The 120,839-nt window shown below is 35.4% G+C and overlaps 4 protein-coding genes across 22 annotated transcripts; 1 reads left to right on the forward strand and 3 right to left on the reverse strand.

Moving 5' to 3' along the window:
• Nucleotides 1-6,142: 6,142 nt before the first annotated feature.
• On the reverse strand, nucleotides 6,143-81,011 carry LOC141399620 (ceramide synthase). Of its 16 annotated transcripts, none has more exons than XM_073978726.1 (6): nucleotides 80,420-80,935; nucleotides 57,755-57,825; nucleotides 57,107-57,606; nucleotides 13,956-14,475; nucleotides 13,546-13,872; nucleotides 6,143-7,454 (listed from the first exon to the last, which is right to left on the reverse strand). In XM_073978726.1, the coding sequence occupies exons 3-6, from the start codon at nucleotides 57,391-57,393 to the stop codon at nucleotides 7,284-7,286; spliced, it is 1,305 nt and encodes a 434-aa protein (XP_073834827.1). In that variant the 5' UTR covers nucleotides 57,394-57,606; nucleotides 57,755-57,825; nucleotides 80,420-80,935; the 3' UTR covers nucleotides 6,143-7,283. The 16 variants fall into 16 exon arrangements, with proteins under 16 accessions (XP_073834827.1, XP_073834826.1, XP_073834832.1 ...); XM_073978725.1 differs by having other exon boundaries at nucleotides 57,755-57,965; nucleotides 80,279-80,935; XM_073978731.1 differs by lacking the exon at nucleotides 57,755-57,825 and having other exon boundaries at nucleotides 80,924-81,011.
• On the forward strand, nucleotides 41,986-43,047 carry LOC141399624 (uncharacterized). 2 transcript variants are annotated; one of them, XM_073978742.1, is made up of 3 exons: nucleotides 41,986-42,122; nucleotides 42,562-42,612; nucleotides 42,678-43,047. In XM_073978742.1, the coding sequence occupies exons 1-3, from the start codon at nucleotides 42,113-42,115 to the stop codon at nucleotides 42,953-42,955; spliced, it is 339 nt and encodes a 112-aa protein (XP_073834843.1). In that variant the 5' UTR covers nucleotides 41,986-42,112; the 3' UTR covers nucleotides 42,956-43,047. The 2 variants fall into 2 exon arrangements, with proteins under 2 accessions (XP_073834843.1, XP_073834842.1); XM_073978741.1 differs by lacking the exon at nucleotides 41,986-42,122 and having other exon boundaries at nucleotides 42,321-42,612.
• Nucleotides 45,743-47,253, reverse strand: LOC141399622 (uncharacterized). Its single transcript, XM_073978739.1, has 2 exons — nucleotides 46,061-47,253; nucleotides 45,743-45,999 (listed from the first exon to the last, which is right to left on the reverse strand). The coding sequence occupies exons 1-2, from the start codon at nucleotides 47,177-47,179 to the stop codon at nucleotides 45,982-45,984; spliced, it is 1,137 nt and encodes a 378-aa protein (XP_073834840.1). The 5' UTR covers nucleotides 47,180-47,253; the 3' UTR covers nucleotides 45,743-45,981.
• A 9,139-nt stretch (nucleotides 81,012-90,150) lies between the features above and the next one.
• On the reverse strand, nucleotides 90,151-107,516 carry Alp12 (Alkaline phosphatase 12). 3 transcript variants are annotated; one of them, XM_073978713.1, is made up of 4 exons: nucleotides 107,136-107,516; nucleotides 94,169-94,781; nucleotides 90,916-92,038; nucleotides 90,151-90,535 (listed from the first exon to the last, which is right to left on the reverse strand). In XM_073978713.1, the coding sequence occupies exons 2-4, from the start codon at nucleotides 94,649-94,651 to the stop codon at nucleotides 90,402-90,404; spliced, it is 1,740 nt and encodes a 579-aa protein (XP_073834814.1). In that variant the 5' UTR covers nucleotides 94,652-94,781; nucleotides 107,136-107,516; the 3' UTR covers nucleotides 90,151-90,401. The 3 variants fall into 3 exon arrangements, with proteins under 3 accessions (XP_073834814.1, XP_073834813.1, XP_073834815.1); XM_073978712.1 differs by having other exon boundaries at nucleotides 107,126-107,269; XM_073978714.1 differs by lacking the exon at nucleotides 107,136-107,516 and adding an exon at nucleotides 100,884-101,016.
• Nucleotides 107,517-120,839: the final 13,323 nt, after the last annotated feature.

Genomic DNA, 120,839 nt, shown 5'->3' on the forward strand with positions numbered 1-120,839 from the left:
ATACAGCAGCTCCACTTAAGGGGTTTCCATAAGTAGGGAAGCCCCACTATGAACGTTTCTCCATAGAGAAGTCCCTCTATAGGAGCATTATATATAGAGGAACCATTCATAAGCAATTTTTTATATAGGGAAAGGGTCTTCTACATACAGAAGCTCTTCTATATGTAGAGAAAGAAGCATTCCTATAAGAGTTTCACCATAGAAAATTTTCTCTATAGGGGTCTTTTATATAGAGAAACACTATGAGTGTTCTTCAATAGAAAAGTTCCTCTATAGGAACATTAGCTTTGTTCCTTTACTTTTTTAATGATAAGGGTGGGAAAAGAGAAAAGTGTCAAAATTGCTCAAAATTGCTCTCTCATGAACATTTTTATCAGAAAAGTAAAGGAACGGAAAAATGGTAGATCTGGTAGCAGTGTCAAAAAGAAACATAAAAAATCAATTTTCGTCTTTTATTTCACAGTTTTTAATTTAGTTTTGTCAGCGTTCGACTTTTTTTTCTGTTTTTCGTCCATTTTTTTTCATTGTGAAATAATCGTCAAACAAATGTCGAAAAATCAGTTCTGCCATTTTTTACCTGCAGAAATTTTGCTGGTAGCCTGTGGAGAAAGTCATTTTCGCTCTCTCTCCACTCTCACTCTCTTAAAAATTGCTTCCAGTTTTGCCACTTTTCGGGGTTAAGGAACGCTTTGCAGGTTAAAATTGGTAACAAATGGTAAAAATTGTAACATCAGGTAAGTAAAGGAACACAGCTATTGTATATTGAGAAAGCATTCTTAAGTCCCAATTTACATTAGGCGAGTTTACTTGCGGCAATTGTCAGTTTATTGGTGATAGAGGGTGCTGAGAGGCAAAGGGTTACCATATGCCTCACCTCTCTCTCCTACAAAATTACAATTGCCGCAAGTAAACTCGCCCAATGTAAATTGGGACTAAGTCGCAATTTACATTGGGCGAGTTTACTTGCGGTAATTGTCATTTTGTAGGAGAGAGAGGTGAGGCATATGGTAACCCTTTGCCTCTCAGCACCCTCTCTCACCTACAAACTGACAATTGCCGCAAGTAAACTCGCCTAATGTAAATTGGGACTAAGCAATTTTTTATATGGAGAAACCTTCTATGGGAGACAAGGAGAGGTTTTCTCTTTACAATAAGCTCTCTAACAAGGCCTTCTAATTCAGAAGTCCCTGTAAAGAAGTGTTCGATATAGAGAAGCCCCTCCAAAGGGATTTTCTACATAGAGAAAACCCTCCAAGAGTATCTTCTATATACAGAAATTCCACTAAAGGTATTTTCTATAGGTGGGGAAGCCTCTCTATAAGTGTTCCTCTATGGAGAAGTTCCCCTCGAGGTGTCTTTTTGTAGAGAAACCAATTTTCTGTATATAGAAGATCCTTAAAAGAGCCTTCTGGAGAGATTTTCTACTTGCAAAAAGTTCTCTAATGGAGTCTTCTATATTTAGAAGTCCCCATAAAGAAGTGTTCGATACCGAGGAGCCCTCTGAAGGGGTGTTCTAAATAGTGGTGCTAGGCAAAAGGTTTGTATAAAGGGGTGTTCTATATAGATAAGACTTCCAAGAGGGTTTTCTATATAAAGAAACTCCGTCTGGAGAGGCTTCCTACTTGCAAACAGCTCTCTAATGGTGTCTTCTAAATTTAGAAGTCCCTAAAAAGAAGTGTTTGATGCCGAGAAGCCCTCTGAAGGGGTGTTCTATATAGTGGTGCCTCTCCAGAAGGGTATTCTAGCCAAAAGTGTTACATAAAGGGGGTGTTCTATATAGAGAAGACTTCCAAAAGGGTCTTCTCTTTAAAAGAGCTCGACTAAATGGGTCTTCTATATGTAGAAAAGCCCTTCTATAAGTGTTCTTTCATATAGAGAAGTTACTCTTATATAAAGAAAACATTCCTACGAAGTCTTCTATATGACGTAGCCTTCTTTAGGAGTCTTCTGTATATATAAGGCTGTTCTATTTGCAAAAAAGCTCTCTAAACAAGTCTTCTATATTAAGAAGCCTTTATAAAGAGGTGTTCGATATGGAGAAGTCGCTCCAAAGGGATTTTCTATATTGAGAACACCCTCCAAGAGGATCTTCTATATACAGAAATTCCACTAAAGGGATTTTCTATTTCTAAAAAAACCTCTCTATAAGTGTTTCTCTATGGAGAAATTCTCCTCGAGGTGTCTTTTTATAGAGAAACCAGTCTTCTGTATATAGAATACTCTCAAAAGAGCCTTCTGGAGAGGTTTTCTATTTGCAAAAAGCTCTCTAATGGTGTCTTCTAAATTTAGAAGTCCCTAAAAAGAAGTGTTCGATATCGAGAAACCCTCTGAAGAGGTGTTCTATATAGTGGAGCCTCTCCAGGGGGTATTATACGCTAAAGGTTTGCATAAAGCGGTGTTCTATATAGATAAACTTCCAAGAGGGTTTTCTATATAAAGAACCTCCGTCTGGAGAGATTTTCGATTTGCAAAAAGTTCTCTAATGGGGTCTTCTATATTTAGAAGTTCCCATAAAGAAGTGTTCAATATCGAAAAGCCCTCTGAAGGGGTGTTCTAAATAGTGGTGCCTCCTCCAGAAGGGTATTCTAGCCAAAATCGTTACATAAAGGGGGTGTTCTATATAGAGAAGACTTCCAAAAGGGTCTTCTATTTAAAAGAGCTCGACTAAATGGGTCTTCTATATGTAGAAAACCCCTTCTATAAGTGTTCTTTCATATAGAGAAGTTACTCTGTTTTCTTTATATAAGAGATTACTATCTTATATAAAGAAAACAGTCTTCTATATGACGTAGCCTTCTTTAGGAGTCTTCTGTATATATAAGGACCTCAAAAGAGAGATTCTACATAAAGAAAATCACCTTTTGGAGATGTGTTCTATTTGCAAAAAGCTCTCTAAACGAGTCTTCTATATTAAGAAATCTATATAAAGAAGTGTTCTATATAGAGAAACCCCTGCAAAAGAATCTACTTTATACCGAAACTCCACTAAAGGGATTTTTTATTTGTAGAGAAGCCTCTCTATAATTGTTCCTCTATAGAGAATTTCCTCTAGATGTGTCCTTTTATAGAGAAACCAGTCTTCTGTATATATAGAATGCCCTCAAAAGAGCCTTATGGAGAGGTTTTCTATTTGCAAAAAGTTCTCTAATGGGGTCTTCTATATTTAGATGTCCCCATAAAGAAGTGTTCGATATCGAGAAGCTCTCTGAAGGTGTGTTCCATACAGTGGAGTCTCTCTAAAGGGTATTCTAGCCAAAAGGGTTGCATAAAGGGGTTGTTCTATATAGAGAAGACTTCCAAAATGGTCTTCTATATACAGGAGCTCCATTAAATGGGTCTACTATATGTAGACAAGACCTTCTATAAGTGTTCCTTCATATAGAGAAGTTACTCTATAGGAATCTCTTATATAAAGAAAAACATTCTTACGAAGTCCTCTATATGACGTAGCCTTCTTTAGGGGTCTTCTGTATATATAAAGCCCTCAAAAGAGATATTCTATATAAAGAAAATCACGTTTTGGAGATTTGTTCTATTTGCAGAAAGCTCTCTAAACGAGTCTTCTATATTAAGAAATCTCTATAAAGAAGTGTTCGATATGGAGAAGTCGCTCCAAAGAGAATCTTCTCCGAAACTCCACTAAAGGGATTTTCTATTTGTAGAGAATCCTCTCTGTAAGTGTTCCTCTAAATAGAAGTTGCTCTAGACGTGTTCTTTTATAGAGAAACTAGTCTTCTGAATATAGAATACTCTCAAAAGAGCCTTCTGGAGGGGTTTTCTATTTGCAAAAACTTCTCTAATGGGGTCTTCTATATTTAGAAGTCACCATAAAGAAGTGTTCAATATCAAGAAGCCCTCTAAAGGGGTGTTCTATATAGTGGAGCCTCTCCAGAGGGATATTCTAGCCAAAAGGGTTGCATAAAGGGGATATTCTATATAGAAAAGACTTCCAAAGGGTCTTCTATATACATGAGCTCCACTAAATGGGTCTTCTATATGTAGAAAAGCCCTTCTATAAGTGTTCTTTAAAATATAGAGAAGTTTCTCTATAGGTATCTCACATATAGGAGTCTCAAAAGAGATATTCTACATAAAGAAAATCACCTTTTGGAGAGGTGTTCTATTTGCAAAAAAAAACTCTCTAAAAGATTCTTTTATATTAAGAAGTCTCTATAAAGATGTGTCCGATGTAGAGAAGCCCCTCTAAAGGTAGAGACTCTCCCGAGATGTATTCTATAGAAAAGGGCTGCATAGAGGGTTGTTCTATATACAGAAGACACTCTAAAAGCTCCACTATATGTATCTTCCAGATGTAAAGAAGCCCCTCTATATGTTGTACTCCACGGGGAAGTTCTTTTTAGGGTCTTTATGTATAGAGAATCCATTCTTAAGGAATCTTCTGTATGGTGAAGACCACCTGGAGAGTTTTTTTATTTATAGAAAGCTCTCTAAAGGGGTCTTCTATTTTGAGAAGTCCTGGCAAAGAAGTGTTCGATATAGAGAAGCCCCTCCAAAGGGGTGTTCTATATAGTGGAGCCTTTCCACAGATGTATTCTATATAAAAGTGATGTAAAAGGGTGTTCTATAAAGGGTATGGTCTTCCTACAGAAGCTCCACTAAAAGGGGTTTCCATGTGTATAAATGTTCCCTTGTCCCTTCCGGAATGTTAATGGAAGAATTATTATTATTATTATAAATGTCCCTCTAAAGAGAAGTTCTTCTATAGGGGTCTTATATATAGAGAAACCCCTATTCAGAAAAGTAAATAAAAAATCTCCTTTAGACACTGTAAACTGTACCAAGAAGCCACTCAAAAGGGTCATTCCATATTTGAAGCACCTCTTGAATGGTCTCCTTTACCTAAAAACACCTCTAAAATAAGCTTCTATAAATAGAAGGTCCTCTCAAAAGGTCCTCTATACCAAGTAGCCCCTCAAACAGTACCATCAATGCTTAGAAGAAACTCTAAAGGAGTCATCTATACCTGGAAGCCCCTCTAAAGGGGTCTTCTGTACTTAGAAGAAGATTTACGTAGAAACTTGTCTAAAAGCCGCTCTAAAGTGGTCTCCTACAACTAGAAGCAGCGCCAAAGGGATCTTCTATACCTAGAAGCCGCTCTGAAGATGTTTTCTATACCTGCGAGACCCTCTGAAGAGATCTTTTATACCTAGAAGCCCCTCTAAAGAGATCTCCAATACATAAGACGATCTTCTATACCTAGAAGCCCCTCTAAAGAGATCTCCAATACATTAGAAGACCCTCTGAAAGGATCTTCTATAACTAGAAACACCTATAAAGAGATCTTCCATACATAGAAGACCCTCTAAAGGGACCTTCTGTACCAAGGAGCTCCCCCAAAGAGATCTTCAATACATAGAAGGTCCTCTAAAGTTATCTTCTTTTCCTAGAAGCTCCTCTAAAGAGATCTTCTATACCTATAAGGCCCTCTAAAGGGGTCTTCTATACCTAGAAGCCCCTCTTAAGATAATTTCAATACATAGACGACCCTCTAAAACGATCTTCTATTCCTAGAAGCCCCTCTAAAGAAATCTCCAATACATAGAAGACCTTCTAAAACGATCTTCTATGCCTAGAAGCCCCTCTTAAGAGATTTTCAATACATAAAAAACCCTCTGGAAGGATCTTCTATACCTAGAAGGCGCTTTAAAGAGATATCCACTATATAGAAGGCCCTATACACAAAGAGATCTTCAATGCAAAGTAGACCCTCTTAAGGTATCTTCAACACCTAGGAGCCCCTCTTAATAAGTCTCCTATACCTAGAAGCCAGATGAACTATCTGTAGCTTAAAGACCCTCTAAAGAGATCGAGAATACATAGAAGGCCCTCTAAAGTGTTCTTTTATACCTAGAAGCCGCTCTGAAAGTGTCTTCTATACTTAAAAGACCCTACGGAAGCTCCACTAAAGGGGGTTTCTATATGTATGAATGATCCCTTGTCCCTTCCGGAATGTTAATGGAACAATTATTATTATTATTATTATTATTATAAATGTCCCTCTATAGAGAAGTTCTTCTATACGGGTCTTATATATAGAGAAACCCCTATTCAGAAAAGTAAATAAAAAATCTCTATTAGACACAAGCCTCTTGAGATAACAGCCAAATAAATTGTATAATTCTTTTTGTTTATGTTTTTGTTTAAGCATTTTTTATATATATTTTTAATATTATATTTCAACGTTTGCTTAACATTTATAGACATGTTCTTTTCATATATATTTTTTTTTTAACTATAGGCATTATATTTGTTTAATTTTTGTAGATTTCTTTTATTTAAACAATTAGTAAAGGTTAACAAATATAATTTAAACGTTTCTCGATCGTTCTTATGTTGTACACATTTGCAGTACAAATGAGGCTCTTGAAAGAAAATAAATGAATGGATGGAGGAGCGACAATGGAAGTACAGAGGTTACAGTTTGGTTGGTAAACATGCTTAATGAAATTAGGAAGTCATGCGGAAATTTATTACGTCTTTTTGTATTTGTTTTTTACAGTAATTTCCATATAATAATTGCAAGTAATATTTATTTATTTAACTTTTTTATTTCCGTTTCTGTTTTAAGTAAAACTATTTTGTTCAGGCAATAATGAGGCTTGACATTCTTTACATATTTTGTTATTTTCATTTCAATTTGTTGTTTTTAGACAAATTTTCCATTTTGTTTTAGCTTAATAAATAATCTCAAATAAATTAGCCGATTTTGTTTAAAAAAAAACCTAAATTTGTTTTGCAAAAGTAGAAGGGGAGGTACTAGCTGGGCAACAACACCACATTGCCTGGGAGAAATGGCCGGACATCATCCATCACTTAAGAACTAAAACTTGTTGTTGCCCAGTATGATGATTTCTAGTGCTTAATGCAAATTCTACAACCTTGAAAACTAATTTTAAAAACTATGCAAAGAATAAAAAGTTATTATAAAACTAATAAAAAAATTGCAATATTCTAAAAGGGGAAAAATAAAAAACAATTCCCCTTAAAATATTTCAAAATCGTTTAAAATTACAAAACAATTGTTGTTTGTTTTTTATTAATTAAACTAAAATCACTTAATAGAAGGTAGTTAATGGTTAATGGTTTTGTTTGTTTTGCTTGTTGTTGTAACGTTCCAAATCTGTTGCTGTTGTTGTTTCAAAGAATTCTTGCTTGGCTTTTCTTCTTTTGTTTTTTGCTCCTACTTGTGTTTGTATCTCAACACTTGTTTTAGTTAAATATTTTGTTTTTGTCAATTGGTTTGTTGCTGCTGTTGTTGTTGTTTAGGTTGTTTTGGGTTTTATGATGCTGCCATTTGTTGTACATGAGCCATTCTCTGGAGGAGTTGAGGACAAATTACCATTTGTGACTTTGGAAGTTGGAACATCTGCTTCAGAGGCTTCTGTTGCCAGCGCCTTTCTCGACGACGACGACGGGTTTGAGGGGAAAAAGACCTGGAAGAGAGAACAAGAGATTAGTATACAGATATTATGGAGGTTTCTATGCAAAGACCTTCTTAAGTGGTCTTTTATACCTAGAAGTCCACATAAGAGCGTTTTCTACTTCTAGAAGTCTCTCTAAAGGCATTTAGGTATAGATAGAAGCCAATCTAAAGGGAGGTTTTATACCGAAAAACCAATCTAAAGGGGTCAACTATACCTAAGAGCCATTATAAAGAGAGCATCAACACATCTACGACTCTATAAAGGTATCTCTAAACCTACAATCCCCCTTCTTAAGGGGCCTCTATAGGCGACATCTGTTGTCATTTGTACCTAGAAGCCCCACTGAAGGGGCTCCTATACCCAAAGCCCCTCTAAAGTGATTTTCAATACATAGACGACCATCTAAAACGATCTTCTATACCTATAAGGCCCTCTGAAGGGGTCTACTTTACCTAGAATACCCTATAACGGAGTCTTCTATACCCAGAAGCCCCTCTAAAGAGATCTTCAGTACATAGAAGACCCTCTAAATGGATCTTCTATACCTAGAAGGCCCTCTAAAGGGGTCTTCTATGCCTAGAAGCCCCTCTAAAGGGGTCTTATATACCTAGAAGCCCCTCTAAAGAAATCTTCAATACATAGAAGACCCTCTAAAACGATCCTCTATACCTAGAAGCCCCTCTAAAGAAATCTTCAATACATAGAAGACCCTCTAAAACGATCTTCTATACCTAGAAGCCCCTCTAAAGAGATCTTCAGTACATAGAAGACCCTCTAAAGAGATCTTCTATACCTAGAAGGCCCTCTAAAGGCGTCTTCTATACCGAGAAGCCCCTCTAAAGGGGTCTTATGTACCTAGAAGCCCCTCTAAAGGGATCTTCTATACCTAGAAGGCCCTCTAAAGGCGTCTTCTATACCGAGAAGCCCCTCTAAAGATAATTTCAATACATAGAAGAGCCTCTAAAACGATATTCTGTACATAGGAACCCCTCTGTAGGAACCTTCAGTACATAGAAGACCCTCTAAAGGGATCTTCTATACCTAGAAGGCCCTCTAAAGGGGTCTTCCATACCTAAAAGCACCTCTAAAGGGGTCTTATGTACCTAGAAGGCCCTCTAAAGGGATCTTCTATACCTAGAAGGCCCTCTAAAGGGGTATTCTATACCTAGAAGCCCCTCTAAAGGGGTCTTTTGCACCTACAAGCCCCTCTAAAGGGATCTTCTATACCTAGAAGGCCCTCTAAAGGGATCTTCTATACCTAGAAGGCCCTCTAAAGGGGTCTTCTATACCTAGAAGCCCCTCTACAGGGGTCTTATATACCTAGAAGCCCCTTCTAAAACGATCTTCTATACCTAAAAGCCCCTCTAAAGAGATCTTCAGTACATAGAAGACCCTCTAAAGGGATCTTGTATACCTAGAAGGCCCTCTAAAGGGATCTTCTATACCTAGAAGGCCCTCTAAAGTGGTCTTCTATACCTAGAAGCCCCTCTAAAGGGGTCTTATATACCTAGAAGCCCCTCTAAAACGATCTTCTATTCCTAGAAGCCCCTCTAAAGAAATCTCTAAAACAATCTTCTATACCTAGAAGCCCCTCTAAAGAGATCTTCAGTACATAGAAGACCCTCTAAAGGGATCTTATATACCTAGAAGCTCCTCTAAAGGTGACTTCTATACCTAGAACCCCCTCTAAAGAGATCTTCAGTACATAGAAGACCCTCTAAAGGGATCTTCTATACCTAGAAGGCCCTCTAAAGGGGTCTGAAGCCCCTCTAAAGGGGTCTTATATACTTAGAAGCCCCTCTAAAGAGATCTTCAGTACATAGAAGACCCTCTAAAACGATCTTCTATACGTAGAAGCCCCTCTAAAGAGATCTTCAGTACATAGAAGACCCTCTAAAGGGATCTTCTATACCTAGAAGGCCCTCTAAAGGGGTCTTCTATACCTAGAAGCCCCTCTAAAGGGGTCTTATATACCTAGAAGCCCCTCTAAAGAAATCTTCAATACATAGACGAACCTCTAAAACGATCTTCTATTCCTAGAAGCCCCTCTAAAGAGATCTTCAGTACATAGAAGACCCTCTAAAGGGGTCATCTATACCTAGGAGCCCCTCTAAAGGGATCTCCTATACCTAGAAGCCCCTCTAAAGAGATCTTCAGTACATAGAAGACCCTCTAAAGGGATCTTCTATACCTAGAAGGCCCTCTAAAGGGGTCTTCTATACCTAGAAGCCCCTCTAAAGGGGTCTTATATACCTAGAAGCCCCTCTAAAGATAATTTCAATACATAGACGACCCTCTAAAACGATCATCTATTCCTAGAAGCCCCTCTAAAGAAATCTTCAATACATAGAAGACCCTCTAAAACGATCTTCTATACCTAGAAGCCCCTCTAAAGAGATCTTCAGTACATAGAAGACCCTCAAAAGGGATCTTCTATATCTAGAAGGCCCTCTAAAGAGATCTTCAGTACATAGAAGACCCTCTAAAGGGATCTTCTATACCTAGAAGCCCCTCTAAAGAGATCTTCAGTACATAGAAGACACTCTTAACTGATCTTCTATACCTAGAAGGCCCTCTAAAGGGGTCTTCTATACCTAGAAGACCCTCTAAAGGGGTCTTCTATACCTAGAAGCCCCTCTAAAGAGATCTTCAGTACATAGAAGACCCTCTAAAGGGATCTTCTATACCTAGAAGGCCCTCTAAAGGGGTCTTCTATACCTAGAAGCCCCTCTAAAGGGATATTCTATACTTAGAAGCCCCTCTAAAGAGATCTTCAGTACATAGAAGACCCTCTAAAGGGATCTTCTATACCTAGAAGGCCCTCTAAAGGGGTCTTCTATACCTAGAAGCCCCTCTAAAGGGGTCTTGTATACCTAGAAGCCCCTCTAAAGATAATTTCAATACATAGACGACCCTCTAAAACGATCATCTATTCCTAGAAGCCCCTCTAAAGAAATCTTCAATACATAGAAGACCCTCTAAAACGATCTTCTATACCTAGAAGCCCCTCTAAAGAGATCTTCAGTACATAGAAGACCCTCTAAAGGGATCCTCTATACCTAGAAGGCCCTCTAAAGGGGTCTTCTATACCTAGAAGCCCCTCTAAAGGGGTCTTATATACCTAGAAGCCCCTCTAAAGATAATTTCAATACATACATATACGTAGAAGCCCCTCTAAAGAGATCTTCAGTACAAAGAAGACCCTCTAAAGGGATCTTCTATACCTAGAAGGCCCTCTAAAGGGGTCTTCTATACCTAGAAGCCCCTCTAAAGGGATCTTCTATACCTAGAAGCCCCTCTAAAGAGATCTTCAGTACATAGAAGACCCTCTAAAGGGATCTTCTATACCTAGAAGGCCCTCTAAAGGGGTCTTCTATACCTAGAAGCCCCTCTAAAGGGGTCTTATATACGTAGAAGCCCCTCTAAAGAGATCTTCAGTACATAGAAGACCCTCTAAAGGGATCTTCTATACCTAGAAGGCCCTCTAAAGGGGTCTTCTATACCTAGAAGCCCCTCTAAAGGGATCTTCTATACTTAGAAGCCCCTCTAAAGAGATCTTCAGTACATAGAAGACCCTCTAAAGGGATCTTCTATACCTAGAAGGCCCTCTAAAGGGGTCTTCTATACCTAGAAGCCCCTCTAAAGGGGTCTTGTATACCTAGAAGCCCCTCTAAAGATAATTTCAATACATAGACGACCCTCTAAAACGATCATCTATTCCTAGAAGCCCCTCTAAAGAAATCTTCAATACATAGAAGACCCTCTAAAACGATCTTCTATACCTAGAAGCCCCTCTAAAGAGATCTTCAGTATATAGAAGACCCTCTAAAGGGATCCTCTATACCTAGAAGGCCCTCTAAAGGGGTCTTCTATACCTAGAAGCCCCTCTAAAGGGGTCTTATATACCTAGAAGCCCCTCTAAAGATAATTTCAATACATACATATACGTAGAAGCCCCTCTAAAGAGATCTTCAGTACAAAGAAGACCCTCTAAAGGGATCTTCTATACCTAGAAGGCCCTCTAAAGGGGTCTTCTATACCTAGAAGGCCCTCCAAAGGGGTCTTCTATACCTAGAAGCCCCTCTAAAGAGGTCTTCTATACCTAGAAGCCCCTCTAAAGAGATCTTCAGTACATAGAAGACCCTCTAAAGGGATCTTCTATACCTAGAAGGCCCTCTAAAGGGGTCTTCTATACCTAGAAGCCCCTCTAAAGGGATCTTCTATACCTAGAAGCCCCTCTAAAGAGATCTTCAGTACATAGAAGACCCTCTAAAGGGATCTTCTATACCTAGAAGGCCCTCTAAAGGGGTCTTCTATACCTAGAAGCCCCTCTAAAGGGGTCTTATATACGTAGAAGCCCCTCTAAAGATAATTTCAATACATAGACGACCCTCTTAAACGATCATCTATTCCTAGAAGCCCCTCTAAAGAAATCTTCAATACATAGAAGACCCTCTAAAACGATCTTCTATACCTAGAAGCCCCTCTAAAGAGATCTTCAGTACATAGAATACCCTCTAAAGGGGTCTTATATACCTAGAAGCCCCTCCAAAGAGATCTTCATTACATAGAAGCCCCTCTAAAGGGGTCTTCTATACCTAGAAGCCCCTCTAAAGATAATTTCAATACATAGAGGACCCTCTAAAACGATCTTCTATTCCTAGAAGCCCCTCTAAAACGATCTTCTATACCTAGAAGCCCCTCTAAAGAGATCTTCAGTACATAGAAGACCCTCTAAAGGGATCTTCTATACCTAGAAGGCCCTCTAAAGGGGTCTTCTATACCTAGAAGCCCCTCTAAAGGGGTCTTATGTACCTAGAAGCCCCTCTAAAGAAATCTTCAGTACATAAAAGACCCTCTAAAGGGATATTCTATACCTAGAAGGCCCTCTAAAGGGGTCTTCTATACCTAAAAGCCCCTCTAAAGATAATTTAAATACATAGAAGAGCCTCTAAAACGATCTTCTGTACATAGGAGCCCCTCTGTAGGGACCTTCTGAACCTAGAGGCCTCTCTTTAGGGGTCTTTTATATCTAGAAGCCCCTCTAAAGGGGTCTTGAATAAATAGATGACCCTCTAAAGGTATCTTCTAGACCCTCTAAAACCATCTTCTATACCTAGAAGCCCCTCTAAAGAGATCTCCAGTACATAGAAGACCCTCTAAAGGCGTCTTATATATCTAGAAGACCCTCTAAAGATAATTTTAATACATAGAAGACCCTCTAAAACGATCTTCTATACCTAGAAGCCCCTCTAAAGAGATCTTCAGTACATAGAAGACCCTCTAAAGGGATCTTCTATACCTAGAAGGCCCTCTAAAGGGGTCTTCTATACCTAGAAGCCCCTCTAAGGGGGGTCTTATATACCTAGAAGCCCCTCTAAAGATAATTTCAATACATAGACGACCCTATAAAACGATCTTCTATTTCTAGAAGCCCCTCTAAAAAGATCTTCTATACCTAGAAGCCCCTCTAAAGAGATCTTCAGTACATAAAATACCCTCTAAAGAGATCTTCTATACCTGGAAGGCCCTCTAAAGGGGTCTTCTATACCTAGAAGCCCCTCTAAAGGGGTCTTATGTACCTAGAAGCCCCTCTAAAGGGGTCTTATGTACCTAGAAGCCCCTCTAAAGAAATCTTCAGTACATAGAAGACCCTCGAAAGGGATATTCTATGCCTAGAAGGCCCTCTAAAGGGGTCTTCTATACCTAGAAGACCCTCTAAAATTATCTTCTGTACTTAGAAGCCCCTCTGTAGGGATCTTCTGTACCCAAAGAGGGTCTTCTATATCTAGAAGCCCATCTGAAGGGGTCTTCTGTATCTTGAAGCCGATCTAAAGGGGTCTTCTGTATCCAGAAGCTCTCCTAAGGTAGTCTTCTATATCTAGAAGCCCCCCTAAGGTAGTCTTATATTCTAGAAGCCTCTCTAAAGGGCGTCTTCTATACTTAGAAGTCGATTTAAAGTGACCTTCTATACCTAGAAACCGGTCTGAAAACCGCTCTAAAATCGTCTCCTACAACTAGAAGCGGCTCTAAAGTGGCCTTTTATACCTAGAAGTTTTTCTATAAAGACGATCTTGATTTTTTTCCGTTTCTTTCTTACCTTTACCGCTCCCTTGGACATTAAAAAGAACCAATAGATTTGTGGCAAAAACAACACCAAAATGCCAAAAATACAACCAATAGGCAGATTGATTAGAGCCTGCCAGAAGGTCGTGTTAATTTCCACACTATAACGCCACATGACATAGGGCCACATTAGGACGCGACACACGAAGAATGACAACAACATTACCAAACCATTGATAATGTAGGGGCGGGTTTCCTTCAAGCCCAAGGTACTTAGGATGCCACGCAATGAAACAAATGGAGTGGAGAATTCCATCATGAACATGTAGCTATAGATGCAGTGGCCACCACCACGGATGTACTGTAACAAAGCAAGAGTGGGAGAGACAATGTGAACAACAACAGCAACAACAACTCAAAGAATAACAACACATTCCAACTTACTGTGACCACCAAAAATCCCACTGTTCCCACAAAAATGTGATGGATCATCATAACGGGATGCGTTATCAGATATTTGAAGAAACCCAATTTGCCATTCTCGGGAATTTGTACTGTCTCCCCATCATAATCGTAGATTTCATCTTCATGGTGGCGTATGTGTTGCATATCATCGCCATTAGTATCGGCCGTCTCATCAAGCGCCACGAAACGTTGACCATTTGCCTTAAAAGTGCGTGCAATATGTTTATCATACAGTCCTCCATTTGATTGACCATTTGCCAGCGGCTTGGGTGTGAACGAGGCTGATGATGTCATTTTCATTAGCTTCAACTTATCGGCTATCTTTTGGGTATGCACTTGATACATGGACCATATATCATACATAAAATAGGCGGTGCCAAACCAACCATAGCCTTCCATAAGACAATGAGAGGCATAGACGAATGTTTTGCTGCATGTCGATTTGCAGACAATCAAACCGACCAGGAATGAAAATGTTGCTTGTATAGCGGATACAATTCTGGAAGGAGAAAGAACGAAAGATGATTAATGTGTGTGTCGACAATAAAAAGAATATTAACAGTAAATAATAAAAAAAATGATGACCTCCTTCAAGTCTTGTTGCAATAATTTAATTTTGCGCTTTTAGTATGATTTCACAATGATTTATCCTTTCGAGGACTTTAAACTGCGTAATTTTTATTTGGAATCACAAGTGTTTTATTCCAAATCAGTTATTTCTTGGCATTGACCTCCTAAAAATATGCTTTAAATTTTGCGTGTGTGTGCGGTTTATTGCCATGAAGAGTGCTGCCAAATAATTGTGGCAGAGTCAAATGAGTTGACATAAATTATGGGAGTTGAGTGGAAATTCAATGCGTTTTTGGCAAGAGTTTTAATTGCTTTTCCGTAAAGGCGATGGAGACATTTTTATAGAAGAAAATGTTGTTATCTACATAAAAAAAATGCTGCCGACATTGTTTCTCCACAGACAGTTTTTCGCTATAGAAATTTATTATCGATACCTTTTTGTTAAAGAAATGTTATCGACAACTTGTCTTTATAGAAAAGTTGTTATCGACAACTTTTCGTTATAGAAAAGTTGTTATCGACAACGTTTCGTTAAAGAAAAGTTGTTATCTTCAACTTTTCGTAATAGAAAAGTTGTTATCGACAATACTTCGTTACAGAAAAGTTGTTATCGACAATTTTCGTTATAGGAAAGTTGTTATCGACGAATTTTCGTTATAGGAAAGTTGTTATCGACAACTTTTCTTTATATAAAAGTTGTTATGGAGAACTATAAATCATAGAAAATTTGCTATCGATAACTTTTCATTATAGATAAGCCATTATCGACAACTTTTCATTAGAGAAACATTTTTATCCATAACTTTTCGTTATAAAAATTCGTTATCGACATCTTTTCGTTATATAAAAGTGGTTATCGACAACTTTTCTTTGTAGTAAAGTCGTTATCGATAACTGTTCTTTGTAAAAAATCTTTTTGTTATACAGAAGTTATTATTGACAACTTTTCGTTAGAGAAAAGTTATTATCGACAACTTTTCGTTATAGAAAAGTTTTTATCGATAAGTTTCGTTATATAAAAGTTGTTATCGACTATTTTTCGTTATTTAAAAGTTGTTATCGACAAATTTTCGTTATAGAAAAATTGTTATCGATAACTGTTCTTTGTAGAGAAGTTGTTATCGACTACCATTCCTTGTAGAGAATTTGTTATCGACATCTTTTCTTTGTAGAAAAGTTGTTATCGACAAATTTTCTTTATATAAACATTGTTATCGACAACTTTTCGTTATAGAATAGTTGTTATCGACAACTTTTCGTTATAGAAAAGTTCTTATCGACAACTTTTCGTTATAGAAAAGTTGTTATCGACAACTTTTCGTTATAGAAAAGTTGTTATCGACAACTTTTCGTTATAGAAAAGTTGTTATCGACAACTTTTCGTTATAGAAAAGTTGTTATCGACAACTTTTCTTTATAAAAATGTTGTTTTCGACAACTTTTCGTTATAGAAAAGTTGTTATCGACAACTTTTCGTTATAGAAAAGTTGTTATCGACAACTTTTCGTCATAGAAAAGTTGTTATCGACAGCTTTTCGTTATAGGAATGTTGTTATCGAAAACTTTTCGTTATAGAAAAGCTGTTATCGACAATTATTATCGACAACTTTTATTTGTATAAAAGTTATCGTCGATAACTCTTTATCTTTGAAGAAAAGTTGTATTGACATTTCGTTGTAGATAGGTTTCTATCGCCAATTTTTCTTTGTAGAAAATTTGTTATCGAAAAATTTTCTTCGTAGAATAGCTGTTGTGGAAAATTTATCATTTAGAAAAGTTGTTATCGACAACTTTTCTTTATAGAAAAGTTGTTATCGACAACTTTTCGTTACAGAAAAGTTATTATCGACAACTTTTCGTTATGGAAAAGTTGTTATTGAAAACTTTTCGTTATAGAAAAGTTGTTATCGACAACTTTTCGTTATAGAAAAGTTGTTATCGACAACTTTTCCTTATAGAAAAGTTGTTGTCGACAACTTTTCGTTATAGAAAAGTTGTTATCGACAAATTTTTGTTATAGAAAAGTTGTTATCGACAACTTTTCGTTATAGAAAAGTTGTTATCGACAACTTTTCGTTATAGAAAAGTTGTTACCGACAATTTGTCGTCATAGAAAAGTTGTTATCGACAGCTTATCGCTATAGGAAAGTTGTTATCGACGCCTTTTCGTTATAGAAAAGATGTTATCGAACACTTTGTTTATAGAAAAGTTGTTATCGACAACTTCTGGTAATAGAAAAGTTGTTATCGACAACTTTTGGTTATAGAAAAGTTGTTATCGAGAACTTTAAATCATAGAAAAGTTGCTATCGACATCTTTTCATTATAGATAAGCCGTTATCGACAACTTTTCATTATAGAAAAATTGTTATCCAAAACTTTTCGTTATAAAAAAAATACGTTATCGGCAACTTTTCTTTATAGTAAAGTCGTTATCGATAACTGTTCTTTGTAAAAAATCTTTTTGTAATACAAAAGTTATTATTGACAACTTTTCGTTATAGAAAAGTTATTATCGACAACTTCTCGTTATAGAAAAGTTATTATCGATAACTTCTCGTTATAGAAAAGTTATTATCGAAAAGTTTTCGTTATATGAAAGTTGTTATCGACATTTTTTCGTTATATAAAAGTTGTTATCGGAAAATTTTCTTTATGGAAAAATATTTATCGATAACTGTTCTTTGTAGACAGGTTGTTATCGACTACATTTCCTTGTAGAGAATTTGTTATCGACATATTTTCTTGGTAGAAAAGTTGTTATCGACAATTTTCTTTGTAAAAAAATTTGTTATCGACAACTTTCCTTTAAAGAAAAGCTGTTATCGACAATATTTCTTGGTAGAAAATCTGAAATCAATAGCTTTCCTCTATAGAAAATTGTTATCGACAACCTTTCGTTATAGAACTTTTTTTTTATCGACTTTTCATTATAGAATAGTTGTAATCGACAACTTTTTATTATAGAAAAGTCGTTATCGACAACGTTTTCCTTTTGTAGAGAGTTTGTTATCTACATCATTTCTTTATAGAAAAAATGTTATCGGCAACTTTTCTTTATAGAATTGTTATCGACAACTTTTCGTTATAGAAAGTTTGCTATGGGTGACTTTTCGTTATAGAAAGGCTGCTACCGACAACTTTTCTTAATAAAAAGTTGTTATCGAAAATTTTTGTTTATAGGAAAGTTGTTGTCGGCAACTTATGGCTGTGGAAAGGTTATCGGAAACTTTTAGTTGCGGAAAAGTTGTTATCGATAATTTTTCGTTGTGGAAAAGTTGTTATCGGCAACATTTCGTTATGGAAAAGTTCTAATCGATAACTTTTCGTTATAGAAAAGTTGTTATCGACAGCTTTTCGTTATAGAAATGTCGTAATCGACAACTTTTCGTTATAGAAGAGTTGTTATCGACAACTTTTCGTTATAGAAAAGTTGTTATCGAAAACTTTTCTTTATAGAAAAGTTGTTATCGACAACTTTTCCTTATAGACAAGTTGTTATCGACAACTTTTCGTTATAGAAAAGTCGTAATCGACAACTTTTCGTTATAGAAGAGTTGTTATCGACAACTTTTCGTTATAGAAAAGTTGTTATCGACAACTTTTCGTTATAGAAAAGTTGTTATCGCCAACTGTTCGCTATAGATAAGTTGTTATCGAAAAATTTTCTTTAAGGAAAATTGTTATCGATAACTTTTTCGTTATAGAAAAGTTGTTATCGATATTTTTCATTATAGAAGAGTTATCGATAACTTTTCTCTATATGAAACTTGTTATCGGCAACTTTTCGTTACAGAAAAATTCTTATCGATAACTTTTTGTGCTAAAAATATGTTATCGACACAACATCTCTTTAAGTTCTTATCCGCGGTTATCAAATTAAGTAAAAACGTGTCCCTTTTAAATTTTGCTGTAGGTTACTTTATTTTCGAAAAGAAAAAAGAACTTCTGACAAAAGAAGGTTTTGAAAAAATCTGCCAGAGTTTAAAGAAAGCAGATTTTTGCAAAAATTTCCAAAATTTTGATTCGACTGCACCCTCCTTCTTATCGCCTTCTTATCTTGCGTCCCATAAATGTGCAATCACTATCTCCACCCGAAGAACTTTTATAGCAAACTTTATGCTTGGGGCTGGCATCTCTGGCGGTTAAGCGTTTCTTTGCAGTGTAAAGGGCAGGATGAGGCTCCTTGCTGGGACAGCGGACCTTCATTGAAGTCTGACATTTACTGGCTGAGGCATATTTCGGCTTTGAACATTCTTTGGTGGACCACATTCTGAGGCGTTGCCTGCGGATGATGTCAATTTCTTTGCGATTGTATTTTGCCTTATTTAGATAGACTTGGGGATAGTTTTTGCGAATACCTTCCCAGTGTGAAGATTCTTTGTAACAATTTTCATGTCCTTTGAGAATGTCAACGGGAGCTCGGTAACATGCTGGAGCTGGTGGCCTATAGGGTATGTCACATTTTCCAAGTCGTATATATTGGCCCTTCTTTTGGCCATAGGTCTTGAGGCATTGCAGTTCATTGGCTCTGTAGCGTGGCAGGAGGGCATTGGCTGAGCTACAAACTGGTAGGAGCTTTGGTGGGCCATCGGTGGTGTCGGTATCACTAGTTTCAGCATCGGCATTGGGTTTCTTTTTGTTCCAATATTCGGCAGCGTGTTGGGAAGTTTTTGCACTGCTGTCTGAGTCATAGTGTGAGGAGGGTTTCTTGAGAATACCTCTGGGTTTTCTGTGCCTTCGAGGACTAGAATCCGATGAGAGATCATGAAAACGTGGTCGTGTATTAGAAAATCCAATGGGCGAGTGGCGTTCTCTGCGTCTCAGCTGGCGGCATGTGGGTTTGTCATCATGAAACTCAGGTTGTGTTTCAGGCCATGAAACCCACTTGGGTTTGGCATGTTCCCGAGGAACTCTTTTACGTTTCCAGCAAACACTATCAAACTTTTTCGACTGCTCTCCCTGTGGTATATATCTGGGTCTGAGACGGGGATAGCAGGTCTTGTCTTCTGGAAGTTTTTCCTCAACAACTGGACAGTTCTCATCTTGGACCCTATGACGTGGCATCATATCTGTGGGCATTTTTACTACTCTCATGCAGGAGAGTTTTCGTTTAGGGCTTTTCTTGGGGGCTTCGGTCATGGGGGTTTCATTGTGTTGCCCCAAAATATAGTTGCGGGGTTTTGGTGGCACTGGTGGGGGTGTTTTATGGGGTTTCTGTGCACATTTCTCAGGTAGTGGAGGTTCAATGTTTTGTCTCGATACTTTGGGTACAAAATACCGCGGCCTTAGGGAGCTACATGATTCCCTCATTTGTGTTACATCCGATTTGGTCCAAAGCTCTTGAACAGATTCTAGACTCCGTTGTGGGTGTAGTCGGGGCCTTAGATCAGGTTCATTTTCTACGGGGTGTACAATTGTTTCCGTTTCTTGTTCCCGACCAAAGGCATGGGCCTTTGGTTTATCTATTTTGCTGCAGGACTTTTGCTGTGTTAGGCTGGCATCTTCCCGGCACTTGAAGGGACATGTGGCTGGCTGACATGGCTCCGGTGGACACTGTTCATGTAACACAATCCTAGGTTGACTGCGGGCATAATGCATTAAACTTCTTTGAGAACCGCGATGGCAAAGATATGACTTATCCTCAGCCGGGTAAGTTTGATCCTCACTAGAAAACCACCACTTCTTTAGGAAACCCTTGTGAATTTTATGACGATCCATATGGGTATCGGGTTTTTGTTTCTCAGCCAAAATGGTAGAACTGGCACAATAGCAGGGCCTTACATCTTTACAGGGGGCAACATCTATCTTTTGTTCTTCCTGCGATTTCACCAGCCTCTTGGTATACTCCGCAGGCAAACAATACAGGCCATTCCTTTGCCTTTGTCGGGCATCATGCTGCTTCAAGAGTTCCAAAAACTCTGGCGACACATGCTTGACACTACTTGGCAACTGATAGGACGGTGTCAGACACGATGCCGAACGTATGGGCACCTTCAATTCCAAACAATTACTGGGCGGTGATTGAAATTGAAAGTTGGCATAATAACGACACTGGAACTCTTCCAACTGTTGCGGAGTCATGTTGCTAAGAGTTCTCTTGAGTTGGGTCATGCGTTTCTGCTGTCGATACCATTCTGTGGCACGATCTTCAATCAGGCAACTCGACTTGGTTGTGGCCAAGTAGAGATCTTGTCGTATGGCATCACACAGCTGCTTGTTACGACATTTACACTTCTGGCGAGGTTCATATTGCCACGGAGCAGCATAGATACCCTCTGGACGGCCATAATACTCTCCACCTCGGGCGGCAGATAAGATGCGGGAGGTAAGCTGGGTATAGCAGGAGGTATTTTTGAATTTATGCACAAAACGTTCATATTCGTGGGTGTAGGGTTGGCGCATGATGATGGCGGAACTTTGGAAGGATGTTTTTTTAGTTTTATTTACGAATAATTTGGAAAATTTTAATTTTTTTTAGAGGAAAATTGTTTAAGATTTTTTTTTTTGGAAAATATTTTAATTTTATTTTTGACACTAACCCAGTGTTGCCAACGATTAATAACCACTATTCATCACAGAAAAGTGGTCGATAACAACTTTTCTCTATACAAAAGTTATCGATAAAAAATGTTCTTTATAAAAAAGTTGTCGACAATAAATTTTCTCTATTGAAGAGTTGTCGATAACAGCATGTCTCTATAGAAAAGTTGTCCGTAACAACTTTATCTATAGAAAAGTTGTCGCTAAGTACTTTTCTCTATAGAAAAATTGTCGATAAGAACTTTTTCTATAGAAAAACTGTCGATAACAACTTTTCTCTATAAAAAAGTTGTCGATAACAACTTTTCTCTATAGAAAAATTGTCGATAACAACCTTTCTCTATAGAAATGTTATCGATAACAACTGTTCTCTAACGAAAAGTTGTCGATAACAACTTTTCTCTATAGAAAAGTTTTCGATAACAACTTTTCTCTATAGAAAAATTTTCGATAGCAACTTTTCTCTATAGAAAAACTTTCTATAACATCGTTTCTCTACAAAAGAGTTGTCGATAACAACTTTTCTCTATAGAAAAGTTGTCGATAACAACTTTTCTCTATAGAAAAGTTGTCGATAACAACTTTTCTCTATAGAAAAGTTGTCGATAACAACTTTTCTCTATAGAAAAATTGTCGATAACAACTTTTCTCTATAGAAATGTTGTCGATAACAACTGTTCTCTAAAGAAAAGTTGTCGATAACAACTGTTCTCTAAAGAACAGTTAACAACTTTTCTCTATAGAAAAGCTTTCGATAATAACTTTTTATAGCGAAAAGTTGTCGATAACAACTTTTTTATAACGAAAAGTTGTCGATAACAACTTTTCTATAACGAAAAGTTTTCGATAACAACTTTTCTATAACGAAAAATTATCGATAACAATTTTCCTTAAAGAAAATTTGTCGATAACAACTTATCTATAACGAACCGTTAACGATAAGAACTTTTCTATAACGAAAAGCTGTCGATAACAAGTTTTCTATAACGAAAAGTTGTCGATAACAACTTTTCTATAACGAAAAGTTGTCGATAACAACTTTTCTATAACGAAAAGTTGTCGATAACAACTTTTCTATAACGAAAAGTTGGCGATAACAACTTTTCTATAACGAAAAATTGTCGATAACAACTTTTCTATAACGAAAAATTGTCGATAACAACTTTTCTATAACGAAAAATTGTCGATAACAACTTTTCTATAACGAAAAATTGTCGATAACAACTTTTCTCTAAAGAAAAGAATTCGATAACAACTTTTCTCTATAGAAATGTTTTCGACAACAACTTTTCTCTATAAACAATTTGTCGATAACAACTTCTCTCTACAGAAAAGTTATCAATAACAACTTTTCCCATAGAAAATTTTTCGATAACAACTTAATTTATCGCCAAATAATAATCGACAAATTAATTTATCGGCAACAATGTTTCCTTATAGAAAATTTATCGATACTCACTTTCCTCGATAAAAAAGTTGTCGTTAAAAATTTTCCTTCATTGAAAAATTGTCGATAACCACTGTTCTTTGTGTAAAAGATATCGATAACAACTTTTATAGATAACTTTTCTACAAAGAACAGATAGAAATGTTGACAATAACGAAATTTCTTCATAGAAAATTAGTCGATAACAGCTTTTGTCAATTGAGAAAGTTTCGATAACAATTTATATCCATGAAAAATAATGACTTTTCATTAAAAAAAAATTTATATAACAATTTTCCTTATAGATAAGATGTCGATAAAAACTTTGTTCGTCAGAAAAGTTGTCGATAACACTTTTTCCCTATAAAAGTGTTGTCCGATAACAGTTTTTTTCATAGCGAAGCTATCGATAAGTGCTTTTCTTCATAGAAAAGTTGTCGATAAAGGCTTTCTTCAGAGATAACCCGTCGATAACAACATTGCTTTATGGATAAGTTGTCGATAACAACTTTTTTCTATAGAAAAGTTGCCGATAACAACATTTTTTTTAGAAAAGTTGTTATCGATTTCTTATCGACAACTTTTCTATCGACATATTTTCCATCGTCTTATCGACATATTTTCCATGAAAAATTCCCAATTACATGTTTGCTGATTGGAAGAATTACCGATAACGACTTTTCCTCATAGAAAAGTTGCCGATAACAAACTTTTCCCATAGAAACATTTCCGATAACATATTTTCTCCATGGACAAAATTACTGTTAAACATTTTTTACCCAGAAATCTTGTCGATAACCAATTTTCGATAACAGAATTTTCCTGTCGATAACAGCATGTCTCTACAGAAAATTTGTCGATAACAACTTTTCCCCATAAAAAAATTGTCGATAACAACTATTGTCCATAGAAATTTTTTCGGTAACAACTTTACTCAATTGGGATGTACCGATAACAATTTTTTCCATGAAAATGTTGTCGATAACTACTTTTCTTCTTTTTCTAATAGGAAAAATACTCATGGCAACCTTTGAAGCAAATAAAAGCTTTCACATTTTGAAACTTTTCATTTTCAATTCTATTTCAAAATTTCCTATTTTTGGTTCTGATTTCAAAATTTTTAATTCAACTCCCTTCGGAAAAATTCCAAACTCCATAAAAATGTGCAATAGTTGTCAAGCGGAATCTAGCTCGGGCTATTGGCAAAAGAAATGGTTAAATATTCCCTATACATGTATCGACTGTTCCATACGGGAGGTGTGCACTTCGTGTGGCAAACAATCACATCCTAATGACAAGCTAAGGAAGCCTACTGAACCGTGTCCTTTAAAGGACGACAATGGTGATTATTTGTGGTTTGGTCGCTGTAAAACAGATCGCAAAATTCCAAATCCTTTCACCGATCACTTGCGGGAACCTCAAGATCCTTGTCATCACTCGGGTGCTATGGGTGGCATGATAAAGAACGGAAACTGTACTCCAGGATATTTGAATTTTTTCCTCTTGTCACCAGGATGTGGAGCAAAAACTTGTTTCTATCAAGCCGAAATTGATGATCCTTTTGAAAGGGCCCGCATGGAGAATGTTGACCGGGGGCAGTTCATGATGCCATTTCTAAAGAATCGTTTGGAAAACAATATTGGAAATTGGTTTAGTTCATCTCGGGATGAGTATGGAAATCCTAAAGGCGATTGCTATATTGAATATCTGCAAGCTTCTCTAAGGCATCGGCCGCAGTTTCAGTCCAAAGTTGTGAAGGATTATGAAAAGTGTGACAAGAAGTGGTTGGATAGGTTTGAGCGTTTCTATCAGGGCATTGCTGGTAGCGATGTAAGTTAGAAAGCCCTGGAATCTGCAGAGCTAAGGAATATTATCAAAGATATTGTAATGCGTTCCGAAAACAAATAGAAAACCAGAAAATTTTGGAATTTTTTTTTTTGGGACGAGGGATATGTTAGCTGTGTTCCAGAACTAAAAAGTTTTTACAATTTTTACGACTTTTACACATTTTACTCGAAAAAGCGTTCCCGTACACAAAAAAGTTGTAAAATGTTCACTTCTCTTTAAACAAAAATGGCGCTGAATGACGCTCTCTTTAAAAACTTTTTACACGACAAATTTGGTCGAGTAAAAAAATAGTAACATGGTTGCCGGCGTCTGATTGGCTTATACGCCGACTTTGACATTTGTTCCAGTTTTTTGACGTATTTTCCATTTTTCCGTTCCCGAACTATTTCAAAAAACTTGTGTGTGATAACAAATTTTTTGCAGTTCTCTCTTTTACGAGTTTTACCATTAAAAAGTACGGGAACGAAGCTGTTATCTACACGACTTTTTATAGGAAAAAATCGTTATTCATTGTTATCGACAAATTTTTCATAGATAGAAGTTATCGACAGCTTCTCTATATATAGAACTGTTTTTATAACAATCCATAAAAAAGGTTGTTATCGGAGAATTTTCTGTTGAGCAAAGTTTTTGAGACAGCTTTGCCAAGCAGAAAAGTTGTCATCGACAATTTTTTGTGGACTAAAATCGACAATATTTGCAGTTCTGGAACAGACCAACAAGTATGAAAAAACAGTTATCGACAAATTTCCTATGTAGAAAAGTTGTTCTCGTTAACGTTTTAATGAAGAATTGTTTTTGTTATCGACAAATTTTCTATGGAGAAAAGTTGTTATCGACTACTTTTTTTAAAAAAAAAAGAAGTTGTTACCGACAACTTTTCTATTGAGAAAAGTTATAATCAATAACTTTTATATGAATAAACGTTATTATCGACTACTTTTCTATGAAAAGTTATTACCGACAACTTTTCTGTGTAGAAAAGATACTATCGATAACTCTTCTCTATAGAGAAAATTTATTTATCATAACTTCTCTAAAGAGAAAATTTAATATCGATAACATTTCTATAGTGAACATTTATTATCGATAACTTTTATATAGAAAAAATTAATTATCGATAACTTTTCTATGGGGAAATGTTGTTATCGATAACTTTTCGATGGGGAAAATCTATTATCGACAACTCTTCGATGGAGAGAAGTTATTATCGATAACGTTTCTACGGAGAAAAGTTGTTATCGCAACCTTTCCATGGAGAAAAGTTATAATCGATAACGTTTCTATACAGAAAATGTATTACTGATTGTATTTATTTAGTGATAATTTTTTATCGATAACTTTTTCTATGGAGAAAATGTATTATCGATAGTATTCTATATTGAAAATTATTTATCGATAACTATCCTATGGAGAAAAGTTATTATTGACAGCTTTTCTATGGAAAATAGTTATTATCGATAACTTTTCTATGGAGAAAAGTTATTATCGATAACTTTTCTACGCCGAAATGTTGTTATCGACAAATTTTTCTAGGCAAAAAAGTTGTTATCGGCAAATTTTTTATGGAGATAAGTTGTTATCGTCAACTTTTCTATGGAGAAAAGTTGTTATCGATAACTTTACTATGGAGAAAAGTTGTTATCGACAACTTTTCTATGAAGAAAACTTGGTATCGACAACTTTTCTATGAAGAAAACTTGGTATCGATAACTTTTGTATGAATAAAAATTATTATCGACAACTTTTCTGTGCAGAAAAGTTTTTATCGACAACTTTTCTATGGAGAAACATTTTTATCGTTAACTTTTCTATGGGGAAAAGTTGTTATTGACGAATTCTGTGGAGAGAAAATAAAATCGATAACTTTTCTATAGAGAAAAGTTATTATCGATATCTTTTCTATGGAGAGAAGTTATTATCGTTAATTTTTCTATGGAGAAAAGTTTTTTTTGTATGAAGAGAAATTATTATCGACAACTTTTCTGAACAGAAAAGTTTTTATCGACAACTTTTCTGTGCAGAAAAGCTTTTATCGACAACTTTTCTATGGATAAACATTTTTATCGTCAACTTTTCTATGGAGAAAAGTTGTTATTGACGAATTCTGTGGAGAGAAAATAAAATCGATAACTTTTCTATAGAGAAAAGTTATTATCGATAACTTTTCTATGGAGAAAAGTTATTATCGATAAATTTTCTATGTAGAAAAGTTATTATCGATAACTTTTTTATGGAGAAAGGTTATTATCGATAACTTTTCAATGATGAAATATTGTTATCGATAACTTTTTATGGAGAAATGTTATTATCGATAACTTTTGTATAGAGAATATTTATTACAGAAACTTTTCTATGGAGAAAAGTTATTATCGATAACTTTTGTATAGAGAATATTTATTACAGAAATCTTTTTTATGTAGAAAAGTTGTTATCGACAACTTTTCTATGCAGAAAAGCTGCTGTCGACAACTTTTTTAAGTAGAAAAGTTGTTATCGAAAACTTTATGTAGAAAAGTTTTTATCGATAACTTTTCTATGGAGAAAAGTTGTTATCGACAACTTTTTCTATGGAGAAAAAGTTTTTTTGTATGGAAAGAAATTATTATCGACAACTTTTCTGTGCAGAAAAGTTTTTATCGACAACTTTTCTATGGATAAACATTTTTATCGTCAACTTTTCTATGGAGAAAAGTTGTTATTGACGAATTCTGTGGAGAGAAAATAATAATAAAAAAGTTGTTATCGACAACTTTTCTATGAAGAAAACTTGTATAGACAACTCTTCTATGGAGAAAAGTTGGTATCGACAACTTTTCTATAAAGTAGAGTTGTTGTCCACAACTTTTCTATGCAGAAAAGTTGTTATCGGCAATTTTTTTATGGAGAAAAGTTGTTATCGACAACTTTTCTATGGACAAAAGTTATTATCGATATGAAGAGAAATTATTATCGACAACTTTTCTGTGCAGAAAAGTTTTTATCGACAACTTTTCTGTGCAGAAAAGCTTTTATCGACAACTTTTCTATGGATAAACATTTTTATCGTCAACTTTTCTATGGAGAAAAGTTGTCATTGACGAATTCTGTGGAGAGAACATGATATCGATAACTTTTCTATAGAGAAAATGTATTATCGATAACTTTTCTATGGAGAAAAGTTATTATCGATAGCTTTTTTATGGAGAAAGATTATAATCGATAACTTTTCTATGGAGAAAAGTTATTATACATAACTTTTCTATGATGAAATATTGTTATCGATAACTTTTCTATGGAGAAAAATTATTATCGATAACTTTTCTATAGAGAATAGTTATTACAGAAATCTTTTTTATGTAGAAAAGTTGTTATCGACAACTTTACTATGTAGAAAAGTTGTGTCCGACAACTTTTCTATGCAGAAAAGCTGCTGTCGACAACTTTTTTAAGTAGTTCTATGGAGAAAAGTTGTTATCGACAACTTTTCTATTGAGAAAAATTTTTTTTGTATGAAAAGAAATTATTATCGACAAGTTTTCTGTGCAGAAAAGTTTTTATCGACAACTTTTCTATGGATAAACATTTTTATCGTCAACTTTTTTATGGAGAAAAGTTGTTATTGTCGAATTCTGTGGAGAGAAATTAATATCGATAACTTTTCTATAGATAAAAGTTATTATCGATAACTTTTCTATGGAGAAAAGTTATTATCGATAACTTTTCTATGGAGAAAAGTTGTTATCGACAACATTTCTATGGAGAAAAAGTTTTTTGTATGAAAAGAAATTATTATTGACAACTTTTCTGTGCAGAAAAGTTTTTATCGACAACTTTTCTATGGAGAAAAGTTTTTATCGACAACTTTTCTATGGAGAAAAGTTGTTATCGACAACTTTTCTATGGAGAAAAGTTGTCATCGACAACTTTTCTATGGAGAAAAGTTGTTATCGACAACTTTTCTATGGAGAAAAGTTGTTATCGACAATTTTTCTATGGAAAAAAGTTGTTATTGACAACATTTCTATGGAGAAAAAGTTTTTTTTGTATGAAAAGAAATTATTATCGACAACTTTTCTATAAGAAAAAGTTATTATCGATAGCTTTTCTATGGAGAAAAGTTATTATCGATAACTTTTCTATGTAGAAAAGTTATTATCGATAACTTTTTTATGGAGAAAGGTTATAATCGACAACTTTTCTATGGAGAAAAGTTATTATCGATAACTTTTCTATGATGAAATATTGTTATCGACAATTTTTCTATGAAGAAAAGTTATTATCGATAACTTTTCTATAGAGAATAGTTATTACAGAAATCTTTTTTATGTAGAAAAGTTGTTATCGACAACTTTTCTATGGAGGAGAGTTGTTATCGACAATTTTTCTATGTAGAAAAGTTGTTATCGACAACTTTTCTATGGAGAACAGTTGTTGTCGACAAATTATTCATAGAGAAAAGTTGTCGATAGCAACTGGTATTGAATGCTTTTTGCTAAAGGTAGTACTCCTTTTCAGAAAACTGTCAAAATTTTTGTAAACAAAATTTAAAATTCAGTTCAAAACTCTTCCTAATTTCTACCTATTGGACACTTCACTTTTAGTGAGGAAATGTGCTTGGCGGCGACCAGTGGCTATTGGGATCAACAATGGATGAGCATACCATGCTCGGGCATAGAAAAACCAATCGAGAAGATTGTCCACAAATGTCAACCTCCCAACAATGATGAATATTTATGGTATGGTCGTTGTAATTATGGCCAAACGAAATCGAATCGTTTCAATCGCCACTTGAAACCCCGGTGTCAAAAGAATCGTGGAAGGCTTAATGATATGATTAGCGGCACCACTTGTACTCCAGACTTCTTGAAAGTTTTTCTACTCTCACAAGACTTAAGTGCGAAGCGCTGTGAATACAAAGTCATTAGTGATGATGATCCATTCCAGAGAAATAGGACACAAGGCATTGGGCGAGGTGGAAGATCTGGTGGCAAAGGAGTGCCCCTAATGGGTTTGCAGGAAATGCAAAATGCCCGAAATTGGCGGGATTTAATGGAAGAGAAACGAAAAGCCCAATTGCTGATGGGAAAACCAAAACAATCCAAGGATTATTCGAGAAAACTAAAGAAACTGAAATGGTTTGATGAGCTGGAAAAGTTATACAATAGTCTGGGCCAAGAGGAGGCAAAGAAGATACTGCAGGACGAAAATCCCTTGGAGAATGTTAGTAAACAAAAACATGACGAGGATGATATGCAAAGGATGCCCTTTAAAAGAGTCTTACCCAAGAAACCCGAACCCATACCTCATCCCAATCGGAAGCAAAAACATCATCACGAACGAAAACGAAATCAACGAAACTCTGAAGACAGCTATGAACAGGAGGATTATCTCCTAATACCCCTCAAAGCCAAAGGGGTTTTTCATGAACCCTATGATAAGGAGAAACCTTGGACCTATGCTGAGGGTGTTATAAAATTACCAAGTAATTTCCAACTTAACACTTTGAACATGGCTCCAAGTGCGGAATCTTCATCGCAAAGTTTTCTTTTCAACTCTGAATTGCAAACTGATCGTCCACCACGTCTAAGGCCCTCAGAGGGTTTTCGTCACTTTGCCACCAAGGCAGGAGGCAAAGAAGGTCTAGAGAATTTCATTGCCACCGCATCAAAACCAAATTATCCGCCCAAAAGACCATATTTCCCGGGTGTTGATTTGCGGGACCCCAAGACAATTTATGAAGAATATTTACAGCAAGTGGTGCCACTGAAGCAACAACAACTTTTGCTGTCCGCCATGAAGAGCAGTGAAAGTTTGCAACGCAGCCGATCCCAAAAAAGTTTGCTTAGCCTTAAAAGGAAGCGATAAATGTGTGGAATTTTAGAAGAAAGTCTCCAAAGAAATTTATCGATAAGAAGAATGGTTTGTTCCGGAACTACAAGAATCTACTAATTTTTACTATTTTTCCGATAACAAAGGAAAAAATGTTGTCAGGGTAAAAATTGTAGCTTCTTGCAGGTTCTGGAACAGAGCAGAAATTTCTTTTGGGAGTTTTTTTTTCTAAAAGGATGTCTCTAAAAATTATCATTAGTTATGGCCTACTTCAGCGAAGAGGATCTAACTAAGGATACCTTTTAGAGGTTAGGAATTTGGATCTGACTTTCCTTATTCTTGGTTTAATAAAATTGCCTTTAAATATTTTCATTTTTATATCATAAATCAAATATTTGTGACGAAAAACAGTCGTAGATTCTTGCAGTTCTGGAACATGCCAAATATTTCCGTATACAAAATATGCCGATAACAATTTTTTTGAGGTAAAAGATTGCCGATAACAACATTTGGTCTGTTCCAGTACTGCAAGAATCTACTAATTTTTACTATTTTTTCCGATAACATAAAGGAAAAAATGTTATCGTAGTAAAAAATAGTAGCTTCTTGCAGGTTCTGGAACACAGCAATTTATATATAGAAAAGTTATCGATAACAATATGTCTATATAGGAAAGTTGTCGATAACATTTCTATAAAGAAAATTTGTTGCTAACAGCATTTTCAAACAGGAAATTTGTCGATAACAACATTTCTGTATAGAAAAACTGTCGATAACAACTGGTGTGTTCTAGAACCTGCAAGAAGCTACTATTTTTTACTACGATAACATTTTTTCCTTTATGTTATCGGAAAAAATAGTAAAAATTAGTAGATTCTTGCAGTACTGGAACAGACCAAAAATTTATATATAAAAAATTGCAGATAATAAAATTTCTGTATATAAAAGTTATAGGTAACAACTTTTCTCTATAGGAAAGTTGCCGATAAAAATATTCCTCTATAGGAAAGTTTTCGATAACAACATGTCTATATAAAAAATTTGCCGTTTACAACATTTTCGATTAAAAACTTTTATGTATGGAAAAACTGTCGATAACATTTATATACAAAAAATTGCCGATAACAGAAAAGTAATCGATACCAACATTCTCATAAAAATTTGCGTATAACAACATTACTATTAGTCTGTTCCAGAACTGCAAGAATCAACTAATTTTTGCTACTACTAATTTTTACAGGTTCTGGAACATAGCATATGTAGAAAAGTTATCGATAACAATAGTCATATATCAAACTGTTGCCGACTACAGCATTACCATATAGAAAAGTTATCGATAACAATATTTCTATGGAGACAAGTTGTTCATGTAGAAAAGTTGTTCTCGATAACTTTCTATGTAGAAAAGTTGTTATCGACAATTGTTATCGACAACTTTTCTATGTAGAAAATTTGTTATCGTCAATTTTTCTATGTAGAAAAATTTGTTATCGGCAGCTTTTCTATGTTGACAAGTTGTTATCGACAACTTTTCTATGTTAAAAAGTTGTTATCGACAAATTTCCTATGTAGAAAAGTTTATATCGACATTTTTCCTATGTGGAAAAATTTTTTATCGACAATTTTTCTATGTAAAGGAGTTGTGATTGACAACAAAATTTGTTATCGAATACTTTTCTATGTTGAAAAGTTGTTATCGAAAAATTTTCTTTGTAGATAACTTATTATCGACAACTTTTCTATGTTGAAAAGTTGTTATAGACAAATTTTTATGTAGAAAAGTTGTTATCGACAACTCTTCTATTTGAAAAAGTTGTTATCGGCAACTTTTCTATGTAGAAAAGTTATTATCGACCATTTCTATGTAGAAAAGTTTGTTATCGAATACTTTTCTATGTTGAAAAGTTGTTATCGACAACATTTTTCCTATGTGGACAACTATGTGGACAACTTATCGACAACTTTTCTATGTTGAAAAGGGATTAACAACAACTCTTCTATGTAGAAAAGTTGTTATCGCCAATTTTTTATGTAGAAAAATTTGTTATCGGCAAGTTTTCTATGTAGAAAAGTTGCTATCGGCTACTTTTCTATGTAGAAAAGTTATTATCGACCATTTTTTTTATGTAGAAATATTTGTTATCGGAAATTTTTCTATGCAGAAAAGTTATAATCGACAACTTTTCTTTGTAGATAAGTTGTTATCGGCAACTTTTCTATGTTGAAAAGTTGTTATCGACAATTTTTCTATGTAAAAGAGTTGTGGTTGACAACAAAATTTGTTAGTTGTTATAGACAAATTTTTATGTAGAAAACTTGTTATCGACAACTCTTCTATTTAGAAAAGTTGTTATCGGCTACTTTTCTATGTAGAAAAGTTGTTATCGACAATTTTTCTATGTAAAAGAGTTGTGGTTGACAACAAAATTTGTTATCGACAACTTACCTATGTTGACAAGTTGTTATCGACAACTTCTCTATGTAGAAAATTTGTTATCGACAATTTTTCTATGTAGAAAAATTTGTTATCGGAAGCTTTTCTATGTTGACAAGTTGTTATCGACAACTTTTCTATGTTAAAAAGTTGTTATCGACAAATTTCCTATGTAGAAAAGTTGTTATCGACAATTTTTCTATGTAAAGGAGTTGTGATTGACAACAAAATTTGTTATCGAATACTTTTCTATGTTGAAAAGTTGTTATCGAAAAATTTTCTTTGTAGATAACTTATTATCGACAACTTTTCTATGTTGAAAAGTTGTTATAGACAAATTTTTATGTAGAAAAGTTGTTATCGACAACTCTTCTATTTGAAAAAGTTGTTATCGGCAACTTTTCTATGTAGAAAAGTTATTATCGACCATTTTTTATGTAGAAAAGTTTGTTATCGGAAATTTTTCTATGCAGAAAAGTTATTATCGACAACTTTTCTTTGTAGAAAAGTTGTTATCGAAAACTTTTCTATGTTGAAAAGTTATTAACAACAACTCCTCTATGTAGAAAAGTTGTTATCGACAATTTTTTTATGTAGAAAAAGTTGTTATCGGCAACTTTTCTGTTTAGAAAAATTGTTATCGGCTACTTTTCTATGTAGAAAAGTTGTTATCGACAACTTTCCTATGTAGAAAAATTTGTAATCGACAATTTTTCTATGTAAAAGAGTTGTGATTGACAACAAACTTTGTTATCGAATACTTTTCTATGTTGAAAAGTTGTTATCGACAACTTTTCTGTGTAGATAACTTATTATCGACAACTTTTCTATGCAGAAAAGTTGTTATCGACAACTTTTCTTTGTAGATAAGTTGTTATCGACAACTTTTCTATGTTGAAAAGTTGTTAACAACAACTCTTCTATGTAGAAAAGTTGTTATCGACAACTCTTCTATGTAGAAAAGTTGTTATCGGCAACATTTCTATGCAGAAAAGTTATTATCGACAACTTTTCTTTGTAGATAAGTTGTTATCGACAACTTTTCTATGTTGAAAAGTTATTAACAACTCCTCTATGTAGAAAAGTTGTTATCGACAATTTTCTTTATGTAGAAAAGTTGTTATCGGCAGCTTTTCTGTGCAGAAAAATTGTTATCGGCTACTTTTCTATGTAGAAAAGTTGTTATCGACAACTTTCCTATGTAGAAAAATTTGTTATCGACAATTTTTCTATGTAAAAGAGTTGTGATTGACAACAAAATTTGTTATCGAATACTTTTCTATGTTGAAAAGTTGTTATCGACAACTTTTCTGTGCAGGTAGCTTATTATCGACAACTTTTCTATGCAGAAAAGTTATTATCGACAACTTTACTTTGTAGATAAGTTGTTATCGACAACTTTTCTATGTTGAAAAGTTGTTAACAACAACTCTTCTATGTAAAAAAGTTGTTATCGACAACTCTTCTATGTAGAAAAATTGTTATCGACAACTCTTCTATGTAGAGAAGTTATCGACAACTCTTCTATGTAGAAAAGTTGTTATCGACAATTTTTATGTAGGAAAATTTGTTATCGGAAACTTTTCTGTGCAGAAAAGTTGTTATCGACAACTTTTCTTTGTAGATAAGTTGTTATCGACAACTTTTCTATGTTAAAAAGTTGTTAACAACAACTCTTCTATGTAGAAAAGTTGTTATCGACAACTCTTCTAGGTAGAAAAGTTGTTATCGACAACTCTTCTATGTAGAATAGTTGTTATCGACAACTTTCCTATGTAGTAAAATTTGTTATCGACAATTTCTCTATGTAAAAGAGTTGTGATTGACAACAAAATTTGTTATCGAATACTTTTCTATGTTGAAAAGTTGTTATCGACCACTTTTCTGTGTAGATAGCTTATTATCGGCAACTTTTCTATGCAGAAAAGTTATTATCGCCAACTTTTCTTTGTAGATAAGTTTTATCGACAACTTTTCTTTGTTGAAAAGTTGTTAACAACAACTCTTCTATGTAGAAAAGTTGTTATCGACAACTCTTCTATGTAGAAAAGTTGTTATCGACAACTCTTCTATGTAGAGAAGTTGTTATCGACAACTTTTCTATGTTGAAAAGTTGTTATCGACAACTGTTCTATGTAGAGAAGTTGTTATCGACAATTTTCCAATGCAGGAAAGTTGTTATCGACAATTTTTTTATGTTAAAAAAAGTTTTATGTTAGAAAAGTTGTTATCGACAAGTTTTCTATATAGAAAAGTTGTTATCGACAACTTTTCTATGTAGAAAAGTTTTTATCGACAACTTTTCTATGTAGAAAAGTTGTTATCGACAACTTTTCAATGTAGAAAAGTTGTTATCGACAACTTTTCTATGTAGAAAAGTTTTTATCGACAACTTTTCTATGTAGAAAAGTTTTTATCAACAACTTTTCTATGTAGAAAAGTTGTTATCGACAATTTTTCTATGTAGAAAAGTTGTTATCGACAACTTTTCTATGTAGAAAAGTTGTTATCGACAACTTTTCTATGTAGAAAAGTTGTTATCGACAACTTTTCTATGTAGAAAAGTTGTTATCGACAACTTTTCTATGTAGAAAAGTTGTTATCGACAACTTTTCTATGTAGAAAAGTTGTTATCGACAACTTTTCTATGTAGAAAAGTTGTTATCGACAACTTTTCTATGTAGAAAAGTTGTTATCGACAACTTTTCTATGTAGAAAAGTTGTTATCGACAACTTTTCTATGTAGAAAAGTTGTTATCGATAACGTTCCAATGCAGGAAAGTTGTTATAGACAAATTTTCCATATAGAAAAGTAATTATCGACAATTTTAATGTAGAAAAATTAGTTATCGGCAACTTTTCTATGCAGAAAAGTCGTTATCGACAACGTTCCAATGCAGGAAAGTTGTTATCGACAACTTTTCGATGTAGAAAAGTTGTTATCGACAATTTTTTCATGTAGAAAATATGTTATCGGCTACTTTCTATGCAGAAAAGTTGTTATCGACAACTTTTCTATGTAGAAAAGTTATTATCGACAATGTTTTATGTAGAAAAATTTGTTATCGGCAACTTTTCTATGTAGAAAAGTTATTATCGACAATTTTTTATGTAGAAAAATATGTTATCGGCAACTTTCTATGCAGAAAAGTTGTTATCGACAAAATTTTTAATCGAAAACTTTTCTATGTAGAAAAGTTGTTATCGACATTTTTCCTACGTAGAAAAGTTTGTTATCGACAATTTTTCTATGTAAAAGAGTTGTAATTGAGACAAAATTTTTTATCGACAACTTTTCTATGTAGAAAAGTTGTTAGCAACAACTCTTCTATGTGTAATAGTTATTATCGGCAACTCTTCTATATAGAAAATTGGTTATCGGCAACTTTTCTATGTAGAAAAGTAGTTATCGACAACTTTCCTATGTAGAAAAGTTGTTACCGACAATTTTTCTATGCAGAAAAATTTGTTATCGACAATTTGTCTATGTAGAAAAGTTGTGATTGACAAACAAATTTGATATCGAAATCTTTTCTATGTAGAAATGTTTTTAACGACAACTTCTCTGTGTACATTGAACAACTTTTCTGCGATTGAAATTTTTGCCAGTGTACTGAACAAACATTTCTTTTTTTCTTTCGATCTTTTTTTCAAAATTCTTTTGGTTTATTCTTCAAAATTTCAACATCCTTTAGCGGAAAATGTTTGCCAATCCCACAGCCCAAATAATCCAATCTACTAAGCAAATAGAAGCCAACGACATTCCTTTGTGTTCCGTTAAATTGTGCCGTTATAAGCAATGTCATAAATCATCAACCCCAAAAAATTCTTCCAATGCCTTGGACAACTATTGGTCCCACTTCTTAAAATCTCAAGAACAGACCACAGCCAATTATTTGTATAAAATGCAAATCTTCGGTCTAAATGTGGATCCCACTTTGGTGAAAAGGGAACCTTTCCCCCCGGAAATGATTCGACAAAGATTGACGACAATGCCTCTTGTGGGAGGCCTCCACAAAGAAGATATGTTTTATTTGCTCAGCTTCATATTGAATATTTTGCATTTGGATGTTGAAAAACAAAAAGAACTCATGGAAAATCTGCAGGAACGCGACATCTTGAATGTGGAAATATTAAATTATTTACGGATTATTGCCAAGTTGCCGAACGCCGGAGTTGAGTCGACGAAATTAGAGAATTTCCTTCGCTTATGTCAAGAGATAGAAGGTCGTGCCTCAACTTATTGTAATCGAAATTATTTCAATCCTCAAAGGTTGTTCATCAAGTCCGCCAATGGTGAAATGGATCCCTACGAACTCAACTATTTGAAAGTTCTTATGGATACCAAGGACGAGCTAACATCCGATCAGTATTCCTATCTCTTAAACTTTGTGGAAATGTTGAGAGAAATGACTTGTGTGGTGCGTTGCAAATATTTGAAAGTCTTGCACGATAAGCAGATCTTACCGTCATCTTGTTTCCTCGATTTGGTTGCACACCTTCGAAAGAAGACCACCAAAAGCATTCAGCTTGGAAAACTTCAAACTCTTCTCAATGAATTGGAAATACTTATGGATATACAACCATGTTTCCCCACGGCCAAGGTGGTGCCAATGAAAATCCCAGAGGTACGGATTGTCATCGACATACGTAGGATAAAGAAGGCCATTAAAGCCCTCATAAAGGGTGGCGTACCAAATATAATACACATTGTGGATTTGAACAAGTTCTTAAAGGATCTTCTACTACTGCGGATGGATCATATCGACCAGACTTTAATGCAATTGAAGAATATGCATCTGCTATCGCAGGAAGAATTAAAATTTGTATATCAACTTATGACCAAGGAATCGCTAGAAGGTTATACATCGCAACAAATGGAATTGTTGATGAAATCATTTCAAAAAGTGGCCTCTACACCGCCAATTTCGAATCCCATACCGCCAGTACTGTGTGTACCTTCGCTTAAGGGTCCGATGCCAATTTTAGTTAATTATAAATAAAAAATAGATACATCTTTCAGATTTGTTTAAATTTTATTAATTTGCGATAGCAATTTTTTAGAGAGAAATGTATTCGATAACAACTTTTCTATGACGAAAAGTTATCTAGAACAACTTCTCCACAACGAGATGGTTTCGATAACAACTTTTCTACAACGAAAAGCTTTCGATAACAACTTTTCTGCAAAGAGAATTTGTAAATAATTTTTCCACAATGAAAAGTTGTCGATAACAACTATACCATCATTAAAAGTTACAGTTAACAAAATTTCTGTACTGAAAAGCTGTCGATAACAACGAAAAGTTTCAATAACAACTTTTCTATAACGAAAAGTTGTCGGTAACAAATTTCCTATAACAAAAAGCAATCGGTAGCAGTTTTTTATACGGAAAAATTGTCGATAACGGCTTTTCTATAACAAAATCAGTCGATAACAGCTATTCCTTTGCATAAAGTTGTCGATAATAACATTTCTATAATTAAAAGCTTTCGATAGCAGCTTTTCTATATCAAAAAATTGTCGATAACAACTTTTCTATAACGAAAAGTATTCGATAACATTTTTTTCTATAACGAAAAGTTTTCGATAACAACTTTTCTACAACGAAAAGCTGTCAATAACGACTTTTCTACAACGAAAATTTGTAAGTGACAATTGTTTACAACGAAAAGTTGTCGATAACATGTATTTTACATAACGAAAAGTTACAGATTACAAGATTTCTGTACTGAAAAGTTGTCGATAACAACTTTTCCATAAGGAAAAGCTTTCGATAACAACTTTTCTATAACGAAAACAATTTGTCTATAACGAAAAGTTGTCGATAATAACTTCAATATTACGAAAAGTTGTCGATAACAACTTTTCTATAACGAAAAGTATTCGATAACATTTTTTCTATAACGATAAGTTGTCGATAACAACTTTTCTATAAATAAAACTAGTCGGTAACAACATTTCTTTAACGAAAAATTGTCGATAGCCACTTTTCTATAATAAAAGGTTGTCGATAACAACTTTAGTACAAGGATAAAATAGTCGATAACAACTTTTTTATAACAAAAAGTTTTCGATAACAACCTTTGGCAACGAAGAGTTTTCGATACAAACTTTTCTACAACGAAAAGTTGTCGATAACAGCTTTTCTACAATGAAAATTTATCGATATCAAATTTTCTATAACGAAAAGTTGTCGATAACAACTTTTCTATAAAGAAAATTTTTCGATAAACCTTTTCTATAACAAAAAGCAGTCGATAGCAGCTTTTCTACAACGAAAAGTTGTCGATAAAAACTTTTCTTTGAGGAAAAGTTGTCTACAGCAACATTTCTATAATGAAAAGTTGTCGATAAAAACTTTTCTACAACGAAAAGTTGTCGATAAGTTGTTAATAATAACTTTTGTGTAGCGATAATTGTCGATAACCACTTAAATGTAAAGAAAAGTTTTCGACGACAACTCTTCTTTAAAGAAAAGTTGTCGATAACAACCTTTCTATATCGAAAAGTTGTCGAAAATAAGCTTTCTGTATCAAAATGTTGTCGATAACAACTTTTCTACAACGAAAAATTATCGAAAACAACTATTCTATAACGGAAAGTTGTCGAAAACAACTTATCTATAACAAACAGTTGTCGATAACAACATTTCTATAATCTTAAGTTGTAGGTAACAACATTTCTATAAACAAAAGTTGTCAATAACAACTTTTCTAAAACTTTCGATAGCCATTTTTCTATAAGGAAAAGTAATAGATAACAACATTTCTATAACAATAACAATTATCTACAAAGAAAATTTTTCGATGACAATTTTTCTATAACAAAAAGTTTTCGATAACAATTTTCTAAAAGTAAAAGTTTTCGATAGCAACTTTTCTATTAGGAAAAATTGTAGATAACAAGTTTTCTTTAAGAAAAAGTAGTCGATAACAACTTTCTATAAAGAACAATTTTCGATAACAATTTTTCTATAACGAAAAGTTGCCGATAAACACTTTTCTAAAACTAAAAGTTTTCGATAACAACTTTTCTATAACGAAAAGTTTTCGATAACAACTTTCCGATAAGGAAAAGTTGTCGATAGCAACTTTTTTTATAAGTTGTAGATAACAACTTTTCTATAACGAAAAGATGTCGACAACAGCTTTAGTACAAGGAAAAAATAGTCGATAACAACTTTTCTATAACGAAAATTTGTCGATAACAACATTTCTATAACGAAAATTTGTCGATAACAGCTTTTCTTTAACGAAAATTTGTCGATAACAACTTTTCTATAACGAAAATTTGTCGATAACAACTTTTCTATAACGAAAATTTGTAGATAACAACTTTTCTATAACGAAAAGTTGTCGATAACAACTTTTCTATAACGAAAAGTTGTCGATAACAACTTTTCCATAACGAAAAGTTGTCGATAACAACTTTTCTATAACGAAAAGTTGTCGATAACAACTTTTCTATAACGAAAAGTTGTCGATAACAACTTTTCTATAACGAAAAGTTGTCGTTAACAACTTTTCTATAACGAAAAGTTGTCGATAACAACTTCTCTATAATGAAAAGTTGTCGATAACAACTTTTCTATAACGAAAAGTTGTCGATAACAACTTTTCTATAACGAAAATTTGTCGATAACAACTTTTCTATAACGAAAAGTTGTCGATAACAACTTTTCTATAACGAAAAGTTGTCGATAACAACTTTTCTATAACGAAAAGGAAAAAATAGTCGATAACAACTTTCCCACAACGAAAAGTTGTCGATAACAACTTCAATGTAACGAAAAGTTTCCGACAACAACTCTTCTTTAAAGAAAAGTTGTCGATAACAACTTTTCTATATCGAAAAGATGTCGATAACAACTTCTCTACAACGAATAGTTTTCGATTACAACTTTTCTACAACTACAACTTTTCTATAAAGGAAAAAAATAGTCGATAACAACTTTTCCACAACGATAAGTTGTCGATAACAACTACAATGTAACGAAAAGTTTTCGACAACAACTGTTCTTTAAATTTCTATATCGAAAAGTTGTCGATAACAACTTTTCTATAACGAAAAGTCGTCAATAACAACTTTTCCATAACGAAAAGTTGTCGATAACAACTTTTCTACAACGAAAGGTTGTCGGTAACAACTTTTCTATAACGAAAAGTTGTCGATAACAACTTTTCTATAACGAAAAGTTGTCGATAACAACTTTTCTATAACGAAAAGTTGTCGATAACAACTTTTCTATAACGAAAAGTTGTCGATAACAACTTTTCTATAACGAAAAGTTGTCGATAACAACTTTTCTATAACGAAAAGTTGTCGATAACAACTTTTCTATAACGAAAAGTTGTCGATAACAACTTCTCTATAATGAAAAGTTGTCGATAACAACTTTTCTATAACGAAAAGTTGTCGATAACAACTTTTCTATAACGAAAATTTGTCGATAACAACTTTTCTATAACGAAAAGTTGTCGATAACAACTTTTCTATAACGAAAAGTTGTCGATAACAACTTTTCTATAACGAAAATTTGTCGATAACAACTTTTCTATAACGAAAAGTTGTCGATAACAACTTTTCTATAACGAAAAGTTGTCGATAACAACTTTTCTATAACGAAAAGGAAAAAATAGTCGATAACAACTTTCCCACAACGAAAAGTTGTCGATAACAACTTCAATGTAACGAAAAGTTTCCGACAACAACTCTTCTTTAAAGAAAAGTTGTCGATAACAACTTTTCTATATCGAAAAGATGTCGATAACAACTTCTCTACAACGAATAGTTTTCGATTACAACTTTTCTACAACTACAACTTTTCTATAAAGGAAAAAAATAGTCGATAACAACTTTTCCACAACGATAAGTTGTCGATAACAACTACAATGTAACGAAAAGTTTTCGACAACAACTGTTCTTTAAATTTCTATATCGAAAAGTTGTCGATAACAACTTTTCTATAACGAGAAGTCGTCAATAACAACTTTTCCATAACGAAAAGTTGTCGATAACAACTTTTCTACAACGAAAGGTTGTCGGTAACAACTTTTCTGCAACGAAAATTTGTCGATAACAACTTCTCTACAAAGAAAACTTTTCGATAACAAATTTTCTACAACGAAAATTTGTCGATAACAACTTTTCTATAATGTTAAGGGTTCGATAACAACTTTTCTATAAGAAAAAGTAGTCGATAACAACTTTCTATAAAGAACAATTTTCGATAACAATTTTGCTATCACGAAAAGTTGTCGATAAACACTTTTATAAAACTAAAAGTTTTCGATAACAACTTTTCTATAACGAAAAGATGTCGATAACAGCTATTTTTTCAACGAGAGGTTGCCGAAACTAGTTGCCTTTGAAATAAAAGTCTTCGGAATAAAATTTTAATTTGTCAAAAGAAATCCAAATTTTTTTTCTCAGTTTTCAAAATTTCTTTTTAGTGACTCAAAACTATTTCCAATCAAATTTTATCGGGATTTTCAGACAACATGGGCAAAGGTAAGATCTAATGTCCATACTTGAGATTTTATGAAGACATCGAACGCTTCTCCAGTCATGTAAAACATTTTTGGAATCATGCCTAAGAAGGGAACAAAAGATGCTGGTGGAAGCAGCAACACCAAAGCTGAACCACCTCAAAATCTTAAAGCTGCACCACCTGTCGAGGAACCCATTGTAAAAAAACGCTTATCGGAAACTCGTTTTCTGCCTCCCAAGTCTAAACGTTCATACTTCTTTCATCGCAACACTCTGAAAGAGCGGAAATGCAATAAAATAGTGGCCATAAATAGTGGGGAGCTGAAATTGCAGTGAGAAAGCTACACTGGAGAGCAGCGGATGCATAACTGCACCCTGAAGGGGTTTTCTTCAAATTATGAGTGTTGGAATTGGTCACAAACCCGAATAACTATATATCCAATCTGTCCCATCTTTCCAGGTGACAAAAAGGCCAAAAAAGACAAAGGAAAAAAGGATGCAAAAACCAAGGGTAAGGTTAGGAACTGCTACTCATATTTCCTCATTGAAGTAATACTCTTCTTCTCTGTTCTTTAGCCCCCAAACCTCCACAAGTTGCAGAGAAACAGCCCGAGGTGGTACCAGAATCTCAAACTGAGAAAAGAGAAGAGGCGTGTGTACGCCATAACTATTCCACTTCGTATCCTTTGTGCCAGCCACGTCGCTGTCCACGTAGCTTAAACTCGCGAGGATATGTGGATCCGGAAACCAGTTTTACATGTTTATGTCCCGTGCGACGCTTACCATCAGAAGATCGTCCTACCAAGTTATATGCCTGTGATGGCACAGTGCTGATTTTTCCCAAACGGCGTTAGAGAGGAAAAGCGAACAAAAATCCCGAAAAACGGAAATAGGAACAAAATTTATATTGGATGAAAAATTAATTAAATAAATATAGAAAAGGAAATCGACAACTTATTGACGGACAAAAAGTTATTATCGAAAATTGTTTATGAAGAAAAGTTGCTGTTGACAACTTTTTTGTGGAGAAAAATCGTTATCGACAACTTTTCTATCCCATATTGACAGAAAAATTGTCGATTACAGCATTTCTATAAAGAAAAGTTGTCGATAACAGCTTTTCTTCAGAGCAAAGTTGTCAATGACAGCATGTCTACAAAGAAAATATATCGATAACAGCGTTTCTCTATAGAAAAATTATCGATAACAGCATTGCTATAAAGAAAAGTTGTCGATAACCACATTCTATATAAGAAAGTTGTCGATATCAACCTTTCTTCATAAAAAATGTTACCGATAACATCTTTTTTCACAGGAAAAATTGTCGTTAGCAATATTTTTATATAGAAAAGATGTTCATAACAGTATTTCTATATAGAAAAGTTGTCGATAACAACATTTGTATATAGAAGAATATTCGATAACAATTCTATAGTTAGAAAAATATTCGATAAGAAATTTCTATATAGAAAAGCTGTCGATAACAACATTTCTATAGGCAAAACTTGCCGATAACAATATGTCTTCACAGAAATGTTGTCGATAACATCTTTTTTTAACAGAAAATTTTTAATAACATATTTTTTAACAGAAAAATTATCGATGAAAACTTTCTATAATTCTTCTATATAGAAATGCTGTTATCGACAACGTTTCTAGGTAGAAATAATAACTTTTCTATAAAGAAATATTGTTATCGACAACTTTTCGATTAAGAAATCTTGTTATCGACAGCGTTTCTATAAAGAAATTTGGTTATCGAAAACTTTTCTATATGGAAATATTGTTATCGACAGTTTTTTCTATATAGAAATACTGTTATCGACAACTTTTCTGTGAAGAAATGTTGTTATCGACAATTTTGCTATATATAATTTTTGTTATCGACAATTTTTCAACATAGGGATATGATTATCGACAAATTTTCTATAATGAAAATTTGTAATCGACAATTTTTCTATGTTATCGACAATGTTTCTATGTAGAAATGCTGTTATCGACAACGTTGCTATGTAGAAATGTTGTTATCGATTATCTTTCTACGCAAAAATGTTGTTATCGACAACTTTTCTATATACAAATATTGTTACCGACAACTTTTCTATATTATAGTTGTTAACAACAATTTTTCTATATAGAAATATTGTTATCGACAACTTTTCTATATAGAAACATTGTTATGGACATCTTTTCTATATAGAAATTTTGTTATCGACAACGTTTGTCTGAAGAAGGATTGTTATCGACATTTTTTCTACATAGAAATTTTGTTATCGACGACGTTTGTGTGAAGAAAGATTGTTATCGACAGCTTTTCTGTGCAGAAGTTTTGTTATCGACAATTTGTCTACATATAATTTTTGTTATTGGCAATTTTTAAAGATAGATATATAATTATCGTCTACTTTTCAATAATGAAAGGTTGTAGTCGACAATTTTTATATGTTATCGGCAAATGTTTCATGTAGAAATGTTGTTATCGACAACGTTTCTATATACAAATATTGTTACCGACATCTTTTCTATATAGAAATTTTGTTATCGACATTTTTTCTATATAGAAATTTTCTTATCGACAACTTATATTTATAGAAATATTGTTTTCCACATCGACAATTTGTTATCGACAACTTTTCTATATAGAAATATCGTTACCGACAACGTTTCTATGTAGAAATGTTGTTATCGACAACGTTTCTATGTAGAAATGTTGTTATCGACAACGTTTCTATGTAGAAATGTTGTTATCGACAACGTTTCTATGTAGAAATGTTGTTATCGACAACGTTTCTATGTAGAAATGTTGTTATCGACGACTTTTCTATGTAGAAATGTTGTTATCAACAACTTTTCTATACAGAAATATTGTTATCGACTACGTTTCTATGTAGAAATGTTGTTATCGACAACGTTTGTATGTAGAAATGTTGTTATCGACAACGTTTCTATGTAAAGATGTTGTTATCGACAGCCTTTCTATGTAGAAATATTGTTATCGACGACTTTTCTATGTAGAAATATAGTTATCGACATCTTTTCTATGTAGAAATGTTGTTATCGACAACTTTTCTATATAGAAATATTGTTATCGACAACGTTTCTATATAGAAATGTTGTTATCGACAACTTTTCTATATAGAAATATTGTTACCAACTTCTCTCTTTAGAAATATCGTTATCGACAACGTTTGTATGTAGAAATGTTGTTATCGACACCCTTTCTATGTAGAAAAGTTGTTATCGACAACTTTCCTATATAGAAATATTGTTATCGACAACGTTTCTATATAGAAATATTGTTATCGACAACGTTTCTATATAAAGATGTTGTTATCGACAACGTTTCTATATAAAGATGTTGTTATCGACAGCCTTTCTATGTAGAAATATTGTTATCGACGACTTTTCTATGTAGAAATATTGTTATCGACGACTTTTCTATATAGAAATATTGTTATCGACAACTTTTCTATATAGAAATATTGTTATCGACAACTTTTCTATGTAGAAATGTTGTTATCGACAACTTTTCTATGTAGAAATGTTGTTATCGAAGACTGTTCTACATAGGAAAATTGTTATCGACAACTTTTCAATGTATAAACGTTTTTTTTTAATAATCGATAACAACGGTATTCATGGTTTATTTTAAAAGTAATTCAAAAATGATTATTTTCAAACAAAACTTTCTCATTGGGCAAAAGCTCACAATAAGGCGTACAGTTGATAATTTGTTGCGACAACTGATGCGAATTGTGTTTAGATTGGCACTTTCCATCAACTAAATTGACCTGATTTTCCTTTGCAATTCGTGATGGGTTTTGCTTCATCATGATTGAAGACTCTCGAGTCTTCTTTGTTTTCTTTCTTTCCTTCTTCCTTAGCATTTCCTGAGATTCTGAAAATGTTGATAACAAACAATTTTCGTTTACAAAATTTTCAAAAACGGGATGATTTACTTTGAGTTTCTTGGAAGAACGATTATTTTTGTGGGCGGCCTTCGATACAAAATTTCCCTGGTCGTCTTTCTTCTTCAATTCGTTGTTTGGTATTTTATTGTGATTTGGTCCTTCGACCTTCTTTTCTTTGTGGCCAATGGCATGGTTGTTGCTTTCTTCGAGCAAAAAACTTTTCGGCTTAGTGATCTTGCTTGCAGCGTTAGGAACCTCCATTTGTCTCACATTAGCCACTATCATTTCTTGGCCCCCTTTCAATTCTCTTTCTTTTTCTGCTTCAAAGCCTTCTTTAGAAATTTGATATTGTCTTGGAATTTGTTCCTCCTCTGATGATTCTCGATACTGCATATCTTCTAGATGGAGATTTGAACTGAAAAATTCCACCACAGTACCACATTTCTGTGAAGCAGTCATTAAACCACGCCATTTTCCTCGAGGGCACTTAATTTCTAATGCCACATGGAAATTTGAAGAATGGGTATTTAATGGATATTTATCTCCCAAGGAAAGCAGTTTAAATTTGTTGTCCAGATACTGTTTGACACCCGACTTCTTTGGCTTCTTTGATGATTCTTTCATTCCACTATGTCTTTCATTAATATCCAAGTCCTTCGTCTTATCCATCTCAAGCACTTCTCCACTTGAAGACTTCCATACAGATCCCATGGCAGGTTTCATTATCCAAACCATGGCATCTCTAGACATTCTATTCGCCGTTAAATATATTTTTGATTTTCTATAATTCTCACGAAATCTATCCACAAATTTGGAGCGTAAATTATCGCAAGAAGTTCGACATTCCAATTCATCAAAATTTCCCGGCATTGTCACCGTGTGGGAAAATATGCAATCATCTTTGCGCCGAACAATTTCGTGACCATCGCCACCTTGTATTTCTTTAGTTGCCCTTCTGCTTCCATGCGGACATTGACAGCTGACCTTATTTTGTCGGGCACAAAACGGGCAAGAACAGACTCCCAATTTCTTCAAATGTGTTGCGGTTTCCAACCTTACCGGTTGCTCTTGACGATAAATGGTCTCAACATTGAGGGCTATTTTATTGTGTGGACATAATTCGGGCTGTTCAATAGTGAAATTTTGATACACAGGAAATTTTGACATCACTGCGATGAGAGTTTACCAAATAAATAAATAAATTGTGACTAGGGATTTCGAATAGTTTATGGAAATTAATGGGTCTGTTCCAGAACTGGAAGAATCTAGTAATTTTTAGTAGTTTTTTTCCGATAAAATAAAGGAAAAACTGTTATCGTAGTAAAAAATAGTAGATTCTTATCGATAACAACTATTTTATAACGAAAAATTGTCGACAACAACTATTCCACAACGAAAAATTTCGATAAAAATTTTTTATAACAAATGCTCTGTTCCAGAACCTGCAAGAAGCTACTATTTTTTACTACGATAACAATTTTTCCTTTATGTTATCGAAAAAAATAGTAAAAATTAGTAGATTCTTGCAGTTCTGGAACAAACCAAAAGAGTGGTCGGTAACAACTTATCTATAAAAAAAACATGCCAATAACATATGGTCTGTTCCAGTACTGCAAGAAGCTACTAATTTTTACTATTTTTTCGATAACATAAAGGAAAAAATTTTATCGTAGTAAAAAATAGTAGCTTCTTGCAGGTTCTGGAACAGAACAATAATTTCAGTTGTCAATAACACATTTTCTACAACGAAAAGTTGTCGATAACAACTTTTTTATAACAAGGATTTGTCGATAACAAATTTTTTATAACAAGGAGTTGTCGATAACAACTTTTCTATACGAATAGTTGTGAATAACAACTTTTCTATAACGGAAAGTTGTCGATAACAACTTTTCTATAACGAAAAGTTGTCGATAACAACTTTTCCATAACGAAAAGTTGTCGATAACAACTTTTCCATAACGAAAAGTTGTCGATAACAACAAGGATTTGTCGATAAAAAATTTTTTATACCAAGGAGTTGTCGATAAAAATTTTTCTATAACGAAAAGTTGTCGATAACTACTTTTCTATAACGAAAAGTTGTCGATAACTACTTTACTTTATCGTTGTAGAAAAGTAGTCATCGACAAATTTTCGTTAGAGAAAAGTTGTTGTCTACAACTTTTTGTTATAGAAAAGGTGTTATCGACAACTTTTCGTTATAGAAAAGTTGTTATCGACAACTTTTCGTTATAGAAAAGTGGTTATCGTCAACTTTTCGTTATAGAAAAGCTGTTATTGACAACTTTTTGTTATAGAAAAGTTGTTATCGAAAACTTTTCGTTAAAGACATGTTGTTATCGACAATTTTTCGTTATAGAATTATTGTTAAAGACAACATTTCGCTATAGAAATGTTGTTATCGGCAACTTTTTTATTTTAGAAAAGTTGTTATCGACTACTTTTCATTGTAGAAAAGTTGTTATCGATAACTATTCGTTATAGACAAGTTGTTATCGACAACTTTTCGTCATAGAAAATTTGTTATCGACAACTTTTCGTCATAGAAAATCTGTTATCGACAATTTTTCGTCATAGAAAATTTGTTATCGACAATTTTTCGTCATAGAAAATTTGTTATCGACAATTTTTCGTCATAGAAAATTTGTTATCGACAAAATTTCGTTATAGAAAAGTTGTTATCGACAAATTTTCGTTATAGAAAAGTTGTTATCGACAACTTTTCGTTATAGAAAAGTTGTTATCGACAACTTTTCGTTATAGAAAAGTTGTTATCGACAACTTTTCGTTATAGAAAAGTTGTTATCGACAACTTTTCGTTATAGAAAAGTTGTTATCGACAACTTTTCGTTATAGAAAATTTGATATCGACAAATTTTCGTTGTATTGCAGTTGTTATCGACAAATTTTCGTTACTGAAAAGTTGTTATCAACAACTTTTCGTTATAGAAAAATTGTTTTCGTTATAGAAAAGTTGTTATCGACAACAAAACTGCTGTCGGCTGATTTTTGTTATAGAAAATATGTTATCGAAAATTTTCGTTATAAAAAAGCTTCTATCGATTGCTAATTGTTATAGAAAAGTTGTTATCGACAACCTTTCCTTATAGAAAAGTGGTTATCGACAACTTTCTGTTATATAAAAGTTGTTATCGACAATTTTTCGTTACAAAAAACTGTTATCGACAACTTTTCGTTATAGAAAAGTTGTTATCGACAAATTTTCATTAAAGAAAATTTGTTATCGACAACTTTTCATTGTAGAAAAGTGGTTATCGACAACTTTTCGTTATAAAAATGTTGTTATAGACAACTTTTAGTTATAGAAATGTTGTTATCGACAACTTTTCATTATAGAAAAGTTGTTATCGACAACTTTTCGTTTTCTTTTCTTTATAGAAAAGTTGTTATCGACTACTTTTCGTTTTAGAAAAGTTGTTATCGAAACTGTTTGTTATAGAAAAGTTGTTATCGACCACTTTTTGTTGTAGGAAAGTTGTTAACGACTACTTTTCGTTATAGATAAGTAGTTATCGACAACTTTTCGTTATAGAAAAGTAGTTATCAACAACTTTCCGTTATAGAAAAGTTGTTATCGACAACTTTCCGTTATGGAAAAGTAGTTATCGACAATTTTTCGTAATATAAAAGTTGTTATCAACAACTTTTCTTTCTAGAAAAATTTTTATCGACAACATTTCTTTATATAAAAGTTGTTATCGATAACTTTTCGTTATAGAAAAGTTGTTATCGACAACTTTTCGTTGTAGAAAAGTTGTTATCGACCACTTTTTGTTGTAGGAAAGTTGTTAACGACTACTTTTCGTTATAGATAAGTAGTTATCGACAACTTTTCGTTATGGAAAAGTAGTTATCAACAACTTTTCGTTATAGAAAAGTGGTGATCGACAACTTTTCGTTATAGAAAAGTTGTTATCGACAACTTTTCGTTATAAAAAAGTTGTTATCGACTACTTTTCGTTATAGAAAAGTTGTTATCGACTACTTTTCGTTATAGAAAAGTTGTTATCGACTATTTTTTCCTTGTACTAAAGTTGTTATCGACAACTTTTTATAATAGAGATGTTGTTATCGACAACTTTTTGCTATAGTAAATTTGATATCGACAAATTTTCGTTGTAGAAAAATTGTTTTCGTTATAGAAAAGTTGTTATCGACAACTTTTCGTTATAGAAAAGACGTTATCGACAACTTTTTGTTATAGAAAAGTTGTTATCGTCAACTTTTCGTTTCAGAAAAGTTGTTGTCGACAACTTTTCGTTATAGATAAGTCGTAATCAACTACTTTTCGTTATAGAAAAGTTGTTATGAGTAAATTTTCGTTATAGAAACTCTGTTAACTGCAACTTTTCGAAATAGAAAAGACGTTATCGACATATCATAAAAAAAATATCGACAACTTTTCGTTAAAGAAAAATTGTTAACGACAACTTCTCGTTTTAGAAAAGTTGTTAACGATAACTTTCCGTTGTAAAAAGGTTATTATCGACAACTTTTCGCTTTAGAAATGTTGTTGTCAGCTAATTTCCTTCATAGACAAGTTGTTATGAACAACTGCTCTTTATGGAAAAGTTATTAACGACAGCTTTTTGTCGACGAAAAGTTTTCAATAAAAACTTTTCTATTAGAAAATGTTTTTCTTTATAATTATTCCAAGCAGTTGTGTATCAAAATCAATTAACAAAACTTATCAAGAACACGCCAATCCTTTGGTCAATTTTTCTGTTTGAATTTCGTCTATCCCCATTCTTCGCCAAAAAAAAAAAAACACACCCACATTGAAATGAAATCAAGTAATTAAATAATCTATGGTTTTGCCATAAATTTCTAGCCAAAGGAGTGTTTCCGCCAAACATGCCATCCTGGCTTTCACCTAAATTATAACTCAACTCAATCAGCCAATAGCCGCTGCATGACGAAGTTACATTTTTTATGAGATTTTGTCACGGACACACCGAACATTGATGACAAATAGTAATCAAAGGAAATTTTAACAAAATTGAATTTTTTATTTTATTTGACCTTAACCTCAAGTTGAATTGTTAATTTTTTTTTTTTTTTGGAAATTCTAAACTTGTCATGCCTATTTAAGGAGGGGCGAATGAACGCCAATAACGAAAAACAATGCACAATGAACAAATTCAAAATCCATTTAGAAATTCAAACATGACTGCATTTGGTTTTTAAACTTTGGCCCATTTTAAGTATTTTGAGGCGAGAAATAAACATTTACGCGTGCATATTTACAAAACAATTGCCAACTAAATGGTATACCAATCTAAATTAATTGCCTCATTAAAAAAATAGATAATTTATGAAAACTAAAACAAATTTGTTAACAAATTGACACAAATATTTTACGACAGTTCAATGATTTTGCAAACAATTTGATAAAGTATTAGTTTTTTTATGAGGGAAATTATAGGTAATTACTTTTCTGTATAGAAATGTGGTCGGTGTGAACATTTATATGGGGGAGAATTATTGATAACAACATTTCAATAAAGAAAAATTGTCGATAACAGCATTTTTATAAAAAAACCATCGAAACATTGTTTCTATAAATAAAAGTTATATACAACAATGTTTCTATAATGAGAAGTTTTCGATAACAATGTTTGTATAAAGAAACCTTGTCGATAACACGGTTTTACAAGAAAAAAAATTATCGATAACAACTGTTTTACACGAAAACTTTGTCGATAAAATCTTTTCTATAAGGAACTGTTGTCGATAACAACATTTTTTTAAGTAATAGTTATCGATAACACATTTCTATAAAGAAAATTTGTCGATAACGACATTTTTATAAAGAAAAGTTATCGATAACAACTTTTCTCTAAAGAAAAGTAATCGATAACAATGTTTTTTGAAAGAAAATGTATCGATAACAACGTTTTTATAAAGAAAACCTTTCGATAACACTTTTTTACAAGTAACAAATTATCGATAACAACTGTTTTATAAAAACACATTGTCAATACAAACTTTTCTCTAAAAAACTGTTGTCGATAACAAATTTTTTAAGGAATAGTTATCGATAACACATTTCTATCAAGAAAATTTGTCGTTAACGACATTTTTATAAAGAAAAGTTTTCGATAACAACTTTTCTATAAAGAAAAGCAAATGATAACAACATTTCCATAAAGATAAGCAAACGATAACAATGTTTCTTTAAAGAAAAACTATCGATAATTGTTGATACAATTTTTCTACATTGTCGATGATATCATTTCGGAAACATTTCGATAACAACTAAAAAATCAATAACAAATTTATTCTAAAGAAATGTGATTGACAACAACTTTTTCCCATACTGAAAAATAATCGATAACAGCATTCCTCATTTAAAAGTTACTCATTAAAAGTTTCCATTTTCCACTTTTTTTCGGTCACGTTTTTAAAAGAATAATTGATGACAATTAAGGCAAAACCCCACTTTTAAGTACCGTCTGTTTACATTTATTGCCTTTTATTAATTACACACTTCCATTGAAGCAGGGAAAGAGGCAAATCACCACAGATAATGAGAAAATAACATGACGTCAAAACTAAAACAACACTCATTCAACCATTAATTTTCCAACAAGTGGACTTTTGTTGATGCAAAATTGAGCAGCACTTAACTTAGTTTACACATACAAATATAATTAATTTTTATTAGATTGTTTTATTCTCATCAACAGAGATAAGGTGATAAAAAATAAAGAACTTACAACGACAAAATCGATAACAAAAAATGATTGATTACCCAGACTTTCAGTGAAACACAAAATTAATGTGGAAAAATAGAATCTAGAATATCAAAGATATATTTCGAGCAAATTTGGGCACATGTAGTTTGTCATCGAAGGACCACATTTCCATTTATTTATAAGGGATACACTTCGGCTATCTTTTTTGTTCCTCACTGTAGAAGTGTTGAACTAAAATGAAAAAATTTGTGTTGCTGTCCAGTCAAGTACTCAACTCATTGACTCATATAGTAATGATGATGATTAGACAAAATTAATTACAAAACAAAAAAAAAAAACAAAAACAAATTATTAAAAACATACGTATGTCTGTCTACAATGCCAAATGTAATTTTTTGAACACCCCTATCTTTAAAATTGGAAGCAAACAATGGAAACTTATACAAGAGGCACATAAATATTGAAACGTTGTCGATAGCAAGTTTTCTATAATAAAAAGTTGTCGATAACAACTTTTTATAGCGAAAAGTTGTCGGTAACTACTTTTCTATAACGAAAAGTTGTCGATAATAACTTGTCTATAACGAAAAGTTGTCGATAACTACTTTTCTATAACAAAAAAGTTGTCGATAACAACTTTCCTATAACAAAAAGTTGTCGATAACAACTTTTCTATAACGAAAAGTTGCCGATAACAACTTTTCTATAACGAAAAGTTGTCGATAACAACTTTCCAATAACGAAAAGTTGTCGATAACAACTTTTCTATAACGAAAAGTTGTCGATAACAACTTTTCTATAACGAAAAGTTGTCAATAACAACTTTTCTATAGCGAAAGGTTGTCAATAACAACTTTTCTATAAAAAAAAATTGTCGATAAAATCTTTTCTATAACGAAAATTTGTCGACAACAACTTTTCTATAACGAAAAGCTATCGATAACAAGTTTTCTACAAGGAAAAGTTGTCGATAACAACTTTTCTATAACGAAAAGTTGTCGATAACAACGTTTATATAACGAAAAGTTGTCGTAACACCTTTTCTATAACGAAAAGTTGTCGATAACAACTTTTCTATAACGAAAAGTTGTCGATAACAACTTTTCTATAACGAAAAGTTGTCGATAACAAATTTTCTACAACAAAAAGTTGTCGATAACAACTTTTCTATAAAGAAAAGTAGTCGATAACAACTTTTCTATAACGAATAGTAGTCCATAACAACTTTTCTATAACGAAATGTTGTCGATACAATGTTTTCTATAACGAAAAGTTGTCGATAACAACTTTTCTATAACGAAAAGTTGTCGATAACAACTTTTCTATAACGAAAAGTTGTCGATAACAACTTTTCTATAACGAAAAGTTGTCGATAACAACTTTTCAATAACGAAAAGTAATCGATAACAACTTTTTCTATAACGAAAAGTTGTCGATAACAACTTTTCTATAAAGAAAAGTTGCCGATAACAACTTTTCTATAACGAAAAGTTGACGATAACAACTTTTCTATAACGGAAAGTTGTCGACAACAATTCTTCTATAACGAAAATTTGTCGATAACTACTTTTCTAAAAAGAAGAGATGGCGATAACAACTTTTCTATAAAGAAAAGTTATCGAGGTCAGCATTTCTATAAAGGAAAATTATCGATAACAAATTTTCTATGAAGAGATATTGTCGATAACAACTTTTCTATAAAGAAAATCTGTCGATAACAACTTTTGCATGAAGACATATTGTTGATAACAACTTTACGGTAATGAAAAATTGGCGACAACTCTTTTTCTATAACAAAACGATACGGATAACAACTATTCTATAACGAAAAGTTTTCGATAACAACTTTTCTATAGCAAAAAGTTGTCGATAACGACTTTTCCATAGCAAAAAGTTATCGATAACAACTTTTCTATAACGAAAAGTTGTCGATAACAACTTTTCTATAAGGAAAATTTGTCGATAACAACTTTTCTATAACAAAAAGTTATCGATAACAAATGTTCAATAACGAAAATTGACAATAACATGTTCTACAACGAAAAGTTGTCGATAACAAAATTTTCTATGACGAAAAGTTGTCAATTACAACTTTTTAATAAAGGAAATTTATCGATAACAACTTCTCTATAAAGAAACGTTTTCGAACACAAATTTTCTATAGAAAAAATGTCGATAACAACTCTTCTATTAACGGAAAGTTGTCGACAACAATTCTTCTATAACGAAAATTTGTCGATAACTACTTTTCTAAAAAGAAGAGATGGCGATAACAACTTTTCTATAAAGAAAAGTTATCGATGACAGCTTTTCTATAAAGAAAAGTTGTCGATAACAACATTTTAATGAAGACACGTTGTAGTCAATAACAACTTTTCTATAAAGAAAATTTGTCGATTACAATTTTTCTATAAAGAAAAAATGATAACTTTTTTATAAAAAAGGTTATCGATAACATTTCTCAAAAAAAATTCGATATCAACTTTTCTATAAACGAAGGTTGTAGATAACAACTTATCTTAAAAGAAAAGTTTGCGATAACAACTTTTTTAGAAAGACATTTTGTCGAGAACGACTTTTTTACAAAGAAAATCTTGCGATAACAACTTTTAAATAAAGGCATTGATGATAGCAGCTTTTCCATAATGAAAAGTTATCGATAAAAATTTTTCTATGGAGAAAACTTGTCGATAACTTTTCTATAACGAACATTTGTCAATAACTTTTCTATAACGAAAATTTGTCGATAACAACTCTCCTATAAGGAAAAGTTTCTGATAACAGCATTTCTATGACAAAAATATGTCGATAACTTTCTCGATAATAACTTTTCTATAAAGAAAAGCTGTCGATAACAACTTTTCTATGAAGAACAGTTATCGATTACAACTTTTCTATGAAGAACAGTTATCGATAACTACTTTTCTATAAATATAAGTTACCGATAACTACTTTTCTATAAATAGAAATTACCGTTAACAAATTTTCTATAAACAAAATTTTAGAAAACAACTTTTCTACAAAGAAAATATGCCGATAAATATTTTTCTATAAAGAAAATATGTCGATAAAAACTTTTCAATAAAGAAAATTTTCGATAACAACAGAAACTTGTCGCTATCACTGTTTCTATAAAAAAATAAATCGATAACAACTCTTCTATAAAGAAAATTTGTCGGTAACAACTTTCCTATAACCAACATTTGTCGATAACAAATTTTTTATATCGAAAATTTGTCGATAACAACTTTTGTATAACAAAAATTTGTCGATAAGAACTTTTCTACAACAAAAACATGTCGATAACAACATTTCAATAACGAAAACTTGTCGATAGCAAGTTATCGACAACGCCAATTTTTCGATAACAACTTTATATCAATAAATGATATTGAAATTATATTATCGACAAATTTTCTATGTAGTTTTTATCGACAACTTTCAACACATATACCGAAAAGTTGTTATCGAAAACTTTTCTATACAGAAAACTTGTTATCGACAACTTTTCTATACAGAAAACTTGTTATTGACAACTTTTCTATACAGAAATGTTGTTATCGACAACTTTTCTACACAGAAAAGTTGTTATCGACAACTTTTCTACACAGAAAGGTTGTTATCGACAACTTTTCTACACAGAAAAGTTGTTATCGACAACTTTTCTACACAGAAAAGTTGTTATCGACAACTTTTCTACACAGAAAAGTTGTTATCGACAACTTTTGTTATCGACAACTTGTTATCGACAACTTTTCTACACAGAAAAGTTGTTATCGACAACTTTTCTATATAGAAAAGTTGTTATCGACAACTTTTCTACACATAAAAGTTGTTATCGACAACTTTTCTAAACAAAAAAGTTGTTATCGACAACTTTACTATACAGAAAAGTTGTTATCGACAACTTTTCTACACTGAAGTGCTGTTATCGATAACTTTTCTACACTGAAAAATTTATTATCGACAACTATTCTATACAGAAATGTTTTTATTGACTACTTTTATATACAGTAAAGTAAGTATCGACAACTTTTCTATGCAGAATATTTGTTATCGACAGCTTTTCTACACGGAAAAGTTGTTATTGAAAACTTTTATAGTTTATTTAATAACTTTTTTGCGAATCACGTTTGTCTGACATCCACCTTCAGCGTTTTTGTTGCCATCAGCAACACAAATATGTAATCAGCAGACAGACGACCACTGTCTCGTCTTTATAATTCCCATACCTAAGCTTTTTACTATTACAACAAGATTACATTGTTTACCATTGCACTCACTACAAGGCGCAATACAAAAGTCAAAAACAAAATGAGGTAATATTCTTAAGAAAGCAAAACAAAAAACGAAAAAAACAGGCAATACTTACTTATTGGTCATGTCCAAGACATCTGACATCATTAGCCGATATTTTTTGCGAAATTTAATGCCATGGCGTGTCTCCAGCAAATATTTGTTGCAGAAATCCGTTAGCGAAATGAAATAGATGAAACCCAGAGAGGTTAGGAAGAGGCCACGTTGTAGCGAGATACGATCCGTGGTATTGGGTATTTGTAAGAAGCTACCACAGGCCAGGCTGATGGAGCCAATGGAACAGGCCAAGGAAAGATAGCAACGATTGCCGCGTAATTGTTGTTTTAGGCCGGCAGCAACCATTGCTCTGTGCGGGAAATTTGCTAAATATTTCTATGATTGAGATAAAACGAGGGTAGGGGGGTAACCGGAAAAGGTTAAGCGGGAGTTGATGTGGTACAACTAGGGCGGCGTTGTGAAGACTTCAAACAAGGAAGTTTTTTATTATTTTTTTCACTTTGTTGGAAGCAATTTTCTTTATTTCTTTCTGATGGTCATTCATCAAAACATTTTCATCTAAAAAACAAGCAACAAAAAACACAAACACAAATATTTAAATTACTTCATTTAATTCTATCTATTTATTTTTTCAATTTATGGCATTTAATTTTCCAATTATCACGAGCTCAGTCAGCACTTTCACTTGTCGCATTAGCTAATTTACCGGCCGCATCAAATGTTTTCGATTCGCTGTTCTATGAATTTCAATCAACCGTTTTCGCGTTCTAGTCACAACTGCAGCAACTTTAGTTAATGACAGCTAAAAACAGCTGTGTAATATAAACACAACAACAACCGCAGCAGCAACAACAAAAACGAAAGTCATTACAATATAGCAGCGATGGTACCCGCCTCTCTAGAAAGAACCCTCGAACCTAATCATCGTAATAATGAAACCAAATACAAACACACACAGATCAAAGATAACAAAACAAATGTCACACAAAACAAACAACATCGATGTCGCCAAAATACAATGGAAACGGGGAATGATGGCGATGTAGGGGTATTTGTTGGTCTGCAAGTGATATACAAATGTAAACAAATGAGTGGGAGTGATAAAGAGGGGAAGAGAAAAATAGTTGATATCAGATAACTATTTCAAGCAATATGGAGCTTGTCATTAGAAGAGCAATCGATAACAATTTTTTTTCTCCAAAAAAAAATGGTCGATAACAAATTTTTTATAACGAAAATTAGTCAATTACGTACTTTCTATAAAGAAAAGTTGCCGGCAACAACTTTTCTATAAAGAAAAATTATCGATGACAAATTTTCTATAACGAAAAGCTGTCGCTAACAACATTTCTAAGACGAAAAATGGTCGATAACAACATTTCTATAACGAAAAGTTTTCGATAACAACTTTTCTATAACGAAAAGTTGTCGATAACAACTTTTCTATAACGAAAAATTGTCGATAACAACTTTTCTATAACGAAAAATTGTCGATAACAACTTTTCTATAACGAAAAATTGTCGATAAAAACTTATCTCTAAAGTGGGGTACACACGATCAGTTTTGACTGTCAGTTTTGCTCAAATAATCGGTTGCTTGTCAGTGTGGCCGCTAACTTTTGTCAGTCATCAGGCAACCACAAAATATTTTGTGGTTGCTGGACTGTTTGACAGTAATCGATAATTCCGAAAAATCGACAGTCAAAACTGATCGTGTGTACCCCGCTTAACGAAAAATTACCGATAACAACTTTTCTATAACGATACATTGTCGATAGCAACTTGTCTCTTTAGAAAAGTTGTCGATAGCAACTGTTCTCTATAGAAAAGTTGTCGATAGAAATTGTTCTATAAAGAAAAGTTGTCGATAACAACTTTCCCTTAGCTTTCCTATACAGAGAAGATGCCTATAACAAGTTTCCTCAATAGAAAAGTTGTCGATAACAACTTTTCTATAACAAAATATCGTCAATAACAACTTTTCTATATAACGAAAATTTGTTGATGGTAACTTTTCTATAACGAAAACAACTTTTCCTTAGCTTTCCTATAACGAGAAGTTTCCGATGTCAAGAAAAATGTCGATAACAACTTTTCTATAACGAAAAATTGTCGATAACAACTTTTCTATAACGAAAAATTGTCGATAACAACTTTTCTATAACGAAAAGTTGTCGATACCAGCTTTCCTATAACGAAAAGTAGTCGATAACAACTTTTTTATAACGAAAAATTGTCGATAACAACTTGTCTATAATGAAAAGTTGTCGATAATATAGAGGAATCGTCGATAACAACTTTTATATGACGAGAAGTTGTCGATAACAACTTTTCTATGACGAAAAATTTTCGATAACAACTTTTCTATAACGAAAAATTGTCGATAACAACTTTTCTATTACGAAAAATTGTCGATAGCATTTCGATAAAAAAAAAAGTTGTCGATAACAACTTTTCTATAACGAAAAATGTCACTAGCAACTTTTCTATAACGAAAAACTGTCGATAACAACTTTTCTATAACAAAAAATTTTCGATAACAACTTTTCTATATAACGAAAATTTGTTGATGGCAACTTTCTATAACGAAAAGTTGTCGATAACAACTTTTCTATAAAGAAAAATCGTCGATGACAAATTTTCTATAACGAAAAGCTGTCGCTAACAACATTTCGATAAAGAAAAGTAGTCGATAACATTTCGATAAAGAAAAGTTGTCGATAACAAATTTTCTATAACAAAAAATTGTCGATAACAACTTTTCTATAACGAACAATTGTCGATAACAACTTTTCTATAACGAAAAAATTTTCGATAACACTTTTTCTATGACGAAAAATTGTCGATAACAACTTTTCTATAAGGAAAAGTTGTCGATAACAACTTTTCTATAACGAAAAGTTGTCGATAACAACTTTTCTATAACAAAAAGTTGTCGATAACAACTTTTCAATAACGAAAAGTTGTCGATATATACTTTTCTATAACGAAAAGTTGTCGATATATACTTTTCTATAACGAAAAGTTGTCGATAACAACTTTTCTATAACGAAAAGTTGTCGATAACAACTTTTCTATAACGAAAAGTTGTCGATAACAACTTTTCTATAACGAAAAGTTGTCGATAACAACTTTTCTCTTTAGCTTTCCTATAAAGAGAAATTTCCGATGTCAAGTTTCCTCATTAGAAAAGTTGCCGTTTACAATGTTTCTATAACGAAAAGTTGTCGATTACAGCTTTTGTATGACGAAGAGATCTCGATAACAGCTTTTCTATGACGAAAAGTTGTCGATAACAACATATCTATACGAAAAAGTTGTCGATAACAACATATCTATACGAAAAAGTTGTCGAAAACAACATTTCTGTGACGAAGATTTGTCGATAACAATTTTTCTATTAAGAAAAGTTTTCGATAACAAAATTTCCATAAAGAAAAATTGTCGATAACAATTTGCTATAACGAAAATTTGTCGATAACAACTTTTCTATAACGAAAAATTGTCGATAACAACTTCTCTATAACGAAACATTTTTGATAACAACTTTTCTATAACGAAAAATTTTCGATAACAACTTTTCAATTACGAAAAGTTGTCGATAACAACTTTTCTATAACGAAAAATTTTCGATAAAAATTTCTCTATAACAAAAAGTTGTCGATAAGAGCTTTCCAATAACGAACAGTTGTCGATAACAACTTTTGTATGACGAAGAGTTCTCGATAACAACTTTTCTATAACGAAAAGTTGTCGATAACAACTTTTCTATAACGAAAAGTTGTCGATAACAACTTTTCTATAACGAAAAGTTGTCGATAACAACTTTTCTATAACGAAAAGTTGTCGATAACAACTTTTCTATAACGAAAAGTTGTCGATAACAACTTTTCTATAACGAAAAGTTGTCGATAACAACTTTTCTATAACGAAAAGTTGTCGATAACAACTTTTCTATAACGAAAAGTTGTCGATAACAACTTTTCTATAACGAAAAATTGTCAATAACAACTTTTCTATAACGAAAAATTGTCGACAACAACTTTTCTATAACGAAAAATTGTCGATAACAACTTTTCTATAACGAAAAGTTGTCGATAACAGCTTTTCTATAACGAAAAGTTGTCGATAACAACTTTCCTTTAACAACGAAAAATTGCCGATAACAACTTTTCTATAACGAAAAGTTGTCGACAACAACTTTTCTATAACGAAAAGTTATCGATAAAAACTTTTCTATAACGAAAAATTTTCGATAACAACTTTTCTATGACGAAAAATTGTCGATAACAACTTTTCTATAACGAAAAGTTGTCGATCACAAATTTTCTATAACGAAAAGTTGTCGATAACAACTTTTCTATAACGAAAAGTTGTCGATAACAACTTGTCTATAACGAAAAGTATTCGATAACAACTTTTCTATAACGAAAAATTTTCGATAACAACTTTTCAATTACGAAAAGTTGTCGATAACAACTTTTCTATAACGAAAAGTTGTCGATAACAACTTTTGTATAATGAAGAGTTATCAATAATATAGAGAAATCGACGACAACGACTTTTCTATGACGAAAGGTTGTCGATAGGGATAGGTAAGTCGACTTTCGATTAATCGATTAGTCGATTTTTTACAGTTAAAAGTCTAAAAATCGTCGAATAATCGATCATAATCGATTTTCTGCGGTTGTGAGAAAGTCGAAAGTCGAGTTTTATGACAAGTGAAATAATCGCCAGACCGAAAAATCGCATTTTTAGTTTTCGACCAAAATTGAAAAGTCGAAAAATCGATTATTGCTTTTCATTACCTATCTCTAATAACAACTTATCTATGACGAAAAATTGTCGATAACATAATTTCTAAGTCGAAAACTTTTCGATAACAACTTTTGTATAACGAAGAGTTGTCCATAATGCAGAGGAATTGTCGATAACAACTTTTCTTTACAGAAAAGTTGTCGAAAACAAGTTTTCTCGATAGAAAATTCGTCGAAAAAGAGGTTGCCTCGGTAAAAAAAAAAGTTTAGATAATAACTTTGCTCTATAGAATAGTGGTCGAGAACACCTTCTTGCCCTAGAAAAGTTGTCGATAACAACTTTCCCTTATAGAAACGTTTTCGGAAAATGTTGGTCTTGCAACCCCTTGCTTCCATAGAAAATTTATCGATAACAACTTTGTCAAAGAAAAAAAGTGTTAATTTAAATCTTTTCATTTGGCCTTCGAAAACATTTTAAGTTGTAATCACTGAAATCAACAGTGGAAACCAGGGGTGGTGCCAAGTTTGTGTTTTTCCCACTACTTGTGGTGATTTTTGACGTACAAAAACCACTGTCTAAGCAGTAATGTCAACTGTTTTAAGGTAAAAATCGCTACAGACCTATGGTGCGTATGTGGCTGTAGCGATTTTTTATCTCGGAACAGTTGGCATCACTGGCGGAAACTCTCATCGATTAATGAGAGAGAAAACAGTGATAAAAGTGTTGCCAATATGGCGTTTTATTTGTCATACATCACCATGAGAGCAATGTAGCCCTTAAGTGTTACCCATTTGGCGATTTTTGAAATAACCAATTTTTAAATGATTTGTGATTTTCATCGATTTTGATGAATAAAACAAGTGTTTCGAAATAGAACAATTTTGAATAGATGAGGCAAATATAATAAAAATAGAAATTGTAAAAAAAAACGCTATTTTACAATTTTAATCTTATCAATTAATACGTTTTGCTTTGTTACTTCTCATAAAAATTACTATACAATCTATCAAAAGAGTGACAAAGGTGACGTTATTTTTTTTTCGAACATTCATGTGCTTGCATATGTATTTAATTTCAATTAAAATCATATCAATGGGTTATGATTTTGACACCATATAAGCAAAAGAAGAAAAGTTGATACAATTATTGAAGACGCACATGGGTGTGTATAATTTTTTTCTTCGTTTCTTTTGTTGTAAATAAATGAAAATTTAATAAATAGTTAAATGTTAGAAATCATTTAACATGCTATTGATATATTGTCGATGCTATAACACAGACATGTTATTGCTGTGTTGTCGTCAATTGTGATAAGAAAAACGCTTGTCGAACAAAATAGTTTTTTATGGATAGTTTTGGGGGGTTTCGGCATAGAAATGATAATGGAATGGAATAACTCGAAGGGGAGAGAACAAGTAACAAGTGTTTGGCAAAAATTGAAACCTAAAGAAGTGAAACGAATTCATGGGGAGCAAATCTGCTATTGTTTGATGTTGGCGAGAACAATATTTAATAGGCTTATATTGCACAAAATTAAATAAATAAAATAAAAATAAATTATTCACTTTGCTTTAGAGCTCTTATCAAAGCGATTAGCCACATTAATTCATAGTATACTCTTTGTTTATTGTTTATAAATTGAAAATATTTCTAAAAGTCCTCATTCTTAGACCTAAAATAGGCTAACGATTTTTTTTGCGATAAAGTAAAATAATTCAAAATTTATTTAAGGCCTTTGGCAAATTTTTCGATAATATTACAAATACTTGATTAGATTACCATAATCTTCTAAAAATTGTATTGATCTTGAACTAGTGAACATTAGAATTACATATGGAGACAAAAACATCTTTTTACGGCATACATATGTATGTTCTTCCTAATCTAACCCATATGTTGCTATGTCATTCTAAAATCAAGTTAATCCATCAAATTCTCCAATTACCTTCTCATTTCAAGTGTTCTTCAAAACAAACAAGTTTTCTCGGAACCAAAGCAAGAACGACCGTCTGTGGCCCACCAGAAGTATATTCTCAGATCACTCCAACAGCCAAAGGTGATGCAATATTATTTGTTTTTTTTTTATACAGTTAAATATTATTGATTTTTTTTTTTGCATAATTTGAATACATTGACTCACAGCGAGTCACATACATGAGTTCATCGCCCAATGCATTTGAATAAGAAAACAATTAATTAATGGAAAACAAACAAAAAAACGGCAACAAAACAAGTTTTTTTAATGGAAATTTTTATAACTTGAGTTTTGTTTGTTTTGTTAGGAAAATTCTTGCTATTTAAGTGATCTCTACACTAACAATGTTTAGATCGAAGTGCAATGACCGTCATTCGTTTATTATTTGATGGTGTTCCTAGTTAGAAGATTCAAAACTTCAAGTATTTCAGGTAAGTCTGTGAACGTTTAAATCACAAAATCAAATGCGGCTGTGAATTTGCAAGAAAACCTCTTTTTTTACTGAAATCCCACCCCGCCCCTCCATACGTGATACCCATATTGACTAAATCTCTAATGTCATCATAGTACCGGCATTCCGTCTGTATATGCCGCCAGTCTTCCGTCATCCCACACCCACATAAATCTGTCTCGGACAGGCCTCTTGCATATAAAAATGCATTTAGAGAGCCATGCCCCGTCAGTAAGAATCCCAGACTCACGAATAAATTCGTACGTCACCCTCCCTTTGTCGCTGTCCGTCCACCTAGTCTGCCACCTAAAAGCAGCACGCTCCCGCCTAACATCCCCATCCACCAGATCAGAAGGCCCGAGCCAATCATCCCCAGACAGTTGCAAGCCACGCTTCAGCTTGTACAGAACAATCCTACATCTCGCTTCCAGGTCAAAGGGCAGGGCGCCAAGTAGCACCTGCATTGCTTCCGTTGACACGACAATAGCTTCCTAAGCCCAACAACAGATTCTGCTGCAGCACACCATACAGGCGCCCCATATATTGCGCAGGCAACAAAGAGTCCACCATATATGGTGAGCACGGAACGTCTGCTCAAACCCCAGTCGGTCTGCAAGACCCTTCTAACCATACCAGCTACAGCAGTTAAATTGTCCTTCAAGCGATCGAAGTGCGGCAGGAAATTCATTCTCTCGGCCATAGTTATTCCAAGGTACTTGACTTGCTTGACATACCGTATGCCGTGGTCACCAAATCGAACGTGGGGAGGTCGACTGTGTGCTAATCTGCCTTTCAGCTGCATTAGCTCAGTCTTCTCCTTTGACACCTGAACACACACTCGTTCACTCCAGACCCCTCTTCAGCACGACGTTCCAGTTCGACACGAGTCTCACCTTCAATCATGATGAGGAGATCATCAGCATACGCACAGATCTTGAAAGTGGTCGCTAACTCCCGCAGCAGAGAATCCATCATGAGGTTCCAAATAAATGGACCACAGATAGACCCCTGAGGGCAGCCTCGCTCCACATCTGTACAGACCGTCTCATTGGCTCCCACAACACAAGCCCTTCGTCCACAGAAATAACTGGACCAGAGAAGAAACTCCCGACACCCGATCTCAGACAGCATTGCGAGCACGCTATCCCACGAAAAGAAGTCAAATGCGCCTTTGATGTCAACAAATATGCCTAAGACATGTTTGGCACTTGACCCGCTCAGACTGTTCTGCATATGTATCCACGCGTCCCCAGTACCTCTACCCATGACAAAGCCGAACTGATGCGGTGAAGGACTCACGCCGCGGCACTCCCCAAGCCTTGCCACCATAATCCTCTCTAGCACTTTTCCAAGCACTGGGAGAAGGCTTATGCCCCGATACGAGCGAGGATTACTCCTTACCCGATCAGGCGACTTGAGGAGCACCACGACGCGAGCTTCCTTCCACGCACGCAACCACCAAGAACGGACTCAATATACTAAGGCATGACCTTCCAGATGGCTTTATACATCCTTCCGGTCATGCCGTCGAAACCTGGCGATTTTCTACTCCTAATCCGGCAGATACTGTCCGCAACTTCATTACGAGATGAATGAGTCTCCGACCTTGGGAAGAAAGACCCCAGCAAAATCCCTAAGTTTCCCGCCCACCCCGAGGCCGTCGACGTGGAGCCAAGACGCAACGCCTGTAGGTCAACCTGACGCTTAGACCCACCGTGTCGGCACACACGGTATACCTTACCCCAGGGATCATGCCTGTTGTCCTGTATAAATCTCCTCCAATCGTCTTCTTTACTCCTAGATAGCTCGTCCTTGTACGTGCTAAGAGCAGCAAGGAACTCAGCTTTACGCTGAGCCAGATCTTCCGCATTGTTTCGTCTTGCCCTTTGGAAACGCTTCCTCAGGCGCGCAACTCCCCTCCGCATCAGACCCAGCTCACTGGTCCACCATTTGACCTTACTTGGCTTCACCTGACGGCGTCTGCCAAGGAGTACGCCGTTGACGCTTCTCATCCACTCATTCAACTTGCTGACCTGGTCATCTAACGTCAGTGCCCTGAAGTCCGCTAATGGCATATCTGCCTCCCTGACACAGTTCGCATAATGGTCCCAGTTCACGTCTCATTCCATCCAACCCCAGAAACGCTCAGTTACCCGCGTCCGTCCCCGAGGTGTGACCATTATCCTTATGAGATTATGGTCACTAATGCCCCAGTCTTCACTAATCTGCCAACTAAACTGGTAAGCTGTCATTGCTGCCCCATTTGCAACCGTCACGTCAATGTCGCTTACTCCGGATGGACCATCAAAGGTATACAGATCCGAGGGCTCATTTAAAACCACCAGGCCCCTCGCTAACTGATGCGACAGAAAGAAAGAGTGAAAATATCAAGTTTCAGGAATCATGCGTTTAAACAACAATATGCTTATCTTATAGTGGAAAAACTACAAGCCGCGAACGCAGTCCAAAATTTTGAGGAAATATGGAAACAATTCAAGGATACCCTAGAAGAAGCAGCCACAGAAAGAAGAGGTAAAATTGGCAGTACAAGAAAAGAAGAGAATATGTGGAAAAAATACCTGGCCAGCAAAAATGTAGATACGTATAACCAATAAAAGCATCAAAGAATATATCGTCACCATAAATGCCCGAAGATGTAACCCACACGCAAATCAGAATTCGCTTTTTTGTGGAATCTGATACATAAACTAAAATACAAGCTCTGGCTTATATAATGATAATGATCCCAAGGTAAGCAGACGAGGCAGCTTATGTACCCAGGCCTTAAGAAGTTTTTATAAGCAGAGTAAGCAACTGAAAATCAAGACAATTCTGCAACAATACCGGTATAAAACAAGGCGGCATATTGAGCCCATCAATACCTCTTCTTCACTTAGGACACTGGAGAATTAGCCCAGTCCCGATAACCACGCTGATGATCTTGTGCTCTTAGCAAGTTCCGAGGAAGATCTTCAGAATTGGGCAGAAGAAGCCTGCGTATAAGTAAGTCTAAAACATAAACTATGGTCATTGCAAGACAACCACGAATCCACTCAATAATGTTAGATCAAACACAGCTAAAACAAGTTCATGAATTCAAATACAGTGAATCACAGTCAAAAGTATCCACTTCAATTTCTTTCATTAAAACTGAGATTGCTAAGAGAAAATTAATGATAGCGATATCTTTCTTTTTTATATTTTTACTAGCAAAATGCCCGCTACTTCGTATGCGGAAAAGGAATAATATTCAAATAAACATTTAATATGGTGAACACTGAACATTTTTATGTACTTATAGCTATTTAACTTGATATTTAATTTCTTTAAAGTACTTTTCGTGCATGTTTTGTTCGAATCTAAAAAAAAGACCTCTACACTTCAACAGCGACCTACATTTTAAATTTCAGTCCGAATTTTGGAATTTGTGATATCAAAATGTAGAAAACCGATCGATTCCCCGGTCAGGCAACATTAAATTTTCGACGGTTGCAAAATACCCCTCAGTAATGTTGGCGACATTTACTGAGTATTTCAGCCATGTAAAACTTCTCTACAAATGGTGTCGTAAGGCACGCCGTTCGGACTCGGCGATAATCAGTACGTCCCATATCATTGATCTAATATGAATCGGGGCGCACTCATTGATATGAGAGAAGTCTCCCTTGTCCCGTCTGGGATGTTTGTGAAACAATTATTACATTATTTAGAAACCGAATTCGTGTTAACATAGAAACAATAGAACATTATTCAGTACAATTTTTAGAATCCAGAACCTTAGCTCATTAGCTTGTTACAGTTTTAGCTCTACTTGTTCACCCAATGTCAATAGTATTACATGGGGAAACCTTTCATACATTTAAAGGTGGATTTTAATAAACATTCTGATCCAATCTCAACAGTGATCCTCACAACAAATTTCAATTATCGATTCACCCAATACCACCAGTGCTTCAATATTTAGTATTACTTAATACTCCTAGTACATTTATTGTACGACCACTTCTAAAAATGAACCAGTCAAATAGATAATATACCTATTCCTTAGCCCAATACCAAATTGATTGCAATTTTGTACTTTTCACACACTAATTATATTATTCCAGCTTCATTGCTACACCAACGTCAAATTTAATACCATTGTGTATTTCTCAATAAGTCAGCCAGCCCTAAGCCTAATTTCAGAATTTGTATGCATTTAAAAAAAAATTCTTATCTAAACACCAACACCATCCCTCAACAACAATTCGAAATTCCACTTGATCCCTTCAACGCCAAACTGGTACCAAATTCAGTACCTATAATATGTATAAGTTAAAAAACTACTGCCTTTTATCCAAAACATAATCCCAACCGCAATTTAGTATTTTTCGTATACATAAGTACGTACACATAATATCGAATTTCACAATTTCAACTCTACTAATTTACACAATAACAGTTTGAACCAAATTCTGTGCCATTTTGTAAGTATATCCACAACCACATCCATATCTCAACCCTACACATCAAGAGGGTCTATAATACCAAATTTCCGAATTCCATCTCTATTCATAATACCATTAATACTTTTCGTATGAAAGTACGAATTTCAATAACTATCTCCAACAGTAATTCCAAATTTCAGGATACTACCCTATCCGTCCACCTAAAACTAAATTGTACGAAATTAAGTACCATTTAGTACTTTTCGTAACCATAAGTACAAATTTTCAAAACTACCTCAATCCTATACTCTAACAGTAATAATAATTCAAAATTTCATATCTCAATCCTACTCTTCAATAGTAGTCTTAATTTTAAAATTCAAGTTTCCAGCTTTATCCGTTCACTCAAATCCAAATTGTGCTAAATTTAGTACACTTTTGTACTTTTCGAACACATCAGAACGAATTTCCTTTCATAAACACCACCTCCCATTCTTTATTTCCATACCAAATTTCAAGATTCTAGCTATAGCCGTTCAAAATATACAACTGGTACTAAATTTTATAACTTTTAGTACTTTTCGTACACTTCTAGGTCGAAATTCCAAAAACCCTTTGGTACATCTTTCTTACTCTACACCAGTGACCCTCATCCCACATTTCAGAATTCTAGCTTTTCCCGTTTGCCTAATACAAAGGGTACCATATTTAGTACCATTTAGTACTTTTCGTACCCTTCCAGTTAGAATTTCCAAAAACCGAGCCTTATCTCACGCCTAAATACCAACACCAACCTACACTCAAAATTTCAAGCTTCTAGCTTCATCCGTTTCGTCTGGGCATTGATTATAAGGCGGTCATCCACACAAATGACACAGTTTTTAGTACATTTTAGTGCTTTTCGCATCCTTCTAGGACGGATTTCTAAAAACCCAGCCTAATCGAGCACCTTCGCCCCAAGATTAACCCTCACACAAAATTTCAAGATTCTAGCTTCAGCCGTTTCGTCTGAGCGTTGATTATTAATCAGTCAGCCATACAAAAAGCACCATTGTTAGTACATTTTAGTACTTTTCGCACCCTTCTAGGACAAATTTCCAAAAACCCAGCCTTATCGGGCACCTTCGCCACAAGTCTAACCCTCACCCAAATTTTCAAGATTCTAGCTTCAGCCGTTTTGTCTGAGCGTTGATTATTAATCAGTCAGCCACACAAATGTGACCATTTTTAGTACATTTTAGTGCTTTTCGCACCCTTGTAGGACAAATTTCCAAAAACCCAGCCTTATGGAGCACCTTCGCCCCAAGACTAACACTCACACAAAATTTCAGGTTTCTAGCTTCAGCCGTTTCGTCTGGGCGTTGATTATTAGGCGGTCAGCCACACAAATTTGACAATTTTTAGTACATTTTAGTGCTTTTCGCACCCTTGTAGGACGAATTTCCAAAAACCCAGCCTTATCGAGCACCTTCGCCCCAAGACTAATCCTCGCCCAAAATTTGGGAATTCTAGCTTCAGCCGTTTCGTCTGGGCGTTGATTCTTAGTCGGCCCCCACACAAATTTGACCATTTTTAGTACATTTTAGTGCTTTTCGCACCCTTGTAGGACAAATTTCCAAAAACCCAGCCTTATCGAGCACCTTCGCCCCAAGACTAACACTTACGCAAAATTTCAGGTTTCCATCTTCAGCCGTTTCGTCTGGGCGTTGATTATTAGGCGGTCAGCTACACAAATTTGACAATTTTTAGTACATTTTAGTGCTTTTCGCACCCTTGTAGGACGAATTTCCAAAAACCCAGCCTTATCGAGCACCTTCGCCCCAAGACTAATCCTCACCCAAAATTTGGGAATTCTAGCTTCAGCCTTTTCGCCTGGGCGTTGATTCTTAGTCGGCCCCCCACACAAATTTGACCAATTTTAGTACATTTTAGTGCTTTTCGCACCCTTGTAGGACGAATTTCCAAAAACCCAGCCTTATCGAGCACCTTCGCCCCAAGACCAATCCTCACCCAAAATTTGGGAATTCTAGCTTCAGCCGTTTCGTCTGGGCGTTGATTCCTAGTCGGCCCCCCACACAAATTTGACCATTTTTAGTACATTTTAGTGCTTTTCGCACCCTTGTAGGACGAATTTCCAAAAACCCAATCTTATCGAGCACCTTCGCCCCAAGACTAATCCTCACCCAAAATTTGGGAATTCTAGCTTCAGCCGTTTCGTCTGGGCGTTGATTCCTAGTCGGCCCCCCACACAAATTTGACCATTTTTAGTACATTTTAGTGCTTTTCGCACCCTTGTAGGACGAATTTCCAAAAACCCAGCCTTATCGAGCACATTCGCCCCAAGACTAATCCTCACCTAAAATTTGGGAATTCTAGCTTCAGCCGTTTCGTCTGGGCGTTGATTCTTAGTCGGCCCCCCACACAAATGGTACCATTTTTAGTACATTTTAGTACTTTTCGTACCCTTCTAGGATGAATTTCCGAAAACCCAGCCTTATCGAGCACCTTTGCCCCAAGACTAATCCTCACACAAAATTTGGGGATTCTAGCTTCAGCCGTTTCGTCTGGGCGTTGTAGATCACATCATCACTTTACTCTTTTATATATATAGATATTAGGTTAGGTTGAAAAGAGGGTCGAGTAATCGCCACAGGTCCTGGTGGACATACACATAAGCCATGAAGTAGGCCTGTTGTGCGTTCTAGTCTAAGTTTTTTGAAGAAGGGGACTCTACTATAATTTAATTAAGGAACTCTGTTCCCTTAACAAAATCCCGTAATTGTTTTAGGTCGTCTACAATTACCTGATTAAGATCTGGTATTGTGTCGTTCCCTAAAAACTGGGATCTGATGTTTGCGAAAGCATCATCCTCTCCGCATGCCCTGCATATGCTGTTGTCTGCACAATTAATTTTTTGCAGATGAGCTTGTAAACCCAGGTGACCTGTAAGAACACCTGTAAGTCTACTCAACTCTGCTTTAACTAGCAGTAATAGGTTTTTAGTTTTTTCCTCATTTGGGTCTCCCATAGGATTTTTCTGGTTTTCCCTAATTCCTCTCTATTCCATAGGGATAAGTGGGCATTTTTTAACTCTAGCCGAGACGCGTTTAGTGGCTTTGCGTTCGGTAAGTTTACGGTTGCTAATTCCCTTCCCTTTTTTGCCAGAGAATTTGCTATCTCATTACCTCTATTCCACGCATGTCCCGGTACCCATATTATACGCACCGTGCCATGCTGAGTATAGCTGTTGATCGAGTTTATACAATCCAAGACAGTTTGTGATTTTACTGTCTTGGATGTTATTGCTTTGATTGCAGTTTTACTGTCCGTAAGGACGTTTACAGTAGTTGGCCTCGTGTTGGCATTAAGCCAGTTCAGACACTCTGTGATCGCTCGGATCTCCGCTTGATGGACCGTATTGTGATCCGGCAAACGAAGAGATATTTCGGTCTCTGGTTCTTCAATAAAGAGACCCAGTCCCGTTCTCCCACCTAGCATTGAGCCGTCTGTATAACAACAGTTTCCAGTCGGCATTTTGCTAGATTTCCGCCAATCCAAGAGTCTCTGTCTGGAATTAATGCCTCGCATGAGGCAGCTACAAATGTTTCAGGTGTACGGTCCGATACAATGTTATCCATTGACTCTCCCGTTGTTACCTGTAGAATGTTTTGATGGTATGTTGCGTGGTCCTTACTGATCCACTCATCCATCGCTTTAAGTCGAATAGCTGCGACAGCCGCTTCATACCTTATCTGGATTTCTATTGTGTGTATATATAGAATAGTTTCTAAAGCCCTCGTTGATGTTGTCCTCATTGCGCCGCTTACACTTAGACAGCACATTCGTTGGACTTTCTGTAGTATTTTAATATTACACTTTTTATCCATAGCTGTCCACCACTACCACAATTACGCTTTTGTATAGCCAGTGTGTCATCTTAGGATTATGACCCCACTTGGCGCCTATAGCCTTTCTACAGGTTGACCAACATCTATGAGCTTTATTGGCTCTTTCTTGAATATGGTCTTTCCATTTAAGTTTCCTATCGAGAATTACTCCCAGTTATTTTTATATTAGGTTCTTAACTTAAATATAATAAAATAAAACTAACGTAATGTGGGTAAATTTAGATAAAAAAAAATAAAAATTGTTAAATAACATCGATTTCTACCTCGCAGTGAAAATTATCCACTCTAAAAGTTTTATGAAACAATAAGAATTGCTTAGGGTTTTAGCACTTGGAATGACATCCTTTGTTATCCTTTATAGCTTTTAGCGTTCTTGGCAAAGATTTAACTAAATTTTCGGAGCAAGATATCTGCATTTTATGACTTCTTATATTTGTCTCCAAAATACTCCATAAATTGTCCATAGGATTCAAATCCGTGGATCTTGGAGGTGTTTGAATCACTTTTGGACAGTTATGTGCTTGGAGTCATATCTTGATAAGATTGGAATGTTGTCCAAATCCCATTTTTCAGCGCTATATTTAAATTATCCTTCATAATATTTAAATAATATATCTTATCCTTATTTCCTTCGATAAAAACAAGATTCCCTGCACCGGAAGCACTCATACAACCCCATACCATAACAGAGTCTCCTCTGTGCTTTACGGTTGGAATTGTGTGTTTAGGGCCAAAGGAGGTATTTGCTGTACGCCAAAAACCTATTCATGCGAGACTTGGGCACATACCAAAAGAAGAAAAAGTCGCATTCAAGCTTGAGAAATGCGGCATCTAAGAAGTGTAGCCAATAAAGACAAGAGAGACAAAATACGAAACGAAACAATAAAAAGTGGTCTGGATATCAAGCCTCTGAATGACCGAGTTGAGGAACAAAACTTGAGATGGTTTGGTCATGTCGTAAGAATGCCAGCAGACAGACTTCCTCGACAAGTGATAGAAGCAAGGTGCGAAGTTAGAAGGCCTAGAGGCAAAAAAGACGGATGACTTGGAAGGAATCACTATCTGTTCCATTTAATAAAAGAAGAATTGGACTTGAGTCCATAAAACTCTCACTTAAGAAGATTAACACACCTGAACCTCTAACTTGCTGGATAAATACTATGCTAGAAAGCAGAATTATGAACTCCAGCATTGGGGAGACAAAAATTAGGAAAACAGTAACTAGAGGCACCCCCAGGAGGGGTGCTCTCACCATTACTGTGGCTACTAGTTATAAACAATATTTTGACTGATCTGGACAATCAAGGCATAAAAGTTGTTGCCTATGCGGACGACGTTGTACTACTGATTTCCGGTAATTTTCCATCAACCATTTCGGAGCTTATGCAAGGAGCTTTATCGACGCTGTCGCGCTGGGCTAAGGCCAATGGCCTTGGAGTAAACCCAACCAAGGCAGAACTGGTAATGTTCACGAGAAAGCGTAAGCTCGGCGTTTTTGTACCACCAACACTGGATGGAATGCAGCTTCAACTCTCACCCGAGGCAAAGTACCTTGGCACAATCCTGGACTGTCAATTGCGATGAAACAGGAATGCTAAGGAAAGGGCGAAGAGAGGATTGATTGCACTTTATTCATGTAAGAATTCTATTGGGTAAAGTTGGGGGGTCTAAATCCATCGATTATACACTGGCTGTATAACACCGTGGTTAGACCCATCTTATCCTATGGTTCTCTTGTCTGGTGTCACTCACTGCGCCAAAAATCGACATCCGGTAGGCTTGAGCTGCCTCGATTCTCATAACTGGAGCCACCAGGAGCACACCACAGGCTGCTCTGAACGCAATGCTGAACTTAAAACCACTGAGTCTCAGCATTAAGTGTCAGGCAACTCGCAGTGCCCTACGGCTGCATGAACAGGATCTCTGGCGCGGATGTACCTATGGGCATGGATGTATCCTGAACGAATCAGGCATAAATGTGAACCAACTCGGAAAACTGAGCAACTATATATCACCAGTCCTGAGATTTGACAAAATAGACCTCGTTATACCTAGTGCAGACGACTGGAGCCGCAGTAACCCCCCTCTGGACGGTCTGGCTTTTTATACAGACGGTTCCAAGATGGAGGAAGGTAACGGGGCTGGCGTCTACTGTGAAAGGCTATCTCTTGAGTACACCTACAGGCTAGACAGCAACTGTAGTGTTTTCCAGGTTGAAATCTTCGCGATTTGGAAGGTAGCGGCATTGATAAAAAGTTTGGATGCAGCAATCTTTGAACCGGTGACTATCTTTGTGGATAGTCAAGCGTCTCTTAAAGCCATCAAATCCTGCAACATCAAATCCGATGTCGTCCTTAAGTGTAGATCAGCCTTGGAAACGCTAACTAACGGCTTCCGGCTATGCTGGGTACCAGGACACCGCGACTATTTGGGTAATGAAAGAGCAGACGAATTAGCTAGACGATAATCGCAGTCTACAGATCTAGCTATCGCTGCCTCTATCAAATCAGCCATTTGTCATTACTTTCAAAAAATTTAAACGTTCTCTGACGAAAGAGCCAGTGAATTGTGGCATAATGAACCTAGGTGTATTGTGGCAAGATCCATATGGCCGTCTCTGTCAGTCAAAAGAACAAACTCTCTGTTGAACCTGAGTAAAGCTGAAGTTAGAGTAACGACGGGAGTCATTACTGGACACTGCTATATCAGGGCCCATACCATCAAATGGGATGAGGATATTATTGACTACTGCAGACTCTGTGAGGGTGAGGAGGAGTTAGAGACGTTCGAGCACATCCTGTGTCGTTGTCCAGCCTTGGCTCGTTGACGGCATAGATTAGTAGGTGTTCACTTTCCACCGTGTCTAACTTTCTACTCAACTGTGTAAACTGCTGTGATCTATAACATCATCAAAAATCTGAAGTGGCTGGGACAGCGCAACCTGAACGCGTAAATTAATTCAACTATTCTGCCTACCATAAACAATAAATATTTTTTTTCCTCCTCTAAAACTATTCCTCCCCTCTTAAACTTTCTTGTAATTTATTTGTTTTTTACCTTTCTAACTACTTCCTCTTTTTATTTCTTCCCCCTATCCTCTCTTTTCCATATTTTTTTTTCTTGCAGTTTTTTTCTACTGGATGGTCACAATGGACCGGTAGGACTCCGAGTGACGCAGTCGCAAGTTAGTCGCTGCACATCCCCTAACCTAACCTAGTAAAAGAACGCAAAAATATGACCAGAGATAGAGCCAGATGTAAAACCCTTTGCAAAACACCCCACATTGAAAGGTATACGGGGTTGTATTAAGTAAGTCCATTACTGCAAGATATCATAAAGAATAAATTTGCAAGAATCTACTAATTTTTACTATTTTTTCGCTATCATAAAGGAAAAATTGTTATCATAGTAAAAATTAGCAGGTTCTAGAACAGGTATTTAGTTTTCTAGATATTCATTTTTAACCCATACTTTTCGCTTATTAGTGCCAGCTTTTATACAAGTTTCTGTAGACCTGATATGCATCCAATTAATAATGTGGTGTCGTCTGCATATCTTATATTATTCAGAAAATGTCCATTCATTTGTATACCAATATTTTCTCCATCTAGCGTTTCTTGAAATATTTTTTTTTTTGTGAATACACGTTGAATAGTAGTTGCGAAAGTATTTACCGCTGTCTAACTCCGTTTGAAATAAACAGCCAGATAATGAATGTCAACTCCCCGTGAGTTCTCTCACTTTCTCGTTTAAGTTGCAACGACAGAGAGACAAAACTCACGGGGAGTATACATTCATGATCGGGCTGAAAAAATTGTTCAGTTCCAGAACCTGCAAGAAGCTACTATTTTTTTACTACGGTAACATTTGTTCATTTATGTTATCGGAAAAAATAGTAAAAACAAGTAAAAAAGTGTGAGTCGGCTTTGCCGACAGAAATATACCCTCAGCCAATGTGAAGTGAAACTTTCATCTCTCTCTTCAGAATAGTGTGGCCCTTTTTGAACATTTGAACTTGCCGACAAAAATGTGGATTAGGAATTATCTGGCCTTAGACACAAATGTTGAACTTTTGTGGGGGAGGTACCCTTATGGAGGACCGATATGGGCCATTTTAGAAGTTAAATAAAATGTTGACCATATATTAGGAGAACCAAAGTTTGGACCAAATTGGTTGACCAATTCCTAGCATTTTAGTGACATTTTATTGATGGAGAAGTACCGAAAGTTGCGGTCCGGTATTGCCCCATGAAACTAAGTTTAGCTAAAATAGGACGAAGACCAAATGTTGGACCAAATCGGTTGAACAGTTCGAGAGTTATCGTGGCATAGGGGTTTTTATACCTTTCGGGCTGTTTTCCCAAGAAATATGGACTTGCCCCTGACATAACTTTTACCTTTGTAATGGAGGTAGCGAAGGCAAATCGCTTCAACAAAAATCAAAGTGATTCGAGAGCAGGTCTTAAAGTGAACTTATCCGAAATTTTGTGTGGGAGGTACCAGAAGGAGTAGACAAATATAGTCCATATTTGAACCTGATCTATGTCTGTTAGATATAATAGGATGTGCAGAGTATGGATTACATCGGTCACTCCCTTCAAGAGTTATCGTGCGCACAATTTTTCCGAACTTTTGAACTTTTGTGAGGGTGGTACCTGAAGGATTGGACCGATATAATTTTTCTTTGAACTTAAACTATGTTTGGACAAAATATTACGAAGGCCAAATTATGGACCGAATTGGCAGATCCGTTCGAGATTTATCTTGCGCTCCAACTACTACACACGGTGTAATACGGGTTTTTGCACCTTTCAGGCTATTTGCTCAGGAAGTATTGATTTGCCCCTGATGAAACTTGTACCATCGCATGGCGAACAGTGTATACAAGTTGTTACAACAAAAAGCAATTCGAGAGCAGGTCCTAAACTGAGCTTTTCCGAAATTTTTTGTGGGAAGTACCCCAAGGAGTGGACCGATTGAGTCCATATTGGAAGCTCATTTAAGTCTGGTAGAAATTTCACGATGCACAAAGTATGGGCCAAATCGGTTACTCCCTTCTAGAGTTATCGTGTGCACAAATTTTCCAAACATTTTCGAACTTTTGTGGTGGAGGTACCGGGAGGAGTAAACCGATATAATTCATCTTTGAACTTGAACTAAGTTTGGACAAAATATTACGAAATCCAAATTTTGGACGAAATCGGTTGATCCATTCGAGAGTTATCGTGCGCACCAGCCGGCCAGACAGTCAGACGGACGGACATGTCTAAATTAACTTCAAATTGTCTGAAACACATTTCGTCCAAACATACTTGGGGTCTAAAACCATTATTTCGAAAGTTTATATACCCTCGTTAGCATAAATGCTGAGGGTATAATTAGTAGATTCTCTCAGTTCTGGAACAGGCCAAATGTTTGGCTTATCTTTCCTTTACCGACCCATCTCAGAAAATTATGAAAAAATTACCACAGATAGTGCTTTTTATCGCGATTCCAACCATGTATTGCTTTTGTTGCGGAAATGTATACTTCCCGAGAAATGGGCCTCCAAAGTTCCACAACGGCCCTAGTATAAAATGTTGGCAAACCACCGTAGAAAATTATGAAAAAAATACCACAGATAGTGTTTTTTATCCCGATTCCAACCATGTATAGCTTTTGTTGCGGAAATGACTACTTCCCGAGATATAGGCCTCCAAAGTTCCACAACGGCCCTAGTATAAAATGGCCGGCTATTTTAGAGAAAAATATGTAATTTAAAAGAAAATTTTGTTCCCATTCCCGAGATTTGCACCTGTCCATAGGAGAAAGTCATAAATCCCGGCCGAAGGCCGGCTATCTAGAGAAAAATTAATTGTTCCACTAACATCCCAGATGGGACAAGGGAGACTTTAGAGAAAAATATTTAATTTAAAAGAAAATTGTGTTCCCGTTCCCGAGATTTGCACCTGTCCATAGGAGAAAGTCTTAAATCCCGGCCGAAGGCCGGCTATTTATAGAAAAATATCTAATTTGCCAAAATTGTAGACTAGGGCCATTGTGGAACTTTGGAGGCCCATATCTCGGGAAGTATACATTTCCGCAACAAAAGCAAAACATCATTGGAATCGGGATAAAAAGCACTATCTGTGGTAAATTTTTTTCATACTTTTTTGCGATGTTTTGCCAAAGTTATAGGTTAGGGCCTTTGTGGATCTTTGGAGGCCCATAACTCGGGAAGTATACATTTCCGCAACAAAAGCAATGCATGGTTGGAATAGGGATAAAAAGCACTATCTGTGGTAATTTTTTCATAATTTTCTGCGGTGGGTCGGTAAAGGAAAGGAGTTCCAAATGTTTCACTTTGTTCACCACTGACGTCATGACTGGTGCTGCACTGTTCATATCTCTTTTAAAGTTTCTATTTCCGTTCCCAGATCGTCCTTCGCTTTTGTCTTCTTCCATTAGAAGTCTTTATATGGATAGAAATAAATAAAAAGTCTTATACTATGTTTACATTTACGAAATCCACTCGATTTCATCTGTCAATTCCTTTGGGTATACATATATAAAACTCATCAGAAATCGATTGGATTTCATTTGACGTTTAAGCAATGGAATTGACAGTCGAAATCGAGTGGATTTCGTAAATGTAAACATAGTGTTACCTTGTATAAAAAAGGATTTAATGAAGAATGGCTTAAGATTTTTCTTTACTGTAGGCCATTTTTAGCGATGTTGGCATCATTGAAATAATTACTTTATCTTCAATTCCATAACTGGCGCAACACTGTTCATATCTTCTTTTTTTAATTCTTATTTTCGTTCACAAATCGTCCTTCTGTTTTGACTTTTTTATTGGAAGTCTTTATTGGGGTAAGAATCCCACAAATTAAAGATTTTTCTCCAACAAATGTAATTTAATGGCTATTTCAACGTTTTATTTTCAGTCTTGAAGTTGGCATCACTTAAAAACATCACTTTTACTCTCTTCTCACTACCAAGATCTGTTTTCACTTTTTGCGAAATTACTTTTGCTCATCTCATATTCACAAGATCAAAGGAATTCACACTTATTTGCAGAAAAGAAAACAAAAACAAAACACAACAACAATTGCGTATTCAATGTCAAACCCCCCTATTTATTTTTGTCTTGCAAATCAAATGTCATCATCAGCGCCACCCACCCCACCCTTGCATTAATGCATTCACATTTTGGTCAAGGAATTAGAACAGTGAGAGAAAGAGAGAGAGCAACAAATAACATTGAGAAAAATGTGGGTGTGTGAGAATGACACCCCCACCAAAAAGGAAGGGAGATTAGTTAATGGGACAGTAACTATGGATTATTTTGAAAAGGCCAAGGGATGGCAGGTGGAAAGCCTGATGACAGGAATGACAATAAAAAGACCGCCCTAACACTCAATCAAACAGCCATTTAGTTGTTTAAAAGAATATCAACAGAACAATAATAATATTAAAAAAAACAAAAACAACATTTTACGTTCAACTGCACTAAAATTAAGTAAAACTAGGTCAAATGTGCGGTATGTCTTGCTTCTTGGTGTTGGTGTTGTTGTTGTTGTTTTATTTGTATTCTATACAATGTTTGTGTATGGCAAAAGATAAGGGATGGTGGTCGTCTTAGAAGGGTAGAAGAGGGAGGTAGGGAGGTTAGAAGTAGTGGCGAAAAGAAAAACCTTAAAAAATTTTATAGCAATAACAACTGCACCTCACGATAATATTACAACATTCCCTTTCAATTACTGCAATTAACAAAAAAAAAGTCATCACATGATTGTTGCTGTAGTTGTTGTTGTATTTGTATTGACTAAGATTTTTGGTCGTTTTTTTTCTTCATCCAACAATTTACACACAAGAGACGGGAGCCGAGGTAAGCGGACCGGTTATGTCATGTATTCTTTCACTTTTAATTTTAGTTACTTTTAGTTACTTTGTTTTTGTATACAAAACAATAATTGTTTATAATTTTAAATGAAAACACTCTGTAGACGATACAATTTACTTTGCAATTTCTTTTCTTATTAAATAAACAACAAATGATCTAATCTTGGTTTCGTTTTTTTTTTAACATGTACAGGCAGAGGAGATTCCAGATTCCACAGTCATACAGTCATGACATGATGGTGGGTGTATAAAGAAAAAAAATATTTTTTGATTCACACTTTTCTCAAACACGTTCTTAAGTTATTTTTAAACACCGGCAATTCTCTTTGTAAACAACAATAATTTTTTATATTGTTTTATTATAATTTTATAATATTTTCACACATTTATCTCATTAACCCGAAATTATTTTTTTAATGTTTCCCCAAAAAACTCGGCGTCCGTCTTACGTTTTGAAGAAACTACCAACCCACTTTAAAGTAACATTCAAACAGATGATGAGGGTGCTGCTGAATCGGAAACGAGCAAGGCACATATATACAGGTAGATGGATTGCCGCATTAGTAAAAAAAAATAAAATGAAATAAAAATTCAATGTCTGTTCCAGAACTGCAAGCATATATTAACAAGAACAAGCTACTACTAGATTCTTGAAGGTTCTGGAACAGACATTAAAAGTGAAATTCAAGGCAGACCTATTAGATTTAGCCAATCACAAGAACCAGCAATCATGCTGCTACTTTTACTAGTCCAAATTTGTCATTTAAAAGTTTCTGAAGAAAACGATATTAAAGGACTCTTTTATTTAAAATGAATTGCAAGTTTTTCTAAACTTGAAGGACGGCAACGGATAATTTCCATGATTTCCGAGAAAAATAAAAATTTACAAAAATTTTCGTTTGATTAGTTGCGCTGATGCATCATCTACCTTTATTTCTGTCTCATGTGTAGTGGTAAAAAACATATGTTAAGGTGAACCTTGCATTTTGGCGTATCACAAACGGCAAATTTGTGGTTGCCACTTTTTTGATAGAAGATATTGGAAAATTCACAATAATAGTCAAAATAACTAGGCGTTTACACAAGACAGACTCTGATTTACTAACACATATATACATTTGTCGGCTTTCTCCCAGCTGTCCATCATTTTTTCACAGATAGGCGGGTTAACAAATTTTTGAATTTTTTTGTGAAAATAAGTAATGCTAAGTTTACATTTACGAAATCCACTCGATTTCTGAAATGAAATGAAATCTCATCTGGATTTCATTTGACGTTTAACCTATGGATTTGACAGTTGAAATCGAGTTGACTTCGTAAATGTAAACCAAGCATAAGATAATAAATGAAGTGTGTTGAAAACAAAAGAACATGCACAAAAACAAAATATTTGAAAGGAAAACAAACAAATCGATGATTTTCATTCATAGAACTGTTTTTGCAGTTGTCTGGACGCCTACGTCACATAGGCAAGTTTTGGGGTTTTGACAATCAATACATGTACTAAACTGTCCTGTCATGTGTAAACGCAGGGTAAGGCAACATTATTGAAAAAACTCACATTAACCCCATGGTAGAACAAATACAAGGTAAAGTTAATACTACAACAAATACAACTCGAACAACAACCACAAAGGAATTTGTTTTTGTTTGTAAACCTTAGTGTCAACGTAAATGTAAACAAAACAAGGAAATGTCTATAAATTATTGGAATTTAAAAAACTAATAATTTTTCACATTTGATTGAATATTTTGGAAAACATGAATGAAAACTCGTTAGATTTTCAATTTGAATGTTTCCATATCATTCCACTAAATGCATAATTTCTCGCAGAAAGTAGAATACTTGCAAAAATGTTTCGGGTCGCTGGCAATTCATTGAAAAAAGAGAATATGTTTCAATCATTTGCTTTTGAAAACAAAAAAGCACATGTTTATTAGGGCTTTATTCTTTTCAAGTTTAAAGCCTTTACCTAATTAACTGCGTGTTGCGTGTGCGTTCAAAAATACAAAAACAAAATACATGTATTTCAAATTGAAAACAAAAACAAATACATGTATTTTGTTTTTGTATTTTTGAACGCACACGCAACACGCAGTTAATTAGGTAAAGGCTTTACAAAATACCACACATATTAACAAATATTGTACCGCCTCTATAAGCGGTGTTTTAGTGTGCGGCATGTCGTTCGGACCTGAAGGAGGTCACATGTCAATGATATGAAGCCGTCTTTATGGGAAATAGTTTTTTTTTCTGATGAATAAATTTGTTCTTCAAAAATATATATCCCTAATATACATCGAACATAGAAATAAATACATAAAATGTCGAATCTAATTTGACACTAACACTACAGCCCAGTTCAGTCAGCTGGGTATTGCTGCTACCTTTTCTTGTTCTACCATGCATTAACCCCCTGTTTTTGTAACTATAGCTCTGTTCCAGAACTAAAAAGTTTTTACAATTTTTACCACTTTTACACACTTTGCGTTCCCGTACACAAAATTTATATGAAAATCGTTTACGACTTTTACAACTTTTACGACTTTTACCACTTTATAAAGTACGGGAACAGGCCATATGTTGTGTTCGTTCGTCTATATTCGTAATAATTTGGGCATCCATAGCTCAGCCCCTAGACGACATACAGATCTAATTCTTCGTAGATACGTTCTATATATAGTTAAGAGTTCCTCATTCAAATATCAGCGTTCCACATCTGTGCTAAGGCGAGTAAATCGATCTACAAAATTTGACAATTCGTGTGAGAACATAAAAGTTTTTTACAAAAACAGGGGGTAACTAGTAGAGCTGGCAAAAAATCGATGACACTATCGATAATATCGATTATTATTTAAAAATGCAATATCGATAGATAGTTTTGCCTATCGATATTATCGGAATAAAAACCCCTAACCTGAAATCCATTGAAATAAATAGAAATTTCGCTGCTTTTCGGTTATGTGTGTGTAAGAAAGTAAGTCCGTAGTCACTCGTACACATTTGTCGGTATAATAAAATGTATTTTTTACATTTTTTTTATAAAATAAAAGCAGTTGTTTATTCTCCTTTACATTTCTGTGAACTACTTTTGCATAATTTCAAGAAAATCATTCACATTTCCGTCATTTTCATCTCCAAATTAATGGCGATGACAACTTAACGATAATGTCGATAGCAATCGATATTTTAAAACATTATATCGAAAATATCTAATGTTGGGAATATCGATGGTTTGCCAGCTCTAGTAACTAGGCCTCATGGTACAAATACACAGGTAGCCGCATCGGCAATTGTTGGCAACATAAGATGTCAAAATTTGACATCAAATCAATGCAATTGACACATTATGTTACCATCAGCTGGCATGATAATGCTACCTGTATAATTGTACCATGCTAGGCCTTTACACCAGACAATTTGACTTCAAATACAACTCTGATTTTTCTAACACATACATATGGTCTGTTCCTTTACTTTTGAAAGTGGTAAAACCGGCAAAAGTAGCAAAAGTTGAAAACTGCTCCCATATGAATTGTATGGTGTCTGAAGTAAAGGAACGCTTTTCGAGTAAAAAGTGGTAAAACTTGAAGATTCTTGCACGTAAAGGAACAGAGCTATACTTGGTCTGTTCCAGTACTGCAAGAATCTACTAATTTTTACTATTTTTTCCGATAACATAAAGGAAAAAATGTTATCGTAGTAAAAAATAGTAGCTTCTTGCAGTTTCTGGAACAGAGCAACTGTCTTCCAGCCGTCCATCATATGGTCTGTTCCAGTACTGCAAGAATCTACTATATTTTACTATTTTTTCCGATAACATAAAGGAAAAAATGTTATCGTAGTAAAAAATAGTAGCTTCTTGCAGGTTCTGGAACAGAGCAATATTTTCAGAGACATACTTTTGTAAAAATATGTGAGATGATAATTGAAATGTATTGAAAACAAAAGAACATGTACGCCTACGCCACACAGGCAAGTTTTGGGTTTTTGGCAATCAATACATGAAAATGTATAAATGTAGTGTAAAAGGAAATTAAACACATGGTAGTGGTTCCGAACAGGACATTAATTCCCATTTAAATAATCTCCATTGAAGAAATAAAGACCAAAACTTAATCAGTGCTTCGTTTAATTGGTCTGCTTTGCTTATCTCTGGTAAAATAATAAAAGGTAAAGGAGTAGTTGGCGCAAATAGGTCTTTTATTTGACAGATATTAAATGAATTTGATAACTTAAATTACCTCATTGATGCCTGTTAGATGTAAATGCGGTTTTCACCATGTTTACATTACACAAAAGCTGTGTTCCAGAACTAAAAAGTTTTTACAATTTTTACGACTTTTACACATTTTACTCGAAAAAGCGTTCCCGTACACAAAAAAGTTGTAAAATGTTCACTTCTCTTTAAACAAAAATGGCGCTGAATGACGCTCTCTTTAAAAACTTTTTAAACGACAAATTTGGGCGAGTAAAAAAATAGTAACATGGTTGCCGGCGTCTGATTGGTTGATACGCCGACTTTGACATTTGTTCCAGTTTTTTTGACGTATTTTCCATTTTTCCGTTCCCGAAATATTTAAAAAACTTGTGTGTGAGAATAAATTTTTTGCAGTTCTCTCTTTTACGAGTTTTACCATTAAAAAGTACGGGAACGAAGCTTAAGTTGCGAACATTTTTGTGGTAATTTACGAGACGGAAATTTTTAATGGAGTGGGGTTGGAGCCGAAAGATGAACTAGTGATGGGAAGGCAACAAAAAAAAAAACTTTAGGATGACGAAGCAAAATCAGTTGAGCTTGGATTAAATGGTGAACGGAGGAAGTACACTCAATTGTGATTGAATTCAATGGAAACTTTTTTTAATTTGTGTTTATATAATAAAGTTCTTTGTGTTCTTGTTTTACACAAATAATAAATTCATTTTATTTGTAGTGGGATATTTCGCAATGGCTTGCATTTTAATTCCATCTTTAGACTGATAAGAATGCATATAAATTCAATCCAAAGCACTGCATCTTAAGTTGAGATTTGGATCGAAAATGGAGTGCATCCTAGCTGTGTGCTGTGGAAGCAAAATGGAGTGCATCCTAGCTGCTCGCTCTCTTGTAAAATTAATAAGGCGGCCATCAGACCATCTGCTTTTTCACATGTATGTTGTCACTTTGGGTATACTAATATACAGAACAGCTGATGCCATACATGTGAAAAAGCAGATGGTCTGATGGCGGCCTAAGTGAATTCATAGGAAACGATGTACTCCAACGGCAATTGTACTGTACACTTGTACTGATTAAACCGCATCCACGGCACGGTGGTCCCACTTGTATGGGAAGGTGCGACAAAAATATTTATAATCGTCGGATCAATCTGATTTTTTCAGTATATGCTAAAAATAAGTCAAAAATACTTTACCCAAAAAATCATCAATATGGGTCCAGTTTTTCCTAAAGCCCCCATGTAGCGGTATCACCCGATTTCAGGTATTTTGAAGCATTTATATACATTTTCGACCCTAACTGGCTGTACTTTGGTATTTGGGATTCCCAATGTTGAGAATCCTTCTGCACCAAAAATTGTGGTCTTAGGTCCAGGTTTCGGTATAGCTCGTATATTACGATACCTTCCGATTTCTGGTATTTTGAAGATTTTATCAACATTTTCGGCCCGAATTGGTTGTAATTTGCCATTTGGGGTTTTCAATGATCAGAAACCTTCTTCGCCAAAAATTGTGGTCTTAGGTCCAGGTTTCGGTATAGCCCTCATATTACGGTACCTCCCTATTTCAGTTATTTTGAGGTTTTTATCTACATTTTCGGTTCGAATAGGTTGTAATTTGCTATTTGCAGTTCTTACTAGTAAAAAAACGTCTCCGACTGGTATCGTGGACGGGAAAGGAAACAAATTATTCCATTTGGGGTCAGAATATTTCATAATAAAATTCGGGGCGACCGAACTTTACTTGTTTTTCATATTATATGTAGCATCATACATATATCAAAAATATACAAATGTAAAAATACACTCATAAGTAGATCCCAAAACAAAAATGTCTAAATCTTTAAAGAAAAAAACCAAAACAAACAATTAAAACACAAAACAAAAAAGAAACTGAGAATACAGTAATACGGCATATTCACTGAAACGACCAGAGGCATCTTCAGTATTTTTAATTTCACACACGGAAATGCAAATATATGCAGCTGGAACCAATTTTTTTGTAAACTTGAACATTCTTCATTCGAACATTCTTCAAAAAATTTGGGGAGTGGCGAAGGATGGCGAAGTTAGTAAAACTCTACTTCAATTTTTAGGACTTGGAAAAAAATCCACAAAAAAAGTATTATCAAAAATGTGATTTCCAGCCCATTTTATGGGAATAATGTGTACACATTTTTATGTAAAAGTAATAAGAAAATCTGGCACTGAAACTTCCATTTCAAAAAAAATAATTTTATCCTTTCAAGTTTGAGTTACTTAGTCCCAATTTACATTAGGCGAGTTTACTTGCGGCAATTGTCAGTTTGATGGAGAGAGAGGTGAGGCATATGGTAACCCTTTGCCTCTCAGCACCCTCTTTCACCTACAAACTGACAATTGCCGCAAGTAAACTCGCCTAATGTAAATTGGGACTTACCTTGTAAGAAGTCATAACCTTATGCTATGTTTACATTTACGAAATCCACTCGATTTCAACTGTCAATTCCATTGCTTAAACGTCAAAGGAAATCCAACGGATTTCAGATGAGATTTCATTTGACCTATGCGCAAAGGAATTGACAGTTGAAATCCACTCGATTTCGTAAATGTAAATGTACTTTTACTGATGTTATTAAAGTTTTTAAGAGATCATACGTAAATGTCAACTTCTTCTGTTTTGTTTTGTTAAATACCGTTATAAATTACAAAAACATTGTTGGAATATTAAAATATAATATGTTTAGAGAAAATTTGCTGAATTGTCGCAGAGATTTGCTGATATCGATTTTTCGATTTTTGTCGCAGGTTGGGACCAGTGTGCACGGATGCAAACTTTTTGCTGGGATACTGTACACTTGTAGTGATTCAACTGCATCCGCGGATGAAAACTTTTTGCTGGGAATAGTTACCATTTTAATTTTTGGAAACTATTTTTTGATATTTATGTGTTATTTTGTATGTATACGTAAACAAACATCAGCTTACTGTTTATATCCTCGAAAAGCTAAAGCCCTCGGCACATACGTTCCGTTTAGTGACACGTTGGGACACGCGTTGTCCCAAAACAGTTAAATTATGTTTAACTTTAGTGCGTCAGCCATATTGTTGTTTTTCAAAAAAGCCAATTGATAATTCCCTTCGCCGGGATGAAATCATGATATTAGGTGTGTTCGTTTACTCAACAATTTGTACAAATTTGCACAAGTTCAGTAACTTCTTGTAATCGGCTAAGGCCTTTTGCATTATACTGTAGAGTAAACGAACAACATCCAGTAACAATTTGTACAAATTTTGAGTAAACGAACACACATATTGGTAGCGATCAGTAAATTTTGCAAGCTGTCAGTACGTTTTGTAAACATTTTTCTCTGCAAAGAGGAAAGTGATGAATTTAAGCCAATGGGGAATATTCCAGACTTAAACAATCATATGATTGAATCTTCAACTAAAACAGAACAAAGAAAAAGAAGCGAAGGCACGCGCAAAACGGAATTTTGTAAATAAAATTCCAACAACATACTCACACGTAACTGTGCTGATGTTATTTCAACTTAACAGAAATCGATGATTTCTTAGTTGAATCGTGCTGTCAGCATGCAAATACTTTTTGTTCTGGTGTTTTTTAGGGAAAGCCGAAAAGTGAGCATCATTCTCATTAACATGAGAATACTCGATGCTTAAAGAGTTCATGTTTTCACTAAAATTATTATTTCAAAAACTGAAAAGCCAATTGATAATTCCCTTCGCCGGGATGAAATCATGATATGACGGGAATAGGAGATATGTATATCAGTAAATGGTGTGGCCGTGTTAAATGACAATGACAAAATTGAGGTCTTAAATTTCATAATCTGAGAAAGAGGAACTGCCCCGTTGCAATTTCCCTGGACGTGGAAAAGTCATTTGATCGCGCTTATCACAATGGGATTATTTATAAAATGATACTACCATGATTTGGAACACATGTTGTGAAAATGTTCAGAAGTTTTTTCACCGATCGACGTTTTTATATTGAACTAGGGAATTTGAAATCCGACTTAAGAAGTGTGTCTTGTGGTGTACCGCAGGGGTCAATTTTGTCACCTCATTTGTTTAGCATGTATGATTTTCCACATGATTTTCAGAATTCATTGGGTGTTTTGTATGCCGATGATTGTCTCTTGTATGCCCACGGTGAATCTCCGATTGAGACACTGTCTATTGTTATATATTCATGTGTTTTATACAGAATGGGGTATAAAAATTAACACTGGGTGGTACCAGAGAGTAAGATATTAAAACTCTCCTTAAATGGCATAGAAATTCCGTTTAGAGATGGATTTAAATATTTGGTTGTATGGCTAAATAAATTATTTAAATTTAATGAAAATGGTTCATGTGGAAGACTCTTACTATACAAGACGATTATTAGACCCGCACTGCTATATGCATTTCCAATTTGGCTTTCAATATCCCCAACTGTCATGAAAGAGCTCAGCATTTTTGAAAGAAAAATACTTAGCATGTGGATAGGGAGGAATTTTGCATCTTTCAATAAACGGTACTCCACCAGTTTTATATATGAAACATTTGAAGTTAAGCCCATTTCAGTGTACACCATGAAAATGATTAAAAATTATGTACATTAACAATATATGTAACACGTCAAGACAAGCCAGATGCTGAATTTTTGAATATGACATTAAAACAAAACATAAAGTCCTACGTATATAAGCTGCCTTGCTTGCTTCTGATAAAAGAATAAAAAAGAAAAGGGCAACACAGTTTGAAATTTGCTCGGCCTCCTTTATTCTTTTATTTTTATTATGTCAAAAATGAAACAGGAAAGGAAGGCAACCAGGCAAAGCAGCTTATGTTCCCAGGCCCTAATAGCTTTAAAGGCCGCGGCACATACGGTGCGTTGAGCGTCGCGTTACAACAACCACATGAAAACTTCAAGAACAAACTTGGCATCACTTACACATTTTTCATGTGGTTGTTGTTTTTAACGCGCAACGCGTCACACAAAACGGACCGTATGGTAAAAGGTAAAAGATTAAGAAGTAATTCGATCTATGTTGCCCTTGCTCTTTTATTCTAAGAAATGGCGCCCAACTTTACTGTAACGCTGGATGTGTCCCAGATGGGACAAGACAGGCTCCTCCCATATCAACGAATGCATGATACGGAACCTACTGTTTATCGCCGAGTCCGAACGGCGTGCCTTACGACACCACTTTATAGAGAAGTTTTACATGGCTGAAATACACAGGAAATGTCGCCAACATTATTGAGGAGTATTTTACCACCGTTGAAAATTGTTGATGTTGCCTGGCCGGGGAATCGAAACCACGACCTTCAGCGTGCAAGGCGGGTGTGCATACCATTGCACCATGAATTGCACGTTTTTTTTTTGGTAATATAAAGCTCTTGCCTTGACTCAAAATATTAGCATCATTGACGTGTTTCGGTCAATTTAATGATTAAAACAAAATTGCGCCAAATCTGATCTCCTTGTTTATGTATATCTTTTCTTATAAAATAACGTTTATTTTCGTTTTCTTTTCAAACCTTAATTCTAAAAAAGTTTTTAAAGTTTTTTGTTATAAACTTTTGAGCGTTAAATATCACAAAATTCCTCTTAGGAAAAATCTGCCTCACATTTGTTGTAATTAACTACTTAAAAAAATAACTTAAAACTACAGAAATATTGGGATATATTCAAGATGGTTGATTTATTTGCTTCAGATTTACAGTATCTTGAAGCCTTAGAGGGGTAATAAATCCGCTAAACTTTCAGCAATTGAACTATCACGGAAGCGGCCAATACGCAGGGCGTATGTAATGGCGTGGGCTACATACGATTGTTCGTGAACTCCGTGGAAAAGATATGACATTGCACCTAGAAGAAGAGAAATAAAAAAGAATCATGAAATTGCTGTTTATTTTTTAGAAAGAGAGATAAAGAGAAACGTATATAGACTAGTTAAGTGAAATTTGTAATCTTCCACCTTAGTAATCTTCCACAATAATACAGGTACAACGGGAAAAACAGCTGATTGTCACACTAGTTGTCAAAATGCATTATTGTGAATAAAATCACATACAAAAGGTAAACAAGCAATTTACAGCAATCCGTTATTGTGAACAATTTTGACGTTTGGTATGATATGATGTAACACCTTCTTATTCCACCATGAAAGTAACAGACCACTTATGTATTGCACTTACTACATTTGTTTGATTAAATATCGTACAACTTATGCTCGTTGTTGAACTTACCTGTTGCATGTATTGTCACATCACTGCCGCCATGATAATTTTCATCGGTATTGATGGCACCCTGTTGAGTATATTCCCAATCCGTTGTATCTTGCAGAGTGGGATCTTTTCTCAAACCATTTTCATCAGGTTGGAAACCTTGATATGTTGTACCATATGTCAAAGTGGTATATGGAGTACCCTCGGTCTTTGAATTTCCGGCAACACCCAAAATGTTGGCACCCTTTGAGGCATGACCATTTATGGATAAGGTATGCGAATGATCTGCGGTAACAATAACCAAAGTGTCTTCCAGATCTGAACCCAAAGCATTGATGGTTGCATTAATGGCATCATTGAATGCCAATACCTCACTAAGAGCCTTGCGTGCTGTACCTCTATGATGGGCCTGATCAATCATACCACCCTCTACCACCAAAAGGAACCCTTGATTCTTCGATCTTAAAACTTCCAATGCTTTTAGGGTCATTTGTTTCAATGAGGGCATTCCGTTGGGTGAGGTATCTCTTTCATGTTCATATTTCAAATGACCATTGGCAAAGACGCCCAAAACATAATCAGTCTCCTCGGCGTTAATGGCTTCCAGTTCTCCGGTGTTTTGTACCACAACTGCTGCTTCATTGTTGGCTTCCTTAATGTTGGCCCAATCTTGTATAAGATTACGGCCGTCAGCAGAATTACAAGACCATGTGTCGATGGGATCAGCCTCAGAATCACTGACACCGGAAACCAACATTTGACGTCCACCACCCATAATGACGTTGATCTTTTGGCCAGTTGGTTCTTCAATTAATTGGCGGGCAATATCACGACAACCCTCATTCACTGCAGTGGCAGGCATTTTTTGTTCACATTCCCAGCGACGATCAGGTGTGTGGGCATATAGAGCGGCAGGTGTGGCATGTGTGACACGGGTATTGGTAACAAAACCGGTTAGTTTACCATCATCTTGGGCCATTTTTAGAATGGAGTGGACATGACGATCAGGGTTTAGGGAGGCCGTACAGTTGGCCAACGTTACTGAGGAATCAACACCACCGGTTTCGTAGTTTACCTTAACGCCCGAGAAGAGAGCTGTGGCCGTGGAGAATGAGTCAGGAACTTGTTTATTGGCGCAGTATGTCTGAAAGAGAGAGATAGAAGGTGAGATATGTAACTGAAACTTCAAAACAAGGAAGACACTGTTGTGCTGTAAGCTTTGTGGATTGGCTTTGTCGGAATTATAGGTGTTTTACACGATATGTTATTTTACATATGTGTTGTAACATGGTTTAATAAGAAAGGTTAGCCAAAGCTTTATGTCAATTTAAATTTTTTTTCATTCGAGTATGCCTAAAACTTCAAAACAATATAAACAAACTGTGTGTATGTGTGTGTGGTAGAGTTGGGCAATATAGTTCCTGGAGCGGATCGATCTTTCCAGTTCCTTTTGCCAAAAGGAACTAGTTCCTTAATATAGTTCCATAGTTCCAAATAGTTCCGAGAGCGATATAGTTCAATGCATCTTTCTCGTTCCATGTTCTTTTTATTTCCTTCATTCCAAATAGTTCCGGGACCGTTATAGTTCAATGCATCTTTCTCGTTCCTCGTTCTTTTTATTTCCTTAATTCCAAATAGTTCCGAGAATGAAGTAGTTTAACGCATCTTTCTCTTCCTTTTTGTTTTCATTTTTTGATGGATGAATTGACACAAAAATAAATAAATTGCAGCAATGTAACGAGGATGTAATTTACATTTATTTAACAATGTGGCCGCATCTGAATGATGAAGGAACCAAACGTGAAAGATCGAAGAAAGAAAATGAATTATATAAATGAAAGGAATTATATGCACGGCTGGAACTATATGAACTAAAGGAACTATATAAATGAAAGAGCCGGATATAGTTCCAATAGTTCCTTGTCCGGAATAGTTCCTTGGAACTAGTTCGTTCCGGAACTACACAACTCTAGTGTGTGGTGTTTGAATATGCCAAACAATTTTAAAAACAATCGAATTCAATGATTTTTAAAATTGTTTTTAGACCATTTGTATGGAAGAAATTGGTGAGATTTGCATTGAAACAATCAGTTTATCATATTCACAACTCGATTATGTGGAGAAAACATAACTCTTCATTCATTTTTCGCGTTTTTTATAAAATGCTCAAAAAATGCATTGTAAACAAACCCAATTGTTGCTTTTATTTTGAAGTTTTAGGAATTCAAGAAAAACAAGGGTTCTATAGATTTTTTTCATTTAAATCTACATCTTTACTTATACCATGTGTTGTAACTTTGCGTATACATTTGGTATGTAAAAAGTGACAACTCATATGTAAAAAAACATATCGTGTAAAGTATCCATTAACGATAAGACACAGTAAGCCATTTGATTAGAGGCATCGCTTTGCAAAACGGCAAATTTAAAAGAAATGCCAGAGTTATGCGTTTTTGTTGAAGAATCCACAATTCGATGATTTATAAAACTATTCTTGAAACTTAAAAGCAGGTCGCTAAGCTTTGAAAGGTTTGATATTTCACCGATTTGATGTATTATCAATGCACAACTGCAATTGGTGGCTCAAATCAATTCATTTTCGTAACATCTCAATCAAAAAGGAATTTGGTCCTTCTAGACACAAAAAATCTCAACCGCTACACACATGAACTTAATGAACGGCATTTGAAAGAGTATAATTTTTTGATCTTGAACATCCTTTGGTAGGCTGAGATCAATTCGTTTGTGCCTAATAATGCATCACCATTATGGGTGGTCTTGTATATTTTTGAGACAATTGTTACAAATTGGCGAATAACGGTTGAACACTCGAATTCGGTAGTCTTAACCTATAAGTAGAGTACGCAACAGTAACAGACTTTGCAAGCAGAAGCCACAAACGATTAATTTTCTGATAAAATCTACAAATGGAAATTTGGTCCTTCGAGACACAAAAAAAATCTCAATTGTTGCACACATGAACTTGATGAACGGCAATTGGAAGAGGATGCTCTAGAGAATTAATCTGAGATGAATTCATTTACGCATAATGAGGCATATTTTTTCAAAGCAATCTAATGCTAAGTTTACATTTACGAAATCCACTCGAATTCAACTGTCAAATCCATAGCTCAAACTTCAAATGAAATCTCATCTGGATTTCATTTGACGTTTAACCTATGGATTTGACAGTTGAAATCGAGTGGATTTCGTAAATGTAAACCAAGCATAAGCTTTCACTGTTTTTATAAACATACGTTTTGTGGAAACTTACCTTCAAAAGACCCATATCGGGGAATTTTTCCCATGCCATTAGACCCTCCTCCTGGAAACCCATTATTCTTGCCGCCGTAACAGTATTCGGACCCATACCATCACCCACAAATAATATGACATTCTTTGCTCTACGCTTATTATCTCTCCGCTCCACGGCATTTCTTAACTCCGAAATACCTTCTTCAATCCAAACACGTTGTTCCGTAGGCAAAGCCATAACTAAAGCATCTTTTTCACCGACATCGGGTAGACTTGGTGATGAAAATCCCACAGTATAATGGACCACAAAGGCTGAGGTCATTACTAACAGCAAAATTGTCGAAAAGGAGACAGCAATAATGAAAATCTTTGATCTAAAAACTCTCGGTTTGCGTGGCTTCAAATCCATAGCGGTGGAACTTTGACTGTAGCTATCCATGGGCAGCTCCAGGGTGCTGCTGGTACTGTTCACAGCGCTATGACGTTTGCGATCTCTGGCCATGTTGAAGACTAATGTGATTCGATTGCTGTAAGATTTGTTTTATATTTTCTTTTGTTCAGATAGAGAGGGAGAGCGAGAGAGAGGTGTTGGTGATATCAGTCTAGCTGGTTCTAAAAGGTTGCCAGCAACTCTGTAAGATAAGATGTAGAAGTGTTATTGTTTTTAATTTAGCAGTATGTTTTTTTTTATTTTTCTGTTTATATATGGCGGATTGTTATCACTTAGAGAAACTGCTGGAGAAGAAACGTGTGAAAATTTTCCAAATTGTCGTAAATATCTATACGGAAAATTGATCTATAAATAGCTTTGTTCCTATACTTTTTTAATAGTAAAAGTAGCAAAAGAGAAAACAAAATTGACAAAATTGCTCTCAAGTAATAAGTTTTGCATAAAATTAAAGGAACGGAAAATAGAAGATCTTTCGGCGATTTAAAAAAAAAAAAAAACATGGCTGCTTAAAAAAATAACAACAAACAAAATAAATGCCACAAATTTAATACTAATCGGCTGCACACTTGAAGGGGACAAAGAAGCAGAAATCAGAGCATATGATAATAACAAATTTTGTAATGCGAAGCTCAGATCAATTCATTTTGTAATATAAAAGAAAGCATTTGGTCCTTCGAGACGAAAATTTCTCAACTGCTGCACACTTGGCTTTAATGTATGGCAAAATCAAGAGGAAGCTTTACAGAACTTTGAACACCAAGCAGAATCCTGAAATCAATTCGTTTAAGCATATTAATGCATCAACATTGTGGAGCTTACCGCAAAATACTTTTTTTTGGGGAAATCGTTACAAATTTTATACTAATCGGCTGCATATTTGAAGTAGACGTATCACTTTCTGTAAGCAAAGGACACATCAATAACCTATTTTGTAACTGCTGCACACTTGAACATAATTAATGGTAAATGAAGCAGGAAGCTTCAGCGAGATGGAATTAGCATGGAATCCTAATTTTCAATGATGTGGGCCGGCCCGAAGGCCGTCATGTAAATCGTCAGGGCTCAATATAATACCTGATGTAGCACTGCCTCAATCTGGGCTACTTCCCCAAGTCCTTGAAAGAGACCATGATGGTTCTAATTTGTTAAAGGAGCTCCCCTCCTGACCAATGTGTCAGTTAACCCACTTAGCGCCGAGAATTTTTTTGCGAGAAAACTTAAAACTGTTTATGAAAATTATATTTCTGAGACTTTCTAAGCATTTTTTAAAAATTAACTTTTTTCTCTAAAACTTATAGTTTTTCTGCAATCGGGCATTCTTTTAAAAGTTCCAAAAACTTTGGAGGGTAATATTGGTGCATCCTTACATGCCAATCCCATGGTTTTTGATTGAGAAAACACTCTTTTGCTAAGTTTACATTTACGAAATCCACTCGATATCATCTGTCAATTCCATAGCTCAAACGTCAAATGAAATCTCATCTGAAATCCATTGGATTTCATTTGACGTTTAACCTATGGATTTGACAGATGAAATCGGGTGGATTTCGTAAATGTAAACATAGCATTACTATATTCCTAACAAATCCCCTGACTTTAGTCCCAATTTACATTAGGCGAGTTTACTTGCGGCAATTGTCAGTTTGTAGGTGAGAGAGGGTGCTGAGAGGCAAAGGGTTACCATATGCCTCACCTCTCTCTCCTACAAAATGACAATTGCCGCAAGTAAACTCGCCCAATGTAAATTGGGACTTATATTATTCTAAAGCTGTAAACAGATACAACGTTTGGGTAAAGTTTTGTGTCGTTTTGGCCGTTTTTACACTGCTGGGCATGATGCCGAAATTCAAATTCATTTGAAATATATGCCGGCAAACAGATAAACGCTGGACTTTGGTATCGTCGTCGCCCTGTTGTTGTTGTTTTTTTCTCGACGCCCAACGCAAAACTTTAATAAAACGTTGTATCTGTTTTCAGCTTAACATTTATGATTAGATTTTTAGGCATACTTAAATTTTTCGTCAAAAGTAGAAAATTAGAAAAAAGTCGATTTTTTTGAATAGCTTGGGTTTTAGGCCTATTGCGTGGAAATGCGTAGATCAAATGTAGCGTTATAAGCGTAAAATGATAGATAACGGACAATACTATAACAAAATGCAAAAAACCCCACAAAAATATTCGAAAAAACAGAGTTTTACGTCAATTTTTGCAACCATATTTTGTGGCGTTTATCCCAGCCAAGGTTTTGTTTGCATTTCTTAAGCCCTTGGTACATAAGCAGCCTTGCCTGGTTGCCTTGCTTTCCTGCTTCATTTCTGACATAATAAAAATAAAAGAATAAAGAAGGCCGAGCAAGTTTCGAACTGGGTTGCCCTTTTCTTTTTTATTCTTTTATCAGAAGCAAACAAGGCAACCATGCAAGGCAGCTTATGTACGTAGGCCTTTACAATCCCTTTTTTACCAATGCTTCAATCTGGGCTTCTTCCCCAAGTTCTGCAAAGAGACGAAGTTGGTACCAATTGGTGAAAGAGGTCCTCCCGACCAATGTGACAGTTACAGGCAAATGTTATTCCAGCTTAACAGCCTGCTTCTGTATGTCGAAACGAAAAGGTGTGCGAATGAAAGACGACCAAACTCGTGTGTTTTCAAATTTGTTTTTGTTTTGAAGCAAAAGTAATAATATTTCGAAAACTAAAGTTCGGGTTTGTTTCATTCGCACACATTTTCGTTTCGATATACAGAAACAGGCTGTAAGTAACTTTTTGAGTCCTTCATTCCTGAAAATACAAAGAAAATTATGGAAGAGAAAATACAGTTGGTTTTCAGAACGGGGATTTCAACATATTTTAGGTCTCATCAAAAGGCAAGGCAATATCGCTGTAGAACTCAATTTTTTTAATGACTTTGACTTCGCCTGGCATAGGAGACTGACAGCTGTAATAATTTGGCTTCGATTACCAAAAACGCAGACTTATTGGCTTTTATCTGGTTTTCCAGACTCTTGAATCCGATGTTGTGCAACATATTTGTCAGCGACAAGCCAGCTCTTCCACAGGAGGTATTGTATTGTATTGGTATTGTCTTATGCTGATGATGTGCTTGTGGCGATGTCTTGCCCTATGGTTTGAACTATTGCGACACGGTAAAATTATTATGTCGCCATCCAAGACAGACAGAAAAGGGGAATCGTCTGGAAATTGCACCGAAAATTAGACTTCGCAGATGACATCTGCTTATTGTGGCACAAGTTCACCGATATGCAAGAAAAACTCAATGAGAAATCAACACAGACAAGACAAAAGCAATGCGGGTAAATAACACCACAAATATGCATATTCACATTGAAAACCAACAAATTGAATACGTATCGGTTTTTTGTTACCCTGGTAGCGTAATGGCAGAGTATGGAGGAATCGATGATGATTTAAAAAACCGACTCAACAAAGCTCGCGCCGCTTTCGGTCGACTAAATAAAATATGGCGATCAACACAAATTTCAATGAAGACCAAATTACGAATTTTTAAGGCGTGTGTAAAATCCACCCTACTTTATGGTAGCGAAACGTGGAAAACTACGTCACATATAATCCAAAGACTTCGGACATTCGTGAACAGATACCTTCGTATAATTTGTCGCATATTCTGGCCAAACCGAATCACAAATACTGATCTATGGATAATGACAAACGAGGAACTCATAATCCGCCAAATAACAAGAAGAAAATGAAATGGATAGGCCATACACTACGTAAGCCACAGTACAGCATAACCGGAATGGCCTTGGAATGGAACTCACAAGGTAGCAGACGTTCTGGGCGACCAAGAAACACGTGGAACACGTGGCGAAGAACGGTCCTGCATGAAATTGAAAAGCAAAATACAAACTTAGATAATTTCAAACATATTTGTAACGATAAAATAAGATGGAATTCTTTTGTAGAAGTCCTATGTTCCCAAGTGGAATAAATAAAGGATAAAAAAATCCAAGACAGGTATTTAACCTTATGAAGTATGGAACAAGTGCATGGCGATTTTGAAATTTAAAACTTTTAATCGGAAATTTGACTTCAACAAGCAATGTAGGCTTCATCCTACCAAGAACAAAAAAGTTTTTCTCCAGCTACAATGGGTTTATGAAATGTAGTTTTTGATTTATCGGCAGACGAATCATTTCATATGCCTTTCCTGCCTGGTTTGACATCGCTTCTTATTAGATAGAGAGGCTTAGGAAAAAAATGGGACCGTAAAGTTCTAGCCCCATGCTTGGGTATGTCTCGCCGACCGCCTTTCTTGCCTTCCTTTATTTCTGAGATAATAAAAATAAAAGAGTAAAGAAGGATGAACCAATTTCGAACTAAGTTGGCGCTTCCTTTTTTATTATTTTATTTTTATTATGTCAGAAATGAAGCAGGCAAGGCGATGCCTTTAAGAATGGCCGACATAAATTCGGACTAGGTTTCCTAGGTTTGCCTTTTTCCAAAAATAACTTAAGCACACCTAAAAAGTTGATTAAAATAGTTAAAAAAAAAACAACTAGTTTTAATTGCTGCGAAATTATTTGCATACTTTCATCTAAAGTGGAATGCCAATAGTCTACGATAGCCCTAAAACAATAATATTTACTACTTGCTGCCTTTATTATCCTCCTCAACAAAGATATCAAGCAACAATGTTGAAGGAGAATTCTAAAATTAAAATCATTATATTACAAAATAAATACTACGGCGATAAGGCTTTGTGGCGTAAATTCAAAAATGTTTATTATTATGTGCTGGGCCAAACATGCGATAAATTCTGATTAGAAATATTATATCGGCATATTTAAATTTTCTATTGCATTTTCACGCTTATAAAATAGTTTTAAAGGCGGAAATACATGGTGGCATGGCACTCTTGTTTAAAGGCCGCGGTACACACATATGACTTCATTTACCTTCAAGAAATCGAGTGGATTTCAACTGTCAATTTCTTTGTGTATACGTCAAATGAAATCTCATTTGAAATCCATTGGATTTCATTTGACGTTTAAGCAATGGAATTGACAGTTGAAATCGAGTGGATTTCGTAAATGTAAACCTAACATTAAACAAGAATGTTATGGATCTTATGTACCGATGCTTTTAAAGCCAAAAACACATCCAATGTTTGAGTAAAGTTTTGCGCCATTTCGGGTAAAAGATTGTAGAAAAACTCCAACTTGGCTGCACTTTGTCTTTTATTTCTCTACCAGGGGCTGGATTCTTGTTCTATGAAAATTTGAAATGAAAAATATTTTCTTTATAATCTTTTTCATTTGTCATTTATTTCGTTTAAAAATGTTTTCGTTTCAAATTTTCGTAGAACAAGAATTGAGCCCCAGAAATAACGCCAACTTTAATCAAACGTTGGATGTGTTTTCGGCTTAAGGACTATTAATTGCAGTTATTTGATGTGTCTAATGCTTGGTTTACATTTACGAAATCCACTCGATTTCAACTGTCAAATCCATAGGTCAAACGTCAAATGAACTCCAGATGAGATTTCATTTGACGTTTGAGCTATGGAATTGACAGTTCAAATCGAGTGGTTTCGTAAATGTAAACTTTGCATAAGGCCGCCATCAGACCATCTGCTTTTTCTCATGTATGACATCAGCTGTTTTGTATATTAGTATACCCAAAGTGACAACATGCATGTGAAAAAGCAGATGGTCTGATGGCGGCCTAAGGGGCCAAATACATACGGTCATGAGTGTCGCGTTACAACAACCACATAAAAACACCGAGAACAAACTTGGCATCACTTACACATTTTTCATGTGGTTGTTGTTTTTGACTCGCAACGCGTCGCTCAACGGACTGTATGTGCCGAGGCCTTAAGTGAGTCTCTGAGAAAATGTCCTCGCATTGGGCTGTGAGATTTACTGAAAACAACTTAAAGGTTTCTTTACTCAAATAATTTCATAATTTGTATGTATAGCCTCTGTTTGTCTCTCTCCTATCCATTTGTCTATGTTAATTTTTTTAATTTCTTCAATTATTCATTATAGCAAAACAAAACGCACAAAAAACAGCTGTTTGACAACTCGTTTCACTCTCGTTTTGAATAATAGAAAACTGGTTTCTTATTTAAAACATTTCTAAAAAGATTTTAGCGGAAATTTTCAAGCATCACCTTGATTTGATACGAAAACAAAGCTAAAAAAAACAAAACAGCTGATGTCTATTTCACACTTATTGATGCTTTAATTTATATTTGTTTTGTAAAATTATTTAAAAAACATTTCAATCTAATTAACACATACTTTTTCTTTAAAAAATTCACTGTTTTTTTTTAGATTGTTTACCCGTTTCATAAACTTTATCTGCCGGCAAAGCGAGCGCTCCACTCTTAAACAGATATAAAAATACACTAAATTCGTCTACAGGCGTTTGTTTAACATTTTGTTTAAACAAAAAATGGTATACTGATAAATATACACATAAATATAATTAACAAAAGCATTCACGCTTATGGCCATAAACAACATCATCGTCATTTTGTCAGTTATTGGCTGGTTGGTTGCCCTCGTCACCATGATCGTCGTCATCGGCTTAACTTTGCACTCAATACCTTTCATCGACGAAATCTTTAGCTCTTAGCTTAAGGAGATCTAATGAAAAATTCAATAAAAATATCAGTCTGCCGAAAAGTAAAGAGCAAGAAAGATGCGTGATTTTGGAAATAGTTTGTTTTCTCTCATTCTTCCTCTTCGTAATCGAAAGGTTACTAAAAGGTTTTTGTGAGTAAATTTTATTTACACTCGAGATAAAAAATGTAATGTTCCACAAAGAAGATAAGCAGGCAAGGCAGCTTATGTACTCACCCCTTAAAGCCCTGGGTACGTAAGATGCCTTGCCTACTTGCCTTGCTTGCTTCTGATAAAAGAATAAAAAAGAAAAGGGCAACCCAGTTCGAAATTTGCTCGGCCTTCTTTATTCTTTTATTTTTATTATGTCAGATATGTAGCAGGGAAGTAAGGTAATCAGGCGAGGCAGCTTATGTACACAGGGCTTAATTTTCTACGGTTTGCTCTTTTGATACTTAAAGAAATTTCAGAACCACATTTGAATTAGGTAGAGTTGGGCAATCTCGTTCAATTGAACGATCCGGATCACTATCTCGTTCAATGGACACCGGTAATTTATTTGACAAAACTGCGTATACTTAATTTCACACTTTGGTTTTTATGATGTTACTCATTCGTCTTTGAACGAGGACAGTGATCCGGATCGTTCAATTGAACGAGATTGCCCAACTCTAGAATTAGGTCGAACTTGGTCTTTTACCAGAAATGACTTCAGCCAGAAAGCCAACCGCTTATGTTTCAAGGCCTTTAAGGCCTGCGTACATAAGCTGCTCTGCCTGATTGCCTTGCTTTCCTACTTCATTTTTGACATAATAAAAATAAAAGAATAAAGAAGGCCGAGGAAATTTCGAACTGGGTTGCCCTTTTCTTTTTTATTCTTTTATCAGAAGTAAGCAAGGTAAGCAGGCAAGGCAGCTTATGTACGCAGGCCTTTACATTTCCTAAAGACCTGTGTACATAAGCTGCCTCGCCTGGTTGCCTTCCTTTCCTGCTTCATTTCTGACATAACATAAAATAAAAGAATAAAAAGGCCGATCCAATTTCGAACGAGGTCGCCCTTTCTTTTTTATTCTTTTATTTTTCGTATGTCAAAAATGAAGCAGGAAAGCTGGCAACCAGGCGAAGCAGCTTATGTACCCAGGCCTTAAGAAACATAATAACTTTTGTTGCTTGCTTTACGCTCAATTTCATGTAAATGAACAAAGGCCAAGTACTACCTAATACAAATGCTATCTTGGATTTCTTTTAAGCATGAATTTCTCATTGTGCTTGCACCTTTAAAGGTAGAATGAAAAAGTGGCGTATTTCATTCTGTTCACACCCTTAAGGCCTGCGTACATAAGCTGCTTTGCCTGATTGCCTTGCTTTGCTGCTTCAATAAAAAAATAAAAGAACAAAGAAGGCCGACCCAATTTCCAACTGATGGCAACCCAGTTCGAAATTTCGTCTTTATTCTATTATTTTTATTACGTCAGAAATGAAGCAGGTAAGCAAGGCAATCAGGCAAAGCAGCTTATGTACGCAGGCCTTAAGGCTCTCCATCGGATGATGATGTTCTCCTCTACAATTTGAAAAACAGGAAAATGAACAGAAAATCTGACTGAGTTTTGGCCTTCATACTGTCGTCTTAAGCCGTAAATACATCCAACGTTTCAATAAAGTTGGGCGTCGATTCTAGTAAAAGAATATAGGGGCAAGGGAAACATAGATTGAATTTTTCTTTATCAGAAATGACGCCCAATATTACTGAAATGTTGGATGCGTTTACGGCTTTACCATACGTAAAAACTTTCGCCTCCATTCTCTCCCAAAATCTGTGAAAGTTTCATATGAAAGTTTCAACGTGTGACTTTAGAGTAAGGAACAATTTTTCCCCGAGTGCATAACTAGGCGTTTACACCAGACAGTTTGACTTCAAATACAACTCTGATTTACTAACACATACATACATTTGTCGGCTGTCTTCCAGCTGTCCATCATTTTTTCACAGACAGTGGGGTTAACAAATTTTTCACATTTTTGTAAAAATAAGGGAGATAATTATTGAAATGTGTTGAAAACAAACGAACATAAACAAAAACAAGATATGTGAACGGAAAACAAAAAGAAATCGATGATTTTCATTCATAATTTTAGAACTGTTTTTGCAGTTGTTTGGACGCCTACTTCACACAGGCAAGTTTTGGGGTTTTGACAAACAATACATGTACTCAACTGTCCTATCATGTGTAAACGCAGGGTAAAGCCCTAAAGGTGTGAACAGAATGAAATACTCTGCTTCTTTCACGCTCAGTTTATTGCAGACATGTTCACATTTGGCACAGCGGGGCCGAAGTTTTTCGGCAATTTACACACACACGACCCGAATGCAGACGATGAACATAACTAAGAGAATAAATGTTTTGATTTCTCGCTTTAGTTTTGTGCTGAATGTCATGCAAGCAGGTTTATGTCGCTTGTTTTTATAACTGTTGATACACTGAGAAGCTTTGGTTAACCTCGCCAATTTCGAATTATCTTATATAACATATTCTTTTACATTGTCATTTGAATTAAATATTTTTTTTCTTAAATCTCATGTCATATATAGTTTTAAACAATAAATAAGTTATTTTTGAAATTATATACATTAGCAAAGTTAATCATAATCTCGCAAAGTTCGAAATATTTTGTATATTGTCCTTTGCCATTGTCTGAATTGATTATTTTATTTTCTTAGTTCTCATTTCATAGATATTTTTATACATATTATTTTCCAATTAAAAATACATACATGCTAATATTTTTCTTCATTGTGCACACGATATGAAAAATCGACCCATCCGTTCTGTCAGTGTAAAATTACCCATACATTCGCAAAAATATTGCTCGCTCTTTTTGGTCACGTCTGGTTTATTGTCAAAGATTAAAGGCCAAGTACTAATTATTTTAGATGCTGTCTAATTAATTTGAATTAGGTAGTACTTTTCCTTTTAATCTTTTACATGAAACTGAGCGTGATAAAGCGGCGTATTTCATTGTGTTTCTACCTTAAACACATCCAACGTTTGAGTAAAATTTTGTGTCATTCCCGGTAGAAGAATAAAGACAAAAAATAAAAGCATTCCTGGCTACGCCCATGAAGTTTTGTGTCATTTCTGGTAGATGAATAAAAGACAAAGTGCTGCCAAGTTTAAATTGTTCTTTATTCTTCTACCTGAAATGACACAAAACTTTACTCAAACGTTGGATGTGTTTACAGCTTAATTGATGCTAAGTTTGTTCTTGAAGTTTTCATGTGGTTGTTGTAACGCGACGCTCAAGGGACCGTATCTGCCGCGGCCTTAAGTAATGACAAGTTTTATTTTGAAATTTTCATGTGGTTGATGTTTTCAATGCGTCACGCGACTCACATTGGTTGGATTGTATTTGGCCCCTAACAACACGAAAACTACAAAAGAAAACTTGGCACCACTTACACTTTTTTCATGTGGTTGTTGTTGAAATTTGAAACATTTCACTCTAGAACAGCGTCGCCCATAATATTTCAATCAATAATAAAGCATGTGTGTATGCATGGGTGAAAAAAAAACAACCACATGATGTTCATCGTTTGTTTATGTACACGTACAATGTACGCGAGAGGGAGAAGCAAATGCAAAAACAACTCAGTGGGCGCGCTCACTATACTGTCTTTGAAAAGAATCGCGTCCCTGCTCTAGAACCCCCTCAATAGACCCACAGACCCACTTATCTCCTTCAAAACAATCTAAATACAGTCAGTGATTTTTGAAGTGGCAATACTTGAAACACATTTTTTTCACCACTCACACTGCTATTGCTTTCATATTAATGACAAGGCATTTTGCAAGCTGCTTTAAGTTAGAGAAGCCATATTGAGTTTTCCATTAAAATTGATTTATTTCGGCGGATTTATTAAAGGGCTGTCATTAAAAATATGGCACCTGACATTTGGAAAGACAATCGTCTAAAACAAAAACGTTGATAAACTATAAAAAGTATTAAACAATGGAATATTATTTTACTCGATGAATTGTTTGTTTTTCTTTTTTTCTGTTTTTGCCAAGATTTGTATCTTAGATAAGATTAGAGTATATGGTATTTTGAAATGATTTTGAGAACAAATAGTCAATAATATGTCAAATACATGTGTATAATTTTGGGAGATAACTGTTCTATGGGTTGACAATCCACATAATGATAATTTGTGACACTTTAGATCATAGATTTTTGACAGGTGTTTTAAGAAGACACGTGATTTTTGATAGACATTGAATCGTTTTGAATAGATTATGACGTCATGTGACATTAATATGTCAATCACTTCTATATAAATTAGATTTGGATTTTTTTCTTGAAGGATAACTTAGGGGCCAATACATACTGTCCGTTGTGTTACACGTTAAAAACAACAACCACATGAAAAATGTGTAGTGATGCCAAGTTTGTTTTTGAAATTTTCATGTGGTTGTTGTAACGCGACGCTCAACGGACCGTATGTGCCGGGGCCATTAGGGGCCAATACATACTGTCCGTTGTGTTACGCGTTAAAAACAACCACATGAAAAATGTGTAGTGATGCCAAGTTTGTTTTTGAAATTTTCATGTGGGTGTTGTAACGCGGTACTCAACGGATCGTATTAGCCGATTCATTTACAACGGACCGATTGTGCCTGGGCCTTATATCAGGTAGTAGGGACTAGAGCACAGAAACTTTATATCGTTGTGATCAGCATAACAAGGGCTCAACGGACCGTATGTGCAGAGCCCTTTAGGCGTCGAATACATACGGTCCGTTGTGAATCGAGTCACCCGTCGGAAACAACAACCACATGAAAAATGTGTAAGTAGTGCCAAGTTTGTTCTTGAAGTTTTCATGTGGTTGTTGTAACACGACGCTCAACGGACCGTATGTGCAGGCGTCATATACATACGTGAGTCGGGTCACGCGTCGGAAACAACAACCACATGGAAAAAGTGTAAGTGATGCCAATTTCGTTCTTAAAGTTTTCATGTGGGTGTTGTAACGCGGTAGTCAACGGATCGTATTAGCCGATTCATTTACAACGGACCGATTGTGCCTGGGCCTTATATCAGGTAGTAGGGACTAGAGCACAGAAACTTTATATCATTGTGATCAGCATAACAAGGGCTCAACGGACCGTATGTGCAGAGCCCTTTAGGCGTCGAATACATACGGTCCGTTGTGAATCGAGTCACGCGTCGGAAACAACAACCACATGAAAAATGTGTAAGTAGTGCCAAGTTTGTTCTTGAAGTTTTCATGTGGTTGTTGTAACACGACGCTCAACGGACCGTATGTGCAGGCGTCATATACATACGTGAGTCGGGTCACGCGTCGGAAACAACAACCACATGGAAAAAGTGTAAGTGATGCCAATTTCGTTCTTAAAGTTTTCATGTGGTTGTTGTAACGCGGTACTCAACGGATCGTATTTGCCGATTCATTTACAACGGACCGATTGTGCCTGGGCCTTATATCAGGTAGTAGGGACTAGAGCACAGAAACTTTATATCATTGTGATCAGCATAACAAGGGCTATCTTTGGTATCAACACGAACGTAGAAGCTCACCCTAAACAACACAGTTGGCGGCGCCGGCTCTATTCACATATTTTCAAATTGGAGAACGCAACAAATAAATTATTTCTATACTTTCATTAATATTTTCATCACTTCATAATTTGTCAAGTCATCAGCAGCTCCCACCCTCAACTGTTAAAAAATACAACAATAGCAACAACAACAACAACTAATAATTAACCATCAACTAGGGACACACTTCTCTTTCGTCCGTATCACCCATTTCCATTATGTCAATGAAAATGTTTTTGCACTTTGGAATAATTTATAAATTAAATAAATAATACATTTAAGATGTTGGCATAGGTACTCACCAGTACTCACCATGTGCAATATAAAAGCTCTGTTTTGCGATGGGAATAAAAATGACACAAAGACAGATTTCTGTTCTGTTACCCAAATTCTCCTCCGTTGAGCACTGTGATCCACAACTGCGCTGGTGAGAAACTAATCGCCAAAGGCATGGGTAATTGTTTATATGCGTTCACATCATTCTCTTGCCGGTTAGGTTCGTTGTTGGGCGAGACAGATGATACACTTTTGTGAGAAGGGTGGAGTAATATTGGGGTGGAACGAAAGCGTATATACTTACATTTAGTTAGCATATCTGTTATTCTATTTATTTTTTGTTCAATAAAACAAAATCCAGCTACATAAATATTTGTTAGATTAAATAAAACAATTAATTAATCCAATATTTCAGATGGCGGATTGTGTCTGCAAAGCATCCGGTAAAGACATTTGGAATACATCCCGTGTATGTAACTCTTTAGGCCTCATACACTTACGGTCCGTTGAGTGACACTTTGTGACACGAGTTGTCCCACAAAATTTAAATTATTTTAAACTTTAATACGCAGTCAAATTAGGTCAGTAAGATAACCCAAAAGTTTGTACAAATTTGCACAAACTTTTACAAAATGCTGTTCGATAACAAACTTGTTCAGTAAAAGAGAATTGGGAATTCTTGCAAGTAGTTGCAAGAACTTGCAAAAACTTTTTACTTGCAAAGTTATCGAACAGGCATATTGTTGTTTTTTTAAAGACTTGGCATCACTTACACTTTTATAATGTTGCTCTTGTAACTCGACACTCAACGCACCGTATGTGCAGAGGCCTTTTGAATAAAAAGCACGTGCCAACTTCGAACGTGTTTCTCGAATTTATTTATTATTATACCAGAAGTGTTTTATTTTTATTTATTTATGCATTTCGGTTCTTTCTCACGCAATGCAAATCTACCATATGCCAGAAGATATTGAAATAGTAAATCGTGTCTCTGTAGAGAGGTTTGAAATAGTTCAACAACAAATGGAAAATGCCATTGTGGTTCAACAACAAAATGAACAGAAAATTTTTCGTATCATACAATGGAGATGGACATACATACCATATAATGATGCGTCACCGGCCAGTGGCCAGGTCTTTGACATAGTTCAAAAAAATGCAGCATCCCATGAGCATGGTTATATCAGCAGCACGTACAGTTGGAGTACCCTCTACACGTTTTCTGATATAGTTGATAAAACCTTCCACTGAGTAATGCGTTGTAAATTTGTTGATATTCATATTACGGTAGTTGGCCAGCATTATTTCCCATGCTGTTAGTGATGAAAAAAACCTAGATCTACTCAAAAAGTTACTTCCATCTAAAAATTGTTTCAGCTCGGTAAATGTTTGCAGTTTCTCCAAAAAACCTAAATCTTCTTTTATTGTTAGCATTCTGATGAATGCTGTAATGGCTGAAACAAATATAATGGTTTTATTCAAGACCTGTATGTCTTCTGCATCGGAGAACATCTCCGCCAGTGCCATTAGATCATCTAGAACTTGTTGTGAGAAGATTTGTTGATATGTCCCGGTCCATACTAGGGTGATTTCATTGAAAAAATTTCATGAAATTATGCGCGTCTCTAGATCGACTTCCATAGTAGAGTTAAATCTGCAGTGAGGAATTCCATTTAAGAACGCCTAATTTCATGAAATTTTTTAATGAAATTCACGCTAGTGTGGACCGGGACTATCTTTCTATGTAGAACGTATCGTGGTCATATGTGTATCTGAAGTATTCTCTATAATCGCAGTAGATATCCACAAAGCTGAAATCCAGCATCGTTTCTAGGTACATAAAGTTTCAATTTTTAAATAGGAAAACAATATTAACAATGATATACATCATAGGCCCAAAACATGTCTTCACGATAAATGTCACCTTCACCGTAATGTGGCAACAAAACTCCTAGATGTATTGGATCCAAATCGCAGACGTTGAACATGATGGTAGCGACGATGGTTTCAGCTGCAGTATGTATCCTTTCTACCATATCTACGACAGTCTGTCCCGTATAATACTGATGGCCTTCTGTGCCAATGAAAATGTTCCAATTTTCCAAAATGCCGGATAGGAGGAAACAGTACTGCGTCCTTAGTACGGCGTCGCGAACATTTAGTGCGTCAAAACTCATGATGCATTCTCTGCCCCTTTCCTCCATATTTTGAAAAATTCTCTCAATTTTATTAAAGTTGAATTGGATAATCCCATTCTCTGCAATACGGATATCCGCTATTCAAGATCCTAGGATCAGCTGATCACTTATATACGCCCATCCCTCGCCAGGGATAACAATCTTGACGCGATGCGGGGGCTTAAGGTCACAGTTTCCACACTCAACACCCTGGAAGTGTTGAGTTGGGGAACTGTGACCGACCAAAGGTTATCCAAGTAGCGGTCTCCTACTTATTAGAGACCCCCTAACGCCGGGGTGTCAGGCGAAACCGTGCCCATCGGTGTTCTAAGGTTTGCAGTTAGGGTACCAACTGTATTAGAACGGAGCCTCGTTGATACCTGGGCATCTCAACGCAGTAATGGCTTAGTTGTCATGTCCTTGCCATGGTACAGGAGGGCTATGCCATGGTGGACCTCACTTCCCCCACTAAATCTATGACGTATGGAGAGCAAAAATTTAAACAAAAAACCAACCAAAACTAATCCGATTGATGACAACAATGCAATGCCAAAGGACAATTCTTCAAAATCTATTACCAAGTCTGGGGCAACCCAGTCAACGGTTGACGGGACGGTAGTGTCGGGAGGGGACGGACCGAAGGTACCCACTCTGGGAGCTGTCACTGACAGTTTGGCTGAACAAAGCCGGAAACTCCTTGAGATACTGGAGCAGACGTTGGCCCTGCGTCTCAGTCAGGGTGGCTATTCTACTGGGGCCGAGGACGGCTCATCGGATGACGAAATGAACACCACAGTCATTCCAGCGACTGTAGTCAACGATGAGTCGGCCTCGACCTCAGTGGAAGCAGCCACCTGTATGAACTCTGGACCAACCGATGCACCAGCTACCCAACCATCGGCCGCAGCCGATGTTGCTGGCTCAAAAGGACTGGCTGCTGTTGAGGAAGGAGCTCCGACCAAAATACCGGCCGGGAAAGCTCCCACCACCTCAGATAGCTCTGCTAGTAAATGGGCCAAAAAGAGGAAGGCGTACCACAGAGCAATGCACTTCCTCAGGAAGTTCATTGACAGGGAACCCTCATCTATAACGCTGAGAGAATGCAAGCTGATCAGGATTAATCTCAAGGTAGTGAAAAAGATCGAAAGATCTCACCCTCACTTACCCAAGGGAAAACCTGATATCAGCAAGCTTTCTCTTATTACGGCAAACGAAGAGGTTAGGTCAATGCCTACATCGACTCCCACAGCCCCCAAGGGCCAAACTGGGAGCGACGTTGACATGATCCGTAAACCATCAAATGATTCGCCTCCTTCGACCTCAAAGCTCTCTTCAAAGGGATGTCCCGTCACACAGACAGGGCAAACCTCAAAGAAGAAGGCAGCCAAGCCGAAGGGGACGCATCATAAGAGTTCAAAATCTGGGAAGTCCGACCGAACACCGGTCTCCGCACCTGGGGGAGCACCTACCAAGCCCAATCCATCTCCACCAAAAATCGCGGTGAAGAGAGACAGGTCAATGGAGGAGCCACTCCCCAGTGCAAAGAGGCCCACTTCAGGTCAACAACCCATCATTCATACCTCCCCAGCCGGTTGCCCTAAGACTGGGAGCAGGAAAGATGCCGCAGCCAGTTCAGCCTCACAAGCTAACTTGGGCCACAAGGAATCTTCCAGCTCCCATCTCAAGACCAACAGCAGGGGAAAAAGAACAAGCAGACCGATGGTGCCGGATGAGTTGCGAGCAGCGGTCATCGATAAATCTGACCCTGATTGGGTAATCAGAGAGGATCGATGGCTACTTATCGAAACTCGTCTGCGTGACATCGTGTTCGCAGGAGAAGGGGAACCTCCTAAACACACCCAATTTGGCAGTGCCGCTCCATACAGAGGCGTTAGGGTCATCTGTTGTGAAAATAGGGAATCTCTGGATTTCCTCACTTCCACGATAGAGGGTCTTGGCGAACTCTGGGAGGGATGTCAATTGGCAGTCGTTGGGGTCAACGAGGTCCCTTTCAGAAGAGTGTTGTCAGCTTGGGTGCCACCTCCACCTGTGGATCCCGCGCGCATACTGACCATACTCGGCAGACAAAACCCCAATCTCCGGACCAGCACATGGAATCTGGTCAGCCACAATCCGGAAAATGGAGGTGTTGCCATCAGGGTGTCAATAGACACTCAGGGGCAAGAATACTTAAGGACTCGTGAGGGCAAACTACATTTTGGTCTAGGATGGATCAGATTCCGACTAGGACGAAAGTAGTGGAGGAACGGAGGCAGCAGCCGCTTCGCATAATGCAGATTAATCTGCATCACTGCAAAGCGGCTGCTGCTGAACTTCTTCTAGCCCTCAAGAAGTCTGAAGTTGACATCGTCTTAATCCAGGAGCCTTACTTATACAAGAATAAGGTTGCTGGGTTAAACGATAGCAACTACACCACCTTCGCCACATCCAACGGGGACAAGGTTAGAACCTGTGTAGTTGCTAAAAAGAGTCTTAAACTAATATTCCTCTCTAATTTCAGCGGAGGTGATATTACGGCTGTAAGGATGGAATGCAGCTCCCATGGAGCCACCATATTCTCGTCCATTTACATGCCATTCGAGAGCCCTGACCCACCGGGTAATGACGTGGAGAAGCTTGTCAAAGAGATGGGTAGCACTTGCCTCATCATCCTAGGATGTGATGCCAATGCTCACCATTTCCACTGGGGCAGCAGAGACACAAATGCCAGAGGTGAGTCCGTATTCGATTTTATCTTAAAATATAATCTCAGAATATGCAACAGGGGAAATGAATACACTTTTCAAAATAGAATCAGGGGGGAGGTAATAGACATAACCCTCACTAATAAAGACGAATCTATTATCAGTGACTGGAGGGTATCGGAAGAATGCTCCTTTTCGGATCATCGGAAGATATTCTTCCAAGTCTCTGTTAATGGCATTCGACAGCCACCATTTAGAAATCCACGGAAAACCGACTGGAACAAATTCAATGAACTAGTAAGCTCCAAGCTGGGAGTGTCACGATACCCCCAAACAGCCACAGAGGTTAATAGTGCAGTGAATCACGTGACAGAGGTTTTGGTGGACAGCTATGAGACCGCCTGCCCACTCACTTACCCAGGCAGAAGATGTCAACCGGTCTGGTGGTCGAAAGATCTGGCTAATCTCAGGAAGATTAGCAGAAGGCTCTACAATAAAGCCAACAAAACGAAGTTGTCCACAGATTGGGAGAACTACAAGGTATCTTTCAATAAGTACAACAGCGAAATAAAGAAGGCTAAACGCAGATCTTGGGTCTGCTTTAGCGAGTCTATAGAGGGAGTAAAGGATGTAGCCAGGTTTCGTAGAGTACTGTCGAAGGACCCTAAATCCATCGGCAGTATCAAGCGGGATGATGGCACATGGACTAACTCCGGTCTAGAAACTCTGGATCTCCTGGCCAAAACCCACTTTCCCAACTGCATGGATGCACCAGATCGCTCAGCCGATCCACCAATGTGTAACCAAGCCACAGGGGAAGTGAGTGTCATCGAGGAGATCATAAGTCACACAAAGATAGCTTGGGCGATAAACACTTTTAAGCCCTTTAAATCACCTGGTCCAGATAGTATCTTCCCTGCTATGCTACAAAATGCATTGGAGGTGTTGATACCACACCTGGATCATATTTATAGGGCCTGTCTACGTCTATCGTTCACACCGGTTCTGTGGAGGGAGGTCACGGTGACATACATCCCCAAAGCGGGGAAGTCAAGTCACACGCTTCCCAAAGACTACAGACCAATCAGCCTATCTTCCTTTCTATTGAAAACGTTAGAAAGATTGCTTGACCTAGGAATAAGGTCCAAACTTGGAAACAGTGTTATTAGTCCTGCCCAACACGCCTACATCAAAGGCAGATCGGTGGAGACTGCACTTAATGAAGTCGTTGGTTTAATCGAGAGGAATATGATGGGCTCAAACTATACGTTAGCAGCGTTTCTAGATATAGAAGGCGCCTTTAATAACGTCAAACTCGAATCCATCCACAATTCACTCTTGAACTTAGGTGTTTCCACTACACTGATCAATTGGATCGATGGAATGCTTAGCGGCAGGATAATCAATTCAAATATCGGTGAGACCTCCATTCGGAAGTCTGTCACCAGGGGCACACCACAAGGAGGTGTATTATCACCACTGCTGTGGCTCCTGGTGATTAACGAAATACTTAAGGAATTTGACCAACTACGTATAAAGACTGTAGCTTATGCTGATGACGTGGTCATAATGATCACCGGGAAGTTCCCACAAACGCTATCGGAACTCATGAAAGGAGCTCTGGACAAACTATCAAGATGGGCACACAACAATGGACTTGGGGTGAACCCATCTAAGACAGAGCTGGTTCTATTTACGAACAAGAGAAAAGTCAAACCATTCCCCCTACCAACGCTGGATGGAGTGGCCCTAAAGCTCTCCCTAGAGGCCAAGTACCTTGGCATTATCCTGGACCACCAACTAACGTGGAAAAGGAATGTCGAGGAACGTGCCAAGAGAGGACTTATAGCCCTTTATTCTTGCAAGAACTCTATTGGTAAGAGTTGGGGTTTGAAACCACAGGTCATACATTGGATTTTTACGGCCATAGTTCGCCCCATTCTAACTTATGGTTCATTGGTATGGTGGAATGCTTTGAATAAGACATCCCTTCTCCGCAAGATTAATGTCGTTCAAAGAGCGGCATCTCTTCTAATTACCGGTGCCATGAAAAGCACTCCACAGGCTGCTCTCAATGTATTACTGGATCTTCATCCGATGAATCTCGTAGTACAGGAGTTGGCAGCAAAGAGTGCTCTCCGACTCAAGGAGTTAAATTCATGGCGTAACTTCGACTACGGCCATGCTGCTATCTTACGACAATCCGGACTATCGGTGGGTTTGGAGGTAATCAGTGACTATATATCACCACAATTACACTTCGACGACATTGAAGTTCGGATACCTGACAGAGAAGCCTGGACCCACAAATCCCTACCTCTACCCGGTATAGAGATTTATACCGACGGATCCAAGATGGAAAAGGGAACAGGAGCGGGCGTCTACAGCGATACCCTCAACTTACGGATCTCGTACAAGCTAAGCGAAAATTGTAGCGTCTTCCAAGCCGAAATCTTTGCGGTCACGAAAGCAGCAGAATTGATTAAAAACATGGAAGGGGATATAGCCGGACCGGTGACTATCTATGTGGATAGCCAAGCGGCCCTAAAATCACTTAGATCCCATTCAATCAAATCTGCTGCGGTCTTGCACTGCAGGAAAGCTTTGGAGGCCCTACGATCAATCGTTACCTTGTGCTGGGTCCCGGGGCATTGCGACATCGAGGGAAATGAAAAGGCGGATGAACTGGCACGTCGCGGATCTGAGTCAAGCGACATCGAAATCGATAACTCAATCAGGCCACCCCTGTGTCACTTCATGCGGCTCCTAGAACAAACATACAGGGAGAAGGCTGGTCAGATCTGGAATAACGAACCTGGCTGCAAGGTATCAAAGGCAATCTGGCCCAACCTCTCTAAAAGGAAGACCACTTCCCTACTCTCTATGAGAAAACCCGATCTAAAACTAATGATTGGAGTTATCACGGGACACTGCAGGATAAGATCAATGACCTGCAAATGGGATAGAGATGACCCCACGGACTACTGCAGATTATGCGAAGACGAAGAAGAAACAGAGACGATTGAGCACTTATTATGCCGTTGTCCAATGCTCAGGACCAGGAGAGTTCAAACAATGGGTGAACACACACTATCATCTCTGACAACACTCTGCCAAGCCGAGCCGACAACACTGCTTCTTCTCGCCAAGGGTCTGAAGTGGCTTCAAAACGAGCAACTTACAACTTTTTAATACTGCTAACCTCCTTATTCGCTCTCTCTCTCTCTCTCCTTACAAATAATCTTTCAATCCATAGCACTTACTTAATCATTCTCAACTATCCTATAACTTACTTAATTATTCCTTTTTCCTATTTCTAAACTCGATATGCTATTATTTCTTTTCTTTCCTCCTACCCTTACTTTAGGATGAACACAATGGACCATAAGGTCTCCGAGTGGAGTGGCTGTCCAACATGACAGCTGCGCGTCCTTTAACCTAACCTAACCTAACCTACGCCCTCTTGCCATTCAATGCTTTGCACATTAGCATCCTTCTGTGTGCTTCATCATATGGGGGACGGGAGATTCCAGCAACAATAATTAGCTGTGTTCCTTTACTTAACTGAGGTTACCATTTTTACCATTTGTTACCATTTTTAACCTGCAAAGCGTTCCTTAACCCCGAAAAGTGGCAAAACTGGAAGCAATTTTTAAGGGAGTGAGAGTGGAGAGAGAGCGATAATGGCTTTCTCTTCTACCACAGGCTACCAGCAAAATTTCTGCAGGTAAAAAATGACAGAACTGATTTTTCGACTTTTGTTTGACGATTATTTCACAATGAAAAAGAAAATGGAGGAAGAATGGAAACAGAAGAAAAAGTCGAACGTTGACAAAACTAAATTAAAAACTGTGAAATAAAAGACGAAAATTGTTTTTTTATGTTTCTTTTTTACATTGCTGCCAGATCTACCATTTTCCCGTTCCTTTACTTTTCTGGTAAAAATGTTCATGAGAGAGCAATTTTGAGATTTTTTGACACTTTTCTCTTTTACCACCCTTGCCATTAAAAAAGTAAAGGAACAAAGCTTTTATGTACAGCGAATCACAGTCAAAAGTATCCACTTCACTTTCTTTCATTAAAATTGCGATTTTTAAGAGTTAATTAATGATAGCGATTTCATTCTTTTTTATATTGTTACATTAGTGTAGGGGTGAGCACGACTGTGTGCTAGCACACAGGCAAATTGTGAAAACGTACTCTTAGTTTTTTGTGAACCATAAACCAGGTATCGGCACCAATACAAATGCATTGTTTGCGGCCTCACGCATACGACTCTCTCTCGCTCTCTCCAAAAACAGCGTGTGCGTTAATGCATTGCTAAAATTAAAAATCATTGACACAACCGACAACAGAACCTTCTTCATTGACTTCTTAACGTAGACTGAGTGGTGGTTGTTCTACTGTTATTCTCATCAAGGGCACGTGTGCCCCTTTTTGCCGGACATTGCCATAAACAATTAAAAGTTTATACAATTTTTTATTTATATTTTTTAATAATTTGCATTGTGGACGATTTTAGACAACATTAATGTTTAAAAAATGTTGAAATAAGTAATGAAACATCAAGAAAAATTAAATATTAATTCTCTCTTAAATTTGCCTCTCTCTCGATTTTGCTCAGCTCTGCATTAGTGTCTTAACTTAAATATTATAAAACAAAATTCAGTTAAATTCGACCGTGTTTAGACATACAAACTGGAAAGAAAATTTTTCTTCTCAATTCCTTTTAAAATTTCCTTGTTGTTTAGACACGGAAATCATAGCTTTGTTCCCGTACTTTTTAATAGTAAAATTAGTAAAAGAGAGAAAGAGAGCAAAATTGTTGTCACACAAAAGTTTTTTCAAAAAGTTCGGGAACGCAAAAATGGAAAAAACGTCAAAAAAGCTGGAAAAAAATGTCAAAGTCGGCGTAATACTATTTTTTACACGCTCAAATTTGTCGAGTAAAAAGTTTTTAAAGAGAGCGTCATTCAGCGCCATTTTTGTTTAAAGAGAAGTGAACATTTTACAACTTTTTGTGTACGGGAACGGGTTTTCGTGTAAAATGTGTAAAAGTCGTAAAAATTGTAAAAACTTTTTAGTTCTGGAACACAGCTCATGTTTGTGTCAATTTTATAATCTTTCTTATTCTTCTTCACAGTCATTTTCTCAAAAACAAAGCCAAGGCAAAATGTTAATGAAAAGTAAAAATGGACGTGTGTGATTTATTATTAAAGGAACCCTTGAATTGCATTTTAATTTTGATATTTCCACTTATTTCGAACTGTTTTTGCTTAAAAAAATAGTTTTTCCTCCAAATGGTTTTGTTTCAATTGTCTCCGCTGTTGTTTGTTTCTCGAGAGAGAAAAAAATGAAAGAAAATGCAAAAACAAATCTGCAGCCAACTTCAGGTTGTACACGAAGAAAAACGAAACAAAACAGAATTTGCCAGTACAGAAGTGTGTGTACCCCCTCTTATTCCTCTCTACTTCCTCGCCCATAAACTCAATTTTCTTTCCCCATCAACTTTCCCTGTATAAACAGGGACTTAAGGCCTGCGTACATAAGCTGCCTTGCCTGATTGCCTTGCTTTCCTGCTTCATTTCTGACATAATAAAAATAAAAGAATAAAGGAGGCCGAGCAAATTTCGAACTGGGTTGCCCTTTTCTTTTTTATTCTTTTATTAGAAGCAAGCAAGGTAAGTAGGCGAGGCAGCTTATGTACGCAGGGCTTTAGTCGATTACAAGGAGTTCTGGACTTCTACAATTAGCAATTCACCGATGCATCCACCTTGTTTCTTGTGCCAGCTTGCAAGTCCGTATTTATACAGGGAAAGTTGATGGGAAGGAAAATTGCGTTTATGGGCGAGAGTGTAGAGAGGAATAAGAGGGGGTACACACACCCCTGTACTCGCAAATTCTGTTTTGTTTCTTTATTCTTTGCAGATTTTTTTTTTTTATTTTCTTTCATTTTATATTCTCCGCCGGCAAATAAACAAGAACGCATACATTTGAATTAAAAACTTTTGTGATGAAAAATAAATTGAACAAAAAATTTTCTGTAAAACTTAATAGTAAACATAACAAATGTATTTATTGAATTTTTAATGAACTTTAATTAAATTTTATAAGCAATATCGCCTTAGTATTGCCTTTGCATGATCAAACGAGAAAATGAGTGTGAAGAAGAATCAGAAAATTGACACAAACATTTTTTGCATGTCTAAACTGCAAGGAAATTTTAAAAGTAAGTCCCGGTCCACACTAGAGTGATTTCATTGAAAAAATTGCATGAAATAATGTGTCTCTAGACTGACTTCCATAGTAGAGTAAAATGATAAAATTGCTGTAGTGGGGAATTCGATTTAAGAACTCCTAATTTCATGAAATTTTTTAATGAAATTCACGCTAGTGTGGACCGGGTCAAAGAGAACAAGAAAATTAGCCTTTCAAGATTGAACGTCTAAACACGGACCAACCTTTTGTATTTTCTAGCAACATGTTGCAAAAAACAGAGTTGTATACGAGGATTTATGCCAGATTTAAAACAAATCCACTCAATAGGAGGATTTATTTTTGTATGGGAGATCTGGTAGATTTTGGCTGGATTTAGCAAATAAAACCTGATAATGTTCTAAATCCGGCTAATGAAGTCATATCTAAATGGGCTATAATATAACCATGGCCTTAGATATTTCAAATACCATTTTAGTGATTTTATACCCCGTTTATATATAACCGGATTTAACAAACCGACTGGGTTTTAAATGTCAATTCCATTGCTTATATTTCAAACAAATCCTCTCAAAGAAGGTTAACCCTGCAAAAAGCTCTAATATAAACAGCATATTAGTGAAAAGTTTAACTGTGATTTATATTTTTGATTATTTATTAAATTAAATGTTGTGGACATACATGCTTAAGGGAAATTTAAGATCTGTTCGAATATCCTTAGGCAATTTATTCCGATGCTACTCCTTGTGGTCCTGTTTACGGCGATATTATGTTTTTGGTGGGCAAGACATTGCTTCCTGATATAATGGTACAAAAGCTCTATATAAATCTATTAGTTTTTATACATATAGGACGTAAAGCTTATCTTCCTACTACTTTACCTCTAACCAACCAATATTTTCACTTCAACTATCTTCTCCCATGGTTTATTGCGTCCACACCATTCTCTTGCCGGTTACTAGGCGTTTACACAAGACAGACTGTCTTCAAATACAACTCTGATTTACTAACACATACATATATTTGTCGTTTGTCTCCCAGCTGTCCATAATTTTTTACAGACAGTCGGGTTAACAAATTTTTGACATTTTTGTGTAAAAGAAGTGAGACGATAATTCAAATGTGCTGAAAACAAAAGAATATGTACCATGGTACAATTAGAAAGGTAGATGCATCGGCGAATTGCTACAACAAAGCAACTTTGTAAACTGTCAAAATTTTCGCCAAATGATATCTTGTTGTCTCTTTTTATCGCTTGTGTTTGTCTATAAACTGTATACATGCTATCTCTTACTTACCGAATCATATGTTTTTTTTTTTTTATTTATTTATTTATTCATTTATTGCGATTAAAGCTTTTAAGCCAATAAACATCGCAATGAGCAAAACTACTACAAAATCATATTCTGCATAACAAAAAATCTTAAAACTATTATTAAGTAATTAAAAAATTAAGTTATTAACAATTTTTAAGCAAAAACAAAATATAGTATAGGCTCCCCAGCCATAAATAAATAAATACGTATAAAAATTACATCTATTGCTGATGGTTCAAAATCAAATCAAATCAATGCCAGAGCAAGCAGAATCTACTCAGCAACATCAGCCGACGCTGCTATAAAAAATCATTAACATACATATATGTGTCATGTCGATCCTACTATGGTTCAGCTGGTCTGAGAGCAAAGCTTTCAAACTTGTTACGAAATACTCTTCGGGAAAAAGAAAATTGACGTAGCTCATTGGGAAGTCCGTTCCACAAATGCGCAGAGCGAACAATAAATGATCTTTCGTAAACGGATGAATAAAATCGTGGATAACGTAATTGTGTATTCCTAGTAGATCTGAAAAAACACAGTCTTTCTCGTAGAAAACCAGGTAGGTCCAAAAGCACAGATTTGTAAAGAAATGATATAACACGTTCTTTAACATATATTTTAAAGGGAACTCCAAGAAAGTTACAGGCATGAGCAGAAACATGTTGAGATCTACGCAAATTGTAGACAAATCTAATTATCATATTGAAAAGTCTTTCTAGTTTATCAATATTCTCCTCCGTTGTACCAGAAATGACTTCTATGCCATAAGATATAATAGACATTAACATGGAATAAGCTAAGTTTCTCTTAATACTAAATGGCAAAAACAGTTCGGTAGAATACAACCTTCGAAGTATACTTATTACCCTAGGGTATAAGCCATCAATATGGGCAGAAAAATCCAGCTTTGAGTCTATAACAACTCCTAAACATTTTAATCTGTCAACAAAACCAATCGTTGAGCCATCAATCTGTATATTCATACTACCATCCATACGCCATATTGGACCGAATAGCATGGCTTTAGTCTTAGAAGCATTTACAATCAATTTGTTGTTTCGCAGCCAATTTGAAATGGCGCATAAGTTAATATTGACGTTATCTTCCAATTGAGCAACAGATCTCCCATTAAAAAATAAATGTATGTCATCTGCATACAAAAAAGGACGACAGGCATTGCCCAGAACACAACTACCAATGTCATTAATATATAAAATAAAAAGAAGGGGTCCCAAAATGGACCCTTGGGGCACACCACTGTAAATATTACGCCTGTTGGAAATACTTCCATTGTATGTAACATACTGGGAACGCCCTGACAAG

This window comes from Musca autumnalis, unplaced genomic scaffold (assembly GCF_047663935.1).
Source record: "Musca autumnalis isolate F117 unplaced genomic scaffold, ASM4766393v1 scaffold_3, whole genome shotgun sequence".
NCBI classification, from domain to species: domain Eukaryota; kingdom Metazoa; phylum Arthropoda; class Insecta; order Diptera; family Muscidae; genus Musca; species Musca autumnalis.

Excerpts from the sequence above, each read along its gene's own strand:
- Alp12 (XM_073978713.1), bottom strand. The coding sequence starts at position 94,651 with ATGGCCAGAGATCGCAAACGTCATAGCGCTGTGAACAGTACCAGCAGC. Across the intron at positions 92,039-94,168 it reads CCGATATGGGTCTTTTGAAG|ACATACTGCGCCAATAAACA; the intron begins GTAAGTTTCCAC and ends TCTCTCTTTCAG. Across the intron at positions 90,536-90,915 it reads TGTGACAATACATGCAACAG|GTGCAATGTCATATCTTTTC; the intron begins GTAAGTTCAACA and ends CTCTTCTTCTAG.
- LOC141399622 (XM_073978739.1), bottom strand. The coding sequence starts at position 47,179 with ATGTCAAAATTTCCTGTGTATCAAAATTTCACTATTGAACAGCCCGAA.
- LOC141399624 (XM_073978741.1), top strand. The coding sequence starts at position 42,462 with ATGCATAACTGCACCCTGAAGGGGTTTTCTTCAAATTATGAGTGTTGG. Across the intron at positions 42,613-42,677 it reads AAAGGATGCAAAAACCAAGG|CCCCCAAACCTCCACAAGTT; the intron begins GTAAGGTTAGGA and ends TCTGTTCTTTAG.
- LOC141399620 (XM_073978731.1), bottom strand. The coding sequence starts at position 57,393 with ATGGTTGCTGCCGGCCTAAAACAACAATTACGCGGCAATCGTTGCTAT. Across the intron at positions 14,476-57,106 it reads GTCTTGGACATGACCAATAA|AATTGTATCCGCTATACAAG; the intron begins GTAAGTATTGCC and ends TTCTCCTTCCAG. Across the intron at positions 13,873-13,955 it reads TGGGATTTTTGGTGGTCACA|TACATCCGTGGTGGTGGCCA; the intron begins GTAAGTTGGAAT and ends GCTTTGTTACAG.